The sequence below is a fragment of the Mirounga angustirostris genome, unplaced genomic scaffold, assembly GCF_029215605.1.
Source record: "Mirounga angustirostris isolate CCGP_5_RB_7025 unplaced genomic scaffold, mMirAng1.0.hap1 SCAF_2, whole genome shotgun sequence".
Taxonomy (NCBI): domain Eukaryota; kingdom Metazoa; phylum Chordata; class Mammalia; order Carnivora; family Phocidae; genus Mirounga; species Mirounga angustirostris.
The window spans coordinates 203,621,191-203,765,369 of NW_026991710.1; the positions used below are offsets into that span (position 1 = coordinate 203,621,191).

The window sequence follows — 144,179 nt, forward strand, 5'->3', positions numbered from 1 at the left end:
TCAACACTTTTCATATTTGCAAGACTATTTAAATACTGAAGAGGCTTAATACAAAATTCCTGGGCTCACATTTTCTTGAGTTTTTGAAGACATTGCCTTACTTTTGTTTTTCTTTGTATAATGATGTCAAGAATTCTAATGCCAAGCTAATATCCTCTCCCTTATACACAGCTTGGCCTTTAACCTTGAGAACTAACAGATTTTTCCTGCATCTTTAAAGTCCAATTGTTTTAGTGAGATATATCTCATACGTGGCTATTCTGGTTTAATATTTCCAGGTACACTTATGGTCCTTCCAATGTGTCTTTAGTTCTTTTATTTCAAGAATGTTTCCTTGGATTATAGAATTTAAATTTTAGTGCTGGGTTTTTCCCCCCACTTTGGGGGACTTTAATTATATGTATTTTGGATTTTCTTTGCTTACTTTTCATATCTATCTCACTTTCTCTCAGCTCCCTTTTACTTCTTCTTTATTTTATTTTCATTGTTTTGACTATAGTTATTCCTCTCCTCGGTGACCCTTATTACTTTATCAATCAAATATTTTCCCTTGCAATTTAATCTTAATTTTTGAGGTGATTTTCAATTTCTTTTTTTTTTAATTTTTTTAAAGATTTTATTTATTTGCGAGAGAGAATGAGAGACAGAGAGCATGAGAGGGAGGAGGGTCAGAGGGAGAAGCAGACTCCCTGCTGAGCAGGGAGCCCGATGTGGGACTCGATCCCGGGACTCCAGGATCATGACCTGAGCCAAAGGCAGTCGCCCAACCAACTGAGCCACCCAGGCGCCCTGGTGATTTTCAATTTCTTTCCTGAGTTTGGTCAACTCTTATTTCTTCCTATTTTGAATGGGAAAGTTTTTTGGATTTCCAAGTGTGTTGGAACATATTAAGATTTTTTTCATATCTTCAAAAAAATTTTCAAAGATATCTATATATTTGATATTGGTTGAGAGGTGAGTGTTCCCCTGCTATCTGGGGGATGAGGAAAGGACTGGACAATTTTTATCAGATTCTCATGTTTTGTTTTCTTCTTGTATGCATGTATAAAAACTGCCATTTTCTGTTATTTGAAATGTATTATTTTTTTTTTTCTGGACCAGCAATAAAATATATTTTTTTTAAGCCAAGAATAAGGAGTTTGTATCACTTATTAGTTTTCTTAACTCAAGTTTACCTTCTTTTCTTGGAGTAGAGAAGTTCGATTTCTTTAATAAATCATGCCTTCTGGAGGAGAAAGTCTCAACTGATCTTGTGATTTCCTTTTGTTTCTACACAATCCTTAATTTCTACCACTTCCTTCTTCCTTTCCCTTCACACAAAGCCTTCTCTTCTAACTTGTATCCTCTTCTCTCAGAAGTGGTACTTTCCCCAAATTGCCATCTCAAATTCTGAACAATTTCGGGTCCTTTCTTTCCAAGTCTCTTTTAGTGCTTTGCTCTACCAGAACTTTTCTCAGAATTTCTTCAATTAGTGTGGGATTCCATCTCTCTAGGGGTGATTTTTATCTATACTTGTGAGTCTCCCACTATTCTCTTTTCTTTTCTGTGTAGTTTCTCTCTGACTCTCTACTTCTGTATGAACTCTAGAGGTGTCTCAATTTGTTTCAGATATTTCTTTTCCTATTTACATGCAAATTAAAATTATAGTATTTTTATCCCAAAGAGGAAAACATACTGTAGGCATGTTTTAAAGGGTAGTTTTACTTGAACTCCCTTGTGATTTGTATGGTTTTTGTAGGATGTGTGTTATATTCTAATTCAGATTGCTGTCATTATGCCATGAGAACCAGGTACCTCAGATCCTTTATCTTTTTTTTTTTTCAGATCCTTTATATTAAAACAAGATGTCTGAAACGTACCTTTCCATTTTATTTTCCAAATTAAATGAGGTAACACATACAGAATTCCTAGCCTAGCATATGGCACATATTAAGTGTTCAACAAATGTTAGTTGTTATGTTGTTATTCTGATGCACATTGTGAGTCTTCCCCACGTTGGATGCTTTCACTGGATCCTCATGCATCAAGAATCCCCAGGGAGGGAGAATCTGGTGTTTAGTTCTAGATCCTCCCTTAGTAGCATGTGCTAGCCCTGTTTTCCTTCCCAAATTCAACTTGAGTTTGACAAGTAGTCATTTTTACCATTTCTAGAATTCTAAAAAAATATTCTGATATTTTTCCATTGAGGATAAAAGCTTCTTCAAAAACAATTAATCATACAAACTGATGGAGTGGTAATGAATACAATGCCTTGTTAGTCCCAGCAGGAGGGCTAGAATGGTGGCTCTGACTCTCACTCTGCCTGAACTTCCTGCATTTGGTTCCTGTGCCATTTGGTATTATAAGATTTACTTTTCCAAACTGAGCTGTTTCATCTTTCTTTCACTTTACATTTTTCCTCTCCCTTTTCCTGATGCCTTATCCTTATTCCTCTTTTTCCCCATCATACCCTCTACCCTCTTTTGCATCTTTAATCACAAATAGGTGATTGCTCTGCAGTGTGTCGCTTGAACAAATAGTTTATATTTAGAATATCCCTTTGCCGAAATTGGAATTAACATATACCTTCTCATTCAGTTTCCATTTCTTTTTCCAGCTGCCTTTACTAAACGATCACTGCCTTAAGTATAGACTATATAACATGTAATGCATTCTGGGTAAATGACTTACTTAGGATGGGGCACTGAGAAACAGTTGCCCTTGAACCTTAAGCCTTTAGTGAACAAGCTAGTTCTTATATCACCCCATAAGCAATGGCATATCTTATGCAAGGGGCACTGAACAAAAATAAGAATACTCAATTATTATTGATTAGGAATCCTTGTAAACCATTCCAATCTAACTTCCTGACGTTAGAATAAGAACTGTTCTTTGCATCTCTACTTCCCCACTACTCAAGAGAGAACCTAACATGCATAAAGTTCTTAGGCAATGTAGTATGCTGAATAATGGCTCCCCAAAGATATCCAAGTCCTGATCCCTGGAACCTATGAATGTTTCTTTATATGTCAAAAGGGAGTTTCAGATGTGATCAAGTTTAAGGATCTGGAGATGGGAGATTATAAATGGAATATCTGGATGGATCTAATGTAGTCACTGGGATCTGTATAAGAGGAAGACAGGAGATCAGGGAGAAAGTGCATGTGTCAACAACAGAAGCTAAAGGGTTGAAGCAGATGTGAAGAAAGGGTCACAAGCCAGGGAATGCAAGTAGCCTCCAGAAGCTCAAAAAAACAAGAAGATGGATTCCCCCCAACAGCCTCCAGAAGGAATGAGCCCTGCCAATACCTTCACTCAAACCCATTGAAACTGATTTGGGTCTTCTAGCTCCCCAAACTGTAAGAGAATAAATTTTTGTGGTTTTAAACTACTAAATTTTTGGTAATTTCTCACAGCACAACTAAGAAACTAATACAGGCAATGTTAGTTACCTTTTTACAAAATACATTTTACAAAATGTACTTATTCTTTATTTAACATTTAAATTCAGTAGAGTTAAGGGACTTGTCCAAGTTCACAAGGATGGTTAAGACAAAGTTTTGATTAGAGCTAGGATGACTCTATGTATCAGTTAGCTTGATGCATAACAAATAGCCCAGAACTCAGTGATTTAAAACCATGAACATTTATTTAGCTAACAATTTTACAGATCATAAATTTAAGCTATAGGCTCGCCTGTAGTTTTTCTGATGTTCACTGAGCACATCCATGCATCTGCAGTCAGTTGCCAGGTCATCTGGGGATTGGCTGATCTATGATGACCTCATCTGGTAGGGTTTTTTCTCTGTTCCACATGATCTTTCAGCCTCTAGCAGGCTCACTCAGGCATGTTCTCATGGCAGCTGGACAAAGCTCTAAAAGAAACAATGAAAATATGCAAGATAAGCTGAGACCTGGGCTTGGAACTGGCATATCACTTCCATTGTGTTTTATTGGCCAAAGCCAAGTCATAAGTAAGTTCAGATTCAAGAAGGGGAAATAGATTCCTCTTTTGATGGAGAAGCTGAAATTCATGTTGGAAAGTATGTTGATGAAGGAAGGAGTGATTGATTTTGCAATGTACCCCATCATATAATTTACATCCTAAATTGTATCACTTCTGAGAATGAAAGGGGATGTTTTTAAGAATTACATCAAGAAAATAGATATAAACCAGGACTGTCCCAAGTGTTAGGGTATTAAGGCCCTTATCTCCTGACCTCCAACCCAAGGTTCTTGTTATGTCTCCAGACTGTTATCATACTGCTTTAATGATGTTGGGAGGAAGACATAGAACTTGCAGAGGATAGACCTCAAATTTGAGTCCAAGCCAAAGATTAACATGAATGCTATTCCTGGTGTCCAGGTAAATACCTATAAGGAATTTATTTTCCCACTTCTCTCTATAACCCAAATGTCTTCTCCTTTAAAACTCTTCCCTGGGGCCTCTAGCACATCTCAGTGGTCATCAAAGTGTCATTGTCAATAAAAATAGCTGCTGCTCTCAGTTTGGCTCTTGTTGCTCACTGTTCAGTGTGTATGTGTGTTTAATGTGAATGTACATTTTATAAATATAAAGATGCAAAGAAAATAATTTCTAGAGTTCCCAACTGAAGCTTTTCATGTAAGCATGGGTGTATGAAGCTCACCTCTGTGAATTCAATCCTTGTCATATATTCCTGTTGACCTGAACCATAGGGAATCTGGCCTCCTTTTCTAGTCCTGTCAAGGCTTTCAAAGATTTATTTCAAAAGCTTATTTTATAGCTTGGTTTATAAAAAGGTCTATTTTTTGTTCAAATAATATAGTATTTTTGAAACAGAATTTATCCATCAACTTTGGAAATATTTGTACTATTTTTTGAAGTCATGAGCTGGGACATTTTGGAACTTATTTTAAAACCTAGAAATCCTAATGGATGTGTGGTGGCCTTGTAATAAACTCTGAGCAAGCAGGACATTTTCAAATCTTTTTTTTTAAAGATTTTATTTATTTATTTGAGAGAGAGAGAATGAGAGAGAGCACATGAGAGGGGGGAGGGTCAGAGGGAGAAGCAGACTCCCTGCCGAGCAGGGAGCCCGAAGCAGGACATTTTCAGAGAGAATATTCAGCTAGTAGTAGCTGATTGGCCTGGTTCCACTACTTCCATCATAAGATTCTTAGATCAGATTTTGTGATAGCATTTCCTGCCTTGATTAAATCTAGAGGCCTCTGTGGCTTTGCAATCATGTCCAACCTGATCCTTGTAGCTCTGAAACAAGGAATTTGTCAGTCTCTCAGATTGATTCTCTTACTTTGCCTTATGTGTACAATTCCTGAGAAATACATATCATCTCTCCTCATTGGTAGAAGGCAGAGAAGAGTGCAGATGATGATGACAAGGGTGACTACTGCCCAATCATCACTGGGTGGGATGGGGGTGGGCAGTGTGTGTCTTCACACACAAATGCCTGTTGTTCCTTTCAAAACAGTTACCATGGGAGGCCACACTCTGCAGTAAGGGAGGACCTCAATTCTGCCCAACTTGCCTTCTCTCAGATTGTGACTAACCATCCAAATGCTATGCTTACCCTTAATTATATCTGTGGCCCATCAGCTCTTTTCTTATTTTCTTATTTTTATTTATTTTATTATTATACTCAGTTGGCCAACATATGGTACATCATTAGCTTTTTATGTAGTGTTCAGTGATTTATTTGTTCCATATAACACCCAGGGCTCATCACAACACGTGCCTTCCTTAACATCCATCACCTGATTACCCCATCCCCTCACCCCCTCCCTTCTTTAACCCTCAGTTTGTTTCCCAGAGTTAAGAGTCTCTCGTGGTTTTTCTCCCTCACTGATTTCTTCATATGCAGTTTTCCTTCCCTTCCCTATGGTCCTCTGTGCTATTCCTTATGTTCCAAAAATAAGTGAAACCATATGATAATTGACTTTCTCTACTTGACTTATTTCACTTAGCATAATCCCCTCCAGTTCCATCCATGTTGATGCAAATGGTGGGTATTCATCCTTTCTGATAGCTGAGTCATTGTATATATGAACCACATCTTCTTTATCCATTCATCTGTCAATGGACATCTTCACTCCTTCCAGTTTAGCCATTGTGGACATTGCTGCTTTAAACAGTGGGGTGCAGGTGCCCCTTTGGATCACTACATCTGTATCTTTGGGGTAGTGCAATTGCTAGCTCATAGGTTAGCTCTATTTTTAACTTCCTGAGGAACCTCCATACTGTTTTCCAGAGTGGCTATACCAGCTTGCATTCCCACCACCAGTGTAAGAGGGTTCCCCTTTCTCCACATTCTTGCCAACATCTGTTGTTTCCTGTCTTGTTAATTTTAGCCATTCTGACTGGTGTGGGGTGGTATCTCAGTGTAGTTTTCATTTGTATTTCCTTGATGACAAGTGATGTGGAGCATTTTTTCATGTGTATGTTGGCCACTCACATGTCTTCTTTGGTGAAGTGTCTGTTCATGTCTTCTGCCCATTTCTTGACTGGATTATTTCTTTTTTGGGTGTCAAGTTTGAGAAGTTCTTTATAGATCTTGGATACCAGCCCTTTATCTGTTATGTCATTTGCAAATATCTTCTCCCATTCTGTAGGATGCCTTTTAGTATTGTTGACTGTTTCCTTTGCTGTACAGGAGTTTTTATCTTGATGAAGTCCCAGTAGTTTATGTTTGCTTTTGTTTCTCTGGCATTTGGAGACATGTCTTACAAGAAGTTGCTGTGGCCGAGGTCATAGATATTGCTGCTTGTGTTCTCCTCTAGGACATTGGTGGATTCCTGTCTCACATTGAGGTCTTTCATCCATTTTGAGTTTATCTTTGTGTTTGGTGTAAGAGAATGGTCCAGTTTCATTCTTCTGCATGTGACTGTCCAATTTTCCCAACACCATTTGTTGAAGAGACTTTTATCTATTGGGTATTCTTTCCTGCTTTATCGAAGATTAGTTGATCATAGATTTCTGGGGTCTCTATTCTGTTCCATTGATTTATGTGTCTGTTTTTGTGCCAGTACCATACTGTTGATGACTACAGCTGTAATATAGCTTGAAGTCAGGCATTGTGATGCCCCAGCTTTGGTTTTCTTTTTCAATAGTCCCCTGGCAATTTGGGGTCTTTTCTGGGTCCATACACATTTTAGGATTGTTTGTTCCAGCTCTTTGAAAAATGTTGATGGTATTTTGATAGGGATTGCATTGAAAGTGTAGATTGCTCTGGGCAGCATAGACATTTCACAATGTTTATTCTTCCAACCCATGAGCATGGAATGTTTTCCCATCTCTTTGTGTCTTCCAGAATTTCTTACATAAGTGTTCTATAGCTTCTAGAGTACAGATCCTTTACCTCTTTGGTTAGGTTTATTCCTAGGTATCTTACATGTTTAAATAAAAAAAATAAAATTTCTTTTTTAAAAAGTGTAAGGGGGTTCTCCTTTCTCCACATTCTCGCCAACTTTTGTTGTTTCCTGACTGGAAACAATGAATTTGAATGACATACTGGAGTAGATGGATTAACAGATATATTCAGAACATTCGATCCTAAAACAGCAGAATACACATTCTTTTCAAGTGCACATGGACCATCCTCCAGAAAAGATGACATATTAGCCCACAAAACAAACCTCAACAAATTCAAGATCAAAATAATATCATGCAGAAGAGAAGATGGCAGCAGAGTAGGAGATTCTAGGCTCATCTCAACTAAGGAACACAATTTGATAACTATCAAATCAATCTACATGCCTCAGAAATCAACCTGAATACTGACAGAACAAACTCCACAACTAAAGGGAGAGAAGAAGCCACATCAAAGAATATAGGAAGTGTGAAGATATGGTTTAGGGGAGAAAAGGATAGCAGGTGCAGCAGAGGGGGAGGAGCTGTGGTCATGGAGAAGGGAAAGAGAGAGTAGAGCACACACAGGGGAATGCACAAGAAGATTTCTCCAAAGCCATTGGCTGAGAAAACAAGAGAGGCTGATTTTCTTGAGTTCTTGTGACCAGTGGGCCTTAAAGCCTGGAATTTTAAAGGTCAGCAGGCCTGGCTGGGAGAGAGCCCTAGGAGCACTGCCCTGTGCCTGGGGAGAAGGCAAGCACACAACCCAGGGTCAGCTAGCATAGTAACATTAATTTGAAGAACGCCTGGAACACGTAGAGGGGAAATTATTCCCTTTTTGGAGCACATCCCTGAGTGGTAGCATTCAAGGAGACACCTCTCCAGGGACAAAGGAGCTGGCTGGGCTCCCAGGAGGTGGGGGGGATAGTTTGGATGGATGATGAAGAATAAGGAATGCACATATTGTGGTGAGCACCAGGTGTTGTATGGAAGTGTTGAATCACTAAATTGTATACCTGAAACTAATATTACACTGTACTTTAACTGTAATTTATTTTTTTAATTTTTTAATTTTAATTTTAATTTATTTATTTTTAAGATTTTATTTATTTATTTGACAGAGAGAAACACAGCGAAAGAGGGAACACAAGCAGGGGGAGTGGGAGAGGGAGAAGCAGGCTTCCCGCTGAGCCGGGAGCCCAATGCGGGGCTCGATCCCAGGACCCCGGAATCACGACCTGAGCTGAAGGCAGACGCTTAACGACTGAGCCACCCAGGCACCCCTTATTTTTATTTTTTAAAAGATTTTATTTATTTATTTTTGCGAGAGAGAGCACGAGCAGGGGGGAGGGGCAAAGGGAGAGGGAGAAGCAGACTCCCTGCTGAGCAGGGAGTCCAATGTGGGACTCCATCCCGGACCCTGGAATCATGACCCGAGCCAAAGACAGATGCTTAACTGACTGAGCTGCCCAGGCGCCCAACTAACTCTAATTTAAATAAAAACTTTTTATTTTTTTTTTTATTTGCGAGAGAGAGAATGAGAGACAGAGAGCATGAGAGGGAGGAGGGTCAGAGGGAGAAGCAGACTCCCTGCTGAGCAGGGAGCCCGATGTGGGACTCGATCCCGGGACTCCAGGATCATGACCTGAGCCGAAGGCAGTCGCTTAACCAACTGAGCCACCCAGGCGCCCCTAAATAAAAACTTTTTAAAAAGACATAAAGACAATCATTTAAGAGTCTATAAAATTTTCAGGTGAAATCAGAAAAAGTAGCTATTGCTTAGATACATTCATACAGATATCCAATTCATACATTTTATTTACATGTGAGCAAAATGGGCCTTCTGGTATCTCTGCAGCCACAGCCCGAGTATATTCTCTTCTACAAGCTCTTTTACATTGATAGTTTCTAAATCTTTGCTAGGTCTGCTACCCAGAGCAGTTTGGTAGGACATACACTTTTGAAAATGCTTAAATGCTTAAGACAAGGCAATATACTTATTAAAGTATAGACAATGTTGTTTTTATAAAGGAACTTTATCCCTTTAGAATTTAAAAAGTTTTCTTCAAGACAATTGCAAAAAAAGTATATATTTAACCTTTAAAAATGTCTTAAAGAAGTTCACACCAAGGGCTATTTAAACATTTAAACTATTGCAGTTTTGTCAAGAATGAGGAAATGGCTAAAATTAGAGGTTGGAAACTACAGGTCAGATCTGCCTGCAGATATTTTACCTTGGCCTACACAAAACCCCCCAACTTTAAAAATTATATTTAGGATATTGAATTTGGGTTGCTATTGAAAAATGGGAAGATCTGCCACACTGGGCCAATTTCTGCAATCCCCACTACTTTCCTATTTTCTCACTGAGAACACAAAATAAAAATAATTTTTATACCAGTGATCTGAAGAAGAAAACACAGGATTTTCTCTCTTAATTATATGTGGCTAACTCTTTTAAGTTGAGAAATGTCAAACTTACAGGGACACACTGTAGCAAGACCTCCCAGGTAGTGTGGATAAGAAGGGAAATGGCAGAAAAGCCTAGTATGGGTAAGTGTAAAATACTTCATGTAGGAGATATATCTTAACTAGAGTTCTAACACGAGTGTCTCTGAGGCATGCATTATATTTCAGGAGTGATTCCCAATTCTTTATTGTCTCCAGCTGAATGGATCACATTCATGATGAAGTATATTGATATCAATCTCTCCTTTTGGGAAATTATAGCGACATGTTCTACAAGAGCTATAAAATAAATCTGTGAGTGGCTACAATTCCTAAGTAGAAGTTAAAATAATTCTGGAAAGATAGACCCATATGTGTCTGAAAATACATAATTTGAAATGCAAAAAGTCCAAAATGCAAATTCTAGAGCAAGGATAAATTACATTTCCATGTTTTCTTTATAACTTTGGCACCATTTGGCATAGATGCTTTAATTTAATTTTGTGAATAGGTAATACATCCACATGATTGAAACACCAAAAAGTATTTTTAAAAAATGGAGAACTTTCTCTCACTCCTCAACATATGTCCCAAACTTCCCTGCCTCCATCATACACAGAGCTTTTTTTTTTTTTCTTTCATTTAGACACCATTATGCATACAGGAGCAAATAGATATATTTTCTCTCTCCTTTTTAAATTTTTAATTCCAATATAATTAACATTCAGTGTTATATTAGTTTCAGGTATGCAATATAATGATTCAATAATTCTATACATTACTCAGTTCTCATCATAATAAGTGTACTCTTAATCCCTTTTACCTACCTTTCTTCAAAGTTTTTAATTTAAATTCCAGTTAGTTAACTTACAGAGTAATATTAGTTTCAGGTGTACAATATAGTGATTCAATACTTCCATACAACACCCAGTGCTCACCACAACATGTGTACTCCTTAATGCCCATCACCTATTTAACCCATTGCCCCCACCCTCCTCTCTGATAACATCATTTTGTTCTCTTTAGTAAAGAGTTGGTTTTTTGGTTTGCCCTCTTTTTCTCCCCACTTTGCTCATTTGATTTGTTTCTTAAATTCCACGTATGAGTGAAATCATACAGTATTTCGCTTTGAGCATTTATTTTGCTTAGCATCATACCCTCTAACTCTATCCACATCATTGCAAATGGCAAGATTCATTACCTTTTTTGGGTAATATTCAATTGTATATATATACCACCTCTTCTTTATCCATTCATCAGTTGATGGACATTTGGACTCTTTCCATAATTTGGCTATTGTAGATAATGCTGCTATAAACATTGGGTTGCATGTATCCCTTTGAATTAGTTAGTTTGTTTGTTTCTTTGTTTGTTCTGTATTTTTGGGTAAACATCTACTAGTTCAATTGCTGGATCATAGGATAGTTCTATTTTTAACTTTGTGAGGAACCCCCAAACTGTTTTCCAGAGTGGCTGCAACAGTTTGCATTCCTACCAATAGTATAAGAGGGTTCTACTAGCTTCAGATCCTCACCAACATCTGTTGTTTCTCATATTGTTGATTTTAGGCAATCTGACAGGTATAAGGTGATATCTCATTGTAATTTTGATTTGTAATTCCCTGATGATGACCCATGTTGAGCATCTTTTCATGTGTCTGTTGGCCATCCTATGTCTTTGAAAAAATGTCTGTTTACATCTTCTGCTTATTTTTAAATTGGATTGTTTTTTGGGTGTAGAGTTGTATAACTTCTTTATATATTTTTTATACTAACCCTTTATTGGATGTTATTCTCAAATATCTTCTTCCATTCCTTAGGTTGTCTTTTAGTTTGTTGATTGTTTCCTGTGCTGTAGAAAGGCTTCTAATTTTGATGTAGTCCCAAGTGTTTATTTTTGCTTTTATTTCCCTTGCTTCACGAGACATATCTAGAAAAAAATGTTGCTACAGCCAATATAAAGAAATTACTGACTGTCTTCCTTCTAGGATTTTAGATAAGAAATTTAGGTCTTTAATCCATTTTGATTTATTTCTCTGTATGGTGTAAGTAAGTGGTCCAGTTTCATTCATTTTCATGTTGCTGTCCAGTTTTCCCAATACCATTTGTTAAAGAGACTGTCTTTTACTTATTGGATATTCTTTCCTGCTTTGTTGAAGATCAATTGATCATATAGTTGTTGGTTCATTTCTGGGTTTTCTACTCTGTTCTATTGATCTATGTGTGTATTTTTGTACCAGTATCATACTGTTTTGACCACTATAGCTTTGTAATATAACTTGAAGTCTGGAATTATGATGCCTCCAGCTTTGTTTTTCTTTTACTTCTTTTTATCATTCTTCTTAAATTTTTAAAAATTTAAATCCAATTTAGTTACCATATAGTATATTATTAGTTACAGAGGTAGAATTTAGTGATTTATCAGTTGCATACAAACCCAGTGCTCATTACCTCAAGCACCCTCCTTAATGCCCATCAGCCAATTACCCCATTCCCCACACACCTTCCTCCAGCAACCTCTACCTCTGTAACTAATAATACATATGTTAATTAATTGAATTTAAATAAAAAATTTTTCAAAAGAGTCCCTTATGAAACTCCCTGTTTTTATATTATTTTATTCTTCCTTCCCTTCCCCTATATACATTTGTTTTGTTTCTTAAATTCCACATATGAATGAAATCATATGGTATCTGTCTTTTCTGACTGACTTATTTTGCTTAGCATAACACCTAAGATGCTAGTTCCATCCACATCATTGCAACTGACAAGATTTCATTCTTTTTAATGGCTGAGTAATATTCCATTGTGTATATATGCCACTTCTTTATCCATTCATCTGTTGATGGACATCTGGGCTCTTTCCATAATTTGGCTATTGTGGACATTACTGCTAGAAACATTGGGGTGCATGTGCCCCTTTGAATCACTATGTTTGTATCCTTTGAGTAAATACCTACTAGTGCAATTGCTGAGTCATAGAGTAGTTCTATTTTTAACTTTTTGAGGAAACTTCATACTGTTTTCCAGAGTAGCTGCACCAGTTTGCATTCCCACCAACAGCATAAGAGTGTTCCCCTTTCTCTTCATTCTCACCAACATATGTTGTTCCTGAGTTATTGATTTTAGCCATTCCAACTGGTGTGAGGTGGTATCGCATTGTGGTTTTGATTTGTATTTCCCTGATTCTCAGTGATGTGGAGCATTTTTTCATGTTTCTGTTGGCCATGTGTTATCTCTTCTTTGGAGAAATGTGTGTTCATGTCTTCTGTCCATTTCTTGACTGGATTATTTCTTTTTTGGGTGTTGAGTTTGATATGTTCTTTGTAGATCTTAGAAACTCTCCCTTTATCTGATATGTCATTTGCAAATATCTTCTTCCATTCCATAGGTTGCCTTTTAGTATTGTTGACTGTTTCCTTTGTTGTACAAAAGCTTTTTATCTTGATGAAGTCCCAATAATTCATTTTTGTCTTGTTTTTCCTTGCCTTTGGAGACGTGTCTTGCAAAGAGTTCCTGTGGCTGAGGTCGAAGAGGTTGCTGCCTGTGTTCTCCTTTAGGATTTTGATGGATTCCTGTCTCCCACTGAGGTCTTTCATCCATTTTGAGTTTATCTTTGTGTATGGTGTAAGAAAATGATACAGTTTCATTCTAGATATAGCTGTCCAATTTTCCCAGCACCATTTATTGAAGAGAACTGTCTTTTTTCACTTGGATATTCTTTCCTGCTTTTCCAAAGATTAGTTGACCATAGAGTCAAGGGTCCATTTCTGAGTTCTCTATGTGTCTGCATTTGTGCCAGTACCATACTGTCTTGGTGATCACAGCTTTGTAATATAGCTTGAAGTCTGGCATTGTGATGCCCCAGCTTTGGGGTTTTTTTTTTCAACATTCCTTTGGCTTTTTGGGGTCTTTTCTTGTTCCATACAAATTTTAGGATTGTTTGTTCAAGCCCAGTGAAAAATATCAATGGTATTTTTATAGGAATTGCATTGAATGTGTAGATTGCTTTGGGAAACATAGACATTTTAACGATATTTGTTTTTTCAATCAGTGAGCATGGGATGTTTTCCCATTTCTTTGTGTCTTCCTCAGTTTCATTCATAAGTGTTCAGTCATTTTTAGAGTAAAATTCCTTTACCTCTTTGGTTAGGAATAATGGTTTTGGTGCAAATGTAAATGGGATTGATTCCTTAATTTCTCTTTCTTCAGTCACATTGTTAGTGTATAAAAAAGCAATTTATTTCTGTGCATTGATTTTGTATCCTGCCACGTTGCTGAATTGCTGTATGAGTTCTAGTAGTTTCGGGGTGGAGTCTTTTCAGTTTTCCACATGAAGTATCATGTCATTTTCGAAGAGAGAGAATTGACTTCTTCTTTGCCAATTTGGATGTCTTTTATTTCTTTTTGTTGTCTGATTGCTGAGGCTAGGACTTCTCATACTATGTTGAACAATAGTGATAAGAGTGGACATCCCTGCCATGTTCTTGACCCTGAGGGAAAAGCTTTCCATTTTTCCCTGATGAGGATGATATTTGTTGTGGGTTTTTTGTATATGGCTTTTATGATATGGAGGTATCTTCCTTCTATTCCTACACTGCAGAGTTTTAATCAAGAAAGGATGCTGTATTTTGTCAAATGCTTTTTCTGCATCTATTGAGAGGATATTATGGTTCTTGTCCTTTCTTTTATGAATATGGTGTATCACATTCATTGATTTGTGGATGCTGAACCACCCTTGCATCCCAGGAATAAATCCCACATGGTTGTGGTGAATAATCATTTTAATGTATTATTGGATCCTGTTGGCTGGTATCTTGGTGGGAATTTTTGCATCCATATTCACTGGGGATATTGGTCTGTAATTCTCATTTTGCTGTGGTCTTTGGCTGGTTTAGGGATCAAGGTAATGTTGGCCTCATAGAATAAGTTTGGATGTTTTCCTTCCATTTCTATTTTTTAAAAGATTTTATTTATTTATTTGACAGAGGCACAGTGAGAGAGGGAACACAAGCAGGGGGAGTGGGAGAGGGAGAAGCAGGCTTCCCGCTGAGCAGGGAGCCTGACGTGGGGTTTGATCCCAGGACCATGGGATCATGACCTGAGCTAAATGCAGATGCTTAACCAACTGAGCCACCTAGGCACCCCCTTCCATTTCTATCTTTGAAACAGCTTTAGAAAAATTCTTCTTTAAATGTTTGATAGAATTCTGGTGGGAGGACATCTCACTCTGGACTCTAGTTTGTTGGGAGATTTTTTATTACACTGTTTCAATTTCTTTGCCAGTTTCAGGTCTGCTCAGCTTCTCTATTTCTTCCCGTTTCAGTTTTGGTAGTTTATATGATTCTAGGAATGCATCCATTTCTTCCAGATTGCCTAATTTGTTGGCATGTAATTGTTCATAATATTCTCTTATAATTGTTTGTATTTTTATGGTTTTGGTTGTGGTCTCTCCTCTTTCATTTATGATTTTATTTATTAGAGTCCTTTCTCTTTTCTTTTTGATAAGTCTATCTAGGGGTTTATCAATCATACTAATTCTTTCAAAGAACTGACTCCTAGGGGCGCCTGGGTGGCTCAGTCATTGAGCGTCTGCCTTTGGCTCGGGTCGTGATCCCAGGATCCTGGGATCGAGCCCTGCATCGGGCTCCCTGCTCGGCGGGAAGCCTGCTTCTCCCTCTCCCACTCCCCCTGCTTGTGTTCCCTCTCTCGCTGTCTCTCTCTCTGTCAAATAAATAAAATATTAAAAAAAAAAAGAACTGACTCCTAGTTTTGTTGATCTGTTCTACTGTTGTTTTGATTTCTATATCATTGATTTCTGTGCTAATCTTTTTATTTCTCTTCTCCTGCTGAACTTAGGCTTTATTTGCTGTTCTTTCTCCAGCTCCTTTAGGTGTACAGTTAGGTTTTGTATTTGAGGCTTTTCCTGTTACTTGAGAAAGGCTTGTATTTCTATGTACTTCCCTCTTAGGAGTGCCTTTGTTGCATCCCAGAGGTTCTGAACTGTTGTGTTTTCATTTTCTTTTGTTTCCACATCTTTTTAAAATTCTTCTTTAAGGGGCGCCTGGGTGGCTCATTTGGTTAAGCAACTGCCTTTGGCTCAGGTCATGATCCTGGAGTCCTGGGATTGAGTTCTGCATCAGGCTCCCTGCTCAGCAGGGAGTCTGCTTCTCCCTCTGACCCTCCTCCCTCTCATGCTCTGTCTCTCGTTCTTTCTCTCTCAAATAAATAAATAAAATCTTTTAAAAAATTATTCTTTAATATTCTGGTTGATCAATTCATTCTTTACTAAGTTGCTCTTGAACCTCCATGTATTTGTGCTCCAAATTTTCTCTTGTGATTGAGTTCAAGTTTAAAGCTTTGCTTTCTGAAAATATGCAGGGACTAATCTCAGTCTTTTTGTAGCAGTTGAGACCTGATTTGTGTCAGTATGTGATCAATTTTGGAGAACATTGCATATGCACTTGAGAAGCATGTGTGTTCTGTTGCTTTAGGATGAAATGCTCCAAATATATCTGTGAAGGTCGTCTGGTCCAGTGTGTCATTCAAAACCCTTGTTTCCTTGTTGATCTTCTGCTTAGATGATCTGTCCATTGCTCTACGTGGGGTGTTAAAAGTCCCCTATTATTTTTATATTATTATCAATGTGTTTCTTTAATTTTGTTACTAATTGGTTTATATAATCGGCTGCTTCCACGTTGAGGACATAGATATTTACAATTATTAGATCTTCTTGTTGGATAGACCCTTTAAGTATGATAGAGTGTCCCTCTTCATCCCTTACTGCAGTCTTTGGTTTAAAATATTTTTTTAGGGATGACTGGGCTGTTCAGTCGGTTAAGCATCTGCCTTTGGCTCAGGTCATGATCCCAGCATCCTGAATCTTTGTTCAGTGGGGAGCCTGCTTCTCCCTCTGCCTGCTGCTCTGCCTGTCTGTGCTCTCTCTCAGACAAATAAATAAATAAAATATCCTTAAAAAATAAAATAAAATAATTTGTCTAATATAAGGATTGCTACCACAGCTTTCTTTTGATTTCCATTAGCATGATAAATGGTTCTCCACCCCCTCACTTTCAATCTGGAAGTGTTTTTGGTTCAAAAACGAGTCTCTTGTAGACAACATCTGGATGGGTCTTGCTTTTTTATCCAATCTGTTACCCTGTGTCTTTTGTTTGGAACACTTAGCCCATTTAAATTCAGAGTAACTACTGAAAGAGATGAATTTAGTGCCATTGTATTACTCGTAAAGGTGCTGTTTTTGTAGATTGTCTCTGTTCTTCTCTGGCTTTGTACTTTTGGTCTCTCTCTTTGCTCAAAGGATCACTTTTAATATTTCTTGCAGGGCTGGTTTGGTGCTCATGAATTCCTTTACTCTTTGTTTGTCTTGAAACTTTTTATCTCTCCTTCTATTCTGAATGACAGCCTTGCTGGATCAAATATTCGTGGCTGTGTATTTTTCTCTTTTACCACATTGAATATATCATGCCAGTCCTTTCTGGGCAGCCTAGTCTCTGTGGACAGGTCTGCCAACAGTCTTATGCTTCTACCCTTGAGGTTAAGGACCTCTTGTCCCCATCTGCTTTCAGGGTTTTCTCTTTATCTCTGAAATTTGCCAACTTCACTTCTACGTCAAGGTGTTGACCTATTTTCATTGATTTTAGGGGGGTTCTCTGTGCCTCCTGGCCTTGAATGCCTGTTTCCCTCACCAGATTAGGGAAGTTCTCAGCTATAATTTGTTCAAATAAACCTTCTGCTCCCCCTTCATCTTCTGGGACCCCTATTATTCAAATATTATTTCACGTTACGGTATCACTGATTTCTCAATCTCCCTTTGTGATCCAGAAGTTGTTTTTCTCAGCTTCCTTATTCTCCATCATTTTTTACTCTATATCACTGAATCTCTCTTCTGCCTCATTTAGCCAATTATTAGAGCCTCCATCTTTGACTGCATCTCAGTAATAGCTACTTTAATTTCAGCCTGATTAAATTTTAGTTCTTTTATTTCTACTGTAAAGGATTCTCTAGTGTATTTATTATTATTATTATTATTATTACATTCAATTAAGCAACATCATTAGTTTTTTTTTAGTTTTCTTTTTTTTAGTATGTTATGTTAATCAGCATACATTACATCATTAGTTTTTTTTTTATTCTTATGTTAATCCCCATACATTACAACATTAGTTTTAGATGAAGTGTTCCATGATTCATTGTTTGTGCACAACACCCAGTGCTCCATGCAGAATGTGCCCTCCTCAATACCCACCACCAGGCTAACCAATCCTCCCATCCCCCTCCCCTCTAAAACCCTGTTTGTTTTTCAGAGTCCATTGTCTCTCATGGTTCGTCTACCCCTCCGATTTCCCCTGCTTCATTCTTCCCCTCCTGCTACCTTCTTCTTCTTCTTTTTTTTTTTTTTTTAACATATATTGCATTATTTGTTTCAGAGGTACAGATCTGAGATTCAACAGTCTTGCACAATTCACAGCGCTTACCAGAGCACATACCCTCCCCAGTGTCTATCACCCAGTCCCCCCATCCCTCCCAGCCAACCCCCACTCCAACAACACTCAGTTTGTTTCCTGCGATTAAGAATTCCTCATATCAGTGAGATCATATGATACATGTCTTTCTCTTTTTGACTTATTTCACTCAACATAATACCCTCCAGTTCCATCCATGTCGTTCCAAATGGCAAGATCTCATTCCTTTTGATGGCTGCATAATATTCCATTGTATATATATACCACCTCTTCTTTATCCATTCATCTGTCGATGGACATCTTGGCTCTTTCCACAGTTTGGCTATTGTGGACATTGCTGTTATAAACATCGGGGTGCACGTACCCCTTCGGATCCCTACTTTGTATCTTTGGGGTAAATACCCAGTAGTGCAATTGCTGGATCATATGGTAGCTCTATTTTCAACTTTTTGAGGAACCTCCATACAGTTTTCCAGAGTGGCTGCACCAGTTTGCATTCCCACCAACAGTGTAGGAGGGTTCTCCTTTCTCCGCATCCCCGCCAACATCTGTCGTTTCCTGACTTGTTAATTTTAGCCGTTCTGACTGGTGTGAAGTGGTACCTCATTGAGGTTTTGATTTGGATTTCCCTGATGCCGAGCGATATTGAGCACTTTTTCATGTGTCTGTTGGCCATTTGGATGTCTTCTTTGGAAAAATGTCTGTTCATGTCTTCTGCCCATTTCTTGATTGGATTCTTTGTTCTTTGGGTGTTGAGTTTGATGAGTTCTTTATAGATTTTGGATACTAGCCCTTTATCTGATATGTCATTTGCAAATATCTTCTCCCATTCTGTCGGTTGTCTTTTGGTTTTGTTAACTGTTTCCTTTGCTTTGCAAAAGCTTTTTATCTTGATGAAGTCCCAATAGTTCATTTTTGCCCTTGCTTCCCTTGCCTTTGGCGATGTTTCTAGGAAGAAGTTGCTTCGGCTGAGGTCAAAGAGGTTGCTGCCTGTGTTCTCCTTTAGGATTTTGATGGACTCCTGTCTCACATTGAGGTCTTTCAACCATTTGGAGTCTATTTTTGTGTGTGGTGTAAGGAAATGGTCCAGTTTCATTATTCTGCATGTGGCTATCCAATTTTCCCAACACCATTTGTTGAAGAGACTGTCTTTGTTCCATTGGACATTCTTTCCTGCTTTGTCGAAGATTAGTTGACCATAGAGTTGAGGGTCCATTTCTGGGCTCTCTATTCTGTTCCATTGATCTATGTGTCTGTTTTTGCGCCAGTACCATGCTGTCTTGATGATGACAGCTTTGTAATAGAGCTTGAAGTCCGGAATTGTGATGCCACCGGCTTTGCTTTTCTTTTTCAATATTCCTCTGGCTATGCGGGGTCTTTTCTGGTTCCATACAAATTTTAGGATTATTTGTTCCATTTCTTTGAAAAAAGTGGGTGGTATTTTGATGGGGATTGCATTGAATGTGTAGATTGCTCTAGGTAGCATTGACATCTTCACAATATTTGTTCTTCCAATCCATGAGCATGGAACGTTTTTCCATTTCTTTGTGTCTTCCTCAATTTCTTTCATGAGTATTTTATAGTTTTCTGAGTACAGATCCTTTGTCTCTTTGGTTAGATTTATTCCTAGGTATCTTATGGTTTTGGGTGCAATTGTAAATGGGATCGACTCCTTAATTATTCTTTCTTCTGTCTTGTTGTTGGTGTATAGGAATGCCACTGACTTCTGTGCATTGATTTTATATCCTGCCACTTGACTGAATTCCTGTATGAGTTCTAGCAGTTTTGGGGTGGAGTCTTTTGGGTTTTCCACATAAAGTATCATATCATCTGCAAAGAGTGAGAGTTTGACTTCTTCTTTGCCAATTTGGATGCCTTTGATTTCTTTTTGTTGTCTGATTGCCGTGGCTAGGACTTCCAATAATATGTTGAATAGCAGTGGTGATAGTGGACATCCCTGCCGTGTTCCTGACCTTAGGGGGAAAGCTCTCAGTTTTTCCCCATTGAGAATAATATTTCCTGTAGGTTTTTCATAGATGGCTTTTATGATATTGAGGTATGTACCCTCTATCCCTATACTCTGAAGAGTTTTGATCAAGAAAGGATGCTGTACTTTGTCAAAAGCTTTTTCTGCATCTATTGAGAGGATGATATGATTCTTGTTCTTTCTTTTGTTAATGTATTGTATCACATTGATTGATTTGCGGATGTTGAACCAACCTTGCAGCCCAGGGATAAATCCCAATTGGTCATGGTGAATAATCCTTTTAATGTACTGTTGGATCCTATTGGCTAGTATTTTGGTGAGAATTTTTGCATCCATGTTCATCAGGGATATTGGTCTGTAATTCTCCTTTTTGATGGGGTCTTTGTCTGGTTTTGGGATCAAGGTAATGCTGGCCTCATACAATGAGTTTGGAAGTTTTCCTTCCGTTTCTATTTTTTGGAACAGTTTCAGAAGAATAGGTATTAATTCTTCTTGAAATGTTTGGTAGAATTCTCCTGGGAAGCCATCTGGCCCTGGGCTTTTGTTTTTTGGGAGATTTTTGATGACTGCTTCAATTTCCTTAGTGGTTATAGGTCTGTTCAGGTTTTCTATTTCATCCTGGTTCAGTTTTGGTAGTTGATACATCTCTAGGAATGCATCCATCTCTTCCAGGTTATCTAATTTGCTGGCATAGAGTTGCTCATAATATGTTCTTATAATTGTTTGTATTTCTTTGGTGTTGGTTGTGATCTCTCCTCTTTCATTCATGATTTTGTTGATTTGGGTCATTTCTCTTCTCTTTTTGATAAGTCTGGCCAGGGGTTATCAATCTTGTTAATTCTTTCAAAGAACACGCTCCTAGTTTCGTTGATCTGTTCTACTGTTCTTTTAGTTTCTATTTCATTGATTTCTGCTCTGATCTTTATTATTTCTCTTCTCCTGCTGGGTTTAGGCTTTATTTGCTGTTCTTTCTCCAGCTCTTTTAGGTGTAGGGTTACGTTGTGTACTTGAGACCTTTCTTGTTTCTTGAGAAAGGCTTGTATTGCTATATACTTTCCTCTTAGGACTGCCTTTGCTGCATCCCAAAGATTTTGAACAGTTGTGTTTTCATTTTCATTGGTTTCCATGTATTTTTTAAATTCTTCTTTAATTTCCTGGTTGACCCATTCATTCTTTAGTAGGATGCTCTTTAGCCTCCATGTATTTGAGTTCTTTCCGACTTTCCTCTTGTGATTGAGTTCTAGTTTCAAAGCATTGTGGTCTGAAAATAGGCAGGGAATGATCCCAATCTTTTGGTACCGGTTGAGACCTGATTTATGACCTAGGATGTGATCTATTCTGGAGAATGTTCCATGGGCACTAGAGAAGAATGTGTATTCCGTGGCTTTGGGGTGGAATGTTCTGAATATGTCTGTGAAGTCCATTTGGTCCAGTGTGTCATTTAAAGTCTTTATTTCCTTGTTGATCTTTTGCTTAGATGATCTGTCCATTTCAGTGAGGGGGATGTTAAAGTCCCCCACTATTATTGTATTGTTCTCGATGTGTTTCTTTGCTTTTGTTATTAATTGGCTTATATAATTGGCTGCTCCCATGTTAGGGGCATAGATATTTACAATTGTTAGATCTTCTTGTTTGATAGATCCCTTAAGTATGATATAGTGTCCTTCCTTATCTCTTATTACAGTCTTTGGTTTAAAATCTTATTTGTCTGATATAAGGATTGCCACCCCAGCTTTCTTTTGGTGTCCATTAGCATGGTAAATGGTTTTCCACCCCCTCACTTTCAATCTGGGGGTGTCTTTGGGTCTAAAATGAGTCCCTTGCAGACAGCATATCAATGGATCTTGTTTTTTAATCCAGTCTGTTAGCCTGTGTCTTTTGATTGGGGCATTTAGCCCATTTACATTCAGCATAACTATTGAAAGATAGGAATTTAGTGCCATTGTATTGCCTGTAAGGTGACTGTTACCGTATATTGTCTGTGTTCCTTTCTGGTCTATGTTGCTTTTAGGGTCTCTCTTTGCTTAGAGGACCCCTTTCAAGATTTCCTGTAGGGCTGGTTTTGTGTTTGCAAATTCCTTTAGTTTTTGTTTGTCCTGGAAGCTTATCTCTCCTTCAATTTTCAATGACAGCCTAGCTGGATAGAGTATTCTTGGCTGCATATTTTTCTCATTTAGTGCTCTGAATATATCCTGCCAGTCCTTTCTGGCCTGCCAGGTCTCTGTGGATAGGTCTGTTGCCAATCTAATGTTTCTACCATTGTAGGTTACATATCTCTTCTCCCGAGCTGCTTTCAGGATTTTCTCTTTGTCTATGAGACTCGTAAGTTTTACTATTAGATGTCGAGGAGTTGACCTATTTTTATTGATTTTGAGAGGGATTCTCTGTGCTTCCTGGATTTTCATGCCTGTTTCTTTCCCCAAATTAGGGAAGTTCTCTGCTATAATTTGCTCCATTATACCTTCTGGCCCTCTCTCTCTTTCCTCTTCTTCTGGGATCCCAATTATTCTAATGTTGTTTCGTCTTATGGTATCGCTTATCTCTCGAATTCTGGCCTCATGATCCAGTAGTTGTTTATCTCTCTTTTTCTCAGCTTCTTTATTTTCCATCATTTCATCTTCTATATTACTGATTCTCTCTTCTGCCTCATTTATTCTAGCAGTTAGCACCCCCATTTTTGATTGCACCTCATGAATAGCCTTTTTGATTTCTACTTGTTTGGATTTTAGCTCTTTTACTTCTCCAGAAAGAGTTTCTCTAATAACTTCCATATTTTTTTCAAGCCCAGCTAGTATTTTTAAAGTGATGATTCTGAACTCTAGATCTGACATCGTACTAATGTCCGTATTGAGTAGGTCCCTGGCAGTCGGTACTGCCTCTTGTTCTTTTTGTTGAGGTGATTTTTTCCGTCTTGTCATTTTGTGCAGAGGAGAATAGATTAATGAGAGAACAAAATGCTAGCAGAGTAACCACGTCCCCAGAAAATATACTCTAAACAAATCAGAAAAGACCTGAAGCAGTGGGATAAGAAGGGGAAAGAGAGAAAAAAGAAAAAGAAAAAAAAGAAAAAGATAAAGATAAAAACAAAAACAAACCAAACAAAACAACAACAACAAAAGAAAAACCAGAATGTGATCAAATATGATCTATATGGCATATAGATCAGTGCCACACACTAGATTTGGGGTGTATTTTGGTCTTTTAGAAGAAAGTGTCTCCCAAAATTTTAAAGAAAGAAAAACTTATATATGTACAAAAATAAGGGTTGATATGATGAAGGGATGGAAAATGACTGTAAAAATGGAAATTATAAAAAATTTTATAAAAGGAATTGATAAGAAGTTGTTTGAAAAAAGATAGAAGAGGATTTAAAAAAAGAAAAAAGAAGAAGAAAAAAAAAGGGAGAGGATGTGATCAGGCAGGGGAATAGAAAACACCATATACTAGAGATTTAGGGTATATTTTAATCTGTTAGAAGAAACTATCTCAAAATTTTAAAGAGAGAACAACTTATATATATAAGCCAAAAATACGGGTAACTACTATGAAGGGATAGAATATGGCTCTAAAAATGAAAAATAAAAATGTTTTTTTTAAAAAAAGGGATTGATAAGATGTTGGTTGAAAAAGGGAAAAAGAAAAATTCAAAAAGAAATAATAAGACAAAAAGACAGTTAAAAAAAATTAACTTTAAAAGACTAAAGAATCATGGTAAAAAAGCCGTGAATTCTATGTGCAGTAGTCCCCTAGCGCTGGAGTTCTGCCGTTCTCATTGGTCGGTAAACGTGGTCTTGGCTGGCTGTTCTCGCTGATCTTCTGGGGGAGGGGCCTATTGCCGTGGTTTCCAAATGTCTCTGCCGGAGGCGGAATTGCCCTGCCCTTGCCCCCTCCTGGCTAAGTAATCTGCTCGGGTTTGCTCTCCGGGGCTTTTGTTCCCTGCGAGCTTTCCGTACAGCTTTGGAGGCAGAGAGTGAAAATGGCGGCCCCCCAATCTCCGCCCCGGAGGAGCCGAGAACTCGGGCCCGCTCCTCAGTGAGCCCCCAGAGAAAAGCCGTCAGTCACTCCCGTCTCCCCGGTCTGCAGCTGCACTCCGTGCTCAACCGGCCTGTGACCGCGCGTTTTTATCTCTGGCACCCGACCCGGTCTGGAGTCTCTAAACCCAGCAGATCCCTGCGGTGCACTCCCGCGCGGCTCCTCCCGGGGGAGGAAGGTGAGTTTCCCTGGATCTGCCGCTTGTTGGGTCCCTGCTGGAGGAACAGGGGCCCGACTGTGCCGCGGATCACGGTTTATGGCAACCCCGAGCTGAGAGCCCGCGCCTGGGCTCCGGCTCTGCAGCCGGCTTCCCTGCTCCGATACCTGGGAGCTCAGCCGCCCTCAGGCACCCCTGGTCTTTCTGTGACCCCGAGGGTCCTGAGACCACACTGTCCCAGAGGGTTCCATCCCCCGCTTAGCCACCAGAGTGACGTCCCTCGGCGGAGCAGACTTTTAGAAGTTCCGATTTTGTGCTCCGTGGTTCTATCACTTGCCAGAAGCGGCCGACGGAGGCCCCTCCCCCTCCGTCTATTCTCCCGAATATCGCCTCGGATTCCCTTCTCCGCACGTCCTACCTTCCAGAAAGTGGTCGCTTTTCTGATGAGAGAGTTGTTGCTCTTCTTTTCTTCGATCTCCTGTTGGGTTTGTAGGTGTTCAGAATGGTTTGATCCCTATCCAGCTGAATTCCTGAGAGGAGACGAAATCCAGGTCTCCTACTCCTCCGCCATCTTGCTCCGCCCCTGTCACATCATTAGTTTTTGATGTAGTGTTCCATGGTTCATTGTTTGCGTATAACACCCAGTGTCCATTCAATACGTGCCCTCTTTAATACCCATCACCAGGCTAATCCATTCCCCCTCTCCCTCCCCTCTAAAACCCTCAGTTTGTTTCTCAGGTCCATAGTCTCTCATGGTTTGTCTCCCCCTCTGAATTCCCCCCCTTCATTTTTCCCTTCCTACTATCTTCTTTTTTTTAACATATAATGTATTATTTGTTTCAGAGGTACAGGTCAGTGATTCAACAGTCTTACACAATTCACAGCACTCAACATAGCACATACCCTACCCAATGTCTATCACCCAGCTACCCCAAGCCTCCCAGCCCCCACCACTCCAGCCACCCTCAGTTTGTTTCCTGAGATTAAGAATTCCTCATATCCATGAGATCATATGATACATGTCTTTCTCTGATTGAACTTATTTCGCTCAGCATAATGCTCTCCATTTCCATCCACGTCATTGCAAATGGCAAGATTTCATTCTTTTTGATGGCTGCATAATATTCTATTGTATATATATACCACATCTTCTTTATCCATTCATCTGTCAATGGACATCTTGGCTCTTTCCATAGTTTGGCTATTGTGGACATTGCTGCTATAAACATCGGGGTGCAGGTACCCCTTCAGATCACTACATTTGTATCTTTGGCATAATTACCCAGTAGTGCAATTGCTAGATCATACGGTAGCTCTATTTTCAACTTTTTAAGGAACCTCCATACTGTTTTCCAGAGTGGCTACACCAGCTTGCATTCCCACCAACAGTGTAGGAGGGTTCCCCTTTCTCCGCATCCCCGCCAACATCTGCCATTTCCTGACATGTTAATTTTAGCCATTCTGATGGTGTGAGGGGGTATCTCATTGAGGTTTTGATTTGGATTTCCCTGATGCCAAGCAATGTTGAGCACTTTTTCATGTGTCTGTTGGCCATTTGGATGTCTTCTTTGGAAAAATGTCTGTTCATGTCTTCTGCCCATTTCTTGATTGGATTCTTTGTTCTTTGGGTGTTGAGTTTGATAAGTTCTTTATAGATTTTGGCTACTAGCCCTTTATCTGATATATCATTTGCAAATATCTTCTCCCATTCTGTCAGCTGTCTTTTGGTTTTGTTGACTGTTTCTTTTGCTGTGCAAGAGCTTTTTATCTTGATGAAGTCCCAATTGTTCATTTTTGCCCTTGCTTCCCTTGCCTTTGGTGATGTTCCTAGGAAGCAGTTGCTGCGGCTGAGGTCGAAGAGGTTGCTGCCTGTGTTCTCCTTTAGGATTTTGATGGACTCCTCTCTCACATTGAGGTCTTTCAACCATTTGGAGTCTATTTTTGTGTGTGGTGTAAGGAAATGGTCCAGTTTCATTCTTCTGCATGTGGCTGTCCAATTTTCCCAACACCATTTGTTGAAGAGACTGTCTTTTTTCCATTGGACATTCTTTCCTGCTTTATCGAAGATTACTTGACCATAGAGTTGAGGGTCCATTTCTGGGCTCTCTATTCTGTTCCATTGATCTATGTGTCTGGTTTTGTGCCAGTACCATACTGTCTTGATGATGACAGCTTTGTAATAGAGCTGGAGGTCCGGAATTGTGATGCCACCAGCTTTGCTTTTCTTTTTCAACATTCCTCTGGCTATTTGAGGCCTTTTCTGGTTCCATACAAATTTTGGGATTATTTGCTCCATTTCTTTGAAAAAAGTGGGTGGTATTTTGATAAGGATTGCATTGAATGTGTAGATTGCTCTAGGTAGCATTGACATCTTCACAATATTGGTTTTTCCAATCCATGAGCATGGAACATATTTCCATTTCTTTGTGTCTTCCTCAGTTTCTTCCATGAGTATTTCATAGTATTCTGAGTACAGATCCTTTGCCTCTTTGGCTAGATGTATTCCTAGGTATCTTATGGTTTTGGGTGCAATTGTAAATGGGATCAACTCCTTAATTTCTCTTTCTTCTGTCTTGTTCTTGGTGTATAGGAATGCCACTGACTTCTGTGCATTGATTTTATATCCTGCCACTTGACTGAATTCCTGTATGAGTTCTAGCAGTTTTGGGGTGGAGTCTTTTGGGTTTTCCACATAAAGTATCATATCACCTGCAAAGAGTGAGAGTTTGACTTCTTCTTTGCCAATTTGATGCCTTTGATTTCGTTTTGTTGTCTGATTGCTGTGGCTAGGAATTCTAATACTATGTTGAATAGCAGTGGTGATAGTGGACATCCCTGCCATGTTCCTGACCTTAGGGGAAAAGCTCTCAGTTTTTCCCCATTGAGAATGATATTCGCTGTAGGTTTTTCATAGATGGTTTTTATGATATTGAGGTATGTACCCTCTATGCCTATATCTGAAGAGTTTTGATCAAGAAAGGACGCTGTATTTTGTTAAATGCATTTTCTGCATCTATTGAGAGGATCGTATGGTTCTTGTTCTTTTTTTTTTTTTATTAATGTATTGTATCACATTGATTTGTGGATGTTGAACCAACCTTGTAGCCCAGGAATAAATCCCACTTGGTGGTGGTGAATAATCCTTTTATTGTACTGTTGGATCCTATTGGCTGGTATTTTGGTGAGAATTATTGCATCCATATTCATCAGGGATATTGATCTGTAATTCTCCTTTTTGATGGGGTCTTTGTCTGGTTTTGGGATCAAGGTAATGGTGGCCTCATAAAATGAGTTTGGAAGTTTTCCTTCCATTTCTATTTTTTGGAACAGTTTCAGAAGAATAGGTATTAATTCTTCTTTAAATGTTTGGTAGAATTCCCCTGGGAAGCCATCTGGCCCTGGGCTTTTGTTTTTTGGGAGATTTTTGATGACTGCTTCAATTTCCTTAGTGGTTATAGGTCTGTTCAGGTTTTCTATTTCTTCTTGGTTCAGTTTTGGGTAGTTGATGCATCTCTAGGAATGCATCTATTTCTTCCAGATTATCTAATTTGCTGGCATATAGTAGCTCATACTATGTTCTTATAATTGCTTGTATTTCTTTGGTGTTGGTTGTGATCTCTCCTCCTTCAGTCATGACTTTATTTATTTGGGTTTCTCTTTTCTTTTTGATAAGTCTGGCAGGGGTTTGTCAATCTTATTAATTCTTTCAAAGAACCAGCTCCTAGTTTCGTTGATCTGTTCAACTGTTCTTTTGGTTTCTATTTCATTGATTTCTGCTCTGATCTTTATTATTTCTCTTCTCCTGCTGGGTTTAGGCTTTATTTGTTGTTCTTTCTCCAGCTCCTTTAGGTGTAGGGTTACGTTGTGTATTTGAGACTTTTCTTGTTTCTTGAGAAATCCTGTATTGCTATATACTTTCCTCTTAGATCTGCCTTTGCTGCATCCCAAAGATTTTGAACAGTTGTGTTTTCATTTTCATTGGTTTCCATGTATTTTTTTAATTCTTTAATTTCCTGGTTGACCCATTCATTCTTTAGTAGGATGCTCTTTAGCCTCCATGTATTTGAGTTCTTTCCGACTTTCCTCTTGTGATTGAGTTCTAGTTTCAAAGCATTGTGGTCTGAAAATAGGCACGGAATGATCCCAATCTTTTGGTACTGGTTGAGACCTGATTTACGACCTAGGATGTGATCGATTCTGGAGAATGTTTCATGGGCACTAGAGAAGAATGTGTATTCTGTTGCTTTCGAATGGAATGTTCTGAATATGTCTGTGAAGTCCATTTGGTCCAGTGTGTCATGTAAAGTCTTTATACCCTGTTGATCTGTTGCTTAGATGATCTGTCCATTTCAGTGGGGGGGGGGGTTGTTAAAGTCCCCTAATATTATTGTATTGTTGTCAATGTGTTTCTTTGCTTTTGTTATTAATTGGCTTATATAATTGGCCACTCCCATATTAGGGGCATAGATATTTACAATTGTCAGAACTTCTTGTTGGATAGACCCTTTAAGTAGGATATAGTATCCTTCCTCATCTCTTATTATAGTCTTTGGTTTAAAATCTAATTTGTCTGATATAAGGATTGCCACCCCAGCTTTCTTTTGGTGTCCATTAGTGAGGTAAATGGTTTTCCACCCCCTCATTTTCAATCTGGAGGTGTCTTTGGGTCTAAAATGAGTCTCTTGCAGACAGCATATCAATGGATCTTGTTTTTTAATCCACTCTGATACCCTGTGTCTTTTGATTGGGGCATTTAGCCCATTTACATTCAGCATAACTATTGAAAGATAGGAATTTAGTGCCATTGTATTGCCTGTAAGGTGACTGTTATTGTATATTGTCTGTGTTCCTTTCTGGTCTATGTTACTTTTAGGCTCTCTCTTTGCTTAGAGGACCTCTTTCAGTATTTCTTTTAGGGCTGGTTTTGTGTTTGCAAATTCCTTTAGTTTTTGTTTGTCCTGGAAGCTTTTTATCTCTCCTATTTTCAATGACAGCCTAGCTGGATAGAGTATTCTTGGCTGCATATTTTTCTCATTTAGTGCCCTGAATAAATCCCGCCAGTCATTTCTGGCCTGCCAGGTCTCTGTGGATAGGTCTGTTGCCAATCTAATGTTTCTTCCATTGTAGGTTACAGATCTCTTGTCCTGAGCTGCTTTCAGGAGTTTCTCTTTGTCTCTGAGACTTGTAAGTTTTACTATTAGATGTCGGGGTGTTGACCTATTTTTATTGATTTTGAGGGGATTTCTCTGTGCCTCCTGGATTTTGATGCCTGTTTCCTTCCCCAAATTAGGGAAGTTCTCTGCTATAATTTGCTCCAATATGCCTTCTGCCCCTCTCTCTCTTTCTTCTTCTTCTGGGATCCCAATTATTCTAATGTTGTTTCATCTTATGGTATTGCTTATCTCTCAAATTCTGCCCTCGTGATTCATTAGTTGTTTATCTCTCTTTTTCTCAGCTTCCTTATTTTCTATTATTTGGTCTTCTATATCACTGATTCTCTCTTCTGCCTCATTTATCCTAGCAGTAATCACCCCCATATTTGATTGCACCTCACTAATAGCCTTTTTGATTTTGCCTTGGTTAGATTTTAGTTCTTTTATTTCTCCAGAAAGGGTTTCTCTAATACCTTCCATGCTTTTTTCAAGCCCAGCTAGTATCTTTATAATCGTCATTCTGGACTCTAGTTCTGACATCTTACTAATGTCTGTATTGGTTAGGTCTCTGCCAGTTGGTACTGCTTCTTGTTCTTTTTTTTGAGGTTTTTTTTTCATCTTGTCATATTGTCCAGAGGCAGATAGATGAATGAGAGTACAAAATGCTAACAGGGTAACAACAACCCCAGAAAAATATACACTAAACAAATCAGAAGAGACCTGAAACCAGGGGAAAAGAAAGGGAAAAAAAGAAAAAAGAAAAAGAAAAAGATTTTTTAAAAAAGTGTATGATCAAATATGATCAGGCTGGTGAATAGATCAGTCCCACACACTAGATTTTGGGCATGTATTGTTCTGTTAGAAGAAACTGCCTCCCAACATTTTAAAGAAAGAAAAGCTTATATATGTAGAAAGATATGGTAAATATGATGAAGAGATGGAATATGAGTGTAAAGATGAAAATTATAAAAGATTTTATAAAAGGAATTGATAAGATAAAAAGTTGTTTAGAAAAATAAGGAAAAGAAATTTAAAAAAAAAGGGTGAGAGAATATGATCAGGCAGGAGACTAGAACAAAGCCATACACTAGAAATTTAGGGTATATTTTTGTCTGTTAGAAGAAACTGTATTCCAGAATTTTAAAGAGAGAACAACTTATATATATATACCAAAAATAAGGTTAACTACTATGAAGGGATAGAATATGACTGTAAAAATGAAAAATAAAAAGATTTTTAAGAAAGGGATTGAAAAGATGTTAGTTGAAAAAGGGAAAAAGAAAATTTCAAAAAAAAAAAGAAAAAGGAAAAAAAGAAAATTACAGAAATTAACTTTAAAAGCTAATGAATCATGGGGAAAAAAGCTATGAATTCTCTGTGCTGTATTCCCCTAGCGCTGGAGTTCTGCCATTCTCATTGATTGGTAAACTTGGTCTTGGCTAGATATTCTTGCTGATCTTCTGGGGGAAGGGCCTGTCACAGTGGTTCTCAAATGTCTTTGCCGGAGGCAGATTTGCCCCACCCTTGCTGGGGGCTGGGCCAAGTAATCTGCTTGGGTTTGCTCTCAGTAGCTTTTGTTCCCTGCAAGCTTTCCGTCAAGCTTTGGAGGATGAGAGTGAAAATGGCGGCCTCCCAATCTCCGCCCCAGAGGAGCCGAGAACTCGAGGCCCCACTCCTCAGTGAGCTCCCAGAGAAAAGCAGTCAATCATTCCTGTCTCCCTGGTCTCCGGCTACACTCTGTGCTCACCTGCCTGTGACCTAGCATTTCTATCTCTGGCACATGACCCTGTTTGGCATCTCCAAACCCAGCAGATCCCTGCAGTGCACTCCCATGCTGTTCCTCCCAGGGGAGGAAGGGGAGTCTCCCTGGATCTCCTGCTTGTTGGGTCCCTGCTGGAAGAGCAGTGGCCCGACTGTGCCGCGGATCATGGTTTATGGCAACCCCAAGCTGAGAACTCACTCCTCGGCTCTGTCTTTGTGGTCGGCTTCCCTGCTCTGATATTTGGGAGCTCTGCAAAACTCAGGCACCCCAGCTTTCTGTGACCCCGAGGGTCCTGAAACCACACTGTCCCAGGGAGGGTTCCATCCCTCATTTAGCTACTGGAATGACTGACATCCCTCAGCGGAGCAGACTTCTAAAAGTTCCAATTTGGTGCTCCGTGGTGGCTCTATCACTTGCCAGTAGCGGCTGACAGAGATCCCCCCTCCCCCGCCTCTTCCTGAATATTGCCTCGGATTCACTTCTCCGCACACCCTACCTTCCAGAAAGTGGTCATTTTTCTGTTCAGAGAGTTGCTGCTATTATTTTCTTCGATCTCCTGTTGAGTTTGTAGGTGTTCAGAATGGTTTGATCCCTATCTAATTGAATTCCTGGGATCAGGTGAAATTTAGGTCTCCAACTCCTCCACCATCCTGCTCCTTCCCCCCAACATCATTAGTTCTTGATGTAAGGTTCAATGAGTCATTAGTTCTGTATAATACCCAGTGCTCATCACAGCATGTGGCCTCCTTAATATGCATCACCCGGTTATCCTATCCTCCCACCCCTCCATTCCGTAACCCTCAGTTTGTTTCCCAGAGTCCAGAGTCTTTCATGGTTTGTCTCCCTCTCTGATTTGTTCCCATTCAGTTTTCCCTCCCTTCCTCTGTGGTCCTCCATGATATTCCTTATGTTCCACATATGAGTGAAACCATATGATAATTGTGTTTCTCTGCTTGACTTATTTTACTTAGCCTAATCCCCTCCAGTTCCATCCACGTTGATGCAAATGGTGGGTATTCATCCTTTCTGATGGCTGAGTAATATTCCATTGTATATATGAACCACATCTTCTTTATCCATTCATTTGTTGAAGGGCATCTCAGCTCCTTCCACAGTTTGCCTGTTGTGGACATTGCTGCTAAGAACACTGGGGCTTCTATGCTTTTTCCAAGCTGAGCTGGTATCTTTATAATTGTTGCTTTGAATTCTAGTTCTGACTCACTTATATCCATATTGATTAAATACCCAAGAGTGAGTACTACCTCCTATTCTGTTCTTTTGGGTGAATTTTTCCATCTCGTCATTATGTCCAGAAAAGAATAGAAGAAAGAGGGGAAAAAAGACAAAAATAGCAACAATAATGGCAGAAGAATGCAAACAAAACCAACCAGAAGAAACCAGAAAGAAAACAAAATAAGAAAATCAAACAAGAAATAAAACAGAACAAAATAATAAACTTGTTCCTGGACGTATTTTGGTCTGTTTGTTAAAAGAAACTAGGTCCCAAAATAAGAAAGAAAGAAAAACTTATATATGAACAAAACTAAAATAAAATATAATGAAAGGAAACAAAAAATAAAAACATTATATATGACATATACATAAATAAAAATTGAAAAGAATTTAAAAAGAGAATGATAAAATAAGAAAGTACCTGGAAAAAAAATAAAACTGAAAGACTAAAAATAATAATAATAATAAAAAACCCCACAAATGCAATATACTGTTTTCTCCAGGAGCTGAAGTTTTGAAGTTCTCTATGATCAGTCAGACTGGGTGTTAGTGATTTGTTCCTGCTGGTCCTCTGGAGGCGGGGCCTGTTCCTCTGATTCTCAGGTGCCTTTGCCCTGGTGGAATTGTGGCCCCTTGCCATGGAGCAGGCTCAGTGTAAGTCACTTCTGAGCCTTTTTATCTCAGGCACGGACCCACTTTAAAGTCTAAACTTTATGGATTCCTTTGGTGCAGACCCATGCTGTTCCTCCTGGGGTATGGTCGGGGGAGGGGAGTCTCTCTGCACTTCTGGCTATTGTTGGGCCCCTGCCCAAAGACTGTCATGCAACCGTGCAGCAGTTCACAGTTTATGGCAACACTGAGCAGAAAGCCAGAACCTAGACTCATTGTTTTCAGCTGGCTTCCCCGCTCTAATGCCTGGGAACTCAACTGCACTCAGGCACCCCTATTCTTTTTGTGACCTCAGGGATCCTGAGGCCACATTGTCCCACCTGGGATTCTGCCCTTCGTCACCTGAGCACCTTTAAAGCCAGGGAAATCCCCCACTGTGGCAGACTTCTAAAAGTTCTTTTTTTAATTTAAATTCAATTAGCCAACATATAGTACATCATTAGCATTTGATGTAATGTTCAATGATTCATTAATTGCATATAATACCCAGTGCTCATCAGATCACGTGCCCTCCTTAATGCCCATCACCCAGTTACCCCATTCCCCCACTCCTTCCCTTCCTCCAACCCTCAGTTTGTTTCCCTGAGTCAAGAGTCTCTCATGGTTTGTCTTCCTCCCTGACTTCTTCCCATTCAGGTTTCTCTCCCTTCCCCTATGATCCTCTGTGCTATTCCTTATATGAGTGAAACCATATGATAATTGTCTTTCTCTGCTTGATGTATTTCATGTAGCATAATCCCCTCCAGTTCTGTCCATGCTGATGCAAATGGCAAGTATTCATCCTTTCTGATGGCTGAGTAGTATTCCATTGTATATATGGATCACATCTTCTTTATCCATTCATCTGTTGAAGGGCATCTCAGGTCCTTCCACAGTTTGGCTAGTATGGACATTGCTGCTATGAACATTGGGGTGCATATGGCCCTTCTTATCACTAAATCCATATCTTTGGGGTAAAGACCTAGAAGTGCAATTTCTGGGTCATAGGACAGCTCTATTTTTAAAGTCTTGAGGAACCTCCATAGTGTTTTCCAGAGTGGCTGTACCAGCTTGCATTCCCACCAACAGTGTAAGAGGGTTCCCTTTTTTCTTCATCCTCACCGACATTTGTTTTTCCCTGTTTTGTTAATTTTTGCCATTCTACCTGGTATAAGGTGGTATCTCATTTTGGTTTTGATTTGTATTTCCCTGATGGCAAATGATGTGGAGCATTTTTCATGTGGCAGACTTCCAAAAGTTCTTGTTTTGCACTCCACTGATTATAATACTTTGTGGTAGATTCCTTAAGCAAGCTCCCTAACCTACTCCATATCTTCTGAATATATCACCCTGGATTCACATCTCTGTACTTCCTATTTTCCAAAAAGTAGTCACTTTTCTTTTTGTAGAAGTGCAACAATTCTTTTCTCGGCTCTCTGATTTTTCAGGTGTTCAGAATGATTTGATAACTATCTAACTGAATTCCAGGGATCAGATGAAATTAGGGTCCCCTACTTCTCCATCATCTTAACTCCTTCCCACCTTTACCATATTCTATTAATTAGAAACAAGTCAGAAGTCACATCCACACTTAAGGGGAGGAGACTACACTAGGAAATGAATAACAAGAGGAGGATATTATAGGAAGCAATTTTAAAGCAACCTAAGCACATGACTTCTCTTTTGTTTTCATATAAACCAAGGTATCAATGTTAAAATTTAAAGCCATGTTCTCTAAGAAAACTCCAGGAATCTATGACATAATAAAGTATGATGTGATAACCAGTTCCTATATCTTCTGTCATTGGAAATCATTCAACATAATTATGTCTAGGAGAGAATTGAGACAGTGGAGAGGAGTCAGTATCTTTTACAAGAGATTGGGTTGGGTAATATAGAGTATTTACCTGTTGTTTTTGCCTGTATTGCCCATTTCATCTTTGGTTAATAACTCCTTAATTTTTTTTTAGAAATATTTCCTTACCTATTCTCAACCCAAGCCATTCAAATTGGAGAGGCCTCAACCCACAGCCCAAGACTACCACTAGAGCTATAGTAAGGATTTAGTCATGGGCATGTACCCTAAACCCAGATCATCAGAATGAGGCCTGCAACTTTTATAGTTATTCCTGTGAAAGATTCTCTCAGTTCTCTGGGGTAGTCGAGTTGGTAGAATAAAAGACTTGTCCTGCTGGCAACTATCCATCTCACCAGTTGGTGTGAGGGAGCAAAAAAAGAGCTAGAGGTAGAGAGAGTAATACTCCTGATAACATCATTTTAGTATCTGGTTCCATCTGCATCTGAACTTAGTGCACATCTAGCCTTACAAATTTCATAAACCAACAAATCCACTGCCACTTTGCTTGAGCTAATTTAATTTAGGTTTCTGTCATTTGCCACTGAGATAAGGAAGAGATACTTTTCTTCAGATAAAATGGCAATTCCAGGGGACGGAGTTAATGCTCACTTCTCACTATTTTTCTTTGCTTATTGTAGTCTGAACCACCTTTTTATCTATTTAGGGTGAAGCCTAAGTGGGCTAGGTGATATTGTTTCTAAGAGCTTATCACTACAGTTATTGGTGCCAGGTATTATCATTTGCCTAAAACTCAAGTCTATAAATTTAAAAAAATGGATTGAAAAAGTCAATGAGGTAGGAGAAGATGCAAACCCATGAAGTAAAAAAAAAAGTATGTTGAACAGTACGAAGTGCTTCAGACAGAATAAGTAAGAATAGAAATGAAATCACTTCATCAATGATGATTAAGAGGATGTTTGGTAACTTTCAGGGAGTATTTTCAAAAGAGTGGCATGGAGCATTTAGCAAGAATGAAGGAGTCAATGAGTAGTAGCAAGTGTATGTTTTGCTTCACTTTGCTTTTTGCTTTGGCAAAAAGAGGAACATCAGAGAATGGTAGCTCAAAAAGAAGCCTGATGAAGGAAAATGTTTTTGCCTGAGAGGATGGGAGAGCTAGCTAGAATGTCAGATGGAACAAAATCTTTCATGAACTGATGTCCAGGGAAAAAGTGAAAGGCACTCCCCAAACTGGTGTTCTCAGCCTGATTGTACATAGAATCATGCAGGGAGGTTATAAAAAAATACCAATATCTAAGTCTCATTCCAGTCAATGTAATCAGATTCTCTGTGGGGTGTGAAAAGCACATTGGGGTGTTTTCATGTGAATCAGGCTTAGGAATACTTTGGTCCCTGGATCAGTGGGAATGGATAAAGTTTGAGAAATTTAGCAACAGGGAGATTTCAAGACAGTTGGCATTGGTCTCTTCAATAAAGAAGAAAACAAGGTCATCTGTTAAGAACAAGTGGGATAATGGCTGGGTTGGGACCAAAAAAAAAAAAGAAAGAAAGAAAGAAAGAAAGAAAAAGGTTTAGAACAAGCCATCAGGTTAAAAATAAATGTCTAAGGAAATAAATGTCTTCATAGTGCTTCTACTTATGTGAAATTAGGTCATGTAATGAATAGTGCCCAAAATGACATACAGCTACTGCAACTGGAAAACAATTCAATAACTCATCATGTTTGCAAAAACAAGGAAAGTAAAATTGTTAAATCAACTTTGGAAAATAAGTCACACAGAGGGTAACATTAGCTGTAAGGATTAAACAGTAGGAACATTAATGTGTGCTCAAGTGGTGATTTAAATATAATGCTGGTTTTTTTGAAGGAGTTCTAAGGGTGAAATTACATTTCTGTGTTACATTCTTATGAGAAGGCTTTAATAGACTTCTTTTTCTATTTATGAAGAGACTTAGGGATAGTGGATGGATGGGTGCCAAAAGTATTGATTAATCTGCCCAGGCTCCAAAGAAAAACAAATTTATAAATTCAACTAAAAAAATGGTTGGGACTTAAGAAAAGAAAGAGAAGGAGAAGAAGAAGCCATAGCACTTTACCATAAAAAGCATTCAATCCAGTAGAGGGTTTAAAATATAACTGTAGAACATAATGAAAGCCATGAAACAGGTACAAAATGCTATGAAACCATGAAAACAAACAACTGAAAAGACATCTGCCCAGTTTATCAGAGACAGTTTCATGTGCATGATGAAAGTTCAGCTGGGCCTTGAAATATGGGTAAGAATCCATAAACAAATGCTAGTGGATATGTAGAGTGTGCAGGGAGGAGGAAGAGGGAGCTATGAATACAAAGTATATCACAGGGGAATCAATTTAAGGAGGACCTAGAAGGCCATGTCAAGGACTCTGAGCAATGAGCACTGAAGACAGATGAATAATGAAGTCATGATATTAGAATTATGTCTTTCAAAGATTATACATGTAGGAATGCTAATTGGGAAGCAATTATGATGCGTGAATGAGAAATAAAGAAGGACATGGGTGGGCGCATGGGTGGCTCAGTCAGTTAAGCATCTGCCTTCGGCTCAGGTCATGATCTCAGCGTCCTGGGATCAAGCCCTGCATTGGACTCCCTGTTTAGCAGGAAATCTGCTTTTCCCTCTCTCTCTGCCCCTCCCTACCCCACTCCTGCTCTCTCTCTCTCAAATAAATAAAATCTTAAAAAAAGAAGAAATGGGTAATTCATATACATATATAACTTTTAATTGGAGTCTTGTAAATATAAATAAAAGTACACAAGCCCTCTAAGAGTACAACTCAATGAACACAACTGTGTATCTACCACTGAGACTAAGAAATGGAATATTAGCATTTCAGAAGTCCTTCCAACCTTCCCCATCAAGCAATCTCCCAATCACCACACTCTCCAGTAATTACTACTCTGACATCAACACTTGCATTTGAATTTCATATGAATAGAAACATAGAATATCATTCTTTTTTTCTCAAGTTCTGTTTTTTAATTTCAAGATTTTATTTAAATTCTAGTTAGTTAATACATATGGTAAAATTGTTTTCAGGTGTAGAATTTAGTGATTCATCACTTATATAGCACCCAGTGCTCATCACTACAATGCCCTCCTTAACACCTATCACCCATTTAGCCCAACCCACACCCACCTCCTTCCTTCCAGCCTCAGTTTGTTCTCTATGGTTAACAGTCTCTTATGGTTTGCTTCCCCCTTTCTATTTTTTCACCTTCCCCTATGTTCATCTATTTGTTTCTTAAATTCCACATGAGTGATATCATATGATATTTGTTTTTCTCTGTCTGACTTATTTTGCTTAGCATAATACACTCTAGCTCCATCCACACCACTGTAAATGGCAAGATTTCATTCTTTTGATGGCTGAGTAATATTCCATTTTATATATATATATATATATATATATATATATACACACACACACACACACACACACACACACACACATTACTTCTTTATCCATTTATCTGTCAATGGACATTTGGGCTCTCTAACAGTTTGGCTATTGCTGATAATGCTGCTTATAAACAGCAGGGTGCACATGCCACTTTGAATCAGTATTTCTGTATCTTTTGGGTAAAAACCTAGTAGTGCCAATAGTTGAGTCATGGGGGAGTTCTATTTTTAACTTTTTGAGGAAACTCCATACTATTTTCCACAGTTTGCATTCCTAGCAACAGTGTTAGAGGCTTCCCCTTTCTACACATCCTCACCAACATTTGTTTTTTCCTGTGTTGTTAATTCCAAGTGATGTTCAGCATTTTTTTTTATGTGTCTGTTAGCAATCTGTATGTCTTCTTTGGGAAAATGTCTATTCATGTTTTCCATCATGAATGAAATATCATCTATTTCTTAACTGGGTTATTTCATTCTTGGGTGTTGAGTTTGATAAGTTCTTTATAGATTTTGAATACTAACCCTTTATCAGATATGTCATTTGCAAATATCTTCTCCCATTTTGTAGTCTGACTTTTAGTTTTATTGATTATTTCCTTCACTATGAAGAAGCTTTTTATCTTGTTGAAATCCCGAGTTCATTCTTGCTTTGTTTCCCTTGCCTCTGGAGATGTTTCTAATAAGAAGTTCTTGCAGCCAAGGTTACAAAGTTGCTGCCTGTGTTCTCCTCTAGGATTTTGATGGATTCCTGTCTCACATTTAGTTCTTTTTTTTTTTTTTAGTTTTTTTTTTTTAATATATTCATTTGAGGCAGAGAGATACAGAGAGAGAGAGAGCATGAGCAGGGGGAGGTGCAGAGAAGGAGGGAGAAGCAGGCTCTCCGCTGAGCAGGGAGCCAGATGTGGGACTCGATCCCAGGACCCTGGGATCACGACCTGAGCAGAAGGCAGAGGTTTAACCATCTGAGCCACCCAGGTGCCCTTCACATTTAGTTCTTTAATCCATTTTGAATTTATGTTTGTGTATGGTGCAAAAAAGTGGTCCAGTTTCATTCTTCTGCATGTTGCTGTCCAATTTTCCCAACAGCATTTGTGGAAGAGACTTTCTTTTTTCCATTTGATATTCTTTCCTGCTTTGTCAAATATTAGATGACCATATAGTTGTGGGTTCATTTCTGGGTTTTCTGTTCTGTTCCATTGATCTACATATCTGTTTCTGTGCCAGTATAATATTGCCTTGAGGACTACAACTTTGTAATATAGCTTGAAGTTCAGAATTGTGATGCCTCCAGCTTTGATTTTGTTTTTCAACATTCCTTTGGCTATTCTGGGTATTTTCTGGTTCCATATAAATTTTACAATTATTTGTTCTAGTTCCGTGAAGAATGCTGGTGGTATTTTGATAGGGATTGCATTAAATGTGTAGATTGCTCTGGGTAGTATAGACATTTTAACAACGTTCTTCAATCCCTGAGCATGGAATGCTTATCCATTTCTTTGTATCCTCTACAATTTCTTTGGCAAGTGTTCTATAGTTTTCAGAGTACAGATCTTTTACCTATGGTTAGATATTTGCTAGGTATCTTATGGTTTTGGTGTAATTGTAAATGGGATTGATTCCTTGATTTCTCTTTCTGCTGCTTCATTATTGGTTTATAAAAATGGAACAAATTACTATACCTTGGATTTATATCCTGCAATTTGCTGATTTTGTGTCTCTGTTCTCCTAATTTCTGGTGGAGTCTTTTGGGTTTTCTACACAGAGTATCATGTCATCTGCAAATTGTGAAAGTTTGACTTCTTCCTGCTGATTTGGATGCCTTTTATTTTGTTTTGTGTCTAGTTGCTAAGGCTAGGATTTCCAGTACAATGTTAAATAACAATGGTGAGAGTGGACATCCATGTTAAGTGCCTGACTATAGAGGAAAAGGTTTCAGTTTTTCCCCATTGAGGATGATATTAGCTATGGGTCTTTCATATAGGGCTTTTGGTGTTGAGGTATGTTCCATCTATCCCTACTTCGTTGAGAGTTTTTATTAAGAAGGGATGCTGTATTTTGTCAAATGCTCTTTCGGCATCTCTTGAGAGGATTACATGCTTCCTATCCTTTCTTTTATTAATGTTCTATATCACATTAATTGATTTGTGAATTTTTTTTTATTATGTTCAGTTAGCCAACATATAGTACATCATAAGTTTTTGTTGTAGTGTTCAATGATTCATTAGTTTCATATAACAACCACTGCTCATCAGATCACTTGCCCTCCTTAATACCCATCACCTGGTCACCCCATCCATCCACCCCCCTACTTTCTGTAACCCTCAGTTTGTTTCCCAGAGTCCAGAGTCTCTCATGGTTTGTCTCCCTTTCTGATTTCTTCCCATTCAGGCTTGCCTCCTTTCCCCTACGGTCTTCCATGCTATTCCTTATATTCCACATGTGAGTGAAACCATATGATAATTGTCTTTCTCTCATTGACTTATTTCACTTAGCATAATCCCTTTCCAGTTCCATCCATGTTGATGCAAATGGTGGGTATTCATCCTTTCTGATGGCTGAGTAATATTCCATTGTATATATGAACAACATCTTCTTTATCCATTCTTCTGTGAAGGGCACCTTGTTTCCTCCCACAGTTTGGCTATTGTGGGCATTGCTGCTATGAACATTGGGGTTCATGTGCCTCTTCTATATCTGTATTTGTGGGGTAAATAACTAGTAGTGCAATTGCTGTGTTATACGGTAGCTCTATTTTTAATGACTTGAGGAACCTCCATACTGTTTTTCAGAGTGGCTGTACCAACTTGCATTCCCACCAACAGTACAAGAAGGTTCCCCTTTCTCCCCAACCTCACCAACACCTGTTGGTTCCTGTCTTGTTAATTTTGGCCATTCTAGCTGGTGTAAGGTGGTATCTCATTATGGTTTTGATTTGTATTTCCCTGATGGCTAGTGATGTGGAACATTTTTTCATGTGCCTGTTAGCCATTTGTATGAAGAAATATCTGTTCATGTCTTCTGCCCATTTCTTGACTGGATTATTTGTTTTTTGGGTGAGTTTGGGTGATCTTTATAGATTTTGGAAATCAGCCCTTTATGTGCAATGTCATTTGCAAATACTTTCTCCCATTCTGTGGGTTGCCTCTTAGTTTTTTTGACTGTTTTCTTTGCTGTGCAAAAGCTTTTTATCTTGATGAGGTCCCAAAAGTTCACTTTTGCTTTTGTTTCCCTTGCCTTTAGACACATGACTTGAAAGAATCACTGTAGCCAATGTCAAAGAGGTTACTGCCTATGTTCTCCTCTAGGATTTTGATGGATTCCTGTCTCACATTGAGGTCTTTCATCCATTTTGAGTTTATCTTTATGTATGGTGTTGGAGAATGGTCGAGTTTCATTCTTCTGCATGTGGCTGTCCAATTTTCCCAGCACCATTTATTATAGAGACTGTCTTTTTTTCCATTGGATATTCTTTCTTGCTTTGTCAAAGATTAGTTGACCATAGAGTTGAGAGTCCATTTCTGTTCCATTTATCAGTGTGTCTGTTTTCATGCCAGTACCATGCTTTCTTGATGATCACAGCTTTGTAATATAGCTTAAAGTCAGGCATTCTGATACCCCCAGCTATGGTTTTCTTTTTCAACATTCCTTTGGCGATTTAGGGTCTTTTCTGGTTCCATACAAATTTTAGGGTTGTTTGTTTCAGCACTCTGAAAAATGTCAATGATATTTTGATAGGGATTGCATTGAAAGTGTAGATTGCATCCATGAGCATGGAATGTTTTTCCATCTTTTTGTGTCTTCCTCAATAGCTTTCATAAGTGTTCTGTCATTTTTAGAGTACAGAACATTTACCTCTTTGGTTAGGTTTATCCTAGGGATCTTAGGGTTTTTGGTGCAATTGTAAATGGGATCGATTCTTTAAATTCTCTTTCTTCAGTCACATTGTTCGTGTATAGAAATGCAAATGATTTCTGTGCATTGATTTTGTATCCTCCCACGTTGCTGAATTGCTGTATGAGTTCTAGTAACTTGGGTGTGGAGTCTTCTGAGTTTTCTACATGAAGTATCATGTCATCTGTGAAGAGAGAGAGTTTGACTTCTTCTTTGCCAATTTGAATGCCTTTTATTTCTTTTTGTTGTCTGATTTCTGAGGCTAGGGCTCCTAGTTCTATGTTGAACAACAGTGGTGAAAGTGGGTATCCCTGTTGTGTTCCTGACCTTAAGGGAAAAGCTCTGTTTTTCCCCATTGAGAATGACATTCAATGTGGGCTTTTCATAGATGGTTTTTATGATATTGAGGTATGTTCCCTCTATCCCTATACTTTGAAGAGTTTTAATCAAGGAAGGATGCAGTATTTTGTCAAATGCTTTTTCTTCATCAATTGAAAAGTTCTTGTTCTTTCTTTTATGAATGTGGCATATCACGTTGATTTGCAGATGTTGAACCAGCCTTGCATCCCAGGAATAAATCCCACTGGGTCGTGTTGAATAATCCTTTAATGTACTGTTGGATCCCATTGACTAGTATCTTGTGAGGATTTTGGCATCCATGTTCATTAGAGATATTGGTCTGTAATTCTCCTTTTTGATGGGGTCTTTGGTTTTGGGATCAAGGTAATGCTGGCCTTATCAGATGAGTTTGGAAGTTTTCCTTCCATGTCTATTTTTTGAAACAGCTTCAGAAGAATAGGTATTATTTCTTCTTTAAATGTTTGGTAGAATTCCACTGGGAAGTAATCTGACCCTGGACTCTTGTTTTTTGGGAAGATTTTGATTACTTCTTCAATTTCCTTGCTGGTTTTCAGTCTGTTCAGATCGTCTATTTCTTCCTGTTTCAGTCTTGGTAGTTTTTTAAATTTCTAGGAATGCATTCATTTTTTTCCAGATTGCATAATTTTTTGGCATATAATTGCTCATATTATGTTCTTAGTATTGTTTGTGTTTTTTCAGTGTTGGCTGTGGTCTCTCCTCTTTCACCATGATTTTATTAATTTGGGTCCTTTCTCTTTTCTTTTTGATAAGTCTGGCTTGGAGCTTATTGATCTTATTAATTCTTTCAAGGAACCAGCTCTTAGTTTCATTGGTGTCTTCTACTGTGCTTTTGATTTCTCTATCATTGATTTCTACTCTAATCTTTATTAATTCTCCTCTCTTGCTGGATTTAGGCTTTATTTGCTTTTCTTTCCCCAGCTACTTTATGTGTAAGTCTAGGTTGTGTACTTAAGACTTTTCTTATTTCTTGAGAAAGGCTTATATTTCTATATACTTCCCACTTAGGACCGCCTTTGCTGCATCCCAAAGGTTTTGAACAGTTTTGTTTTCATTTCATTTGTTTCCATGAATTTTTAAAATTCTTCTTTAATTTCCCAGTTGACACATTCATTCATTAGTAAGATGCTCTTTAACCTTCATGTATTTTGTGTTCCTTCCAAATTTTCTCTTGTGATTGAATTCAACTTTTGAAACACTGTGTTCTGAAAATATGCAAGGTTAATCTCAATCTTTTGGTACTGGTTGAGACCTGATTTGTGATCAGTATTTGATCTACTCTGGAGAATGTTCCATTTGCACTGAAGACGAATTTGTATTCTGTGCTTTAGGATGAACTTCTCTGAATATATATATGAAATTCATCTGGTCCAGTGCGTTATTCAAAGCCCTAGTTTCCTTGTTGATATCAGCTTAGGTATCTGTTCACTGCATTGAGTGGAGTGTTAAATCCCCTACTATTATTGTATTATTTATTAATGTGTTTCTTTAATTTTGTTATTAATTGGTTTAAATATTGGCTGCTCCCAAGTTAGAGGCATAACTATTTACAATTGTTAGATCTTCTTTTAGGATAGACCCTTTTATTATGATGCAGTGTCCTTCTTCATCTCTTACTACAGTCTTTGTTTTAAAATCTAGTTTTAGAGGGTTAGAGAAGGGATGGGGGTGGGGGAATGGGGTAACTGGGTGATGGGTATTAAGGAGGGCACGTGTTGTGATGAGCACTGGGTGTTATACACAACTAATGAATCATTGAACACTACATCAGAAACTAATGATGTACTATATGTTGGCTAATTGAACATAAAAAAAAGTAACTCTCATTGGTGGGATTAAAAAAAAATCTAGTTTACTGATATAAGTACTAGTACTCCAGCTTTCTTTCAAGGTTCATTAACATGATACATTGGTCTCCCTCCCCCCTAATTTCAATCTGGAGGTGACTTCTAGTCTAAAATGAGTCTCTTGTATATAGCATATCAATGGTTCTTGGGGTTTTTTTTAATCCAATCTGATACCCTGTGTCTTTTGATTGGAGCATCTAGTCTAATTACATTAGACTATTGAAATTATTGCAATAATTTATATAATTTATATCTATTAATATATAATATAATTATTGGAAGATATTAATTTAGTGTCATTGTATTACCTCTAGTATTGCTGTTTCTGTAGATTGTCTCTGTTCCCTTCTGGTTTTCATTACATTTGGACTGTCTATTCACTCAAAGAATCGCCTTTAATATTTCTTGCAGGGCTGGTATAGTGTTCACAAATCCCTTTAGTCTGTTTGTCCTGGAAGCTCTTTATCTATCCTCCTATCGTGAATGACAGCCTTGCTGTATAAAGTATTTTTGGCTGCATATTCTCCCCATTTAGCAAATTGAATGTATCATGCCAGTCTGCAGGTCTCTGTGAGCCTTATATTTTGACCCTTGTAGGTTAAGGACCTCTTGTCCCAAACTGCTTTCAGGATTTTCTCTTTATCTCTGAATTTGCAAGCTTCACTATTATATGTCACAGGGTCAATCTATTTTTATTGATTTTGAGGGGGGTTCTCTGTGCCTCTTGGACTTTAATGCCTGTTTTCTTCCTCAGAATAGGAAAGTTCTCAGCTATAATTTGTTCAAATAAACTTTCTCTCCCCCCTTTGTCTCTTGGGGCCCCTACCATTCAAATATTATTTCACTTTATGGTATCACTGATTTCTTAAAGTCTCCCTTTGTGATCCAGTAGTTATTCTTCTCAATTTTTTTTCACCTTCCTTATTGTCCATCATTTTGTCTTCTGTATCACTGATTCTGTCTTCTGCCTCCTTTACCCTAGCAGTTAGAGCCTCCATGTGACTGCATCTCAGTAATAGCTTTTTCAATTATGGTCTAATCAGGTTTTAGTTCTTTTATTTCTACTGGAAGGGATTCTCTAGTGTCTTCTATGCTTTTTTCAAGCCCAGCTATTATCTTAATAATCATTGTTTTGTATTCTAGCTCTGACTTCTTACTTAAATCCATCTTGATTAAATTCCTGGCAGTGAGTACTGCCTCCTGTTCTTTCTTTTGGTGTGAGTTTCTCTGTCTCATCATTATTTCCAGAAAAGAATAGATGAAAGAGAGTGAACAGACTACAATAAGAACAATAACATCCAAAAAATAGAAACAAAAGAAATCAGAAGAAAACAGGACAAAGCAAAAAAAAAAAAAAAATCAAGCAAGTGACAAAACAGAACAAAATAATAAATTATATCCTTGGTGTATTTTGGTCTGTTTGTTAAAAGAAACTAGATCCCAAAATAAGAAATAAAGAGAAACTTAAATAGATACAAAAATAAATTAAAATACAATGAAAGGAAACAAAATATATATATAATATATATATAAAAATAAAAATTAAGAACTAAGAATAAAGAATTGATAAAATAAGCACATAGGTGAAAAAAATAAAACTGAAAAGCTAAAGAATAATTTAAAAAAACATGAATGCTGTATACTGTTTCCCCCAAGAGCTATGGTTTTGCAATTCTTTTTGATTGGTAAACTTGGTGCTAGCCAGTTGTTCTTGCTGGTCTTCTGGGGAGGGGCCTGGTGCCCTGATTCTCAGGTGTCCTTCCCATGGTAAAATTGTGCCCCCCTTGCTAGGGGGCTGCGCTCAGTGTAAATGGCTCTGGATTGCACCATATGGTGCTGTTTTGCTCCCTGAAGTCTTTCAACACCAATGGAGGAATGAAAATGGTAAGTGGCTCTGGATTGCACTATATGGTGCTGTTTTGTTCCCTGAAGTCTTTTAATACCAATGGAGGAATGAAAATGGTGGTGCCTCGCTATTCCCAGAGCGAAAGTTCAAGTCCTCCCAGTATTCAGTGAGCCCTCTCAGAAAAGTAGTCATTCACTTTTGTGTCCCTGGTTTCCATCTGAAGTCTGTGTTCACCCAGCCTGTGACCGAACTTTTTTATCTCAAGCATGGGACCCAGTTTCCTGTCTCCAAATTTTATGAAGGGGAGTTTCACCATGCTTCTGTCTTTTGCTGGGAACCTGCCTGGAGAGTGGTCACACAACCATACAGTGGTTCAGTTTATGGCAACACTGAGCAGAAAGCGGGCACCTAGACTTGCTATTATCAGCCAGCTTCCCTGATGTTTGGGGACTCTGCCACACTCAGTCACCCCTGTTCATATTATGACCTGAGGATCCTGAGATCATGCTGTCCCACCTGGGATTCTGCCCCACTTCTCCACCTGAGCACCATAAATTCAGGGTGTCCCCCACCAGAGCAGACTTCCAAAAGTTCTGATTTATTTTATTTTATTTATTTTATTTTTAGTTTTTAAATTAATTTTTAATTAACATATACTATATTATTTGTTTCAGGGGTACAGGTCTGTGATTCATCAGTCTTAAACAATTCACAGCACTCACCATACTACATACCTTCCCCAATGTCTATCACCCAGCCACCCCATCCCTCCTACCCCCCTCCACTCTAGCAACCCTCAGTTTCATTTCCTGAGATTAAGAGTCTCTTATGGTTTGTCTCCCTCTCTGGTTTCATCTTGTTTCATTTTTCCCTTCCTTCCCCTATGATCCTCTGTCTTGTTTCTCAAATTCCTCATATCAGTGAGATCATATGATACTTGTCTTTCTCTGATTGACTTATTTCGCTTAGCATAATACCCTCTAGTTCCATCCACATTGTTGCAAATGGCAAGATTTCAATTTTTTGATGATTGCATGATATTCCAGTGTGTGTGTGTGTGTATGTGTGTGTGTACCACGTCTTCTTTATCCATTCATCTGTTGATGGACATCTATGCTCTTTCCATAGTTTGGCTATTGTGGACGTTGCTGCTATAAACATTGGGGGTCGGATCACTACATTTGTATCTTTGGGGTAAGTACCCAGTAGTGCAATTGCTGGGTCGTATGGTAGTTCTATTTTCAATATTTTGAGGAACCTCCATACTGTTTTCCAGAGTGGCTGCACCAGCTTGCATTCCCACCAACAGTGTAGGAGGGTTCCCCTTTCTCCGCATCCCCGCCAACATCTGTCGTTTCCTGACTTGTTAATTTTAGCCATTCTGACTGGTGTGAGGTGGTATCTCATTGAGGTTTTGATTTGTATTTCCCTGATGCTGAGCGAGCAAAAGTTCCTATTTTGTTCTCTACTAGTTATAATATTTTCCAGTAGCTGACATAAGGAAGCACCCTCTCCTCTGCAGTTTATCTTCCAATATGTTGCCCCGAATTTACATCTCTGCACTTCCTTCCTTGCAAAAAGTGGTCACTTTTTATTTGTAGAATTGTAGCAATTCTTTTCTTAGATCTCCAGTTGATTTTGTATGTATTCAGAATGTTTTGATAAATATCTAGCTGAATTCCCAGAACCAGATGAAATTAAGGTCCCCTACTCATCTGCCATGTTAACTCCTCTACTAGATGGGTCTTTTTTCTTCTCCCATTCTGATACCCTATGTCTTTTGATTGGAACATTTAATCCATTTACATTCAGAGTAATTATTAATAGATAAGAATTTAGTGCCAGGTATTACCTGTAATTCTGGAGATTTTCTCTGTTCATTTCTACCCTTTGGTGTTTTGGTCTTTCTTTCGCGCTCCGTGGGTCCCCTTTAATATTTGTTGCAGGGCTGGTTAAGTGGTTACAAACTCCTTTAGTTTTTGTTTGTCTGGGAAGTTCTTTATCTCTCCTGTTCTGAATGACAGCCTTCCTGGATAAAATATTCTTGGCTGCATATTTTTCCCCATCAGCACATTGAATATATCATGCCACTCCCTTCTGGACTGTTAGGATTTCTGTGTGAGATCTCTTGTGTACCTGATTTGTTTTCCCTTATAGGTTTGGGATTTCTATTCTCTTTTGGCTTTCAGGATTCATTCCTTATCTTGATTTGTTAAAAATTTTTACTACAATGTATCTTGGTGTTAGCTGGCTTTTTAAAAATTTGATGGGATTTATCTGTGTCTCCTGGATTTTGGTCTCTTTCCTTCCCCAGATTAGGAAAATTTTCATCAGCTATATTTTGCTCAGATAAACTTTCTGCTCTTCCCCCCCCTTCTTCTTCTGTACTCCTATGATAAAAAATATTATGTTTCATGGAGTCGCTGAGTTCCCTAAGTCTACATTTGTGATCCAATACTTTTCTTTCCCTCTTTTTTTCAGCTTCATTATTTTCCATAATTTTATCTTCTATATCATTGATTCATTCCTCTGTTTTGTTCATCCTTGTTGTCATTACATCCAGTCTGTTTTGCATCCTGGTTATAGCATTTTTTTTTATAGCCTGACTAGTTGTAGTTCTTTTATCTCTGCAGTAAGAGATTCTCTAGTGTCTTCTTTGTTTTTCTTAAGCCTAGGTACTATCCTTCTGATTGTTTTCAATTCTGGTTCAGGCATATTGCTTATATCTGTTTTGATTAGATTCCTGGTTGTCACCTCTTCATTTTCTTTCTTTTGGGGTGAATTTCTCCATCTTGGCATTTTGTCTAGGTCACTGTGTGTGTGTGTGTGTGTGTGTGTGTGTGTGTGTGTGTGTGTTAGGAACACCTGTTATATTTTCTGCTCCTGAGAGTAATGGCTATCTTAAGAAGAGGTCTTATACTGTCCAGGGCATGGCACTTCAAGAAGTGTTTCAGAGTGTGCACTCTCCTGTTTTGTTTTGGTGTGTGAACTGTTTTTCCTGGAGTGACCCAGGAGATCCTCAGACCATGCTGTCAGCTCTGCCTCTGCCCTTTTCCTCACAGGAGCACTGCTAAGCCCCCAGGCATGACCCTGGCAATGGCACAGTCTTCTAAAATTGCAGACTTTGAGCTCTGTTGCTTGTAAAAACTTGCAATCATCAGCCATTCTTCTTTTCCCAGTCAATGGTTTTGGGGAAGAGTTTTTCTTGTGCAATCCCCTACATGCTGCTTTCTCTCTTTCTCTCTTTCTTTCTTTCTCTCTCTCTCTCCTCTCTCTGTGATCAAGGCTCCTTCCCCTCCACAGAATACACAATTCTTTTCTCCCTTAAATTAACTCTCCACAGCTCCTACCTTCCATGATGTGGCTGTTTTTCTCCCTCTAGATGTGCAGCTTATTCTCTCAGTCCTCAGATAGATTTCTTAGGTGTTCAGAATGATTTTATATTTATCTAGCTGTGTTTGAGAGATGAGGCAAACATAAGTCCCCCTACTACTTTGCCATCTTAACTCCTCTCCCCTCTTCTATTTTTGGAATAGTTTGAGAAGATAGGTATTCTTGTGAGCTTTGTCTTTTGGAATGTTGTTTGGCTACAGTGAAAAACAGTATTCCAGAATTATCTGGACCATGTTGGTACATTGAAACAATGATCACCATTACAAGCTGAGCTTATATTTATGCTGCCTAATTACATAGAAATACTTGTGATAGTCTCTATCCATCAAATTTTATCCATCATTTAATGAGAATTTTAGAAATATGATTGCCCATGTAGTATAATAAAACTAATTTAAAAGAAGTTTTAAAGAGGGCACGTGAAATGGTCAGCACTGGGTGTTATACTGAACTAATCAATCATTGAACATTATATCAAAAACTAATAACGTATTATACCTTGGTTAATTGAATTTAAATAAGTTTTTTAAATTAAGGTTTAAATTTTTAAATTGAAAATTTATTTTTTACTGAGAGGGAAAAGAGTTTTCTGTGAAAGAAAAAAGTACATATTTATATTCCCTTTGTGCTTTCTAAGGAGGATGAAGTCTAAGTGTGAGAAGAGCCTTTTTACTGAGTATTGTGAAGAAAAGAAGTTTGCGATTTTGGAGGTAGAAACTGCAAGAAAATCAAATTGTTCTGCAGAAAGAGTTGGAAAAAATCAGACAGAGGGGGTGGGAAAATGGAGGCAAAGATGGGATTGCTCACCAGAAAGGAAGAGAGAGAAGTTAAGTGACAGCAGGCTGATCTTTGGATGGAAATGGAAAAGAGAAAAGACCTGGCAATTTTAAGGATGAGGAAAGAGAATTAGTAAGAGATATCTCTTGTGGATTCTTAGAGTGTACACTGTGCATCCTCCTCCTTATTTTCTATAAAATTTTTATTCAAACATTTTGAATGAATGATTTAATGCAAGTGGTCTCTTCATGTTGAATGTAACAGAATAGAAATAAAAGCTGCCTGTGCAGGCCAGCTTATGATTGCTTAGGAAAGTATCTGAGAAGCTGCTTTGGGTGTAGAAGTTGGGGTCCTGAGAGTATACATTGGGAGAACACAATAAAACACAGAGATAATGGGCGCCTGGGTGGTTCAGATGGTTAAGTGTCTGCCTTCGGCTCAGGTCATGATCTCGGGGTCCTGGGATTGAGTCCCGCATTGGGCTCCCTGCTAGGCGGGGAGACTGCTTCTCCCTCTGCCTCTGCCTCTCTCTCTCTCTCTGACTCTCATGAATAAATAAATAAAACATTTGAAAAGAGAAAAAAAACAGAGATATTAAACTGAATGATAATAAAATAGGGAATTTGGAAGTGAGAGAGGAAAGAAAAGTGAAGAGAAAAGGCTGGGTTAAGTCTGCAGAGAAAGTAAGTACTTTTAGTGTCAGGATGGCTTATTCTTTTTTTTTAAGTTAAATATTTTATTTAGAGATAATTGAAGACTCATATGCTGTTGTAACAAACAATACAGAGTTATCCTATGTACCCTTTACCCAATTTCCCAGTGATAACATCTTGCAAAACTATAGGACAATACAACAACCAGGATATTGACATTGATTCAACTCACTGATCTTATTCAGATTTCCCAGTTTTGCTTGTACTTGTGTGCATGTGTGTGTATTTAATTCTATGCAATTTTATCACATGTGTAGGTTTTATATATATATATCTCACCACAGTCAGGATACAAAACAGTTCCATCCCAACAAGGATTCTTCATGTTGCTTTTTATAACCACACACAGCTGCCTCACAACCCACATACACTTGTTTTTAAGCCCTGATAACCACTATTCTCTATATCTATACTTTTGTCATTTCAAGAACATATAAATGGAATTATACAGTATGTAATAGTTGGGGATTGGCTTTTTTTTATAAATCACAATTACTTGGAGATCGATCAAGTTGCTGCATGTATCAGTAATTCATTCCTTTCTGTTGCTAAATACTAGTTAGTGGTAAGGATGTAATCACAGTATTTTTTAACTATTCACTCTTAACACCTCCTCTTTCACTAGCTGCCTTTCTCTACAGTATTCAACCCTGATTTCTGCTGTTTTCTACTTTCATATTTTGGTCTAGGACATCTAGATTATTTCCAGTTTTTACTTATTATGAATAAAGCTGCTATAAACATATATGTACAGATTTTTGTGTTTCATTTCTCTGGAATAATTGCCAATGGTCCAATTGCTGAATTGAATAGCAGTTGCATATTTAGTTTTACAAGAAACTTCCAAATTCTTTTCCAAACTTCCAAATTCTATCCTTCAGTCTAAAATTCTTTTTCAGAGTGATTGTATTATTTTACATTCTTACCAGCAATGTACTGAAGTACTTTTAAGTACAAGAATATTCATATTTTATTTTATTTGTGTTTCTTTAATGTAAGTTTCTTCTATTACTCCACACCTTGAGTAAAGTTGGCTACATGAATTACAGCTATAGGAAGTCAAAGAATGGGGACCAAATTCTATGTCACTGTTGGTGCTGATAGAAAGAAGAGGATAGGGCAGGAGACAAAATTGAGTAAGATAATTCATGGGATGCAAGATCTCAAAGCCATGTGTTTGTCTCAAAGTCATGAAAGTGTAATGCCCTGGAAATTGATCAAAATCTTAGAGAATTTCTATAAGAGGCTGAGTTAATTATATGTAAATCTCAAAGCACAGTGTAGTTTTAGCTTATATCTGATTTACAACTAAAATCCAGAGTAAAATCCAAAGTCTGTCCTTTCAACTTTATGACAAAGTCCTCATTTTCATTTGGATTGTTTTCGTATCTCACCTTATTGATCAAAATTAAACTTAGGTGGTATTATAAAACAAAAATAAAGAAGTATGAGAATTGGAAGATTTATAAGAGAAAAAATAAATTTTTAATATTTGCACTTGACATGATCACATGAATGGAAAAAACTAACCAAATTAGCAAATTTTAGGACCAGTAAAGAGGTTTACAAGTTTGTTCATATAGATAAACTTGTAAAACTAATAGTGCTTCTCCACACCAGCAATAACTAAATAGAATTTATAATGGGATATACAATACCTTTCACAATAGTAGCAAAAACTATAGTTACATAGAAATTATTTCTTAAGGAGGGAGGCAAGATGGCTGAAGAGTACAGGACCTCGTTTCATCTGGTCCCTCAAGTTTAGCTGGATATCTATCAAACCATTCTGAACAGCTATGAAAACAGACTGAGATGTAAGAAAATATATCTGGAACTCTACAGGCAGAAAAGCAACTGCTTTTTGCCAGGTAGGAAGTATAGAGTCATGAATCTACACGGAAATATCAGAAAATAAATGAAGTGGGGAGTGATCCTCCATAAACTGGCTACTGGAACATGATATAACATCTGAGTGCAAAATCGGAACCCTTAGGAAACTGCTCCAGTGAGAGACATCCCTTTCTGAAAAGGGCAAAATTCTAGATGGATCATTGTGGTCTCAGGGCCCCAGGAGACAGAGAAAGAATGGGGGTGCCTGAACCAATAGAGTGCCCAAGCAGTGGAGTGGGGAAACTGGTTATTGTCAGCGAGCCCAGGAGGGACTCTCAACTCCAGTTGCCATAAACCATAAGCTGGGCTGGTAGGGAGATCACTCTTTGCCTGAGCACCCTGAAAAGGACTGGAATGTACAGGCCATTTACCATCCCCTGGGAGGGATGAAATGGCTGTGCCTATGATTGGGCAACAGCTATTGGGGTGGTGGCAGACCCAGAAAGGACAGTAGGGCAGCAACCAGCCATGACCTGGGATCACTGGAGCAGGGTGCTTGTGCAAGCCCATAACTTCTTGCAGTCGCAAAGACACAAAGCACAGTGATGTTCAGGAGTCCCTGGGACTCCCTCCTGGGAGGATTGCAGTGAGCACAAACCACGACAGTCTACGGAGTTTGGTGCACACAGAAGTGGAGACTCTTTGACCCAGAGGGTTTATTGAAGATAGGGGACCGCAATCTTGCAGCTCTGGGCTGGAGATCTGGGCATGGCAATTTTTGTTCTGACCCTCTGAAGGGGCACAGAAAGCCCCCAGGGAACAAAAGGCACACAGACAACCAGATTACATTGAGCCAATTCCCCTATGCAGCAACTCAGGCAAAGACACCTGAGAAGCCGCACATCAGGCCCCTCCCCCAGAAGACAGACTGGAAGAACAGGTGAATGACAAGTTTATGGATCTCACAAGACTGTAAAACTCAGCACCAGGGGAAAATAAGATACCGACCTCCAGGTGTTTCCTCACGACTTGTTTATCCTTCAGTCTAAAATTTTTCATTTCAGGATGCCTGGGTGGCTCAGTGAGTTATGCTCCTGCCTTTGGCTCAGGTTATGATCCCAGAGTCCTGGGATCGAGTCCCACATCAGAATCCTTGCTCACCAGGAATCCTGCTTCTCCTTCTGTCTGCCGCTCCCCATGCTTGTGCTCTCCCTCTCTCTCTCTCTGACAAATAAATAAATTAAATCTTTAAAATTTTCCATTTCTTTTTTTTTTACCTTTTTCCTGTTTCAACTAGATTCTTATTTTACCAATGTATGTTTTTAAATTGCTTTTTAACCTTTATTTTTTCATATCTACACTTTATACATATGTGCTTCATTTTAGTCCTTTTTTCACTGTATTCAAGTTTATATATATTAGAAGATAAATATATATATTATACATATATTATATATATATAAGTTTTTCTTTCTTTGTAATTTTGGGATGTAGTGTCTTCTAATACACAGAACAAAATTCAATCAGGAACAAGCGGATCACCCTGCTTTGTTCACCATGGAAAATTATAGTCTCTATTCCCCCCACATTTTATATTGTTTTGTTTCATTTTGGCTTTGTTTTCTTTTCTGTGGTGGCTTCCGACCACTTCGGATTTTTCTATGGTGCACTTCGTTTGGGTCACGGTTGATATTTTGGACTCTGTTCGTTCACTCAACCATCCTCCCCAGGGCAAAATGACTAGAAGGAGGAATTCACAACAAAAGAAAGAACCAGAGGCAATGTTCTCTGCCACAAAGCTAATAGATATGGATATTAGTAAGATGTCAGAGATGGAATTCAGGATAGCAATTATAAAGTTAACAGCTAGGCTTGAAAAAAGCATAAGTGACAATACAGAATCTCTAAGGGCAGGAATGAGATCTAATCAGGTCGAACTTAAAAATGCTGGAAATGAGATGCAATCTAAATTGGTAGCTCTAACAGCTAGGGTCAGTGAGGCAGAAGAGAGAATAAGTGATCTAGAGGACAGGCTGATGGAAAAGAGGTGCATTGAGGAAAAGAGAGATAAACAACTAATAGCAAATGAAGAAAGGCTTTGAGAATTTAATGATGCCTTGAAAAGAACCAATGTCAGAATCATCGGGGTCCAGAGGAGGTGTAGAGAGTACCAGAAGGTATATTTGAGCAAAACAGCTAAGAACTTCCCTAATCTGGGGAAGAAAACAAGCATTCATGTCAAAAGGCAGAGGGGACTCCTCCCAAAATCAGTAAAAATGATCAACACCACGATATATAATAGTGAAGCTTGCAAATCTTAGAGAAAAAGAAGCTATCCTGAGAACAACTAGGGAGAGAAGGTACCTTACATACAGAGGGAGGAACATCAGAATAACCTCAGACCTATCCACAGAAACCTGGCAGGCCAGAAAGGGGCTGGCAAGATTTATTCAGGGTACTAAATGAGAAGAACATGCAGCCAAGAATACTTTTTCCAGCTAGGCTGTCATCCAGAATGGAAGGAGAGATAAAGAGCTTCCAGGACAGACAAAAACTGAAAGAATATGTGACCACCAAACCAGCCCTGCAATAAATATTAAAGGGGATCCTGTAAGCAAAGAGAGAGCCTAAGGGCATCATAGACCAGAAAGAAACAGAGACAATCTACAGAAACAAGGACCTTACAGGCAGTGAAAATGGCACTAAATTCATATCTTTCAATAGTTACTCTGAATGTAAATGGGTAAATGCTCCAGTCAAAAGACAAAGGTATAGGATTGGCTAAAAAAGCAAGAACCATCAATATGCTGTCTACAAGAGACTCATTTTACACCTAAAGTCACCTTCAGACTGAAAGTGAGGGGGTGAAGAACAATTTATCACACTAATGGACCTCAAAAGAAAGCTGGGGTAGCAATCCTTATATCAGACAAATTAGATTTTAAGCCAAAGACTGTAGTAAGGGGTGAAGAGGAACACTATATCATACTTAATGGGTCTATTCAACAAGAAGATCAAACAGTTGTAAATATTTATGCCTCTCGTGGGAGCAGCCAATTATATAAACCAGTTAACAACCAAAGTAAGGAAACATATTGATAATATTACATCAATAGTAGGGGACTTCAACACACCATTCACAGCAATGGACAGATCATCTAAGCCGAAGACCAACAAAGAAACAAGAGCTTTGAATGATGCACTGGCCCAGATGGACTTCACAGATAGATACAGAACACTCCACCCTAAAACAACAGAATACTCATTCTTCTCGAGTGCACATGGAACTTTCTCCAGAATAGACTACATACTGGGTCACAAATCAGGTCTCAACCAATACCAAAAGATTGAGATTATTCCCTGCATGTTATCAGACCACAGTGCTTTGAAACTGGAACTCAATCACAAGAGGAAATTTGGAAGGAATTCAAACATTTGGAAGTTAAAGACCATCCTGCTAAAGAATGATTGGGCCAAACAGGAAATTAAACAAGAGGTTAAACAATTCATGGAAACCAATGAGAATGAAAACACGTTGGTCCAAAACCTATGGGATACTGCAAAGGCGGTCCTAAGAGGGAAGTACATAGCCATCCAAGCCTCTCTCAAAATATTCGAAAAATCCCACAAGCTAACCTTACACCTAAAAGAGCTGGAGAAACAATAGCAAATAAAGCCTGAACCAAGCAGGAGAAGAGAAAAAATAAAGTTTAGAGCAGAAATCAATGAAATAGAAACCAGAAAAATAGGAGAACAGATCAACAAAACTAGAAGCTGGTTCTTTGAAGGAATTAATAAGATCGATAAACCTCTCATCAGACTTATCCAAAAGAAAAGAGAAAGGACCCAAATTAATAAAATCATGAATGAAAGGAGAGAGATCACAACCAACACCAAGGAAATAGAGACAATTGTTAAAACTTATGACCAGCAGCTATATTACAACAAATTAGGCGATCTGAAAGAAACAGATGCATTCCTGGAAACTTAAAAACTACCAAGACTGAAACAGGAAGAAATAGAAAATCTGAAAAGACCTGCAGGGAAATTGAAGCAGTAATCAAAAACCTCCCAAAAAACAAGAGTCCAGGGCCAGATGGCTTCCCAGGGGATTCTACCAAACATTTGAAAAAGAAATAATACCTGTTCTTCTGAAGCTGTTTCAAAAAATAAAAATGGAAGGAAAACTTCCAAACTCGTTCCATGAGGCCAGCATTACCTTGATCCCAAAACCAGACAAGTTGCCATCAAAAAGGAGAATTACAGACCAATATCCCTGATGAACATAGATGCCAAAATACTCACCAAGATCCTAGGCAATAAGATCCAACAGTACATTGAAAGGATTATTCACCATGACCAAGTAGGATTTATTCCTGGGATGCAAGGCTGGTTCAACATCTGCAAATCAATCAACCTGATATATCATATTCATAAAAGAAAGGACAAGAACCACATGATCTTCTCAACTGATGAAGATTTGACAAAATACTGCAACCTTCCTTGATTACAACTCTTCAAAATATAGGGATAGAGGGAACATACCTCAATATCATAAAAACCATCTATGAAAAGCCCACAGTGAATATCATTCTCAATGGGAAAAACTGAGAGTTTTTCCTTTAAGGTCAGGAACACAACAGGGATGCCCACTCTCACCACTGTTGTTCAACATAGTACTGGAAGCCCTAGCCTCAGTAATCAGAAAACAAAGGCATTCAAATTGGCAAAGAAGTCAAATTCTTTCTCTTTGCAGATGACATGATACTTTATGTGGAAAACCCAAGACTCCACACCCAAGTTACTAGAACTCATACAGCAATTCAGCAACGTGGGAGGATACAAAATCAATGCTTCTTCCCCCCTCTGTTTATCTTCCAATATCTCCCTGCAGAAATCAGTTGCATTTCTATACATGAACAATGTGACTGAAGAAAGAGAATTTAAGGAATCAATCCCATTTACAATTGCACCAAAAACCATAAGATCCCTAGGAATAAACCTAACCCAAGAGGTAAAGTATCCATATGCTAGAAACTACCGAACAAGTAGCTCCACTATATCCTTCCAGATATAGTGGAAAGAAGGGCCACATGCACCCCAATATTCCACAATAGCCTATTGAGGAAGACACAAAAAGATGGGAAAACATTCCATACTCATGGATTAGAAAAATAAACATTGGGAAAACGTCTATGCTGCCCAGAGCAATCAAACTTTCAGTGCAATCCCTATCAAAATATCATTGACATTTTTCACAGGACTGGAACAAATAATCCTAAAATTTGTATGGCACCAGAGAAGACCCCCAAAAACCAAAGGAATGTTGAAAAAGAAAACCACAGCTGGGGGTATCAGAATGCCTGACTTTAAGTTATATTACAAGGCTGTGATCATCAAGAAAGCATGGTACTGGCACAAAAACAGACACACTGATCAATGGAACAGAAAAGAGAGCCCAGAAATGGACCTTCAACTCTATGGTCAACTAATCTTCAACAAAGCAGGAAAGAATATTCAATGGAAAAAAGACAGTCTCCTCAATAAATGGTGCTGGGAAAATTGGACAACCACATGCAGAAGAATGAAACTAACCATTACCTTACACCATACACAAAGTTAAAAATGGATGAAAGATCTCAATGTCAGGCAGGAATCCATCAAAATCCTAGAAGAGAACACAGGCAGCAACCTCTTCGACCTTGGACAAAGCTACTTTTTGCAAGACACATCTCTAAAGGCAAGGGAAACAGAAGCCAAAGTGAACTATTGGGACTTCATCAAGATAAAAAATCTTCTGCACAACAATGGAAGCAGTCAACAAAACTAAGAGGCAACCTTCGGAATGGGAGAAGATATTTGCAAATGACATAACAGATAAAGGGCTGGTACATAAGATCTATAAAGAACTTCTCGAACTCAACACCCAAAAATCAAATAATCCAGTCAGGAAATGGGCAGGCGACATGAACAGACACTCTTCCAAAGAAGACATACAATGGCTAACAGACATATGAAAAAATGGGCAACATCACTAACCATCAGAGAAATTCAGATCAAAACCACAATGAGATACCGCCTTCCACCAGTTAGAATGGCAAAACTTAACAAGACAGGGAACAACAAATTTTGGTGAGGATATGGAGAAAGGGGAACCCTCCTACACTGTTGGTGGGAATGCAAGCTGGTACAGTCACTTTGGAAAACAGTATGGAGGTTCCTCAAGACATTAAAAATAGAGCTACCCTACCACCCAGCAATTGCACTACTAGGTATTTACCCCAAAGATACAGATATAGTGAAAAGAAGGTCCACATGCACCCCAATATTCCACAATAGCCAAACTTGGAAGGAGCTGAGGTGTCCTTTAACAGATAAATTGTTAAAGAAGATGTGGTGCATATATACAATTACTCAGCCATCAGAAAGGATGAATACCTATCATTTGCATCAACATGGATGGAACTGGAGGGGATTATGCTAAGTGAAATAAGTCAATGAAAGAAAGACAATTATCATATGGTTTCACTCATATGGAATATAAGGAATAGGGCAGAGGACTATCAGGGAAAGGAGAAAAAACTGAATGGGAAGAAATCAGAGAGGGAGACAAACCATGAGAGACTATGGACTCCAGGAAACAAATTGAGGGTTTAAGAGAGGAGGGGGGTAGGGGGATGGGGTAACTGGGTGATGGGCATTAGGGAGGGCACATGATCTGATGAGCACATTAGTTACACGCAACTAATAAATCATTGAACACTACATCAAAAACTAATGCACAGAAATCAGTTGCATTTCTATACACGAACAATATGTTAGGTAATTGAACTAAATTTAAAAAAAACAAAAAATTGAAAAAAGATTTAATATCATACTAATAAGAAACTCTTATAAATCAGATTGAAAATCTAATAGATAAATTGGCAAAAAATATGAACAGGCAATTTACAGAAGAATCTTAAATGACTATAATCCATATTAGGAGTTGTTTAAACCCATTAGTAATCAGAAAAACAAAATAAAATTACAATCAGATATCACTTTACACCCATCAGAATGGGAGAAAAAGCCAATTTGGTGGAAATATTAAAAAAAAAAAGAAGCCCCGTGTACTACTGGTAGGGGTTTAGCCTGATGCACTCTTAGGGAGAGCAATCTGGCCGAAGTTAGTCAAATCAAATATGGCACGCCCTGTGCATTGGTAGTCCTAATGGATTTATGCTCCAAAGAAACTTTCAGTTTATTTATTTATTTTTAAAGATTTTATTTATTTGAAAGAGAAAATGTGTGTGTGTGTGTGTGTGTGAGAGAGAGAGAGAGAGAGAGGGAGAGAAGGAACAGGCATAGAGGCAGAAGGAGAGGGAGAAGCAGACTCCCTGCTAACTACATCCTGGGACTCTGGATCCTGACCTGAGTCATCCAGGCACCCCAAAACTTTCAAAGTTTATATGAGGATGCTCATTATAGCATTTAGTGGCATTGGAGGAGGCAAGCAACCTAGCTTTCCTTTACGGGGGGACAGAGGAGATTTAAAAACTATGATGCAGTGGATACATACTCTGGAATAATATGCAGAAGTTAGAGGCACCAAAACTTCTAACAAATAGAGTCACCATAGCAAGACTGATAAATCTCAAACACACAGTACTAAATGAAAACAAACCAAAGTGTGTCTATAAAGCAAAATAGAATTTATGTAAATTAAATGTACACTCATATAACACTGTATATTAAAAGGATAATTACAGTTTCAAGTATGCATATGAAAGCATCAGAGTGGTGGTCTATAAAGGTTGGGAAGGGGAATGTGTGAGATAACAGAAATACAAATAGATTATAGATATAGATGTAGACAGATACAGATATAAAGATCCCTGCCCTGGTTCCTGACATGGGGTTCCTGAAATCTTGGTAATTTTCTGGGTGAAAGAAACGTCTTTTGTTCCAGTTAAACAATTCTGGATGGGCTCCTAAATGAGGGCTGGTCACCAGAAAGAACAAACCATGATTAGAAGCTTGGAATTTTCTGCCCCACTCACATTTTCTTAAAAGGGGAGAAGGCTGAAAATGGAGTTAATGATCAAGCATGCCTATGTGATGAAGCCTCTATAGAAATACCAATAATATGGGGTTCAGAGTGTTTTCAGGTAGTTGAGCACTAGTAGATGCTGAAAGAATGCATGCCTGGAGAAGGCCTGGAAGCTCTGCCCCTTCCCATATACCTTGCCCCATTGATCCTCCATCTGGATATTCATCTGTATCTTATATCTTTCTATAATAAACTGATAAATGTACATAAACTGTTTTTCTGAATTCTGTGAGCAGCTCCAGCAAATTAATTGAACCAAGGAGAAGATATGGAAACATCTGATTTATATCAATGAGAAGCTCAGGTGATTTGTGATTTGTGATTGGCATCTGAAGTGGGGTGGGGGCAATCTTTGGGACTGAGCTCTTAATTGTGTGATCCAATGCTATCTCCAGGTACATAGAGTGTGATAATAGTGCCAGAGAAAAGGGGAAAAACACAGAAAGACCAGCTGAGTTTTTCTAAATCAGTGTTTGGAATTGATTTTTACACTGGCTAAAAGCAAACCTAAAATATTGCCTATAAAATATTAACTGAATCGAAACTTGTGTTTAAACTTCCTGGAGCAAACATGACTTCTACTGCCTAAGAATTCATTACACAAATGAAAAAGAATGCCAGTCACACTGAGGACAAAGGAGTTTCTAATTTCATGGGGGAAAGTATTAGAAATGGACACTTTTTTTTAAGATTTTATTTATTTATTTGACAGAGAGAGACACAGTGAGAGAGGGAACACAAACAGGGGGAGTGGGAGAGGGAGAGGCAGGCTCCCCATGGAGCAGGGAGCCTGATGCGGGGCTCGATCCCAGGACCCTGGGATCATGACCTGAGCCGAAGGCAGACACCCAACCGAGTGAGCCACCCAGGTGCCCCAGAAACTGACACTTGTAACTCAAAGTTAGCTTTTAACTTTTTTAAAATCCAGAGATCAAAGCACATTGAGGGTTTTCTTTTGAATGAGGTTGAACACGATAGCCTTTATTTTCATTTTGTTGTGTAATAAGATTTACTTTTTATGTGTTCCACCGGTTATTCTAGGTTCTCAACAAATGTTTTTTGAAGATAGCCGTGTATCAGCTTTGTGAAGAATGTGGTGGAATGCGTTTCCTGTGCCTTCTTCTTCCCTGTATTTTCTACATCCAGCTTAGTGAGTTTCTATCTGATACACTGTGACTTAGTCAAAACACTCCAGTTTAGATAACAGGAAACAGAAATGCCTAGTCAGCTGGTATGAAGAATTTAGATTCTCACTCTTACCAAAATTCAGATAAATTTATATGTATTTAGAATTTAATTTCTTTTAAATAATAAACAGATTTTCCTAATCCAGAGTAAGTCAAGATTTGAAATTTTTATTTTTTTTCCCTAATTGTTTCAATAATAGGATATCTAGAGTCCTTAATAACTACCGGATTGTTTACATGAAGAGAATGTTTTGAATACACCTTGAGTCCCTCATTATAGTTTTGTTTTTTTAAATTTTGTGGTCACCAGCAGACCAAATCATTACTTTCTAGAGAATTTGGGCTACTTGGATTTCCCAGGTTGCAATAGTAAAGATGAGTTATTATATGGGAATTTATAGTAGGGTTTTCTACACTAGGCAGGCATTTGGACCCATAAACCTTTGAGGTCTCTTCTTGTATTGAGGTACATGAAAGCCATATGTTGAAACTGGATTATAAATATATTTTACCAAGACTAGAGATTTTTCCTTAAATGAGAAGAAATATGGAGGTGTGGTCACAGATGGCAATTTGATCTCAAATGGCCTCATGGTGGGGAAGGAATATGTGAGAATTGCATGTTGGCAGCCCTAATGAATAGCCCCCACAGTCCCCAGGCCTCAGAAAAAAAAAAATCAACATACTCACCCTTCATGGGTTGGAGCAATCTGGTAGGGCTGGAGAGCCCAAGTTTCAGGGAGTTGGGCAGGGAGGACAAGGTTTGCTATGGTTTTCACAGTGACCAGAGGGTGTAATTGTTGCTAGCTCTTCCTCTACATTTCCAAATATCTATTCTTTTGACAACTACAAGTGAGCCTGGCTTTTCAAAACAGATTGTTACAATTATTACCCAGGGCACCAAACACCTGGTTTATGGGTTTTAGAATCAGGCCAGGTAGAGGTGGTCCTGTCTGTCTACTTTATTGACATGGTTATCTTGATTACATGTTTATTTTGTTTTCAAGTTTTTCTCCTCCTTCCCTTTCTTCTCTCTACCTCACCTTGGCCTCTCCTCTCTTCTTCTCATTCTAGGAAAGAGAGATCTTTCAAGGGAGGGAATGAATGAGAGAATATAATTACTAAAGTAGAAAGATCTTAGGAGCAGAGATTTAGTACCCACTTTTATAATTTCATGTACCTCAGAAGTGACATCATAGTGGAACTGTCAGAGAGTGAAATGGGCATGCACTATCAATTCTCTTGGTTGAATATATTTACCTTCCTTATCAAGAAACACCAAATGAATATATAGAGAGGGGACATGGAAAAGAAAGCATCCATTTGGAAATGTCTTGAGAGCAGAGGGAGCCCCAGTGACTTTTGACTTTGTCACTATTTGACACATGAAGGTATAATAATATTTGTTGTTTGAACCTGTGAAATGTACTTCATAAATAATACTCATTTCATAGGGCTGTTGTGAGGGTTACATGAGTGTGATGGTTAATTTTATGTTAACTTAGCTGGGCCACTGCGTGCCTAAATATTTGGTTAAACATTACTCTGGATGTTTCATGAGGGTGTTTTGGATGAGACTAACACTTCAATTTGTGGTCTTTGTGTAAAATAGATTATCCACCATATGTGGGTGAGCCTCATCCAATCATTTTAAGACCTGAATAGAAAAAAAAAAAAAAGCCTCCCCCCAGCAAAAGAATTTTTTAGGACTGCTTTTTGACTTTATCTGAAACACTGGCTCTTCCTAGTTCTACAGCAGACTAGAAATATTGGCTCTCCTGGGTCTCCATCCTTTCAGCCCAGCCTGCAGAGTTGGGACTTGCTGGCTTCCATAATCACATGAGCTAATTCCTTCAAATTTCTCTCTCTCTCTCTCTGTGTCTCTCTCCCAGCCCACCCCCATCCTTTCTCTCTGTTTACACACACACACACACACACACACACACACACACACACACACTAGTGATTCTGTTTCTCAAGAGAACTCTAATAAAATAAGGTAATATTATTATCCTTATTTCACACACAGGGAAACTGAAGCTCAGAGAGAACACACAGACAACATGTGGTAGAAACAAAATTCAGGTTCAGATATGTCTGACTTGAGAGCCTGGGCACTTACGTATTTTTCTGCCTCATGAGAAAATGAAGCAAAAAAAAGTAATAGCTCTAGAATTATATGGCCAATAAATTCAGACTTTTGAGTTTTGGCTTCCAAGCCTGACTTAGACTCCATTGCACAATCTCTTGATATCTTACTGTCATGTTCCTTTTTGCTCTTGCTTTTGTTTAGGAGACAGTAGAAGGTATAGATTCAGTAAGGAACTTCCCAGTACAGAGCATCAGAGATAATCCAGTCCCACCCCAATTGATAGGGTTTTGTGGTGGACTTCATCACCTGGGAGGCAGCCCCCTACTGTTGCTTGTATAAACAAACACAGTGGAAATTGCTCTCAGGAATTTTAGTGAGAGGTATGGCCTCGGAGGGTATCAGCCCAACAGTGTATTTGGTTTTCAAATCAAGGCATCGGTAAAAAACCAATTTGTAAGACTAATAAATCCAATTCTGAGTCACAAAACCCTGCAAGAGGATTGGAGCTTTGAATTCTTATTTTTAATTGTTTCATCTCCAGTCCTGAAAGCACAAGCCCTTTCCTCACCCTGAAGGGTAAGATTGTCTCATTCTTCTGATTCATATCCATCTTTTAAAATATAAGGTTTTTTCATAGTTCATTCCTTTTTGAAAGTAAGCATCTTTCTATCTCAAATTTAAACAATAACTACATATCTAGGTGCTTGACTGTTTCTGGAAATCTATTTAATTTCACAAAACAAGTTACCAAAGCATGCAGACTTGCATGATTTCTATTTTAAAGGTATCTGAATAGTATCTTCTTTACCTGAAGTTTGGATTTAAATGAGTATAGGCCGATACCTAAAACATTCTGAATATTGAACACTGCTCCTTTGTGGAAGGGATATCTATTTGACCAAAAATGCTCTTTCATTTAGGCCTATCTTGGGGACATGAAGGCAAAATATAAAACTTGAAAAATCACCGGGGGCACCTGGGTGGCTCAAACATTTAAACATCTGCCTTCAGTTCAGGTCATGATTCCAGGGTCTGGGATTGAGCCCTGCGTCAGGCTCCCTGTTCAGTGGAGGTCTGCTTCTCCCTCTCCCTCTGTCCCGCCTCCCCACTTGTGCTCTCTCTCTCAAATAAATAAGTAAACAAGCAAATAAATGAATAAATAAAATTTGAAAATAGCTAACTTCTCCATTGCTTTGGATTTGTTAGAAAAATGGATGAGCAGGATCAAAAACTGACTAAACTAAGGAAACAACAAGAAAATCATTTTGGATAAAGACTTATGAGGCCTGTGAGATTTCAAGGAAGGGCCTGAAGGCCATCAATTACCAGTGAGTTCTGTGGCTTTTTTTCTTGTCTCAACTGCCTTGCCTAAAATTCTTTATTATTATTATTAATTATTATTATTATTATCATTAGTTTTTGATGTAGTGTTCAATGATTCATTAGTTGTGTACAACACCCAGTGCTCATCACAACATGTTTCCTCTTTAATACCTATCACCTGGTTACCCCATCTTCCCACCCCCCCTTTCTGTAACCCTCATTTTGTTTCCTGTAGTCCATAGTTTCTCGTGGTTTGTCTCCCTCTCTGATTTTTCCCTCCCTCCCCCTGTGGTCCTCTGTGCTATTCCTTATGTTCCACATACGAGTGAAACCATATGATAATTGTCTTTCTTTCATTGACTTGTTTCACTTAGCATAATCCCCTCCAGTTCCATCCATGTTGATGCAAATGATAGGTATCCATCCTTTCTGATGGCTGAGTAATATTCCATTGTATATATGTACCAAATCTTCTTTAAACATTCATCTGTTGAAGGGCATCTTGGCTCCTTCCACAGTTTGGCTATTGTGGACATTGCTGCTATGAATATTGGGGTGCATGTGGCCCTTTTTTCACTATATCTGCATCTTTGGGGTAAATACCTAGCAGTGCAATTGCTGAGTGGTAGGGTAGCTCTATTGTTAACATCTTGAGGAAACTCCATACTGTTTTCCAAAGTGGCTGTACCAGCTTGCATTCCCACCAACAGTGTAGGAGGGTTCCCCTTTCTTCACATCCTCATCAACATTTGTTGTTTCCTGACTTGTTAATTTTAACCATTCTGATTGGTGTGAGGTGGTATCACATTGTGATTTTGATTTGTATTTCCCTGATGCTGAGTGATGTTGAGCATTTTTTCATCTGTTTGTTAGCCATTTGTAGAAATGTCTGTTCACGTCTTCTGCCTATTTCTGGACTGGATTACTTGGTTTTGGGTGTTGATTTTGATAAGTTCTTTATAGATCTTGGATGCTAGCCCTTTATCTGATAAGACATTTGGAAATATATTCTCCCATTCTGTAGGTTGTCATAAATGGTGCAAGTGGGAATCCCTTTTGTGTTCCTGACTTTGGGGAAAAGCTCTCAGTTTTTCCCCATTGAGAATAATATTCACTGTGGGCTTTTCATAGATGGTTTTTATGATAATGAGGTATGTTCCCTCTGTTTCTACAATCTGGAGAGTTTTAATAAAGACAGGATGCTGTGTTTTGTCAAATGCTTTCTCTTTATCAATTGAGAAGATTATATGTTTCTTGTCTTTTCTTTTATTAATGTGATCTATCATGTTGATTGATTTCCAGATGTTGAACCAGCCCTGCAGCCCAGGAATAAGTCCCACTTCTCTGTGGTGAATAATCCTTTTAATGTACTTTTAGATCCTTTGGCTAGTATCCTGGTGAAAATTTTGGCATCCATGTACATCAGGGATAGGGGTCTGTAATTCTCCTTTTTGATGGGGTCTTTCTCTGGTTTAGGGATCAAGGTAATGTTGGCCTAACAGAATGAGTTTGTTTTCTTTGGAAAAGAAAAAAGTCTTCTTTCTGTTTCTATTTTTGAAACAACTTCAGAAGAATATGTATTATTTCTTCTGTAAATGTTTGTTAGAATTCCCCTGGGAAGCCATCTGGCCCCGAACACTTCTTTGTTGGGAACTGCTTCAATTTCCTTATTGGTTATGGATCTGTTCAGATTTTCTATTTCTTCCTGTTTCAGTCTTGGTAGTTTATAACTTTTCAGGAATACATCCATTTCTTCCAGATTGCTTAATTTGGTATCATATAGCTGCTCATAATATGTTCTAAGAATTACCTGTACTTTCTTGGTATTGGTCATGATCTCTCCCCTTTCATTCATGGTTTTATGAATTTGCGTCATTTCTCTTTTCTTTTGGATAAGTCTGGCCAGAGGTTTATCGATCTTATTAATTCCTTCAAAGAACCAGCTTCTAGTTTCATTGATCTGTTCTCCTATTCTTCTGGTTTCTATTTCATTGATTTCTGCTGTAATCTTTATTATTTCTCTTCTCCTGCTTGGTTTAGGCTTTATTTCCTATTGTTTATCCAGTTCCTTTAGGTGTAAGGTTAGCTTGTGCATTTGGGATTTTTCTAATTTTTTGAGAGAGGCATGAATTGCAATGTACTTCCCTCTTAGGACCGTCTTTGCTATACCCCAAAGGTATTGAACAGCTGCATTTGCATTCACATTAGTTTCCAGGAATTTTTTAAATTCTTCTTCAATTTCCTGGTTGCCCCTTCATTCTTCAGCAGGATGCTCTTTAACCTCCAAGAGTTTGAGTTCTTTCCAATTTTCTTCTTGTGATTGAGTTCCAGTTTCAATCACTATGATCTGAAATTATGCAGGGAAAAATCCCAATCTTTTGGTATCCATTGAGACCTGATTTTTACCCAGTATGTGATCTATTCTGTGTAAGTTCTATGTGCACTCGAGAAGAATGAGTAGTCTGTTGTTTTAGGATAGGATGTTCTGTATATGTCTGTGAAGTCCATCTGGTCCAATGTGTCAATCAAAGCTCTTGTTTCTTTGTTGATCTTCTGCTTAGATGATCTGTCCATTGCTGTACGTGGTGTGTTGAAGTCCCCTATTTTTAATGTATTGATGTCTCTTTACTATGGTTATTAATTGGTTTATATAATTGGCTGCTTCCATGGGGGGCATAAATATTTACAACTGTTAGACCTTCTTTGCTCAAATATGCCTTTTGGCTCTCTCTCTCTCTCTTCCCCCTCAGGCATAGCAATTATTCTGACATTGGTTCTTTTCAGGGCATCATTAATTTCTCAAATCCTTTCTTCATGGGCTCTGAGTTGTTTTTCTTTAATTTCTTACCTTTCCATCAGCCTGTCTTCTAGATCACTTACTGTCTCTTCTGTCTCATTTACCCTAGCTGTTAGAGCATCCAATTTAGACTGCATATCAATTATAGCATTTTTAAGTTTGACCTTATTAGATCTCATTAGAGATTCTCTATTGTCTTTTACACTTGCTTCAAGCCCAGCCATTAACGTCATAATTGCTATCCTGAATTCCATCTCTGACATCTTACTTATATCCATATCGATTAGTTCCATAGCAGAAAACATTGCCTCTGGCTCTTTCCTTTGTTGTGAATTCCTCCTTCTAGTTATTTTGTCCAGAGAAGAATGGGTGAGCGAGTGAGTTAAATTCAAACTACTAACCATGACCCATGTGAAATACATTCTACAGAAATCTGAAGTGGTCAGAAACCAAAACAGAAAAGGAAACAAAAATAAAGCAAAACAGAACAAAAAAGAAAAAGAAGGGAAAGAGTTGGGGGAGATAGAGACTATAATCTCACAGGGTAGACACAACATGGTGATCCACTTGTTCCTGAGTGTACTTTTGTCTGTGAGTTAGAAGACACTACATCAAAGAAATTGCAAAGAAAGCAAAACTTATATATATGTAATAGTAAAATTGAATAGAGTGAAAAAAGGACAAAAAAGAGGCATATATCTATAAAATGTAGATGTAAAAAACAAAAGTTATAAAGAGACTTAAAAAGAGTTGGTAAAATAAGAGACTAGTTGATATGGAAAAAAGAAAAAAAAAAGAAATGGAAAATTTTAGACTGAAAGATAAACAAATCACGAGAAAAAAAACCTTGAGCTCAATATGCTATTTTCCCCTGGTGCTGGAGTTTTATAGTCTTGTGGGATCCATAAACTAGTTGTCCACATTCTTCTGAAAAAGGGGCCTACTGTGCTGCTTCTCAGGTATCTTTGCCTGGGTGGAGTTGCACTGCCCCTTGGTAGGGGCCTGGGCTCATTGTAAGCTGGTCCTCTGTGTGGCTTTTGTTCCTTGGAGGCTTTCCGTGTGTCTTTAGAGGATCAAAATAAAAATGGCTGTGCCCCAATCTCTGGCCCCAGAGCTGAAAGATCTTGGCCCCCCCCTTCAATAAACCCTTTGGGACAAACAATCTTTACTTTTGTATGTGCCAAACTCTGCATACTCCTGTGGTGTGTGCCCTCTGCAATCCTCCTGGGGGGCATCCTAGGATCTGGCATTACTGCCCTTATTGTGCCCTGGGGCTGAGAGTGGTAGTGGGCCCGTGCACCTACCCACTCCACTGCTTCTGGGGGATGGCTGAGTGTCGCCCTACTGTCCTTTCCAGGGCCGCTGCCCTGAGAGCTGTTGTCTGGTCATGGGCACACCTATTTCCTCCCTCCTGGGGATGCAGATGGCCCATGTGTTCCAGTTCTTTTCAGGGTGCTCAGGCAGAGTGGTCCCCTGACCAGCTGGCTCACAGTTTATGGTGACCTAAGCTGAGAGTCCTCTTCTGGGCTCACTTATTGTAACCAGTTTCCCCACTCCACTGCTTGGGCACTCTATTGGCTCAGGCACCCATGGTCATTCTGTGATTCCTGGGATCTTGAGACCACATTGACCCATGTAGAATTCTTCCCTTTTCATCTGCTGAGCCTCTTTCAGACAGGAATGTCTCTCACTGGAGCAGATTTCTAAGTGTTCTGATTTTGCTCTCTGGGACTATATCACTTTCCAGTAGCTGGCTTATGGAGGCTTCTTCCCCCCTCTGTTTATCTTCCAATATCTCCCTGCAGAGCCATTTCTCTGCACCACCTACCTTGCAAAAAGCAGTCACTTTTCTATTTGTAGAGTTCCAGATATATTTTCTTATATCTCAGGCTGAATTCATGGGTGTTCAGAATGGTTTGATAGATACCCAGCTAAATTCAAGGAACCAGATGAAAAGAGGTTCCCCTACTCTTCCACCATCTTGCCTGTCCTCTAATGTTTCTACCTTTGTAGGGAAGGACCTTTTGTCTGGAACTGCTTTTTTCTTTTTTTTCTTCTTTATCTCTGAAATTCGCAAGCTTCACTGTTACAGATTGGGGTGTTGATCTATTTTTATTGATTTTGAGGGTAGGTTCTCTGTGCCTCCTGGATTTGAATGCTTATTTCCTTCCCCAGATTAGGGAAGTTTTCAGCTATAATTTGTTCCAATAATCCTTCTGCCCGCCCCCCATCTCCCAGGACCCCTATTATTCAAATATTAGTGCTTTATGGTTTTATTGATTTCTCAAAGACTCCTCTCGTGATCCAGTGGTTGCTTTTCTCTTTTTCTCAACTTCCTTATTTTCCATCGTTTTGTCTTCTATATCACTGACTCTCTCTCCTGCCTCACTTACCCAAGCAGTTAGATCCTCCATTTTTTACTTCATCTCCATAATAGCATTTTTAATTTCAGCCCGATTATATTTTGTTCTTTTATTTCTGCACTAAGGGATTCTCTAGTGTTTTTTATACTTTCTTCAACCCCAGCTAGTATCTTTATAATCATTATTCTGAATTCTAGTTCCAACATCTTACTTATATCTATATTGATTAAATCTATGGTAGAAAGTATTACCTTTGGTTCTTTCTTTTGCTGTGAATTTCTCCTTCTACAGATTTTTCCAGAAAAGAAAGAAGAAATGAAAGAGAAAGAAAATAAAGGGGAAAAAAGATAAATATCAGTAAAAAAAGCAATAATAATATCAACAAGAACAACAACAACATCTCCAGGAAGTGATTCTGGTGTCTGCTGTGTACACTCTGCTGTTGTGTTTTGACTACTCTTTCCCACCGGTCCTTCCTCTACAGAGTTACTCTTTGCTTGTAGTGGGGAGTGTTTGTTCATTTAAGTAGGTATGCTTTGATTTGTTTGTGAAGGTAAGCCTGAAGCTGATGTTTTGGAGCCTTCTTTAATCAGTAGACTTGGTATATGCTGGGGTTTGTGTTGTTATTCTGAGGGAGAGGCCTGCTGGTGTGGTTCACAAGCTGACCTGCCTTCAGAAAGATGCTCCTGCCAGGTCAGGATGTGGGGTTTAGTGTAGGGGCCTCCACTAGAGGCCCTGTGCTTCTCTCTGGAGTCTGGCTGTGCTGGTGGGTGGGAGAGGGGGTGGTGGTGGAGGAGATAAAATATGGTGTCACCTCCTCCCTTTGTCCCTGGGGGGTGGAACTCCCAGCAGCCGCTGCTCAGGAGGCCCTCCCAGAAAAGAATCAATCTCCTGAGGCCCAGGACCTTATAAATTCGCTGTCCTAACCTGTCCATGTCCAATCATTGGTATGCCCAGTACCATAGATCTGTATTTTATCTCTGACCAGTGGCTGGGATTCAAAACTCCAAGTTTTCAAGGGCCTGGTAGTGTGTACACCCACTTCCGTCCCCAGTCAGGGAGGCTCAGGACATACCCAGTACTGTTTCGTCCCCAAAAGCCTTTGCACAGTGCACACAGAGGCTAGAGTTTATTGTATTGCTCAGTGAAAAGCTGAAGCCAGGCTATCAGCCATCTGCAATTGACTTAGTCCCCCACTCCCCTTTGTCCCAGAAAAACCATGGCAGAAGCTTGAATCTATTGAGGCAGACAGCAAAAAGTGGGAGCCATATTATCAGTGATCTGTCCCAAGTCTTTGCACTGCACTCAGTCAGTCCCAGAAAAGCGACAATTGGCATGCGCACAGAGGCTCAACCCTATTGTGGCTCAGAATAAAAAGCGGTGGCCAGGTTAACCCTGATCACCTCCAGTCTCTGCACTGTGCTCAGCCAGTCCCAGAAAAGCAGCTGTAAAGGCAGGCCCAGAGATTCAAGCCTATTGTAGCTCAGAGCAAAAAGTGGCAGCCAGGTTATCTGAGATCTTTTCCAGTCTCTGCACTCTACTCGCTCAGTCCCAGAAAAAGCAGCTGTACGGTATGCACACAGAGGTTGAAGTCCACTGTGGCTCACAGCGAAAAGTTAAGAGGTTTTATCCCCTCTGTACACCCCTCCAACCCTGCTTTGGAGCTCCCCTCAGTGGCTCCCCAGCTGTCCTTTTGTCTCTGGAGAGGACAAATATGCTCCTCAAATGCCCTCCAGAAAGGGGAGCAATCTTTCCCTGAGCAACCCAGGGATCCTATTACCACACTTTATTGTGGGGTCACAAAAAGATGAAATCTTTCTGCCTTTTTCCCTCTTCCTGGCTTTGCTCTGTGAACCAGGTTTCCTACCCTTGCCTGCCCTGTGGCTTCCCAATCCCACTATTCAGGGCTCTGAACCTTGCTTCTGCTAAATTCACTTGCTCCAAATGTGCACATTGTTTCTGTGTTTTTCTGATTGTTTCCTAGTTGTTCAAAATAGCTGAAAGTTGACCCATCTGCATTTGGAGGATGAGGCAAGTTCAGGGTCCCCCTGTCATCTTGGAATCTCCCTAATAGGTTCTTTATAGATCTGGAATACTAGCCCTTTATCTGATAAGACATCTGTAAATATTTTCTCCCTTTCTGTAGGTTGTCTTTTGGTTTTCTCGACTGTTTCTTTTGCTGTGCAATAGCTTTTTATCTTGATGAAGTCCCAATAGCTCATTTTTGCTTTTGTTTCCCTTGCCTTTGGAGACGTGTCTAGCAAGAAGTTGCTGTGGCTGATGTTGAAGAGGTTACTGCCTATGTTCTCTAGGATTTTGATGGATTCCTGTCTGACATTGAGGTCTTTCATCCATTTTGAGTTTATCTTTGTGTATGGTGTAAGACAATGGTTCAGTTTCATTCTTCTGCCTGTGGCTGTCCAATTTTCCCAGTACAATTTATTGAAGAGACTATCTTTTTTCCACTGAATATTCTTTCCTGCTTTGTTGAAGATTAGTTGACCATAGAGTTGAGGGTACTTTTCTGGGTTCTCTTTTCTGTTCCATTGATCACTGTGTCTGTTTTTGTGCCAGTACCATGCTGTCTTGATCACAGCTTTGTAATATAGCTTGAAGTCAGGCATTGTGATGGCCCCAGCTTTGGATTTCTTTTTCAACGTTCCCCCGGCGATTAGAGGTCTTTTTTGGTTCCACACACATTTTAGGATTGTTTGTTCCAGCCCTGTGAAAAGTGTCAATGGTATTTTGATAATGAGTGCATTGAATATGTAGATTGCTTTGGGAAGCATAGACATTTTCACAATATTTGTTCTTCCAATCCATGAGCATGGAGTGTTTTTCCATCTCTTTGTGTCTTCCTCAATATCTTTCATAAGTGTTCTGTAGTTTCCAGCGTATAGATCCTTTACCTCTTGGGTTAGGTTTATTCCTAGGGATCTTATGGTTTTTGGTGCAATTGTAAATGGGATTGATTCCTTAAATTCTCTTTCTTCAGTCACATTGTTCATGTATAGAAATGCAACTGATTTCTGTGCATTGATTTTGTATTCAGTTGCTGAATTGCTGTATGAGTTCTAGTAACTTGGGTGTGGAGTCTTTTGGGTTTTCCACATAGAGTATCATGTCATCTGCAAAGAGAGAGAGTTTGACTTCTTTGCTAATTTGAATGTCTTCTACTTGTTTTTGTTGTCTGATTACTGAGGCTAGGGCTTCTAGTACTATGTTGAACAAAAATGGTGAGAGTCGGGGCACCTGGGTGGCTCAGTCGGTTAAGCGGCTGCCTTCGGCTCAGGTCATGATCCCAGGGTCCTGGGATCAAGCCCCACATCGGGCTCCCTGCTCAGCAGAGAGCCTGCTTCTCCCTTTCCCTCTGCCTGCCACTCTGCCTACTTGTGTTATCTCTCTGTCAAATAAATTAATTAACAAAAAAAATGGTGAGAGGGGGCCTCCCTGTAGTGTTCTTGACCTTAAGGGAAAAGCTCTCAGTTTTTCCCCATTGAGAATGATATTCACTATGGGCTTTTCATAGATGGTTTTTAAGGTCTTGAGGTATGTTCTCACTATCCCTACACTTGGGAGAGTTTTTGTAAAGAAAGTATTCTGTATTTTGTCAAATTCTTTTTTCTGCATCAACGAAGAGGATCATGTGGTTCTTGTCTTTTCTTTTGTTAATATGTTCTATCACATTGATTGATTCCCGAATGTTGAACAACCCTTGCATCCCAGGAATAAATCCCACCTGGTCATGATGAATAATCCTTTTAATGTACTGTTGGATCCTATTGCCTAGGATCTTGGTGAGTATTTTGGCATCCATGTTCATAAGGGATATTGGTCTGTAATTCTCCTTTTTGATGGGGACTTGTCTGGTTTTGGGATCAAGGTAATGCTGGCCTCATGGAATGAGTTTGGAAGTTTTCCTTCCATTTTTATTTTTCGAAACAGCTTCAGTAGAATAGGTCTTATTTCTTCTTAAAATGTTTGGTAGAATTCCTCTGGGTAGCCATACAGCTCTGGACTCTTGTTTTGGGGGAGGTTTTTTATTACTGCTTCAATTTCCTTACCGGTTATTGGTCTGTTCAGATTTTCTGCTTCTTCTTGTTTCAGTCTTGGTAGTTTATAAGTTTCCAGGAATGCATCCATTTCTTCCAGATTGCCTAATTTGTTGGCATATAGTTGCTCAAAATATGTCTAATAATTGTCTGTATCTCTTTGGTGTTGGTCATGATCTCTCCCTTTTCATTCATGATTTTATTAATTTGGGTCTTTTTTTCTTTTTGATAATTCTTCCAGAGGTTTATCTCTCTTATTCTTTCTAAGAACTAGCTTCTAGTTTCATTGATCTGTTCTACTGTTCTTCTGGTTTCTATTTCATTGATTTCTGCTCTAATCTTTATTATTTCTCTTCTTCTGCTTGGTTTAGGCTTTATTTGCTATTCTTTCTCCAGTTCCTTTAGGTGTAAGGTTAACTTGTGTATTCGAGATTTTTCTAGTTTTTAGAGAGAGGCTTGTATTGCAAAGTACTTCCTTCTTAGGACCACCTTTGCTGTATCACAAAGGTTTTGTACAGCTGTGTTTTCATTTTCATTTCTTTCCATGAATTTTTAAAATCTTCTTTATTTTCCTGGTTGATCCATTCATTCTTCATCAGGATGCTCTTTAACCTCCAAGTGTTTGAGTTGCTTCCAAATTTTCTCTTGTGATTGAGTTCAAGTTTCAAAACCTTGTGGTCTGAAAATATGCAGGGAATGGTCTCAATCTTTTGGTACTGGTGGAGACTTGATTTGTGACCCTGTATGTGATTTATTCTGGAGATAGTTCCATATACACTAGAGAAGAATGTGTATTCTGTTGCTTTAGGATGGAATACTCTGGGTATATCTGTTACATCCATCTGGTGCAGTGTGTCATTCAAAGCCCTTGTTTCCTTGTTGATCTTCTGCTTAGATGATCTATCCATTGCTGTGAGTGGGGTGTTGAAGTCCCCTACTATTATTGTATTATTATCAATGTGTTTCTTTAACTGTGTTATTACTTGGTTGATATAATTGGTTGCTCCCAAGTTAGGGGCATAAATATTTGCCATTGTTAGATCTTCTTTTTGGATAGACCCTTTAACTATGATATAGTGTCCCTCTTCATCTCTTACTAGAGTCTTTGGTTTAAAATGTAATTTGTCTGATATAAGGATTGCTACCCAGCTTTCTTTTATGTCCATTAGCATGATAAATGGTTCTTCATCCCTTCACTTTCAATCTGGACGTGTCTTTGGGTCTAAAGTGAGTCTCTTGTAGATAGCATATGGATGGTTCTTGCCTTTTTATCCAATCTGATACCCTGTGTCTTTTGATTGGAATATTTAGCCCATTTACATTCAGAGTAACCATGAAAAGATATGAATTTAGTGCCATTGCAATACCTGTAAATTCCTGTTTCTGTAGATTTTGTTTCCTTCTGGTTTATGTTACTCTTATGTTACTCTTGGTCTCTCTTTGCTTACATTACCTTAATATTTGATTAAGCTTACATTACATTAATATACAGTGATTAAATATATATATATTTAATCCAGATTAATCCAATTCAATTCAATTAATTGCTTACATTACATTAATATTTCCTGTGGTGCTGTCTTGGTGGTCACATATTCTTTCAATTTCTGTCTGTCCTGGAAGTTCTTTATCTCTCCTTCCATTCTTAATGACAGCCTTGCTGGATAAAGTATTCTTGGCTGCATGTTCTTCTCATTTATACCCTGAATATATCATGCCAGATCTTTCTGGCCTGTCAGGTCTCTGTGGATTAAGTCTGATGTCAGTCTAATGTTCCTACCCTTATAGGTTAAGAACCTCTTGTCTCCAGCTGCTTTCAGGATTTTTTCTTTATCTCTGAAATTTGCAAGCTTCCTTAGTATATGTCAGAGTGTTGATCTGCTTTTATTGATTTTGGGAGGGGTCTTCTCTATGTCTTGGATGTGAATGGCTGTTTTCTTCCCCAGATTAAGGAAGTTCTCAGCTATACTCAAATATACCTTCTGACCCTCTCTCTCTTTCCTCTCCCTAAGGCACTCTAATAATTCTGATGTTTCATTTTATGGCATTACTGATTTTTCAAAGCCTCCCTTCATGGTCTATTAGTCTATTAGTTGTTTTTTCTCTCTTTTCCTCAGCTTCCTTCCTTTCCAACTTGTCTTCTATGTCACTTACCGTCTCTTCTGCCTCAGTTACCTTAGTTGTTAGAGCATCCAATTTAGACTTCATATCAGAGCATTTTTAATTTAGGCCTGATTAGATCTCATTTCTGCAATAAGAGATTCTCTAGTGTCTTTTATGCTTTTCTCAAGCCCAGCTATTAACTTTATAATTGTTATCCTGAATTCCATCTTTGATATTTTACTTACATCCACATCAATTAGATCTGTGGCAGAGAGTATTACCTCTGGATCTTTCTTTTGTTTTGAATTCCTCCTTCTAGTCATTTTGCCTAAAGATATATGGATGAACAGATGAAAAACAAACAAACAAATATCAACTCCAACTCAAGGGAAATACACACTAGCTAAATTTGAAGTGTCAGAAACCAAAAAAAAAAGGGGGGGGCGGGGCCGTGAGTGGGGAAGAGAGAATAAAATCTCCCAGGTGGACAAAACAGCGTGATCCACTTGGTCCTGGGTGTATTTTGGTCTGTGTGTTAGAAGACACTAAATCCCAAAATTGTAAAGAAGGCAAAACTATACATATACAAAAATAAAATTGAATACAGTGAAAGGAAACCAAAATAGAAGAATATGTCTAGAAAATGTAAATGTAAAAAATGAAAATTAAAAAAAGACTTAAAAACAAAGAGTTGATAAAATAAACTCGTTGAAAAGGGAAAATTTTAAACTGAAATATAAAAGAATCATGAGAAACAACTTCAAATTCTATATACTATTTTCCCTTAGAGCTCCACGTTTGCAGTGCTGTGTGCTCTGTAAGCTTGGTGTTCCCTGTTCTTCCAGCTAGTCCTGGAGCAGGGGCCTGCTGCATTGATTCTCAGGTGTCTGTCTTGGCCAAGTTGCACCACACCTTGCCAGGGGACAGGCTCAGTGTAATGTTTTTCTATGTGGCTTTTGTTCCCTGAAGGCTTTCCAGGCCTCTTTAGAAGATGAGAGTAAAAATGGCTGTGCCCCAATCTCCAGCCCCCAAGCTGAAAGACAGTGGTCCCCTTTCTTCAGTAAACCCTCAGGGATAAGCAGTTTTCACTGTGTGTGCCACACTGCAGACTCCTGTGGTACGTGCCTGCACTGATCCTCCTGGGGGGAGGGTGGAGGGTCACGCATTTCTGTCCTTTTCAGAACACCCCCCCCCCCGATAGAACTGTCACCTGGTCATGCGTGCACCCGTACCTCCCCTACTGGGGGAAGGTAGGGGGTCATGAGCCTTTGTCCTTGCAGGGACCCTGCAAGGAGAGCATTCACCTAGTAGTGCCAGTGTCCCTATTGCCCCTCCCAGGGGAAGGCAGAGGGCCACAGCTTTAACTGACCTTTGCAAGGCTCCTCCCCACCCCACTGACAGGTGTCACCAGAGCCTGCAGGGTACACTGTTTATGGTGAACCAAGCTGAGAGCCTCCTCCTGGGCTCACAGACAGTAACCAGGTTCCCCGCTCCAATGCTGGGGAACTCTGCTGGCTCAGGGACCCCCCATGCTCTCTGTGACCCCAGGGATCCTGAGACTACACTGTTCCACCTAGGATTCTGTCCCACTTCACCAAAGAGCATCTTTCAGGCAGGGATGTCTCTCACTGGAGCAGATTTTTAAAGGTTCAGATTTTGTGCTCTGGGGCTATATCACTTTCTGGTAGCCGGCTTACAGAGGCTCCCTCCCCTCTGCCGTTTATCCTCCGATATGTCCCCTCCATTTCATTTCTCCACACTCCTACCCTGCAAAAAGTGGTCACTTTTCTATTTATAGAATTCCAGCAATTCTTTTATTATATCTCAGGTTGAATTCATAGGTGTTCAGAGTGATTTGATAGTTATCTAGCTAAATTCAGAGGACCAGATGAAATGAGGTCCCCTACTCTTCCACCAAATTGCCTCTCTTCCATAATTATTTTTTCTACATTCTGATTTTATCCTGTTTCTTTTTTAATTTAGTTAGTTAACATATAGTACATTATTGGTTTCTGGAATAGAATTCAGTAATTCATCACTTACATACAATCCCCAGTGCTCATCACAAGTGTCTTCTTTTTTCTTTTTAAAGATTTTATTTATTTATTTATTTATTTATTTATTTATTTATTTATTTATTTATTATTTGAGATAGAGTGTGAGATGGAGCAGGGGCAGGGGCAGAGGGAGAGAGAGAAGGAGACTCCCCATTGAGCAGGGAGCCCATTGTGGGGTTTGATCCCAAGACCCTGGGAGCATGACCTGAGTTGAAGGCAAACACTTAACTGACTGAGTTGCCCATGTACCTCAACAAGTGCCTTCTTTATTACCCATTATCCATCTGGCCCATCCACCACCCACCTCCCTCCATCAACCCTCAGTTTGTTCTCTATTGTTACGAGTCACTTATGGCTTGTTTCCCTCTCCCCTTTTCTTCTTTTCCCATGTCCCATATGTTCATCTGTTTTCTTTCTTAAATTCCACATATGAGTGAGACCATATGGTATTTTTCTTTCTCTGACTTATTTCATGTGGCATAATACACTCTAGTCCATCTACATCATTGCAAATGGCAAGATTTCATTCTTTCTGATGGCTGAGTAATATTCCATATATATATCCTCTTCTATATCCATTCATCAGTTGATGGACATGTGGGCTCTCTCCATAGTTTGGCTATTGTTGAATAATGTTGCTATAAACATTGGGGTGCATGTACCACCTTAGAATCTGTATTTTTGTATCTTTTTGGTAAATACCTGAGAGTGCAATTGCTGAATTGTAGGGAGTTTTATTTTTAACTTTTTGAGGAACCTCCAAACTGTTCCCCAGCATGGCTACACCAGTTTTCATTTCCACCAACAGTGCAAGAGTGTTCCCCTTTCTCCATAGCCTCACCAACACCTGTGTTTTTCTTTGTTGTTAATTTTAGCCATTCTGGTAAGTGAGGTGATAACTCACTGTAGTTTTGATTTTTATTTCCCTGATGATGAGTGATGTTGAGCATTTTTTCATGTGTCTGTTAACCATTTGTATGTCTTCTTTGGAGAAGTGTCTATTCATGTCTTCCACATATTTCTTAACTGGATTATTTGTTTTTGGGGGTGTTGAGTTTGATAAATTCTTTATAGATTTTGATATTAACCCTTATCTGATATGTTGTTTGCAAATATCTTCTCCCATTCCATGGGCTGCCTTTTAGTTTTATTGTCTCCTTCACTGTGCAGAAGCTTTTTATTTTGATGAAGTCCCAATTGTTTATTTTTGCTTTTGTTTCCCTTGCCTCTGGTGACGTGTCTAGTAAGAACTTGCTGCAGCTGAGGTCAAAGAGGTTTCTGTCTGTGTTCTCCTCTAGGATTTTGATGGTTTCCTGTCTCACATTTAGGTCTTTTGAATTTATTTTTTGTGTATGGTCTAAGAAAGTGGTCCAGTTTCATTTTGTGCATGTGGCTGTCCAGTTTTCCCAACACCATTTGTTGAAGAGACTGGTTTTTTTCCATTGGATGTTCTTTCCTGCTCTATTGAAGGTTAGTTGACTATATAGTTGTGGATCCATTTCTGGGTTCTCTATTCTGTTCCATTGATTTATGTGTCTGACCATACTGTCTTGATGACTACAGCTTAATATGTTAAATGCTGACATTTTTAAGGGTAAAATTTTCCTCATTATAATGTGAGTATTGGGGAAATATGGTAGCTGATAACTGATAAATTGGGTGATACAGACATTTACTTTTTTATTGTCTCTAATATATGTTTAAAAATTTTTATAATAAAAAGTTTCAGTACATGAGGTAATACTGAGGACCATTTTTGCTCCTTATACTAAATGGTAAAAAACTGATCACCATGTTTGGGCACAAGTTTTCTCTCCAAGGAAATATTAAATATATTTTTCAGCTTTTCTTCTACTTCTTCCTCATTCAGTATTTTAAACTCTATCAAATCCATATTATCCTTAAAATTGAATTTCCTATAGGTAAGGGTGCAGCCCACTAAACAGTGAACCCCTTCAGAGGTCTGCAAGGAACAGAATGACTTGCTTGTAAACACAGATGTTGGAGACATCTGAAGGTATGTATTCACAGACTCAAAATCTTCAATTGTTCGAGGTTCAAGAGTAAAGGAGTATATTTTTCGGTATTTGTTCTTTTCTAGGAGATCAGAATTAAGAAACTCTTGGTTTGGAATGTACTGGTCTCTTCTGATTTGGTCCAAGTACCAGATTCCTTTGTCTTCTGACAAGTGGAAGATGCAAGGCACCTGAGGCTGATCCTTCCCAGAAATTAACTCCAGAGGCTGCCACATCTGGTAAGAGCGTCCAAACCCAGCATCTACTATGTAATTCCTGCCATCAGTAGTCACCTTCAGGAGAAGGTGAATCATAGCATTGCTATATTTGCTGGCTGGAGTACTGTAAACATACCCTCCTAACATTGTGGTCTCAAAACCGATTGTGGTCAGAGCCCAGTACAGAAGATGATTGACCTGGAGACACCACCCACCACGGTTCTTCCTCACAACTTGATCAAAAATGGGCTCCAAGCCCAATTCCATGGCTTCCCCACAGTGGATGTTAAGGTTCTCAAAGGGAATGGTTCGAATTTGGTGCTGAAGAATGTCAGTTAATGTTTCCAAGTCCACTTTCTTCCTAGAGTTCCTATAACCAATTCTTTCAAAATATGCTTCAATGTCCATGATCCCCTAAGGGAAGTACAACAAAACAGAAATAAATACATTACTTTTGCACTGGATTTCTTTGATTAGCCTAATTATAACTAACATATTTTAAAAATGTAAATGCAATCAGTGGTTATAAATATCCATAATCATAAGTCTTTTTTTTGTGCTTTTATTGTATAAATTACTTTTGTACATATAAACTCACTTAGTAGACTTAGTAACCCTGTAGGAAAACTATTATCACTTCTTTCATGTTTTAAGCATGAGAAATTGGAAATCCATCAAAAGTGAGGAGTGAAATTATAAAAACAGTTTACATGTGGTTTTCTTCATGACGAACAAAACAAGGTTCAAATTGGTATCAAAACAGGGTTTAAAAATAGTTCCTAATACAAATAGGAGAATTATATAAAAGAGTCTATCGATTTCATGGTACCTGATCCACACAATTTCCCCTTTAGATAAAATTATCTGGTCAAAGTTTCCCACTCAAAGATTGTATTCATTTGTGCATTGATTTATTAATTCATTCAATATATTCAATATATTTTCTGAATACCTACTATGTATTTGCTACTGATCTGCTGCTTGCTTGCCCTCAGAAATCTTACATTTTAGTGGGAGTTGGATGACATAGATAATAAATTGGATAAACCAATAAAACATTCAATTTCTTAGATTCTGATAAGTGCCCTGTGGAAAACTAAAGCAAAGAAAGAACACATGTTATGTACTGAGAAAACTAATTTTGAATAAAGTGATCAAAGAAATCACCCTTGTGACCTTAAGGATATGAAAGAATGAGCCATGTCCACATGTGTGGGGAATACCATTCAGGCAGAAGAAACAAAGCAAAAAAAATCTCAAAGTAGAACCTGCTTAGAATGCTCAAAGAACATGTAGGAGGCCAGGGCGATTGAAGCAGAGTGAGTGGGAGGGAATGTGAACTGAGATGAGATCAGACAATTAACATAGGCCTAAAAATCAGTGGGGGAAGGTTCCAGAATAGGCAAAGTGTACCATAATCAATTTGATATTTCTCGCTATTATATGAAGAATAAGCTGTATTTATTCAGCTAAATAAATAGACATGTGACCCATGTGGACCAATTAAAAATATGTAGGTTCTAGGACCAGTACTTTGCTTGTGAATGGTATGTTATCCAAGTCAAGTCACTGAGACTCTAATGAAGGAATATTTCAGAAACCTAAGCAGATATGTTCTGCTGCAGGGCTAAGAATTGGCAGGGTATTTTCTCAAAGCTACTGGGAGAACTTGCTGAAAAATAATATCAACAAAAATTTATGGGGTTGAAGAATTAAAAGCAGGAGAAAAGAAGATGAGAAAAGACCTGAATCAAATCTTAAATTATCTCTTGACTTTCTGTTAAAGTGAGCTAGCAAAAAAAAAAAAAAAAAAAATCCTTATTTTACTAAATTCCATGTAGAAAAGGTTTCTGTCCCTTGCTGGTGAAAATCCTAATCCCATGTAGACGCTAACTGTAACTGTAGTGCATTACCTTTGTTAATATGACATGGCTTGAGGTGACAGGATACAAAAGCCCTGTCCCCTAGGCTAGTGGTGATAAGCTATGTGTTTCTATTGTCCTTCTTATTCTCATTTCTTTTGTATTCTATTTTTCTTTCTTGATCAGCTCTTCTCATTTTGCTAGGATTTTAACTTTCTCTATTTTTAACTTCTGCAACATTATTTTCTCTAAATCTATTAAGTTTATTTCATCTCTTCTCATCTTATTTGCATTGATATCCTTTACCAACATGTACACAAGCTCTAAAACTACCACTCAGACACGGAGAAACAATTGTAATTGAGCCAGGCCATCCAAAACCCTCTCTTATTCTATATCCAGAAGCACTGTTGAATAAGTAAGGAGGACAGGTGATATGGAACAAAAGAAATATGGTTTAGACATGCTTGACCTTTAAAAAAAATTTAGTCAACAGTCTTTTCCCTTTTCAATTAAGTTAACGTATAGTGTGTTATTAGTTTCAGGGGTAGAATTTAGTGATTCATTACTTGCATGTAACACCCAGTGCTCATGACATTAAGTGTCCACCTTAATGCCCATTACCCAAATATCCCACCCCACCACCTCCCCTCCAACAACCCTCAGTTTCTTTCCTATAGCTAAGATTCTCATGGTTTGCCTCCCTCTCTGTTTTTATCTTACTTTGTTTTTCCTTCCCTTTCCCTATGTTCATCTGTTTTGTTTCTTAAATTCCTATGAGTAAAATCATATGGTATTTGTCTTTCTCTGACTGACTTATTTCGCTTAGCATATCATCCTGTTATATCCACGTCATTGTAAGTGGCAAGATTTCCTTCTTTTTGATATCATATATATAATGATATATATATATAGTGGGAGTTGGATGACATAGATAATAAATTGGATAAACCAATAAAACCGGTTATAATGTATACATTATATAACCAATGTATATATACATTATATAACCAATGTGTGTGTGTGTGTGTATATATATATATATATAATCACATCTTTATCAATTCATCGTCCATAGACATCTGGGCTCTTTCCATATTTGGCTATTATGGATATTGCTGCTATAAACATTGAAATGCATGTGTCTCTCTGAATCACTATGTTTGTATCTTTTGGATAAATACCTAGTGGTGCAATTGCTGGGTCATAGGGTAGGTCTATTTCTAACTTTTCAAAGAACCTCCATACTGTTTTCCAGAGTGGCTGCACCAGTTTGCATTCCAAACAACAGTGTAGGAGGGTTCCCCTTCCTCCACATCTTTGTTGATATCTGTTGTTTCCTGACTTGTTCATTTTAGCTATTCTGACTGATGTGAGGTGGTATCTCGTTGTTTTGATTTGTATTTTCTTGATACTGAGTGACATTGAGCATCTTTTCATGTGTCTGTTGGCCCTTTGCATGTCTTCTGTGGAGAAATGTCTATTCATGTTTTCTGTCCATTTCTTGACTAGATTATTATTTTTTTTTTTTTTTGGTGTTGAGCAAGCTATAAATTCTTTATGGATTTTGGATACTAGCCCTTTATCTGATATGTCATTAACGAATATTTCTCCCATTCTGCAGGTTGCCTTTTAGTTTTGTTGACTGTTTCCTTTGCTATGCAAAAGCTTTGTATTCTGACGAAGTCCCGATAGTTCATTTTTGCTTTTGTTTCTCTTGCCTTTGAAGATGTATCTAGCAAGAAGGTACTGGCAATGAAGTCGAAGAGGTTGATGCTTGTGTTCTCCACTAGGATTTTGATGGTTTACTGTCTCACATTTAGGTATTTTATCCATTTTGAATTTATTTTTGTGTATGGTGTAAGAAAATGGTTCAGTTTCATTCTTCTACTTGTGGCTGTTGTTTTCCCAACAGCATTTGTTGAAGAGACTGGTTCCCCCTCCATTGGCTATTCTTTCCTGCTTTGTTGAAGATTAGTTGCCCAGAGAGTTGAGGGTCCATTTCTGGATTCTCTATTCTGTCCCATTGATCTATGTGACTGTATTTGTGCCATACTGTCTTGATGGTTACAGCTTTGTAATACAGCTTGAAGTCCAGAATTGTGATGCCACTGGCTTTGGTTTTCATTTTCTTTCTTCCTTCCTTCCTTCCTTTTTTTCTTTATCTCTCTCTTTCTTTCAAGATTTTGCTTATTTATTTGACAGAAAGAGAATATGAGCAGGGGGAACAGCAGAGGGAGAGGGGAAAGCAGGCCCCTCGCTGAACAGGGAGCTTGATGTGGGCTTGATCCCAGGACCCTGGGAACATAACCTGAGCCAAAGGCAGATGCTTAACCAACTAAGCCACCCAGGCACCTCTGGTTTTCTTTTTCAACATTCCTTTAGCTATTCAGGGTCTTTCCTGGTTCCATACAAATTTTAGGGTTGTTTGTTCCAGCTCTGAAAATGCTGGTGATATTTTGATAAGGATTGCCTTAAATGAGTAGATTGCCTTTATTTATATATTTGGCTGTTCCTATTAGGGGAATAAACACTAACAGTTGTTAGATCTTCTTGTTGGATATACCCCTTTATTATGATGTAGCATCCTGTTCATCTATTACTACAGTCTTTGGTTTAAAATCTAGTTCGTCTGATATAAGGATGGCTACTCCAGCTTTCTTTTGATGTAAATTAGCAGGATATATGGTTCTCCACCCCTTCACTTTCAATCTGGAGGTGTATTTGGGTCTAATAGACACTTTAACAATATTTGTTCCTCTAATCTATGAGCATGGAATGTTTTTCCATTTCTTTGTGTCTTCCTCCGTTTCTTTCATAAGTGTTCTGTAGTTTTCAGAGTACAGATATTTTACCTCTTTGGTTAAGTTTTTTCCTAGGTATCTTATGGTTTTTGATGCAATTGTAATGGAATAGATTTCTTGATTTCTTTCTACTGCTTCATTGTTAGTGTATAGAAATGCAACAGACTTCTGTGCATTGATTTTATATCCTGCAACTTTGCTGAATTTCTGTATCAGTTCTAGCAATTTTTGGGTGGAATCTTTTGGGTTTCCAACATAGAGTATCATGTCATCTGTGAAGAGTGAACGTTTGAATTCCTCTTTGTGGATTTGGATGACTTTTATTTCTTTTTGTTGTTTGATTGCTGAGGCTAGAACTTCCAGTACTATGTTGAACGACAGTGGTGAGAGTGGACATCCCTGTCATGTTCCTGACCTCAGGAAAAATTTCTATTTTTCCCGATGGAGGATGATATTAGCTATGGGTTTTTCATATATGGCTTTTATGATGTTGAGTTATCTTCCCTTTATTCCTACAGTACAGAGAATTTTTGTCAAGAAAAGATGCTGTATTTTGTAAAATGCTTTTTCTGCATCTACTGAGGAGCTCATATGGTTCTTGTCCTTTGTTTTATGAGTGTGGTGCATCATACTGATTGATTTGCAAATGTTGAACCACGCTGGAAGGACAGGATTAAATCCCAGTTGGTCGTGGTAAATAATCCTTTTAATGTACTGGTGGATCCTATTAGCTAGTATCTTGGTGAGAATTTTGGCATCCATGTTCATCAAAGATATTGGTCTGTAATTCTCCTTTTTGGTGGGGTCTTTCTCTCGTTTGGGGATCAAGGTAATGCTGGTCTCATAGAACGAGTTTGGAAGTTTTCCTTCCATTTCCTTCTTTTGGAACACTTTCAGAAGAGTAGGTGTTAATTCTTTAAATGTTTGGTAGAATTCCATTGGGAAGCCATCCAGCCCTGGCATGTTGTTTGTTGTGAGATTTTTGATTACTGATTCAATTTCTATGCTGGCTATGGGTCTCTTCAAAATTTCTATTTCTTCCTGTTTCAGTTTTGGTAGTTTATGTGTTTCAAGGAATGCATGCATTTCTTCCAGATTGCCCAATTGTTGGCATATAATGCTCATAATATGTTCTTATAATCTTTGTATTTCTTCAGTGTTGGTTATGATCTCTCCTTTTTCATTCAGATTTTATTTATTTGGATCCTTTCTCTTTTCTTTTGATAAGTCTGGCTGGGGGTTATCAATCTTTTTAATTCGTTCAAAGTACCAGCTCCTACTTTCCTTGATCTGGGTTACTGTTTTTTGTTTTTGATTTTGTTTTTTTAATTTCGGTATTTGTGATTTCTGCTCTAATCTTTATTATTGTCTTCTCCTCCTGGATTTAGACTTTATTCGATATTCTTTTTCCAGCTCCTTTAAGTGTAAAGTGGGGTTGTGTATTTGAGACTTTCTTGTTTCTTAAGAAAGGCCTGTATTGCTATATAATTCCCTCTTAGGACCACCTTTGCTGCATCCCAAAGTTTCTGAACTGTTGTGTTTTCATTTTCATTTACTTCCATGTATTTTTAAAAAATCTTCTTTAATTGCCTGGTCGACCCATTCATTCTTTAGTAGGATGTTCTTTAACCTCCATGTAATTGTGGTCCTTCTAAATATTTTTTTCTGGTTGACTTCAAGTTTCATAGCTTGTGATCTGAAAATATGCATGGTATGATCTCAATCTTTTTTTATGTGGTGAAATCAGATTTGTGACCCAGTATGTAATCTATTCTGGAGAATGTTCCTGTGTGCTTGAGAAGAATGTATATTCAGCTGTTTGAGGTTCAAATGTTCTGAATATATCTGTTAACTCCATCTGGCCTACTGTATCATTCAAAGCCCTTGTTTCCTTGTTGATCTGTTTAGATGATCTGTTCATTGCTGTGAGTGGGATGTTAAAGTCCCTACTATTATTGTATTATTTTCAATGAGCTTCTTTAATTTGTTATTAGTTTATTTATATATTTGGTTGTTCCCATTAGGGGAATAAACACTAACAGTTGTTAAATCTTCTTGTTGGATATACCCTTTTATTATGATGTAGCATCCTGTTCATCTATTACTACAGTCTTTGGTTTAAAATCTAGTTCGTCTGATATAAGGATGGCTACTCCAGCTTTCTTTTGATGTAAATTAGCAGGATATACGGTTCTCCACCCCTTCACTTTCAATCTGGAGGTGTATTTGGGTTTAAAATGAATCTTTTCGAAGTAACATATCAATGGTTCCTTTTTTTAAAATCCATCTGATACCCTGTATCTTTTTTATTTATTTATTTTTATTTTTGGAGCATTTAGTCCATTTACATTCAGAGCAATTATTGAACAATATGAATTTACTGCCATTGTATTACTTGTAAAGTCACTGTTCCTGTAGATTGTCTCTGCTCCTTTCTCGTCTTTGTTACATTTGGCTTCTCATCACTCATAGGGTCCCCTTTAATATTTCTTGTAAGGCTGGTTTAGTGGCCATGAATGCCTTTAGTGTTTGCTTGTCTTGGAAACCGTCTTTTTCTAATCTGAATGACAGCCTTGCTGGATAAAGTATTCTTGGCTACACATTTATCCCACTTAGCACATTGAATTTATCATGGCAGTCCTTTCTGGTCTTGCCAGGTCTCTGTGTACAGGTCTGCTGCCAGCCTTATGTTTCTACCTTTGTAGCTTAAAGGCCTCTTCTTCAAAGCTGTTTTCAGGATTTTCTCTTTATATTTACAATGTGCAAGTTATATGTTGTGGTGTTGACCTGTTTTTGTTGCTTTTGAGGGGAGTTCTCTGTGCCCCTTAGACTTAAATGTCTGTTTCCTTCCTCAGAATGTGGGAGTTTTCTGCTATAATTCACTCAAATAAATATTCTGCTCCTCTTTCCCCACTCTTTATCTTCTGGGATTCCTATATATGGATATTAATTTGTCATATGGAATCGCTGAGGTCCCTAAGTCTACCTATAATATGGATATTAATTTGTCAAATGGAATCGCTGAGGTCCCTAATAGTTTTCTTTCCCTCTTCTTTTCAGCTTCCTTATTTTCCATAATTTCATCTTCTATATCACTGATTTGCTCTTCTGTTTCATTCATCATTGTTTTTATGTCCTCCACGTGTGACTGCATCTTGGTAATAGCATTTTTAATTTCAGCCTGAATTTTAGTTCTTTTATCTCTACAGTAATGTATTCTCTAGTGTCTTCTATACATCCTTCAAGCCCAGCTAGTATTTTTATAATCCTGGTTCTAAATCTAGTTCAGACATCTTACCTATATCTGTATTGATTAAATTCCTGGAAGTGAGTACTACCACCTGTTCTTTCTTTTGGGAAGGTTTGCTTGGTTACGTCTTTTTGTCCAGCAAAGAAGAGAAAAAAAATAACAATAACAAGAGCAAGATGGTGGAGGAGTAGGAGACATAAATTTCGTCTGGTCCCAGGAATTCAACTAGATAGTTATCAAACCATTCTCAACACTTACAAACTCAACAGGGGATAGAAGAAAAGAATAGCAGCAATTCAATGAACAGAAAAGTGACCACTTGCTGGAAGTGTATATTTTTCTGGGGTTGTTGTTATCCTTTTAGCATTTTTTCTCTCATTCATCTATTCTTCTCTGGACAAAATGACAAGATGGAAAAAAATCACCTCAAAAAAAAAAAAAAAGAACAAGAACAAAAAGCAGTACCAACTGCCAGGGACCTAATCAATACAAACATTAGTAAGATGTCAGAACTAGAGTTCACAATGATGATTATAAAGATACTAGCTGGGCTTGAAAAAAAGCATAGAAGATACTAGAGAATCCCTTTCTAGAGAAATAAAAGAACTAAAATCTAACCAAGTCGAAATCAAAAAGGCTATTAATGAGATGCAATCAAAAGTGGAGGCTCTAACTGCTAAGATAAATGAGGCAGAAAAGGGAATTAGTGATATAGAAGACCAAATGGTGGAGAATAAAGAAGCTGAGAAAAAGAGAGGTAAACAACTACTGGATCACAAGGGGAGAATTCGAGAGATAAGTGATACCATAAGATGAAACAATATTAGAATAATTGGGATCACAGAAGAAGAAGAAAGAGAGAGAGGGGAAGAAGGTATATTGGAGCAAATTATAGCAGAGAACTTCCCTAATTTGGGGAAGGAAACAGGCAACAAAACCCAGGAGGCACAGAGAACCCCCCTCAAAATCAATAAAAATAGGTCAATACCTCAACATCTAATGGTAAAACTTAATAGTCTCAGAGACAAAGAGAAAATCCTGAAAGCAGCTCGGGACAAGAGGTCTGTAACCTACAATGGTAGACACATTATACTGGCAGCAGACCTATCCACAGAGACCTGGCAGGCCAGAAAGGACTGGCATGATATATTCAGGGCACTAAATGAGAAAAATATGCAGCCAAGAATAGTATATCCACCTTGGTTGTCATTGAAAATAGAAGGAGAGACAAAAAACTTCCAGGACAAACAAAAACTAAAAGAATTTGTGAACACCAAACCAGCCCTAGAAATATTGAAAGGAGTCCTCTAAGTAAAAAGAGAGCTTAAAAGTAACATAGACCAGAAAGGAACCGAGACAATATACAGTAACAGTCACCATCCAGACAATACAATGGCACTAAATTCGTATCTGTCAATAGTTATCCTGAAGGTAAATGGGTTAAAAACTCCAATCAAAAGACACAGGGTATCAGACTGGATAAAAAATAAGACCCATCAATATGCGGTCTGCAAGAGAGTCATTTTAGACCTAGAGACACCTCCAGATTTAAAGTGAGGGGGTGGAAAAACATTTGCCATGCTAATGGACATCAAAAGAAAGCTGGGGTGGCAATCTTTATATCAGACAAATTAGATTTTTTTAAAGATTTTATTTATTTATTTGACATAAGAAACACAGCAAGAGAGGGAACACAAGTGGTGGGGGGGAGGTGGGAAAGGGAGAAGCAGGCTTCCCACCGAGCAGGGAGCCTGATGCAGGACTCAATCCCAGGACCCTGGGATCATGACCTGAGCTGAAGGCAGATGCCTAATGACTGAGCCACCCAGGGGCCCTGACAAAATAGATTTTAAACCAAAGACTATAATAAGAGATGAGGAAGGACACTATATCATATTTAAGCGGGCTATCTGACAAGAAGATCTAACTATTTTAAGTATCTATGCCCCTAACATGGGAGCAGCTAATTATATAAGCCAGTTAATAACAAAATAAAAGAAACACATCGACAATAATACAATAATAGTATGGGACTTTAACACCCCCCTCACTGAAATGGACAGATCATCTAAGCAAAAGATCAACAAGGAAATAAAGGCTTTAAATGACACACAGGACCAGATGGACTTCACAGATATATTCAGAACATTCCATCCCAAAGCAACAGAATATAACTTCTTTTCTAGTGCCCATGGAACATTCTCCAGAATAGATCACATCCTGGGTCGCAAATCAGGTCTCAACTGGTACCAAAAGATTGGGATCATTTCCTGCATATATTCGGACCACAATGCTTTGAAACTAGAACTCAATCCCAAGAGGAAAGTCGGAAAGAACTCAAATACATGGAGGCTAAAGAGCATCCTACTAAAGAATGAATGGGTCAACCAGGGAATTAAAGAAGAATTTAAAAAATTCATGGAAACCAATGAAAATGAAAACACAACTGTTCAAAATCTTTGGGATGCAGCAAAGGCAGATCTAAGAGGAAAGTATATAGCAATACAAGTCTTCCTCAAGAAACAAGAAAGGTCTCAAATAAACAACCTAACCCTACACCTAAAGGAGCTGGAGAAAGAACAGCAAATAAAGCCTAAACCCAGCAGGAGAAGAGAAATAATAAAGATCAGAGCAGAAGTCAATGAAATAGAAAACAAAAGAACAGTAGAACAGATCAACAAAACTAGGAGCTGGTTCTTTGAAAGAATTAATAAGATTGAGAAATGCCTGGCCAGACTTATCAAAGAGAAAAGAGAAACGACCCAAATAAAATCACAAATGAAAGGAGAGATCACAACCAATGCCAAAGAAATACAAACAATTAGAACACATTATGAGCGGCTATATGCCAGCAAATTACACAATCTGGAAGAAATGGATGCATTCCTAGAGATGTATAAACTACCAAAACTGAACCACGAAGAAATAGAAAACCTGAACAGCCACCTGGGTGGCTCAGTTGGTTAAGCGACTGCCTTCGGCTCAGGTCATGATCCTGGAGTCCCGGGATCGAGTCCCACATCGGGCTCCCTGCTCAGCGGGGAGTCTGCTTCTCCCTCTGACCTTCCTCCCTCTCATGCTCTCTGTCTCTCATTCTCTCCCTCACAAATAAATAAAATCTTAAAAAAAAAAAAAAGAAAACCTGAACAGACACATAACCAGTAAGGAAATTGAAGCAGTCATCAAAAATCTCCCAACAAACAAAAGCCCAGGGCCAGATGGCTTCCCGGGAGAATTCTACCAAACATTTAAAGAAGAACTAATACATATTCTTCTGAAATTGTTCCAAAAAAATAGAAATGGAAGGAAAACTTCCAAACTCGTTTTATGAGGCCACCATTACCATGATCCCAAAACCAAGGACCCCATCAAAAAGGAGAATCACAGACCAATATCCCTGATGAACATGGATGCAAAAATTCTCACCAAAATACTAGCCAATAGGACCCAACAGTACATTAAAAGGATTATTCACCACAACCAAGTGGGTTGTAGTCCTGGGCTGCAAGGTTGGTTCAACATCCGCAAATCAATCAATGTGATACAATACATTAATAAAAGAAAGAACAAGAACCCTATGATACTCTCAATAGATGCAAAAAAGCATTTAACAAAGTACAGCATCCTTTCTTGATTAAAACTCTTCAGAGTATAGGGATAGAGGGTACATACCTCAATATCATAAAAGCCATCTATGAAAAACCCACAGCGAATATCATTCTCAATGGAGAGAAACTGAGAGCTTTCCCCCTAAGGTCAGGAACACGGCAGGGATGTCCACATCACCCTTGCATTCAACATAGTATTAGAAGTCCTAGCCACAGCAATCAGACAACAAAAAGAAATAATAGTCATCTGAATTGGCAAAGAAGGACTCAAACTCTCACTCTTTGCAGATGACATGATACTTTATGTGGAAAACCCAAAAGACTCCACCCCAAAACTGCTAGAACTCATACTCCTGTATTCAGTAAAGTGGCAGGATATAAAATCAATGCACAGAAATCAGATGCATTTCTATACAACAACAACAACAAGACAGACGAAAGAGAAATTAATGAGTTGATCCCGTTTACAATTGCGCCCAAAACCATAAGATACCTAGGAATAAATCTAACCAAAGAGGCAAAGAATCAGTACTCAGAAAACTATAAAAGACTCATGAAAGAAATTGAGGAAGGCACAAAGAAATGGAAAAACGTTCCATGCTCATGGATTGGAAAAACCAATATTGTGAAGATGTCATTGCTACCTAGAGCAATCTACACATTTAATGCAATCCGTATCAAAATACCATCAACTTTTTTCAAAGAAATGGAACAATTAATCCTAAAATTTGTATGGAAGCAGAAATGACCCCGAATAGCCAGAGGAATGTTGAAAAAGAAAAGCAAAGCTGGCGGCATCACAATTCCAGACTTCAAGCTCTATTACAAAGCTGTAATGAAGACAGTATGGTACTGGCACAAAAACAGACACGTAAATCAAAGGAACAGAATAGAAAGCCCAGAAATGGACCCTCAACTCTAAGGTCAACTAATCTTCGACAAAGCAGGAAAGAATATCCAGTAGATAAAGACAGTCCCTTCAACAAATGGTATTGGGAAAATTGGATAGTCACATGCAGAAGAATGAAACTGGACCATTTCCTTACACCACACACAAAAATAGACTCCAAATGGTTGAAAGACCTCAATGTGAGAGAGGAGTCCATCAAAATCCTAAAGGAGAACACAGGCAGCAACCTCTTCGACCTCAGCCCCAGCAACTTCTTCCTAGAAACATCGCCAAAAGCAAGGGAAGCAAGGGCAAAAATGAACTACTGGGACTTCATTAAGATAAAAAGCGTTTACACAGCAAAAGAAACAGTCAACAAAACCAAAAGACAACCGACAGAATGGGAGAAGATATTTGCAAATGACCTATCAGATAAAGGACTAGTATCCAAAATCTATAAAGAACTTATCAAACTCAACACCCAAAGAACAAAGAATCCAATCAAGAAATGGGCAGAAGACATGAACAGACATTTTTCCAAAGAAGACATCCAAATGGCCAACAGACACATGAAAAAGTGCTCAACATTGCTTGGCATCAGGGAAATCCAAATCAAAACCTCAATGAGATATCACCTCACACCAGTCAGAATGGCTAAAATTAACAAGTCAGGAAACGACAGATGTTGGCGGGGATGCGGAGAAAGGGGAACCCTCCTACACTGTTGGTGGGAATGCAAGCTGGTGCAACTACTCTGGAAAACAGTATGGAGGTTCCTCAAAAAGTTGAAAATAGAGCTACCCAAGACCCACCAATTGCACTACTTGGTATTTACCCCAGAGATCCAAATGTAGTGATCCAAAGGGGCACCTGCACCCCAATGTTTATAGCAGCAATGTCCACAATAGCCAAACTATGGAAAGAGCCAAGATGCCCATCCACAGATGAATGGATAAAGAAGATGTGGTATCTATATACAATGGAACATTATGCAGCCATCAAAAAATGAGATCTTGCCATTTGCAACAACATGGATGGAACCAGAGGGTATTATGCTAAGTGAAATACATCAACCAGAGAAAGACAAGTATCATATGATCTCACTGATATGAGGAATTTGAGAAACAGGACAGAGGATCATAGGGAAAGAGAGTGAAAAATGAAACAAGACAAAACCAGAGAGGGAGACAAACCATGAGAGACTTAATCTCAGGAAACAAACTGAGGGTTGCTAGAGTGGAGGGGGGTAGGAGGGATGGGGTGGCTGGGTGATAGACACTGAGGAGGGTATGTGCTATGGTAATTGCTGTGAATTGTGTAAGAGTGATGAATCAGAGAACTGTACCCCTGAAACAAATAATACAGTATGTGTTAATAAAAAAAAATTAACCACAAAAACCAAAGCAAAACAAACAAACAAAAATACTAGATCCTGCATGTATTTTGGTCTGCTTATTAAAAGAAACTAGATTCCAACATAAGAAAGAAAGAAAAACATATATATACTTATAAAAATAAAATAAAATATAATGAAAGGAAACAAAAAATAAAAAATATGTAAAGCATATTTAAAGAGGGCATGAGCACTGGGTATTATACTGAATTAATGAATCATTAAATATTATATCAAAAACTAATGATGTACTACTATTCCTTGGCTAATTGAATTTAAATTAAAAAATTTTATCCTACTTTGTTCATATGGCAAAAAAAAATAAAGCATATATAAAATAAAAATTAAAAAAGAATAAAAAATGAATTAAAGAAGGAAGAAAATGACTGGAAAATAATACTAAAAGTCTAAGGAATAAAAATACAGAGAATGCTATATACTGTTTTCTCCAACAGCTGAAGGTTTCAGCCCTCTATGATCAGTACCTTTGATGAGACCGAGTTGTTTGTGCTGGTCTTCTGGAGGTGGGGTCTGTTGTGCTGATTCTCAGGTGGACTTGCCCTAGAGCAAATGCACCTCCAGTGCACAGAATGGCCAGGCTCAATGTAAGCGGCTCCAGAGTCCTTTAGGTGGCACTGTTTTGCTCTATGAAGGCTTTCAGCACTGATGGGCAGGATGAATATGGCTACACCCTGCTCTCTAGCCCTGGAGCTGACAATCTGTGCCTCCCACTCTTCAGTGAGCTGTCACAGAAAAACTATCAATCACTCTTGTTTCCTTGGTTTCTTCAGAATTCTGTGTTCACTCAACATTTGACAGATCATTTTTATCTCAGGCACTCGACTGAGTTTCAAAACTCCAAATTTCAGGGACTCTCATGGCACAGACCTACACTGTTTCTCCTGGGGAAGGGGAGTCCCGCCCATTGTAGGTGGGGTCCTGCCAAGCTGCTTTTTTGCAGGACCTGTCCCTGGAAAGCAATTGCATGACTGTGCAGTGGTTCACAGTTTATGGCAACACAGAGCAGAAAAAACCATCATCTAGACTCCTTGTTCTCAGCCAGCTTCCCCACTCCAATGCCTGGGAACTCTGCCAAACTGAGGGACCACCTGTTCTTCTTGCAACCCTGCAGATTCTCAGACCATGCTGTCACACCTGGGATTCGGTCCCCCTTCACCACCTGAGCACCTTTAAGCCAGGCGTATCCCCCACTGTAGCAGACTTCTAAAAGTTCTGATTTTGCATTCCACTGCTTATAATGCTTTGTGGCAGCCTCCTTAAGCAGGCTCCCTCCCCTCTGCCATATCCTCTGCTATATCACACTGGATTCAAGTCCCCTTACCTCCTACCTTCCAAACAGTAGTCACTTTTCTACTTGTAGACTTGCAGCATTTATTTTCTCAGATCTCTGATTTATTTCTTGGGTGCTCAGAATGATTTGATAACTATCTAGTTGTATTTGATGGACAAGACAAAGTTGGGGTCCCCCTACTCCTCTGCCATCTTAACTCCTCCCCTTTAGTCAATAATCTTAATCTACTGAGACTCAAATTGCAACCATTTTACACATCAAGGCTAACCCTTTCACAATGTGGCACAGCCTGAGGTGGCATGGTATAAAAGGCCCTGGCTCTAAGTTTAATAGTCATAAGTATTTCTCTTCTTTCTCCCTATATAATTTCTTTCTCCTTATATAATTTTATTTCTCTTTTTTGACCCAGCTATCACTCTCATACTGCCAATGCTTCCAACTTTCTCTGTTCACGGTATCTGAAATATTGTTTCCTTTCAATCTATTAGATTCATTACATTTCCTCTCATCTCACCAGCAGCTTTCCCAATATTTAGAGAAGCTGTAATACTCTATTATTTAGTCACAGAGAGAACAACTGGTATTTAACCAGATCCCCCCATATCCTCTCTGGCACTAACCCAGAATCTATAAATGTGTATGCAAAAAAAAGAGATGAAGGTTAATTGAAAAGGAATCAAGTGGTTTATAGCTGGACCACTTGATTCTTGGTTAAACCATTATTCCTCCTACTAAGAAATTATTTTATATTTATTACGAATTGTCATAATTTGTTTTCAAGTGTTTTCCTTTTCCCTTTTCTCTCTATTCTTTCCTTTTTTTAAGATATAATTTTAAATTAGAATGTAGTAACTGCATGTCCATGAAAAAAATAAAGTTTCTGTTAGGAGTTTTGATGCAAGCAGCATATTGTAACCAAAAAATACTTGAGTATTGTGTGTCTAAACATAAGAAATTGTGTATTACTAAAGTTGTGGTTCAAGGTGAAATGCTGAAAGCATTTAGAAAGTAGTTGGAAGGGAAATAGCTCATTGAAAACACTATTAGCTTTGTATATTGATTTGTAGCATCTCCAGCTCAAAGATAAATATAAGAGAAGATTCAAAGAAGACAGAATGAACATACTTAGAGTGCTTACCGAGAACTCTCAGAAAAGTACTTAATATCTTACTAAGTAAATAGGAAGGAGGTTGATTTTTAATTTTAATTCAGAATACTTAGAAATGTCTTATTCCTAGGGCGCCTGGGTGGCTCAGATGGTTAAGCGTCTGCCTTCAGCTCAGGTCATGATCCCAGGGTCCTGGGATCGAGTCCCGCATCGGGCTTCCCGCTCCTTGGGAGCCTGCTTCTCCCTCTGTTTCTCTCTGTCTCTCATGAATAAATAAATAAAATCTTAAAAAAAAAAAGAAATGTCTTATTCCTGGCCCTGACTCTAGAAATAATGGAAAAGATAGTAAAACATATAATGTGATTTCCCTTGAAAACAAAGAGATAGTTTGGTGGACCATGAATTCTTTTTAAAATCCCTAAAATCACAAAACAGAAGTGAAAGAACTGAAGAGTAAAGTGAACATCTGAACTATATAGGAGAAACTGCAGAAAGTTTAACCACATGAGATGAGAGCAGCATGGATGGAGCTCTAGTATGGAAATTGTGGAAGCCAGAGAAGGAGGCTCAGAAACAACCAACCAGATGATTGTTGCTATGGGATCAGCAAGGAGGGTTTATGCCCCTCATTGCTACAAAATTTACCAAACACAGCAAATGCCAGTATGTAATGGTAATATCTGGTCTTCCTTTTGGTGTAAAGTATAATTGGGAATATTGGCACACAAAAATAAGATAATGTTGTTAATGTATGGTGTCCCCAGAAAGGAAGAACCATCTATATACAGAAGACTGGCCATCAAACTATCTTCTGTCATATTTATTGCCCTTCATTTCCACTGAAAAGATTGAGGAGTCAAACCCCACCCCAACTAGTCACATTAGATTTAAGAAACAAGGGGGACACAGAGCTACACATGCATGAATATGATGAAAAAACAGAATGCAAATATAGTATGAGATTGGGCTTAAAAGAAAAGGAGATAATATGTAAAATAAGACCAAAAAAGGCAGCCAACTCAGGAAAAATATAAACTGAACAATGAAAAGAAATTTTTCACAGGTACTTGGAATGATAGAACATTTTAAATACATAACAAAAAGCCAAAAAATGAGCTGCTAAAATAATGCAGCATTATGGAACAGAAGATTTCAGGCCCTAGGAAACTAATTAAGAACAAAACCAAAACTAATAAATAATTATAAACTGAAAAAGACAATATAGATACAGCATGATATCAAATTACTTATGTAGAAGAACACCTTTATACTCACAATAATAGTTAATAAAAAGACAAAGCCATTAAACAGAAAAAGCTAATAGAGAAAGCAGTTAAGGACAATTCAATATGAAGACAACTGGTGATTCTGAAGAAAATTCAAAAAGCATAATGGAAAAAATGAGAAAGAGAACATTTTCCTGAAATGAAGCAAAAAATTGAATTTACAACACAAGAGAAACAAGATTTTGGGGAAGTCTCATTTTACATATTAACACTGGAATATATTCTGATTAAATTATTGAATATTAAAAATTTAACTAGTCAAGCATCAGACAGAGAAAACAAACAATTTATAAGGCAGAAAACATTACACTGGCATCAGAATACTGCACAGAAATATCCAAAGGTTCACCTTACTTCAATAATGGAATTATGCTTACAAAGTTTTGAATGAAAGTGTGACCCTCAAATATGATTGTGTTAGTGTTTCATTGAAGGCAAAATGAATATAAAGACAATCTGAAGCATGAAAAAACTTGAGAAATGCAACAATGATGAGCTACCCTGACAAAATCTTACCTTTCCATTGGTTAGTGAAGATGTAAATCAAAATGAAAAAAATAAGAGAAACCACAATAAAGGAGTACTGGGCAGAATTGGCTCCTTTTATTATAGAACAAAAAGTAGAAAAATTATGAGAATTATGGCTGAAGTATTTAAAAACATCTAAAAAATGTGACTCAAATGAAACCTATTGCTCCAGCACGGGTAAAGGGGGGTAAAGAACAGAGCAAGCATGCTTAGTGTACCTAGACAGGGTACACGGGATTGATGAGGATTCAGAACTAAGGCCAGTGTGGGGGAAATCTGTCTGTAGGCCACTCATATCACTTCAGATCTCTTTCACCATTTTGCTGTGCCCTGGTCTAGCTTTTGTGTTCTTGCACTTAAAGACCTGCACCCTAGACTCTCTTTGGAAAACTCCTTGAGGGCTTCTGGGGCTGCTTTGCCTTCCTATCCACAAAGCTGCAAGTGCCAGGGAATTCACATCTGGCCAGGGCTGCTCTGGGTCAATGACTTACTGGTGGGACGTTTTGAAAGCCCAGTATTTTGCCTTGTGTCTGGACAAATTTATAGTTTGCATCCAGGCTGAAATTTGGATTCTTCCAGGAATACTTAATATGTCACTTGCACATGGATCTTTTTCTCTCTCTGATTCTGGGAACCTGATTTAAGTCACGCTGATGGTTGAGGTACGAAGTGGGGAGCTGTGATTCTGCGGGCAGATATCAGAGGATAAATGGAAGGGAGAGGGAGCCGAGCCATCAGGATCCTATGCTGCTGGTGAGTGATAGCCTCCCCCTGGGGAGGTGGCACAGACTCGCAGACTGGTAGCGATGGGAAAAGGACTTTAGGGCAGCCCCCCAAATGGAAACCCAGAGCGGTGGAGCCACACGTGTGAACTGGGGGAGGCTGGCGGTTTTAGAAGCACAAAGGGCAGAGATGTGCCCTGACCTGGAGGCAAGGACTGGAATGCTGCTGAGGTGCACACAACCCAGGATGCTGCAGTTTATAGCAGCACAGGAAGAAATGGAGATAGTGTGGTCTGGAGAGCTCACTGAAGAACAGACTGATTTCTCTGCTCTGAGGGAGAGGGTTGGAGATGATCTCTTCTGCTCTGACTCTCAGAAGAGATGCGGAAAGCCACCAGGGAAAGCTGCCAGAGAACAAAAGCCCCCCAAAACCGGTTTTCACTGAGCCCGTCCCCCGCCACAGGGGGCAGGGCAACTCTGCCCAAACAGGGTTGCCTGAGTAACAGTGAGGCAGGCCCCTCTCCCTAGAAGACAGGCTGGGAGAACAAGAGGCCAGCAACCCTAAGGTCCCTAGAAAAGAGGTGCACCTTGCTTGGATTGTGGTCAATAATTTGGACTCTATACATTCCCTCAACCACCCCTCAACAGAATGACAAGGAGGAGGAACCCCCAAAATAGGAAAGACTCAGAGACTATGATTTATGCCACAGATTTACAAATGGATGCAGATATAACCAAGATGTCAGAGATGCAATTCAGGGTAGCAATTATGAAGACAATAATAGAATGGAGAAATCAATTAATGGCAACATAGAGTCTCTAAGGGCAGAAATGAAAGCTGAATTGGCAGAACTTAAAAATGCTATCAATGAGATCCAATCTAATCTAGATAATCTAACAGCTAGAGTATGTGAGGAAGAAGAACGATTTGTGATCTAAAAGACCAATTAATAGACAAGAAGGGAAAAAAGGAGGCCAGGGGAAAACAACTCAGAATCTATGAAAATAGAATCAGAGAAATAAGTGACACCATGAAATGTTCCAATGTCAGAATTATTGGAATCCCTGAGGGGTTGGAGAGAGAGAGAGGACTAGAAGATATATTTGAGAAATCGTAGCTGAGAACTTCCCTAATCTGGGGAATGAAACAAACATTCGTGTCCTAGAGGCAGAGAGGACCCCTCCCAAGAACAAGGAAAACAGGCCAATGCCTGGCATGTAATAGTAAAACTCACAAATCTTAGAACCAAGGAAACCATCTTAACAGCAGTTAGGGGGAAGAGATTCCTTACATACAGAGGGAGGAACATCAGAATAACGTCAGACCTATTCACAGAGACCTGAAGCCAGAAAAGGCTGGCAAGACATATTCAGGGTACTAAATGAGAAGAACATGCAGCCAAGAATACTTTATCTGGCAAGGCTGTCATTTAGAATGGATGGAGAGATGCAGAGCTTCCAAGACTGGCAGAAACTGAAAGAATATGTGACCACTAAGCTGGCCCTGCAGGAAATATTAAGAGGGGGTTCTATAAAAGGAAAGACCCCAAGAGTGACATACAACAGAAATTTACAGGGACAATCTATAAAAACAATGTCTTACAGACAACATGATGACAATTAATTCATATCTTTCAATAATCACTCTCAAAGTGAGCAGCCTAAATGCTCCCATAAAATGGCACAGGGTTGCAAATTGGATAAAAAGACAGGACCCATCCATATGCTGTCTACAAGAGACTCATTTTGAACCTAAAGATACATCCAGACTGAAAGTGAAGGGATGGAAATCCATCTTCCATGCCAGCGGACCTCAAAAGAAAGCTGGGGTAGCAATTCTTATATCAGACAAATTAGGTTTTAAGCTAAAGACTGTAGTTAGAGACACAGAAGGACACTATATCATTCTTAAAGTGTCTATCTAACAAGGAGACCCAATAATTGTAAATATCTATGACCCCAACATGGGAGGTCTCCTCCCTGTAGGAGACATCAATACTCCACTCTCAGCAATAGACAGATCACTGAAGCAGAAAATGAAAAAAGGAAAAAGAGCTTTGAATGACACACTAGACCAGATGGACCTCATAGATATATACAGAACATTCCACCCTGAAACAACAGGATACTCATTCTTCTTGAGTGCACATGGAACTTTCTCCAGAATAGACCACATACTAGGTCACAAATCATGTCTCAACTGATACTAAAAGTTTGAGATATTCCCTGCATATTCTCAGACCATAATGCTTTAAAACTGGAACTCAATCACAAGAAAAAAATTTGGGAGAAATTCAAACACTTGGAAGCTAAAGACCACTCTGCTCAAGAATGTTTGGGTCAACCAGGAAATCAAAGAAGAACTTAAACAATTCATGGAAACTAATGAGAATGAAAACATCAATCCAAAACCTATGGGATACTGCAAAGGTGGTCCTAAGGGGGAAATACATAGCCATCCAAGCCTCACTCAAAAAGATAGAAAAATCCCGAATTCACCAACTAACTCTACACCTTAAAGAACTAGAGAAAAAGCAACAAACGATGCCTAAGCACGCATTAGAAGAGAAATAATTAAGATTAGACCAGAGATCAATAAATTAGAAACCAGAAACACAGTAGATCAGATCATCAAAACTGGTCCTTTGAAAGAATTCATAAGATCGATAAACCACTGGCCAGATTTATCCAAAAGAAAAGAGAAAGGACCCAAATTAATAAAATTATGAATGAAAGGGGAGAGATCACGACTAACACCAAGGAAATAGAAACAATTATTAGAAATTATTATCAACAACTATATGCCAATAAACTTAGCAACCTGGATGAAATGGATGCCTTCGGAACCCTATAAACTGTCAAGACTCAAACATGAAGAAATTGACAACATGAATAGGCCAATAACCAGTAACGAGATTGAAGCAGTGATCCAAAACCTCCCAAAAAACAAGAGTCCAGGGCCTGATGGATTCCCTGGGGAATTCTACCAAACATTCAAAGAAGAAATAATTCCTATTCTCCTGAAGCTGTTTCAAAAAGTAGAAACAGAAGGAAAGCTTCCAGACTCATTCTATGAAGCCAGCATTACCTTAATCCCCAAACCAGGCAAAGACCCCATCTAAAAGGAGAATTTCAGACTGATATCCCTGATGAATATGGATTCCAAAATCCTCAACAAAATCCTAGCTAATAGGATCCAACAATACATTAAAAGGATCATTTACCACGACCAAGTGGGATTTATCCCTGGGATGCAAGAGTGGTTCAACATTCACAAATCAATCAATGTGATAGAACACATTAATAAGAGGAGAGAGAAGAACCACGTGGTCCTCCCAGTTGATGCAGAAAAAGCATTTAACAAAATACAGCATCTTTTCCTGATTAAAACTCTTCTGAGTATAGGGATAGAGGGAACATTCCTCAAATTCATAAAATCCATCTATGAAAAACCCACAGCGAATATCATCCTCAATGTCATCCCTTTCCTAAGGGAAAGCTGAGAGCCTTTCCCTTAAGATCAGGAACATGTCCTGGATGCCCACTCTCGCCACTATTGTTCAACATAGTACTAGAAGTCGTAGTAACAGCAATCAGACAACAAAAAGAAATTAAAGGTATTCAAATTGGCAAAGAAGAAGTCAAACTCTCTCTTTTTGCAGATGACATGATATTTTATGTGGAAAACCCAAAAGACTCCACCCCCAAATTACTAGAACTCATACAGCAATTCAGTAGTGTGGCAGGATACAAAATCAGTGCACAGAAATCAGCTGCTTTCTTATACACTAACAATGCAACTGTAGAAAAAGAAATTAGAGAAATGATTCCATTTACAATAGCACCAAAAACAATAAGATACCTCAGAATAAACCTAACCAAAGAGATAAAGGATCTATACTCTAGGAACTACAAAACACTCATGCAAGAAATTGAAGAAGACACAAAAAGATGGAAAAACATTCCATGCTCATGGATAGGAAGAATAAACACTGTTAAAATGTCTATGCTATGCAGAGCAATCTTCAATGCCATCCTGATCAAAATTCCAATGACATTTTTCAAAGTGCTGGAACAAACAATCCTAAAATTTGTATGGAATCAGAAAAGACCCCAAATCGCCAAGGAAATGTTGAAAAAGAAAAACAAAGCTGGGGGCATCACATTGCCCAATTTCAAGCTGTATTACAAAGCAGTGATCACCAAGACAGCACGGTCCTGGCACAAAAACAGACATACAGACCAATGGAACAGAATAGAGAGCCCAGATATTGACCTTCAACTCTATGGTCAAATAATCTTCAACAAAGCAGGAAAACATATGAAATGGAAAAAAGACAGTCTCTTCAATAAATGGTGCTGGGAAAATTGGACAGCTATATACAGAAGAATGAAACTCAGCCATTCTCTAACACCATACACAAAGATAAACTCAAAATGGATGAAAGACCTCAATGTGAGACAGGAATCCATCAAAATCCGAGAGAACATAGGCAGTAACCTCTTTGACATCGGCCACAGCAACTTCTTTCAGGATACATCTCCAAAGACTACTGAAACAAAAGAAAAATGAACTTTTGGGACTTTGTCAAGATAAAAAGCTTCTGCACAGCAAAGGAAACAGTCAATACCACCTCACACCAGTCAGAATGGCTAAAATTAACAAGTCAGGAAACGGCAGATGTTGGCGGGGATGCAGAGAAAGGGGAACCCTCCTACACTGTTAGTGGGAATGCAAGCTGGTGCAACCACTCTGGAAACAGTATGGAGGTTCCTCAAAGAGTTGAAAATAGAGCTACCATACGATCCAGCAATTGCACTACTGGGTATTTACCCCAAAGATACAAATGTAGGGATCCGAAGGGGTACGTGCACCCTGATGTTTATAGCAGCAATGTCCACAAAGCCAAACTGTGGAAAGAGCCAAGATGTCCATCGACAGATGAATGGATAAAGAAGATGTGGTACATATATATAATGGAATATTATGCAGCCATCAAAAGGAATGAGATCTTGCCATTTGCAGCGACGTGGATGGAACTGGAGGGTATTATGCTGAGTGAAATAAGTCAGTCAGAGAGACATGTATCATATGACCTCACTGATATGAGGAATTCTTAATCTCAGGAAACAAACTGAGGGTTGCTGGAGTGGGGGGGTCAGGTGGGAGGGATGGGGTGACTGGGTGATAGACACTGGGGAGGGTATGTGCTATGGTGAGAACTGTGAATTGTGCAAGACTGTTGAATCACAGATCTGTACCTCTGAAACAAATAATGCAATATATGTTAAGAAAAAAAAAAGAAGAAGATAGCAGGAGGGGAAGAATGAAAGGGGGGCAATCGGAGGGGTAGATGAACCATGAGAGATCATGGACTCTGAAAAACAAACAGGGTTCTAGAGGGGAGGGAGGTGGGAGGATGGGTTAGCCTGGTGATGGGTATTAAAGCAGGGTGGGCATGTTTTGCATGGAGCACTGGGTGTTATGCACAAACAATGAATCATGGAACACTACATGAAAAGCTAATGATGTAATGTATGGTGATTAACATAACAATAAAAAATTAAAAACAAAAAAACCCAAAGAGGCAACCCACAGAATGGGAGAAGGTATTTGCAAATGACACTACAGATAAAGGGCTGGTATCCAAGATCTATAAAGAACTTCTCAAACTCAACACACAAAAAAAACAAATAATCAAGTCAAAAAATGGACAGAAGACATGAACAGATGCTTCTCCAAAGAAGACAGACACATGAAAAAAATGTTCATCATCATTAGCCATCAGGGAAATTCAAATCAAAACCACATTGAGATAACCGCCTTACACCAGTTAGAATGGCAAAAATTGACAAGGCAAGAAACAACAAATGTTGGAGAGGTTGTGGAGAAAGGGGAACCCCCTTACACTGTTGGTGGGAATGCAAGCTGGTACAGCCACTTTGGAAAACAGTGTGGAGGTGCCTCAAAAAAATAAAAATAGAGCTACCCTGTGACCCAACAATTGCACTATTGGATATTCACACCAAAGACACAGATGTAGTGAAAAGAAGGGCCATATGCACCCCAATGTTCATAGCAGTAATGTCTTCTAGAGTCAAACTGTGGAAAGAGCCAAGATGCCCTTCAACAGATGAATGGATAAAAAAGATGTAGTTCATATATACAGTGGAATATTACTCAGCCATCAGAAAGGATGGATACTCAACTTTTACATCCACATGAATGGGACTGGAGGAGATTATACTAAGTGAACTAAGTCAAGCAGAGAAAGTCAATTACCATATGGTTTCACTTATTTGTGTAACATAAGGAATAGCATGGAGGACATTGGGAGAAGGAAGGGAAGAATGAAAGGGGGGAAATCAGAGGGAGCGATGAACCATGAGAGACTATGCCTCTGGGAAAAAAACTGAGGGTTTTAGAGGGGAGGGGGGGTAGGGGAATGGGTTAGCTCGGTGATGGGTATTAAGGGGGGCATGTACTGCATGGAGCACTTGGTGTTATACAAAACCAATGAATAATGGATCACTACATTAAAAACTAATGATGTATTGTATAGTGACTAACATAACATAATTAAATTAAATTAAACTTAAAAAAAATTACCTTTTGGAACATACCCCTGGAGAACAAGTTGGTATACAGAACTTATTGTTTAGCTTCCAATCTCTAGAATCTCGTACCTTTCATGTGCATCAGTGATTTTCATTTTCATTTTTTTTTTTTTGCTACAGAAACCCTTATTCTCTCCCCAAACGAAGTTATAAGCAAGAGCCTTAAAAAATTTTGAATAGATTGATTCGGAGATAGACCACATGGGGTGCTGCCCTCCCACCTCAAGACTACAAGCAGCATAAATAAATTATTTGACTGAGATAGAATCTTCTATACCTAATGCCTAGATTTCTGGCATTACTGAACTGAATTTTAAAAAGTGCTAGTGGATGATTTTTCTTTCTGTGTATGCTGCCCCCTCCCACCCAATCCCCTTCATTCTCTTTTTTTTCCCTCTGTCCTAATGAAGGCCATGGTATTCCACTGGATTGACACTACAATCCAGCCCTCCCCCCAAAGGCAAATGACAGCTACTTGACTTTCTGGATGAAAAAAAAGTTGCTAGGCTAGCTATCTCATAAGCCATTGGTCAAGCCTTAGTGTACTTAAGGCCTACATCTCAGCCATCTCTCTAAGTTAATACCTATAGAGATCAGGCAGGTATCATGGCATCCATACAGCAGGACCAGAAAGCCAATCTAAAATGAAACATCTGCTCAGCTAAAGATAGCAAAGGCCAAACAATATAAGTCTCTGGGACAGATGCAGCTAGGAAATTGAGAGTTAAAAGTTTTCTTTTGAGAGAAAGAATGAAGTCCACCACTTTATGCCTGAGTAGCTAAAATGAGGGCCCTGGGGAAGGACATATGCTGCCATCACATTCAAGGCTACAGGCAGCACAAGCATACTTTTGGGCTGAGGTGGAATCTCCAACTTCTAATTTCTGGCATTACTAAATAGATTTTTTTTAAGTGATGTAAAATTCACATAACAAAATTAACTATTTTAAAGTAAACAATAGAGTGTCATTTAGTACATTCACAATTTTATGAAACTACCACCTCAATCTAGTTCCAAAATATCTTATTGTCATGAAATAAAATCTCATATCCAAATCAGAGTTAAGATGGCAGAGTTAAGATGGGGCCCTAAGTTTCTCTGGTCCAAATAAAGCTAGATAGTTATCAAATCTTTCTGAACACGTGTGAAATAAATCAGAAGTCTGAGAAAAGAAATGCTACAATTCTACAAATAGAAAAGTGACCACTTTTTGGAAGGTAGGAGGTGCAGGGACTTGAAAATGGGGTGATATATCAGAGGATACAGGGAAAAGGAGGGAGCCTGCTTACAGAGGCTACCATAAAGTATTATAAGCAGCGGAGTACAAAATTAGAACTTTTAGAAGTCTCCAACAGTGGAGGATGTGCCTGGTCTAAAGGTGCTCAGGTGGCAAAGTAGGGCAGAATCCCAGGTGGCACAGTATTGTCTCAGGATCTCTGGGGTCACAGAAAGAAAGGAGTGCCTAAAGTGTGGCAGAGATCCCAGGCATAGAAGCAAGGAAGCCAGCTGAGAACAGTCAGTGTAGCCACCAGCTATCTGCTCTGTGTTGCCATTAACTGCAAACCACTGCATGGTCATGCAAGCACTTTCCTGACAGGGATCCAGGAAAAGGTAGAAGCCTCGCAAGACCTCCCCCTATGCACCCCCCCCCCCCCCACGGAGGAACAGCATGGGTCTACACCACAGGAGTCTGTAAAATTTGGAGTTTTAAAACTCAATTGCATGTCCAGATAAAAATGTTTGGTCATAGGCCAGGTGAACAGACAGAAACCCGGGAGATAAAACTGATTGACTGCTTTTCTATGAGAGCTCACTGAAAAGTAGGGGGGCATGAACTTTCAGCTCCAGGGCTAGAGATTGGGGCGCCACCATTTTCATCCTGCCCATTGGTGCTGAAAGCTTTCAGGGAGCAAAACAGCACCACATAGTGGAATCAGAGCTGCTTACATTGATCCCAGCTCCCTGGTAAGGGAGGTGCATTTCCATAAGGGCAAGGGCACCTGAGAATCACTGCAACAGGCCTCTCCCCCAGAAGACCAGCAAGAATATCTGGCTCACACCAACTTTACTGCTTATAGAGAGCTGAAAGCTTCAGCTCTTAGGGAAAACAGTATATAGCATTTGAAGTTTTTGTTTTTGTTTTTTTTAATATTCTTAAGCCTTTTAGTATTATTTTTTTGTTATTATGTTTCAATTCTTTTTAAAAATTTTATATATACATTATATACATTTTTTTTTGTTTCCTTTCATTGCATTTCACTTTATTTTTTTAATTGTTGTATATATTTAAGTTTTCCTTTATTTTGGGATTCAATTTCTTTAAACAAGCAGACCAAAACACACACAGATTCTAGTTTTCTGTTTTGTTTTGTTTCTTGTTTGTTATTTTCTTGTTTGTTTTTTTCTTTTTTGTTTGTTTTTATTTCTGTTATTATTGTGGTTATTCTTGTTTTTTCTTTTTCTCCTCTACTATTTTCTGGACAAAATGAAGAGATGGAGAAAGTCATGCCAAAGAAAGACCAGGTGGTAGTACTCACTGACAATCAATACAGATATAAGTAAGATGTCTGTACTAGAACTTAAAACAATATTTATAAAGATAATAGTTGGGCTTGAAAAAAGCATAGAAGACACTAGAGCATCCCTTATTGTAAAAACAAAAGAACTAAAATCTACTTAGGCAAAATTTAAAAATGTTATTACCATGATGCAGTCCCAAATGGAGGCTCTAAAAACAAGGATAAACAAGACAGAAGTCAGTCAGTCAGAAGATAAATGATGGAAGATAAGGAAGCTGATAAGTGAGAAAGACAAATACTGGATAACTAAGGGAAACTTACAGAACTCAGTGATTCCATAAAGCAAAATAATGTTCAAGTAATAGGGGTCTCAGAAGATGATGAGAGGAAGAGAGGGATAGAAGGTTTATTTGAAAAAATTATAGCTGAGAACTTCCCTAAGCTGGGGAAGGAAACAGGCATACAAATCCAGAAGGCATCACGAGCCCTCCCTTATTGCCCATGTGATGTGATGAGCACTGGGCATTATATGCAAGTAATGAATCATTGAACATTATATCAAAAACTAACGATGTACCATACATTGGCTAATTTAATTTAAATTAAAAACAAAGAAAACAAATCCAGGAGGCACAGAGAACCCCCTACAAAATCAACAAAAATATCTCAAACCTCGAAATATAATAGTGAGTGGATATCTTTGCAAATTACAAAGATAAAGAAAAACTCCTGAAAGCAGTTTGGGACAAGAGGTCTTTAAACTACAAGGGCATTATTAAACATAAGGCTGGCAGCACATCTGTCCACAGAGACCTGGCAGGCCAGAAAGGACTGGCATGATATATTCAAATTAAAAAATTCATGGAAACAAATGAAAATGAAAACACAACAATTCAGAACCTTTGGGCTGCAACAAAGGTGACCCTAAGAGGGAAGTATATAGCAATACAGGCCTTTCTCAAGAAACAAGAAAATTCTCAAATATACAGCCTAACATTACACTTAAAGGACCTGTAAAAAGAACAGCAAATAAAGCCTAAACCCAGCAGGAGAAGAGAAATAATAAAGATTAGAGCAGAAATCAATGATATAGAAATCAAAAAAACAGTAACCTAGATCAACAAAAGTAGAAACTGGTTCTTTGGAACAGTTAATAAAATCAATAAACCCCTAGACAGACTTATCAAAAGAAAAGAGAAAGGACCCAAATAAATAAAATCATGAATGAAAGAGAAGCAATCAGAACCAACACCACAGAAATACAAACCATTATGAGTATATTATGAGCAATTATATGCCAGCAAATTAGACAATTGGAAGAACTGGATGCCTTCCTAGAAATACATAAACTACCAAAACTGAAACCAGGAGAAATAGAAATGCTGAAAGACCCATAACCTGCAAAGAAATTGAAGCAGTAATAAAAAATCTTCCAACAAACAAGAGTCCAGCACCAGATGGCTTCCCAGGGGAATTCTCCCAAACATTTAAAGAAGAATTAATACTTATTCTTCTGAAACTATTTCAAAAAGCAGTAAGGAAGGAAAACTTCCAAACTCAATATGGCCAACACTACCTTGATCTCAATACCAAAGACCCCACTAAAAAGGAAAATTATAGACCAATATCCCGGATGAATACAAACGCAAAAATTCTCACCTAGATACTAGCTAATAGGATCCAACAGTACATTAAAATGATTATTCACCATCACCAAAAATAAATCCCACTTGGTCATGGGGCAAGGGTGGTTCAACATCTGCAAATCAATCAATGTGATACACCACATTAGTAAAAGAAAGGACAAGAACTAAACGGTCCTCTCAATAGATGCAGAAAAAGTATTTGACAAAAGTAATTTTGATTAAAACTCTCCACCATGTAGGGATAGCAGGAACAGACCTCAATAACATAAAAACCATATACAAAAACCGACAGTGAATATTATCCTTGTTAGAGAAAAACTGACAGATTTCCCCTAATGTCAGGAACATGTCCAGGTCACCACTGTTGTTCAAGATAGTACTAGAAGTCCTAGCCTCAGCAATCAAACAAAAAGAAATAAAAGGCATCCAAATTGGCAAAGAAGAAGTCAAAATTTTACTCTTGTTACATCTGTACATATGTAGACCCCCCCCCCAAAAAAAACCACCAAAAAATTGCTAGAACTGATAAAGGAATTCAGCAAAGTTAGAGGATATAAAATCAATGCACACAAGTCAGTAGTATTTCTATTCACTACAAATAAGGTAGAAGAAAGAGAAGTCAAGGAACTGAACCCATTTACAATTGCTCCAAAAACCATAAGATATCTAGGAATATATCCAGCCAAAGAGGTAAAATATCTGTATTCTAAAAATTATATAACACTTATGAAGGAAATTAAGGAAGACAGAAAGAAATGGAAAAACATTCCATGCTCATGGGTTAGAGGAACAAATATAGTTAAAATATCTATGCTACCCAAAGCAATCTACACATTCAACGTAATCCCTATCAAAGTACTATCAACATTTTTCATAGAGGTGGGATAAACAATCCTAAAATATTTATGGAACCAGCAAAGACCCTGAATAGGCAAGGACTGTTGAAAAAGAAAACCAAAGCTGGTGAAATCACAATGCCAGACTTCAAGCTATATTACAAAGCTGTAATCATCAAGACAGTATGGTACTGGCACAAAAGCAGACACATAGATCAATAGGACATAACAGAGAACCCAGAAATGGACCTTCAACTCTATGGCATCTAACCTTTGACAAAGTAAGAAAGAATATCCAATGGGGGAAAAAAGCAGTCTCTTCAACAAATGGTGTTGGGAAAATTGGAACACCACATGCACAAAATGAAACTGGACCACTTTCTTACACCATATATAAAATAAACTCAAAATGGATAAAAGACCTAAATGTGAGACAGAAAACCATCAAAACTTAGAGAACACGGGGCAGCAACCTCTTTGACCTTGGCCAAAGCAACTTCTTGCTAGACAGGTCTCCAAAGGCAAGGGAAACAAAAGGAAACATGAACTATTGGGACTTCATCAAGATAAAAAGCTTCTGCACAGCAAAAGAAACAATCAACAAAACTAAAATCAACCTATGGAATAGGAGAAGATATTTGCAAATGACATAACAGATGAAGGGCTGGTATCCAAGATCTATAAAGAACTTCTCAAACTCAACACCCAAAAAACAAATAATCCAATCAAGAAATGGGCAGAAGACATGAACAGACACTTCTCCAAAGAAGACATACAATGGCTAACACACACATAAAAAAATGGTCAACATCACTAGCCATCAGGGAAACTCAAATCAAAACCACATTGAGATACTACCTTACACCAGTTAGAAGGCAAAAAAATAACAAGGCAGGAAACAACAAATGTTGGTGAGGATGTGGAGAAAGGGGCACCCTCTTACACTGTTGGTGGGAATGCAAGCTGTTAGAACCACTCTGGAAAACAGTATGGAGTTTCCTCAAGATGTTAAAAATAGAGCTACCCTATGACCCAGCAATTGCACTACTAGATACAGATGTAGTGAAAAGAAGGGGCACATGCACCCCAATGTTCATAGAAGCAATATCCAACATAGCCAAACTGGAAGGAACTGAAATGCCCTTCAACAGATGAATGGATAAAGAAGATGTGGTCCATATATACAATGGATTATTACTCATCCATCAAAAAGGATGAATACCCACCATTTGCATCAACATGGATGGAACTGGAGGGGATTATACTAAGTGAAATAAGTCAGTCAGAGAAAGACAATTATATGGTTTCACTCATATGTGGAATATAAGGAATAGGGCAGAGGACCATAGGGGAAGGGAGGGAAAACTGAATGGGAAGAAATCATAGCGGGAGACAAACCATGAGAGACTATGGACTCCAGGAAACCAAATGAGGGTTTCAGAGGGGAAGAGGGTGGGGGGGTTGGGTACCCATGTGATGGGTATTAAGGAGGGTACATATTGTGATGAGCACTGGGTGTTATACACAACTAATAAATCATTGAACACTACATCAAAAACTAATGATGTACTATATGTTGGCTAACTGAATATAATAAAAAAAGGAATAAATTCTTAGAATGAAAACACACACACACAAAGACTGTGGGGCACCATGGTGGCATAGTTGGTTAAGCATCTGACTCGGTTTCAGTTTATGTCGTGATCTCTGGGCGGTGAGATCGAGCCCCACATCTGGCTCCTCGCTCAGCATGGAATCTGCTTAAGACTCTCCCTCCTTCTCCCTTTGCCCCTCCCCCCTGCTCTCCTTCTCTCTCTCTAAAATGAATAAATAAATCTAAAAAACACAAAGTCTATAAGTAATGTGACATGAAAAGATATTACATGTAAATGGAAACAAACAAAAAAAAGGCTAGCAATACTTATATCAGACAAAACAGATCTTAAAACAAAGATTGTATTGAGACCAAAAAAGGGCATTACATAATGATAAAGAGATCAATACAACAAGAGGATATAACACGAATATCTATGCACTGGACATAGGAGCACCTAAATACATGAAGCAATACTGACAGACATAAAGTGAGGAACTGACAGTAATACAATAATAGGAGATTTTTAACATTCCACTTACATCAATGAATCAATCATCCAGAGAGAAAATCAATAAGGAAATGTTGGCCTTAAATTACATATTAGCCAGAGGACTTAACAGATATAGATAGAATATTCCACCAAAAACAGCTGAATACGTATTTTTCAAGTGTACAGGGAACATTCACAAAGATGGATCACATTTTAGGCTGCAAACAACTCTCAGTAAATTTAAGAAGACTGAAATCATATCAACCATCTTTTCTGAACACAACAGTTTGAAACTTGAAATCAATTACAAGAAGAAAACTGGAACAAGCACAAACATGTGAAGCTAAACAATATGGGTCAACAAAAAAATCAGAGGAAATCATATTAAAACTCAAGACAAATGAAAATGGAAACAAAATGTTTCAAAACCTCTGAGACGCAGCAAAAACAGTTCTAATAGGTAAGTTTATAGCAATACAGGCCTATCTCAAGATTGAAAAAAAAAATCTCAAATAAACATTCAACCTTATATCTGAAGGGACTAGAAAAAGAACAAACAAAGCCCAAAGTTAGTAGAAGGAAGGAAATAAAGATTAGAGTGAAAATAAATAAAATAGAGACTAAGAAACCAATAAAAAAAATCAGTGAAACTAAGAGTTGGTTCGTTGAAAAGATAAAATTGACAAACCTTTTGCCAGACTTATCAAGAAACAAGAGAGTGCCCAAATAAGTAAAATCAGAAATGGGAGAGAAGTTACAACTGATGATACAGAAATACAAAGGATAATAAAAGACTATTTTGAACAATTTCTTGCCAACCAATGGGACAAGCTAGAAGAAATGGATAAATTCCTAGAAACATACTCTCTTCCAGGACTGAGTCAGGATGAAATGGAAAATCTGAATAGATAGATTACTATTGATGAAATTGAATCAATAAAAAAAAAAAAACCTCCAAACAAACAAAAGCCCAGGACCAGATGCCTTCAAAGATAAATTCTACCAAATATTTAAAGAGGGTTGCAGAAGGGAGGGTAGTGGGTGGATGGGGTAACCAGGTGATGGGTATTAAAGAGGTCACATGACATGATGAACACGGAGTGTTATGTGCAACTAATGAAGCACTGAACATTACATCAAAAAATTATGATGAACTGTATGTTGGCTAATTGAACTTAATAAAAAAATTAATGCCAAAAAAAAAAAAAAAGAAATTTGTTTTGATGTAGGACTGGAGGTGAGACTCTAAATTTCCTGTAAGTAAGCATGTTCACAAAAATATTTCTCTTGAAAATAATTTTATTAATCTTTAGTTGGTTTTATCTAGGAAAGCTTATTTTTACTGATTTTATTTCTTTTTATGAAATACAATGAAATCTTTTAAATTATGATTAATGTTTTTTGTCTGTTTTATTTTAGTCAAGAGAAATTAATAATATCTTTGTTTATTGATTCTGTTCCCCACAATTATAGACAATTTTTGCAAAAAAATAATAAACAATAAAGAGTTAATACCTATCCTGGTGAAAATATTCCAAAAAAATGAAGAGGAATGCTTCCAAAACCATTAAAGGAGATCAATATTACCCTGATCCCAAAACCAGGGAAAGACGCCACAAAAAAGGAAAATTATAGGCCAGTATTCCTGATGAACACAAATGCAAAAATCCCCAAAAACTATTAGCAAACCGAATTCAATGATACATTAAAAGGATCATCACCATGTTCAAGTGGGATTTATTCCAGAGATGCAAGGATTGCTCAGCATTCACAAATGAATCACAGTAATACACCATATTAACCAAAAAGGATAAAAACCATGTTTTCATCTGTATAGATGCAGAAAAAAGCATTTGATAAAATTCAACTATTATTTATGATAAGAACTCTCAACAATGTGGGTATAGAAGGAACATAGCTCAACATATTAAAGGACACATATGACAAAGCAACAGCTAACATCAGACTCAACAGGGAAAAGATGAAAGCTTTTCCTCTAAGATCAGGAATAAGACAAGGATGCCCACTATTGCCACTTTTATCCAACATAGTATTGGAAGTTCTAGCCATAGCATCAGAGAAGAAAAATAAATTTTATTTATTTGTTTTTAAAGATTTTATTTACTTATTCATGAGAGAGAGAGAGAGAGGCAGAGGGAGAAGCAGACTTCCCGCAGAGCGGGGAGCCCGATGGGGGACTCGATCCCAGGACTCTGGGATCATGACCTGAGCCAAAGGCAGACGCTTAACCATCTGAGCCACCCAGGCACCCCGAAAAATAAATTTTTAAAAATGTAAGTGGAAATAACAAGTAAAACTGTCACTATTTGCAGAAAACATATTTATATAGCTAACAGACACATGAAAAAATGTTCATCATTAGCCATCAGGGAAATTCAAATCAAAAGCACATTGAAATACCACCATACACCAGTTAGAATGGCAAAAATTGACAAGGCAAGAAACAACAAATGTTGGAGAGGTTGTGGAGAAAGGGGAACCCCCTTACACTGTTGGTGGGAATGCAAGCTGGTACAGCCACTTTGGAAAAAAGTATGGAGGTTTCTAAAAAGTTCAAAATAGAGCTACCCTATGACGCAGCAATTGCACTACTGGGTATTTACTCCAAAGACACAGATGTAGTGAAAAGAAGGGCCATATGCACCCCAATGTTCATAGCAGCAATGTCTTCAAGAGCCAAACTGTGGAAGGAGCCAAGATGCCCTTCAACAGATGAATGGATAAAGAAGATGTGGTCCATATATACAATGGAATATTACTCAGCCATCAGAAAGGATGAATACCCAACTTTTGCATCAACATGGATGGAACTGGGGGAGATTGTGCTAAGTGAAATAAGTCAAGCAGAGAAAGTCAATTACCATAAGGTTTCACTTATTTGTGGAACATAAGGAATAGCATGGAGGACAGTAGGAGAAGGAAGGGAAAAATGAAGGGGGGATCAGAGGGGGAGATGAACCATGAGAGACTATGGACTGCGGAAAACAAACAGGGTTTTAGAAGGGAGGGGGGTGGGGGATGAGTTAGCCCAGTGATGGGTATTAAGGAGGGCACGTATTGCATGGAGCACTGGGTGTTATATGCAAACAATAAATCATAGAACACTACATCAAAAACTAATGATGTACTGTATGGTGACTAACATAATATAATTAAAAAAAAAAAAGAAAACTCTACCAATTCTACCAAAAAAAAAAACCTATTAGAATTAATGAATGAATTCAGTAAGCTTGTCAGATACAAAATTAATATACATAAATCTATGGCAATTCAGTCAGCTCTTGGACATCAGTTACTGATAGGGGTTAGTATACAAAATATATAAAGAACTCACAAGCTCATCATCAAAAACAAATGAAAAAACAATCCAGTTAAAAAAACAGGCAGAGGACTGGAATAGACATGTTTCCAAAGAAGACATAAAGATAGCCAACAGACACATGAAAAGATGCTTAACATCACTAATCATCAGGGAAATACAAATCAAAACCACAATGAGATATCACCTCACACCAGTCAGAATGGCTAGTATCAAAAAAGACAAGAAATAGTAAGTGCTGGGGCACATGGCTAGCTCAGTCAGTAGAACATGTGACTCTTGATCTTGGGGTCATGAGTTCAAGCCCCATTGGGCATAGAGCTTACTTAAAAAAAAAAGCAAGTGTAGGTTAGGATGTGGAGCATAGAGATCCTTGATCACTGTTGGTGGGAATGTAATTGGCACATCCATTATGGAAGATAGTATGGTAGTTACTCAAAAAATTAATAATAAAACTGCCATGCAATCCAGCAATTCCATTTCTGGGTATTTATATGAAGAAAATGAAAACACTAATTCAAAAATTATTGAAGTTAATTGCAGAATTATTTATAATAGCCAAGATATAGAAGCAATCTAACTGTCCATTAATAGAAGAAAGGATCAAGTAAATGTAAATATTTACAATGGAATATCACTAAGCCATAAGAAAAAAAATAAAATCTTCCCATTTGTGACAACATGGATGGACCTAGAGAGTATTACCCTAAGTGAAATAAGCCAGACAGGGAAAGAAAATTCTGTATAATTTCACTTAAATGTGTATTAAAAAAACCAAAACAAACAAAACAGAAATAGACTCATAGATACAAAGATAATCTGATGATTGTCAGAGAGGAGGGGCATGGGGCGATGGGCTAAATAGAAGAAGGGGATTAAAAGGTACCAACTTTCAGTTACAAAATAAATAAGACATGGGAATACAATGTACAGTATAGGGAATATAGTTAATAATATGTAACAATTTTGTATGGTGACATATGGCAGCTAGATTTATCTTGGTGATCATTTCACAAGGTATATATAAATATTGAATCACTATATTGTACACCTGAAACTAATATAAAATTGTATGTCAATTTACTTTAGTAAAAAAGAAAATAATAAAAATTAAATAAAAAGTCTCCAGGTAAATTCAAAGTGCAATCAAAGTTGAAAATTACTGTCCAGAGACAGAATTCTCACTCTTTCCCCTATTAGCTACATAATCTCAGACAAAAACTCTTGCCACTCTGTGCCTCAGATTATTCCCCTGTAAATTAGAATGATGAGGATGATAGTTTACTGAGTTGTAGGCAGGACTAAAAATAGTTTAATATACAGAAAAGAACTATAATAGTTTTGTTGTGGACTGAATGTTTGTACCCCTACAAAATTCATGTATTGATATCCTCACCTCCAATGTGATGGCCTTAGGAAGTAGGGGGGGGGTCATGGAAGATAATTAGGTTTGGAAACTGAAAGCCTCATGAATGGGATTAGTGCCTTTAGAAGAAGAGACACACCCACAAAAAATAGAATAAGAGACACAAGAGACTTTGCTTTCTCCCTCATCTCTACCTTGGAAGACAGAAGAAGAAATCAGCCCTCTGCACAACAGGAACTGGGACATCAACAGACACATAAACTGTACACCTTGGAAGTGGACTTCCCAGAGTCCAGAACTGTAAGAAATAAGTTTGTTGCTTAAACAAAACACTTCATTCCTTTTTATGAATTAGTAATATTCCATAGCATGAATATACTATTTTTGTTTATCTCTTCATTCCTTGATGAGCATTTGGCTTGTTTCCACCTTTAGCTATTGTGAATAGTGCAGCTATGTATATTTTTCAGTATCTGCTTTCAGTTTTGGGGGGTATGTACCTAGGAATAGAATTGCCAAGTTGAATAGAAGAATTTTAAGGAGTGCTCTTGAATGACTTTTCTTCCTATGTGCTTTTCTTTTCTTTTCCTCTCCCTTCCTTTCCTTTCCCATCCTATCCATTCAGCTTTGGCTCTGAGGCCCACCACAAGGACACTACAGCCCAGCCCACTCTCAGGGGCAAGTGGCCAGCACAGTAATGTTCCAGATGGAAAAGGAGAAGTTGCCAGGCAAGCCATGCCCACATACCATCCTTGAACTGTCACTGAAAAGCCCCATCCAGGAAAAACAGTTGGTACAGTTAAAGACAGTTAGAATGAGCCCCAGGAAGCAGAAAGTTCTGAGAGTTTTGTTTTGTTTTGCTTTTGCCCTCCTCAGCAGGAGAAATTCAGACTTGAAGGTAAAATCTGCCTATTTTTAAAGTTGGATCTGAACTTCTTAAACCTATAAAGGACAAACAAAATAAGTCTCTGGACAGGATGCAGCTAAATAGTCGACAGTTTAATTTCCTCTGGAGTGAGAGAGGGGTGGGGTCAGCTGTTTTGTGATTGAGAAACTAAAATGAGGGCCCTGGGGAAGGGTGAGAGCAGTTTATTTAAAAAGAGCCAACAGGCATGTTGTGGGAATCATGCCAAAGCCTGGGAACAATGTCCAGAGTGGAGAGCCCATCGGGCCCATTGCTCCTGGGGCTGTCTGCTTCAGCAGCTTCCTTTCTCCTATGGAATTCTGTACCTTGCTGCTCGGTGCCAACAGTGAAGGAGTTGATTCTTGTCCTTATGGCTCCTGGGACTCTCCCCACTAAGCCTCTTTCCAACATGATGGAACTTGCTTCAGGAATTCCCTTAAACACTGCAGACAGTGCAACTTAGCCTCCCTGGACATTTGGGATTATTAGAGTATTTCTGACCAGTTAATGCAGGAGCAGCAGGAAATATGAACTTGCTGCCTATAGGGCTAACTGAGCCCTTTGGGACACAGCATGTTGGGGACAGAGGAGGTGGACATCACTGTTTCAATTATCCAAGAGGGAAATCCCTGAAACAGTCATTATACACATTAGCTTTTATACACTTCTTTAATCCACACAACAACCCTTTAAGTAAGCTCTCTTATTACATCCATTTTACTGATGGACAACCTGACTTTTAGAGATGCAGAGTGACCTACCCAAGTCCTCACAGCTAGGATTCGATGTGGCTGTGACTATAACCCCTATAACCCAGGCAGTTTGAATCAAGGGCCCCTTTCTTATATGCTGTATAGTAGTTACAGCATAAGGATTCAAAGTATGTGTTAACCAAACTTTCTGAACCACCATAGGACCTGAAATTCAAGTGAGTACAGTATCTAGTCCTCTGGATACACATTTAAGATAGGATTAAGCCCCAATTTTAAAGCATAAACAAGTCACTTACCGAGGTCCACTAGGCCTCACAACCAGGAACCAGGCTGACAGCAGTCCTCCCACTTCCAGCACCAGTACAAGAAGTGCCCTTCCTGTCTTTCCAAACTGCTCCACCCCCTAGAGTTGAGTTAAAATCACCCAGAGATCTCTGGGAAATGTAGTTTTGGGGCCTTATATTGTGCTTGTGTGCCTCTTCTTCAAGTCTATTTATTGAAAAAGAGTGGAGAGCTGTATTATCTGATGAGCGTTGGCCACAGGCTGTGAGGGGTATAATGTTGTGTTTGACACAGTTCCTGCTCTTTATGGAGCCCAAAACCAGATGTCCTATGTGTAATGTGGGAGGTGAGAGTTTTTATGGGGTCCAGAAAAAGCAGATCTTTTAACCTAGAGGAGGCAGAAGATAGATGTTTTAAATCACTCTCCTCAGTGACACCCTTTCTTCATCAAGTCCTGTGAGGCCCCTCAGTTTCTATATTTCTTTTTTTCATCCCCCATCTTTCAGTCCTATTCATCACTGCACCTCAAGGCACTGTGTAGTGTTTCTGAAATGTGTCCACATATGTGGTATGAATGTGATATATGTAATATGGTTTGGTTTCTGCTTGTGTTTTAAATTTACATTAATGATATTGGTCTATAACTCTTCCTGTTTCTTATGCATTTCCCTCTACCTATCTCTTAAAATCTGTCTGCATGACACAATTGTTGCTTTGTGCTCTCCCTTTGGTACTAATTTTTCTAGTTCATGCCTCTGGTGTCCTGCACAAACTTGGGACTCTACCTGAAGGTTTTCTCTTGGCCTGTGCTGTGCAGGCTAGATAGACCTAGATGGGTGTAATTTAATGTACCTGGGACCACCACTCAGCCAGCCTGATGGGAACTGGAGGATAAATACCCCTGTGTTCTACCCACTTGGGTAAGATTACTCGGGGGCATAGATAACACTGCCTTTCAGGGGTTTCCTGTGGGATTAAGCTCTCTTTGTCCACAGAAGTAACCAGCCATAATGTACCCTTTATTTATTCTCACACTGCCTCTGCCTCACTTTCCCCTTCCCACACTGGTGCTTCCTTAAATCATCTCCCAAATAATCTACTTGAATGCAAATCCTTATTTCAGGATCTGGTTTTAGAGGAAACCAACCTAAGACCATTTAGCTTGTCAGTCCCACTTGTGAAGGACAATTGAGTTGCCTCTAATTCCTGGTTACTATAGACACTGCTGTGATGAGTACTTTCTAATGTGCCCTGTAGGTAGACATGAGAACTTTGCTTGGATATAGATTAGGAATGGAGTGTTCTGGGGATAGGACATACTTATACTTAATTTCACTGATCATTATTGTCCTCTTGGATAGGAAAATTCCCATTTTCTTCATATCCTGATTGACACTTTATGTTAGCAATATCCAAATGTCTACTGAACTTATATGACTAAGGTGATAGCTTAGTGTTTTAATTTTTTTAAATTTTTATTGTTATGTTAATCATCATATATTACATCATTAGTTTTTGATGTAGTGTTCCATGATTCATTGTTTGTGCATAACACCCAGTGCTCCATGCAGAACTTGCCCTCTTTAATACCCATCACCAGGCTAACCCTCCAGAACCCTCAGTTTGTTTTTCAGAGTCCATCGTCTCTCATGATTCATCTCCCCCTCCGATTTCCCCCCCTTCATTCTTCCCCTCGTGCTATCTTCTTTTTTCTTTTTTTCTTAACATATATTGCATTATTTGTTTCAGAGGTATAGATCTGTGATTCAACAGTCTTGCACAATTCACATCGCTAACCATAGCACATACCCTCCCCAGTGTCTATCACCTAGCCACCCCATCCCTCCCACCCACCCCACTCCAGCAACCCTCAGTTTGTTTCCTGAGATTAAGAATTCCTCATATCAGTGAAGTCATATGATACATATCTTTCTCTGATTGACTTATTTCGCTCAGCATAACACCCTCCAGTTCCATCCATGCTGTTGCAAATGGCAAGATCTCATTCTTTTGATGGCTGCATAATATTCCATTGTATATATATACCACCTCTTCTTTATCCATTCATCTGTTGATGGACATCTTGGCTCTCTCCACAGTTTGGCTATTGTGGACATTGCTGCTATAAACATTGGGGTGCACATACCCCTTTGGATCCCTACATTTGTATCTTTGGGGTAAATACCCAGTAGTGCAATTGCTGGATCGTATGGTAGCTCTATTTTCAACTTTTTGAGGAACCTCCATACTGTTTTCCAGAGTGGCTACACCAGCTTGCATTCCCACCAACAGTGTAGGAGGGTTCCCCTTTCTCTGCATCCCTGCCAACATCTGCCGTTTCCTGACTTGTTAATTGTAGCCATTCTGATGGTGTGAGGTGGTATCTCATTGAGGTTTTGATTTGGATTTCCCTGATGCCGAGCGATGTTGAGCACTTTTTCATGTGTCTGTTGGCCATTTGGATGTCTTCTTTGGAAAAATGTCTGTTCATGTCTTCTGCCCATTTCTTGATTGGATTCTTTGTTCTTTGGGTGTTGAGTTTGATAAGTTCTTTATAGAATTTGGATACTAGCCCTTTATCTGATAGGTCATTTGCAAATATCTTCTCCCATTCTGTTGGTTGTCTTTTGGTTTTGTTGACTGTTTGTTTCCTTTGCTGTGCAAAAGCTTTTGATGTTGATGAAGTCCCAATTGTTCATTTTTGCCCTTGCTTCCCTTGCCTTTGATGACATTTCTAGGAAGAAGTTGTTGGAGCTGAGGTCGAAGAGTTGCTGCCTGTGTTCTCCTTTAGGATTTTGATAGGTCTTTCATCCATTTTGCATCTATTTTTGTGTGTGGTATAAGGAAATGGTCCAGTTTCATTCTTCTGCATGTGACTGTCCAATTTTCTCAACACCATTTGTTGAAGGGACTGTCTTTTTCCACTGGATATTCTTTCCTGCTTTGTTGAAGATTAGTTGACCTTAGAGTTGAGGATCCATCTCTGGGCTTTCTATTTTGTTCCTTTGATTTATGTGTCTGTTTTTGTGCCAGTACCATACTGTCTTGATTACAGCTTTGTAATAGAGCTTGAAGTCTGGAATTGTGATGCCATCAGCTTTGTTTTTCTTTTTCAATATTCCTCTGGCTACTCGGGGTCTTTTCTGCTTCCATACAAATTTTAGGATTAATTGTTCCATTTCTTTGAAAAAAGTTGATGGTATTTTGATGGGGATTGCATTAAATGTGTAGATTGCTCTAGGTAGCATTGATATCTTCACAATATTGATTTTTCCAATCTATGAGCATGGAACGTTTTTCTATTCTTTGTGTCTTCTTCAATTTCTTTCATGAGTATTCTATAGTTTTCTGAGTACAGATTCTTTGCCTCTTTGGTTAGATTTATTCCTAGGTATCTTATGTTTTGTAAATGGGATCGAATCCTTAATTTCTCTTTCTTCTGTCTTGTTTTTGGTGTGTAGAAATGACTCTGATTTCTGTGCATTGATTTTATATCCTGTCACTTTACTGAATTCCTGTATGAGTTCTAGCAGTTTGGGGGTGGAGTCTTTTGGGTTTTCCACATAAAGTATCATGTCATCTGCAAAGAGTGAGAGTTTGACTTCTTTGCTGATTCAGATGCCTTTGATTTCTTTTTGTTGTCTGATTGCTGAGGCTAGGACTTCTAGTACTATGTCAAATAGCAGTGGTGATAGTGGTCATCCCTGCCATGTTTCTGACCTTAGGGGGAAAGCTCTCAGTTTGTCCCCATTGAGAATGATATTCTCTGTGGGTTTTTCATAGATGGCTTTTAGATATTGAGGTATGTACTCTCTATCCCTACACTCTGAAGAGTTTTAATCAAGAAAGGATGCTGTACTTTGTCAAATGCTTTTTCTGCATCTATTGAAGAGTAACATATGGTTCTTGTTCTTTCTTTTATTAATGTATTGTATCATGTTGATTGATTTGCGGTTGTTGAACCAACCTTGCAGCCCAGGACTACAACCCACTTGGTTGTGGTGAATAATCCTTTTAATGTACTGTTGGATCCTATTGGCTAGTATTTTGGTGAGAATTTTTGCATCCATGTTCATCAGGGATATTGGTCTGTGATTCTCCTTTTTGATGGGGTCCTTGGTTTTGGGATCATGGTAATGGTGGCCTCATAAAACGAGTTTGGAAGTTTTCCTTCCATTTCTATTTTTTTGGAACAGTTTCAGAAGAATATGTATTAGTTCTTCTTTAAATGTTTGGTAGAATTCTCCCGGGAAGCCATCTGGCCCTGGGCTCTTGTTTGTTGGGAGATTTTTGATGACAGCTTCAATTTCCTTACTGGTTATGTGTCTGTTCAGGTTTTCTATTTCTTCCTAGTTCAGTTTTCGTAGTTTATACATCTCTAGTAATGCATCCATTTCTTCCAGATTGTCTAATTTGCTGGCATATAGTCGCTCATAATATGTTCTTATAATTGTTTGTATTTCTCTGGTGTTGGTTGTGATCTCTCCCCTTTCATTCATGATTTTATTAGTTTGGGTCCTTTCTCTTTTCTTTTTGATATGTCCAGGGGTTCATCAATCTTATTAATTCTTTCAAAGAGCCAGCTCCTATTTTTGTTGATCTGTTCAACTGTTCTTTTGATTTCTATTTCATTGACTTCTGCTCTGATCTTTATGATTTCTCTTCTCCTGCTGGGTTTAGGCTTTATTTGCTGTTCTTTCTCCAGCTCCTTTAGGTGTAGGGTTGGGTTGTGTATATGAGACCTTTCTTATTTCTTGAAAAAGGCTTGTATTGCTATATACTTTCCTCTTAGATCTGCCTTTGCTGCATCCCAAAGATTTTGAACAGTTGTGTTTTCATTTTCATTTGTTTCCATGATTTTTTTAATTCTTCTTTAATTTCCTGGTTGACCCATTCATTCTTTAGTAGGATGCTCTTTAGCCTCCATGTATTTGAATTCTTTCCAAGTTTCCTCTTGTGATTGAGTTCTAGTTTCAAAGCAGTGTGGTCTGAAAATATGCAGGGAATAATCCCAATCTTTTGGTACCAGTTGAGATCTGATTTGTGACTCAGGATGTGATCTATTCTGGAGAATGTTCCATGGGCACTAGAGAAGAATGTGTATTCTGTTGCTTTGGGATGGAATGTTCTGAAAATATCTGTGAAGTCCATCTGGCCCCGTGTGTCATTTAAAGCCTTTATTTCCTTTTTGATCTTTTGCTGAGATGCTCTGTCCATTCAGTGAGGGAGGTGTTAAAGTCCCCCAGTATTATTGTATTGTTGTCAATGTGTTTCTTTGCTTTTGTTATTAATTTGCTCATATGATTGGCTGCTCCCATGTTAGGGGCATAGATATTTACAATTGTTAGATCTTCTTGTTGGATAGACCCTTGAAGTATGATATAGTGCCCTTCTTCATATCTTATTATAGTCTTTGGTTTAAAATCTAATTTGTCTGATATAAGGATTGCCACCCCAGCTTTCTTTTGGTGTCCATTAGCATGGTAAATGGTTTTCCACTCCCTCGCTTTCAATCTGGAGGTGTCTTTGGGTCTAAAATGACCCTCTTGCAGACTGTGTATTGATGGGTCTTGTTTTTTATCCAGTCTGATACTCTGTGTCTTTTGATTGGGGCATTTAGCCCATTTATATTCAGCATAACTATTGAAAGATATGAATTTAGTGCCATTGTATTGCCTGTAAGGTGACTGTTACTGTATATTGTCTGTGTTCCAGTCTGGTCTATGTTACTTTTAAGCTGTCTCTTTGCCTAGAGGACTCTTTTCAATATTTCTTGTAGGGCTGGTTTGGTGTTCACAAATTCTTTTAGTTTCTGTTTGTCCTGGAAGCTTTTTCTCTCTCCTTCTATTTTCAGTGACAGCCTAGCTGGATATAGTATTCTTAGCTGCATATTGTTCTCTTTTAGTGCTCTGAATATATCATGCCAGTCCTTTCTGGCCTGCCAGGTCTCTGTGGATAGGTCTGTTGCCAATCTAATGTTTCTACCATTGTAGGTTACATATCTCTTCTCCCGAGCTGCTTTCAGGATTTTCTCTTTGTCTCTGAGACTTGTAAATTTTACTATTAGATGTCGGGGTGTTGACCTATTTTTTGTTATTGTTGTTGACCTATTTTTATTGATTTTGAAGGGGATTCTCTCTGCCTCCTGGATTTTGATGCCTGTTTCCTTCCCCAAATTAGGTAATTTCTCTGCTGTAGTTTGCTCCAATATACCTTCTGCCCCTCTCTCTCTCTCTTCTTCTTCTGGGATCCCAAATATTCTAATAGTGTTTCATCTTATGGTATCACTTATCTCTTGAATTCTCCCCTTGTGATCCAGTAGTTATTTAGCTCCCTTTTTCTCAGCTACTTTATTCTCCATCATTTGGTCTTCTAACTCACTAATTCTCTCTTCTTCTTAATTTATTCTGGCAGTTAGAGCCTCCATATTTTATTGCACCTCATTAATAGCCTTTTTTGATTTCAACTTGGTTAGATTTTAGTTCTTTTATTTCTCCAGAAAGGGATTCTCTAGTATCTTCTATGCTTTTTTCAAGCCCAGCTAGTATCTTTATAATCATCATTCTGAACTCTAGTTCTGACATATTACTAATGTTCCTATTGACTAGGTCCCTGGCAGTTGGTACCGCCTCTTGTTCTTTTTTTTTTTTTTGAGGTGAGTTTTTCCATTTTGTCATTTTGTCCAGAGAATAGATGAGAGAACAAAATGTGAAAAGGGTAGCAACGACCCCAGAAAAATATACACTAAACACATCAGAAGAGACCCAAAACCAGGGAAAAGAAAGGAAAAAAAGTAAAAACTGGAAAAAAAGATGAATATGATCAGGCTGGTGAATAGAACAGAGCCACACATTAGATTTTGGGTGTATTTTGGTCTTTTGGGAGAAACTGCCTCCCAAGATTTTAAAGAAAGGAAAACTTATATATATACAAAAATAAGGGTAAATAAGATGAAGGGATGGAATATGACTGTAAAGATGAAAATTTAAAAAGATTTTAAAAAAGGAATTGATCAGAAGTTGGTTGAAAAAAGAACAAGAAAAATTTTTTTTAAAAAAGGAAAGAATATGATCAGGCGGGAGACTAGAACAAAGCCATACACTAGATTTAGGGTGTATTTTCATCTGTTAGAAGAAACTGTTTCCCAAAATTTTAATAAAGGAAAACATATATATACACACACAAAATAAGGTTAAGTACAATGAAGGGATAGAATGTGACTGTAAAAATGAGAATTTAAAAAGTTTTTAAAAAAGGAATTGCTAAGATGTTGGTTGAAAAAGGAAAGAAGAAAAATTCAACAAAAATTGAAAAAGAAATAAAGAAAATTTTAAAAATTAACTTTGAAAGACTAAAGAATCATGTGAAAAAAGCCATGAATTCTATGTGCTGTATTCCCTTAACGCTGGAGTTTTGCAGTTCTCATTGATTGGTAAACTTGGTCTTGGCTGGATGTTCTTGCTGATCTTCTGGGGGCGGGGCCTGTTGCTGTGGTTCTCAAATGTCTTTGCCTAAGGCGGAATTGCCCTGCCCTTGCCAGGGGCCAGGCTAAGTAATCTGTTTAGGTTTTCTCTCAGTAGCTTTTGTTCCCTGAACGCTTTCCATATAGGTTTAGAGGACAAGACTGAAATTGCTGCCTCCCAATCTTTGGCCCTAGAGGAGCCAAGAACTCAGTGTCCCACTCCTCAGTGAGCCCTCAGGGAAAAGTTGTCAATCACTCCTGTCTCCCTGGTCTCCGGCAGCACTCTGTGTTCACCTGGCATGTGATCGAGCATTTCTATCCCTGGCACACGACCCCGTTTGGAGCCTCCAAACCCAACAGATTCCTGTGGTGTGCTCCCATGCCCCTCCTCCTGGGGGAGGAAGGGGAGTCTTCCCAGATCTGCCACTTGTTGGGTCCCTGCTCGAAGAGCAGTGGCCTGACTGTGCCATGGATCATCATTTATGGCAACCCCAAGCTGAGAGCCCACTCCTCGGCTCTGTCTTTGCAGCCATCTTGTCTGCTCTGATACCTGGGAGCTCAGCCACACTCAAGCACCTCCCGTCTTTCTGTGACCCCAAGGGTCCTGAGACCACACTGTCCCAGCGAGAGTTCCACCCCCTACTTAGCCACTGGAGCAATGTCCCTCAGCGGAGCAGACTTCTAAAAGTTCTGATTTCTGCTCCACTGCTCCATTGCTTGCTGGTAGCCAGCTGATGGAGTCTCCCTCCCCCCGCAGTCTATCTTCCCAAATATCACCTCGGATTCACTTCTCTGCACATCCTACCTTCCAGAAAGTGGTTGCGTTTCTGTTCATAGAATTGCTGCTATTCTTTTCTTCGATCTCCTGTTGAGTTTATAGGTGTTCAGAATGGTTTGATAACTATCTAGCTGAATTCTTGGGACCAGATAAAATTTAGGTCTCCTACCCCTCTGCCATCTTGCTCCTCCCCCAACCAGGACCTTTCTATATGCTGCCTACAAGAATCTTATTTCAGACCTAAAAAAACCTGCAGATTGAAAGTGAGGGGAAGGAGAAACATTGATCATGTAAGTGGATGTCAAGAAAGTTAGGGTTTCTGACCACTCCAGATTATTCTAAGGTGCATCTCGCTTGGGTCATGGTTTATATTTCGGACTCTGTTCATCGAACACACAGTGTTCTCTGACTAAAATGTCTAGAAGGAAGACCTCAAAAAAAAAAAAAAAAGAAAAAGAAAACAGAGGCAAGATATAAGTAAGATGTCAGAGGTATAATTCAGGAGAGCAATCATAAAGTTAATAACCAGGCTTGAAAAAAGCATAAGTGACAATATAGAATCTCCAAGGGCAGAAATGAGATCCAATCAGGCTGAACTTAAAAATGTTATGAATGAGATGCAGTCTAAACTGGATACTCTAACAGCTAGGGTCAATGAGGCAGAAGAGAGAATAAGTGATCTAGAGGCCAGGCTGATGGAAAGAAAGGAAATTGAAAAAAAGAGGGAAAAACAACTCATAGCACATGAAGAGAAGCTTAGAGAATTCATTGATGCATTAAAAAGAAAGAATATCAGGATCATTGGGATCAAAGAGGGGGTGGAGAGAGGGCTAGAAGGTATATTTGAGCAAATCATGGCTGAGAACTTCCCTAATCTGGGGAAGGAAATAAGCATTCACATCCAAGAGGCAGAGAAGACCCCTCCCAAAATCAATAAAAATAGATGAAAGAGGAGAAATGACAACAAACACCACAGAAATACAAAAAAAAATTGTAGGAGAATATTATGAAAAATTATATGCCAACAAATTAGACAACCTAGAAAAAAATGGATAAATTCCTAGAAACATATAATCTACAAAAACTGAAGCAGGGAGAAACAGAAAATTTGAACAGACCTATTACTAGCAATGGAATGAAATCAGTATTAAAAAAAAAAAAAACAACTAACAAACAAAAGTCCTGGATGAGATAGTTTCACGGGTGAATTCTACCAAACATTGAAAACAGAGTAGATACATTTTCTTCTCAAATTATTCCCCCCAAAATTGGAAGAAAACTTCCAAATTTCTGTTATGAGGCCAGTATTACCCTTATACCAAAACCATATAAAGACACCACAAGAAAAAGAGAACTAAAATGCAGTATCTTTTAACATAGATGCAAAAATCCTCAATAAAATTCTAGCAACTCATATCCCACGATACATTAAAAAAATCATTCACCAAGATGAAGTGGGATTTATTCTTGGGATGTAAGTGTGGTTCAATATTTGCAAATTAATGAATGTGATACATCACATCAATAAAAGAAAGAATAAAAGCCATATGATCATTTCTTTAGACGCAGAAAAAGCATTTGACAAAGTACAACATCCACTCCTGATAAAAATCCTCAATGAAGTAGGTTTAGAGGGAGTACACCTCAACATAATAAAGGCCTTTAGTGAAAAACCCACAGTGAACATCATACTTAATTGAGAAAAACTGAGAATTTCTTCCCTAAATTCAGGAAGAAGACAAGGATATCCACCCTCACTACCTTTATTCAACATAGTACTGGAAGTCCTAGCCATAGCAATCAAACAAAAAGAAATAAAAGGTATCCAAATTGGTAAGGAAGAAGTAAAACTTTCACTATTTGCAGATGAAATGATATTATATATAGAAAAGCCTAAAAACCCACTGCCAGACCTGATCAATGAATTCAGTAAATTCATAGGATATAAATATCAATGTATAGAAATGTGTTGCATTTTAGTGAAACCATATGATAATTGTGTTTCTCTCACTGACTTATTTCACTTAGCATAACTCTCCAGTTCCATCCATGTCGATGCAAATGGTAGGTATTCATCCTTTCTGATGGCTAATATTCCATTGTATATATGCACCACATCTTCTTTAACAATTTATCTGTTGAAGGACATCTCAGGTCCTTCCACAGTTTAGCTATTGTGGACATTGCTGGTATGAAATTGGGGTGCATGTGCCCCTTTTTTTCACTACATCTGTATCTTTGGGGTAGCTACCTAGTAGTGCACTTGCTGGGTTGTAGGGTAGCTCTATTTCTAACGTCTTGAGGAACCTCCATACTGTTTTCCAGAGTGGCTGTACTAGCTTGCATTCCCCCCAACAGTGTAAGAGGGTGCCCCTTTCTCCATATCCTTGCCATTTGTTGTTCCCTGTCTTGCTAATTTTAGCAATTCTAACAAGTTTAAGGTGGTTTCTTGTTGTAGTTTTGATTTGCATTTATATATGTGGAATATAAGGAATAGCACAGAGGACCATAGGGGAAGGGAGGGAAAACTGAATGGGAAAGATTCAGAGAGGGAGACAAACCATGAGAGACTCTGGACTCCAGGAAAGAAATTAAGGGTTGCAGAAGGGAGGTGGGGGGGAGGGGTAACTGGGTAATGGGCATTAAGGAGGGCATGTGATGCGATGAGCACTGGGTGTTATATGCAACTAATGAATCATTGAACTCTGGAGAGTTCACCAAAAACACCAAAAACTAATGATGCACTATACGTTGGCTAATTGAATTTAAAAAAATGTGTTGCATTTCTGTACACTATTTTTTTTTTAATTTTTTGTTTTATTTAAATTCAAGCTAGTTAACATAGAGTTAATTCCAGGGTAAAATTTAGTGATTCATCAATTGCATATAACACCCAGTGCTCATTACCTGATGGGCCCTCCTTACTGCCCATCACCCAATTACTGCATCCCTCCACTTCCCTCCCCTCCAGCAACCCTCAGTTTGTTCTCTATAGTTGAGTCTCTTATATGACTCAGCAATTGCACTACTAGATATTTATCCAAAGGATACAAAAAAAGTGATTCAAAGGGGCACATGCACCCCAATGTTTATAGCAACACTATCCACATTAGATGAATGGATAAAAAAAGATGTGATATATTTATACAATGGAATATTACTCAAACATGAAAAAGAATGAAATTTTGACATTTGCAACAATGTGGCTAGAACTAGGCTGCATTATGCTAAGCAAAATAAGTCAGTCAGAGAAAGACAAATACTAAATGATTTCACTCATACGTGGAATTTAAGAAACAAAACTGATGAACATAGGGGAAGGGAAGGAAAAATAGGATAAAAACAGAGAAGAAATTGAATACAACAGAAAGAAATTGGAAGACATTCCATGTTCATGGATTTGAATAACAAATATTGTTTAAAATGTCTATACTATCCAAAGCAATCTATGCATTTAATGCAATCCCTCTTAAAATACCAACAGCATTTTTTTCACAGAACTGGAATAAACAATTTTAAAATTTGTATGGAACCATGAAAGACCCCAAATAGCCAAAGAAATCTTGAAAACAAAACAAAAAACAGCAAAACACAATTCCAGATTCCAAGTTATACTACAAATTGTAGTTATCAAAATAGTGTGGAACTGGTGCAAAAATAGACACATGGATCAATAGAATAGAATAAGAAACCCAGAAAAAAACCCACAATTATATGGTTATTAATCTTCAACAAAACAGGAAAGAATATCCAATGGGTAAAAGTCTCTTCAACAAATGGTGTTGGGAAAACTGTACAGTGACACTCAGAAGAATGAAACTTGACCACTCTCTTACACCATAACCAATAACAAATTCAAAATTGATTAAAGACATAAATGTAAGACCTAAAACCATAAAAGTCCTAGAAGATCACACAGGCGGTAATTTCTCTGACATTGGCCATAGCAACATTTTCTAGGTATGTCTCCTGACTCAGGGAAAATAAAAGCAAAAAGAAACTATTTGTACTACATCAAAATAAGAAGCTTCTGCACAGTAAGGAAACAACAAATATAAAAGGCAACCTACGGAATGGAGGAAGATATTAGCAAGTGACATATGTAATAAAGGGTTAGTATCCAAATTATATGAAGAACTTATACAATTCAACACCTAAAAAAAAATAAAATGTTTAAAATGGGCAGAAGAAATGAACAAATATTTCTCCAAAGAACACGTACAGATGGCCAAGGAGACACATGAAAAGATGTTCAATATCACCCATCATCAAGGAAATGAAAATTAAAACTACAATGAGATACACTTCACACCTGTCAGAATGGCTTAAATCAACAACAGAAGAAACAAGTGTTGGTGAATCTGTGGAGAAAAACAAACCTTCGTGCACTGTTCGTGGGAATGCAAACTGGTGCAGCCACTTTGGAAAACAGTATGGAGGAGTTTCTCAAAAAGTTAAAAATAGAACTATCCTATGATCCATAGGATCCAAATACTACTGGGTATTTGCCCCCCAAATACAAAAACACTAATTCAAAGGGATACATGCACTGCTATGTTTATTGCCGCATTATTTACAGTAGCCAAATTACGGAGAGTTATACCTTACCATCACATTGTTGTAAATTATCAATAGCAGAATTTGCTCCTTTCCATTCCAGGCTGTAATTCTCAACAGAATAGGTAGATTCAGACAAAATAAATGATAGACACAGATACACACACACACATACTCCCATCATGATTGGAATTACGTTTAGTGAAACACATTACTGGGGGACACAATAACTTAAAAGGGGAACATTAAAGTAGGCCACTGATTCTTTCACTTATAAATTTTATCATAGCTGATATCACCATGCCAAATTTTTTATGTAATAGGATGTAGTTTTCTTTCTTTCTTTTTTTGGTCTAATACTTATTAACATTTCCACCAAATTATGAGAATGTAGTAAAATAAGGTATATTGTAATTGTGCCTGTTTTTGTAAGTTTATGTGTTTGAGAGGGGAAATAAATGTTCTCCTTTTTAGTTTTTATTTCAGAACATAACTTCCCACTCACTTCCAAAAATGAAAAATGTGGGGAAAAGGCGTATTTTTACCCAGAAGATTATGTTCCCTTTAATGTGCATGTTATTTCAATGGAAATGATGCTTTGGAAAAAGACAATTTTTTTTTTAATAAAAGAGGTTTTCTTTAGAGGCAAGATATGTCTAAAATTCCTAAATGTTATTTTTCTTTAGAACATTTTTCTAAGTTCTCAGCAGTCTCTTTTTTCAGTTCACCTACTAGAAAAAGACCACAGTCCTTTTGGCTTATTGAGGAAAGCCAGTTTCAGAGAAGGCCATACTGAATTTTAAAACTCCCTTTAGGTCTTGTATTATGAGTTCTTATTCTCTTTTACTCCACTAGCCAACCAATGCCTTCAAGCCTAAGCCATCACACTATGTCAGCTTATCAAGGTGGTGAGATTTCCAGTTGCTGAGCCACATCTGTCTACTTTTTTCCTACTTCCCTCCTTAGAGAAAAATTTCTTTGTGATTAGTTATGTTAGCAAAATTTTAATAAGTAAATGGAGTCACTTAGCATTAAAAGGTACATGTTGTGTGTTAGATGGTGTTCTCTAACAACAACTAAAATTTATTAAGTACTTGCTATATTCTTAATTGGTGTTTGAAGAACTTAACGTATATTGACTCATTTTAGTCACATATCATTCTCATGATATGCTATTACTTGCTCCTACTCAAGCAGGAGAAAGAAAATCAGAGAGTGAGTAACTTGTATGAAATCTATTAAGGGGTAGAGTTGAATTTGAACCAAAGCAGTCTATTTCTGGAGTCTGCAGGTCACCATTGCACTGTGCTGTGCACTATTGCACTAACCCATATTTTAAAAAAGAATTGATATATAACTGGCATAGAGCAATAGTGTAAGTTTAAGGAATACAATGTGTTGACTTGATACATTTATATATTGCAATATTATTACTATCACAGTAAAGCTTACACTTTCATCACATCACATTATTATCTTTTTTTATGTGATCAGAACATTAAAGATCTTATCTCTTAGCAGTTCTGAAGTATATAATACTTCTGAAGTATATAATACAAGTATTATTGACTGTGTTATATACAATATATTATATACAATGACTGCACAATGTTGTGCATTGAATTTCCAGAATTTATTCATTTTCTAACTTCAAGTATGTACTCTTTGACAAACATCTCTGAATTACAACACACCCAGTCCCTGGTAACCACCATTCTACTCTCTGTTTTTTGTTTTTTGGGTTTGGTGGCATTTTTTTTGTCTTTTTTAGATTTCATATATAAGTGATATTATACAGTATTTTAGTATCTCTGTATGACTTATCTCACTTAACATAATGCCTTCAAGGTCCATCTATGTTGTTGCAAGTGACAAAATGTCCTCTTTCATGGCTGAATAGCATATATCCAATCACATCTTCTTTATCCATGCATCTTTTGATTGATACTTAGGTTGTGTCCATATCTCGACTATTGTGAATAATGCTACAATAAATATGAGATATCTACTTCATATCCTGTTTTCCTTTCCTTTGAATATATACCCAGGAGTGGAATTGCTGGATCAAATGGTAGTTCTATTTTGAGTTTATTGAAAAACATTCATACTGCTTTCCATAGTGGCTGATCCAATTATTATTCCCACCAGTGGTGCACAAGCATTCCCTTTTCTCTGCATCCTCACAAACACTTTTTATTTTTTGTCTTATTGATAGTCATTCTAACAAGTGTGAGGTGATACCTCATTGTGGTTTTGATTTGCATTTTCCTGATGATTAATTATGTTGAGTATCTTCATGTACTTGTGGGCCTTTTAGATGTTCTTTGGAAAAATGTCTATTCAGTTATTTTGCCCATATGTTCAGTCATATTGTTTGAAAGTTATTAAGTTGTATGAGTTGTTTATATATTTTGGGTATTCACTGTTTGTCCAATATATGGTTTGCAAATATTTTCTCTCATTTCATAGATTACCTTTTCATTTTCTGTGTTGTTTCTTGCTGTGTAGAAACTTTTTGGTTTGATGTGGTCCTACTTATGAATTTTTGCTTTTGCTGCTTGTGCTTTTGGTGCCATATTGAAAGAATAATTGCCAAGACCAATGTTAGTGAAATTTTCCCTGTTAATTTTTCTAGGAGTTTTATAGTTTCAGGTCTTATGTTTAAGTTTTTAATCCATTTCAAGTTTTTTTGTTTTGTTTTGTTTTAAATCAAAACATCTATTTCAACAAATTTCTTGGAACTTACAAATACTGTGGAAGTAAAACAATCATCAGCCAACATGTGTGACTTAAAGGTAAGCAAGCCTTAGATGGGATGGGTTCATAAAATAACATTACATTCTTTTCAGCAAAGATTCTACAGTTTTAAAGGTTTTTGTTATTTTTTCAATACAGCAAAGTATGATAACGTCCATATTATATAGGTAGGAAGTTGGAATGTTCTCTTGAATATCTATATAAGGAAATAGGAATAATTACTTTCCATAAATGGGAGAAAAGCAGATCATTTCAAGCCATGCCCTGCACTTAAAAGAATCTGGTAGGACTTTCACTTCCCCTTACTTGGCTCTTCACAGGCAATAAGCATAAGAGAGACTTTTGAATCATGAATTGGATATACAACACTCATCCTGAAGTCACATAACAGCTTCCAAAGAACACTCCAAAACTTTGTCAAAACACCATTTTTGTCATTCCCATCAATGTTCCTTTCTTTTTTTTTTTTTACTTTAAAAAAATGAATTTAATTTAGTTAACATATAGTGTATTATATTTCAGAGGTAGAATTTAGTAGTTTCATCAATTGCATATATAACCCAATGCACATTCCATCAAGTGCCCTCTTTAATGCCAATCATACAGTTACCCCATCCCTGCACCCACCTCCCTTCCAGCAACCCTGTTTGTTTCCCATAGTTAAGGATCTCTTATGTTTTGTTTCCCTCTCAGTTTTCATCTTCTTTTTTCTTCCCTTCCCCTATGTTCATCTATTTTGTTTCTTAAATTCCATATATGAGTGAAATCATATGATATTTGTCTTTTGCTGACTGACTTATTTTGCTAGCATAATACCCTCTAGTTCTATCCACATCGTTCCATGGCAAGATTTCATTCTATTTGAACAGAGAGAGGCAAGATGGCAGAGAGGTAGGGGACCCCATTTCAGCTGGTTCCCTGAATTTAGCTGGATATATATCAAAACATTTTGAACACCCAAAAATCAGCCTGAGATGTAAGAATATATATCTGGATCTCTACAAGCAGAGAACTTCCCTAATCTGGGGAAGGAAACAAGCATTCAGATCCAAGAGTCAGAGAAGACCCCTCCCAAAATCAATAAAAATAGATCAACACCCTGACATACAATAATGAAGCTTGCAAATCTTATAGCCAAAGAAACGATCCTGAGAGCAGCTAGGGAAGGGAATTTCCTTACATATGGAGGTAGGAACATCAGAATAACATCAGACTTATCCACAGAAATCTAGCAAGCCATAAAGGGCTTGAAAGACATATTTAGGGTACTAAATGAGAAGAAAATGTAGCCAAGGATACTTTATCCAGCAAAGCTATCATTCAGAACTGATGGAGAAATAAAGAGTTTCCAGTACAGACAGAAACTGAAAGACTATGTGACCACCAAGCCAGCTCTGCAAGAAATATTAAGGGGGATCCTGCAAAGAGGGAGCCCAAGGGCATCATAGACCAGAAAGAAACAGAGACAATCTACAGAAACAAGGACCTTACAAGCAATACAATGGCACTAAATTCATATCTTTCAATAGTTACTCTGAATGTAAATGGGTTAATGCTCCAATCAAAAGACAAAGGGTATCAGATTAGATAAAAAAGCAAGACCCATCCATATGCTGTCTACAAGAGACTCATTTTGAACCTAAAGACACCTACAGATTGAAAGTGAAGGGATGGAGAACAATTTATCATGCTAATGGACCTCAAAAGAAAGCTGGGGTAGCAATCTTCATATCAGACAAATTAGATTTCATACCAAAGACCGTAGTAAGAGATGTAGAGGGACACTATATAATACTTAAAGGGTCTATCCAACAAGAAGACCCAACAATTGTAAATATAAAGATTTTATTTATTTTATTTGAGAGAGAGAGAGAGTGCGAGTGAGCATGAGTGGGGGGAGAGGAGAGGGGGAGGCAGAGAGAGAAGCAGACTTCCTGCTGAGCAGGAGCCTGACATGGGGCTCGATCCCAGGACCCTGAGATCATGACCGGAACAGAAGGCAGATGCTTAACCAACTGAGCCACCCAGGTGCCCCTAGAAGCTTTTCAAATCTAACTGCAGAAACATGGAGAAAATGCACTATTCTTATCTTAAAGAAACTAGTCTGTGTAGAAGCAATCTTTCAACTAACATCCTCCTTCATGTAGAAGTTTTTCAAATAAAATTATGGTAGCATAAGGAAAGTACCGTATGCATAACTCAATCAAACACACTGTGCAGAAACCATCTTTCAACTAACATTATTTTCATGATTGTACAGGTGTTTTCAATGGTATCATTGGAGGTATAAGGATTGTGCATATATTTAACTCAAAGAAACAACTCTGTAGAAACCATTTTTCTACAAATATTTTCTTTTATGAACATAGAAGCATTTGAAATATTTGTGTGAAAGTATGTGCAAAGTGCAAAATACTTAAGTCAATGAAACAACTCTATATAGAAACCAGCTTCCGACTAACATGAACTTGCAATATGTTAGAAGCACTTTCAAATGTAGGTGTGGAAGTATAAGGAAAGTGCCATACAGTTAACTAAATGAAGGAACTCCATGTAGAAACCATCTTTCTTTTTTCTTCCTCTTTCATGAAGATAGAAGCATTTTCTTTTTTTCTATCTCCTTTAATCTTTTATTTTTTTATTTAAATTCAATTAGCCAACATATAGTACATCACTAGTTTCAGATGTAATATTCAGTTATTCATCAGTTGTGTATAACGCCGTTCTCATCACATCATGTGCCCTCCTTAATGCCCATCATCCAGTTACCCCAACCCCCACCCCATTCTCCATCCAGCAACCCTCAATTTGTTTCCTAGCATTAAGAGTCTCTCATGGTTTGTCTCCCTCTCTGAAACCATCTTTAAACTAACAACTTCTTTCATGAAGATAGAAGTGATTTCCAATATTTGTGTGGAAGCAGAAGGAAAGTGCCGTATATAAAGGAAGCAAAAATGTTTTGAAACCTTCTTTAATTGGCATCGACTTTCAAGAAGTTAGAAGCACTTTGAAATGTATCTGTGGAAGTATAAGGAAAGTGCCATATAAACTCAATGACACAACACAGTATAAAATCCATCTTTCAACTAAAATCTTCTTTCATGAAAGTAGTGTTTTCAAATCTATATGGAAGCTTAAGGAAAGTACCATATACTTAACTCAGTAAAACCAGTCTGTGGATAAAGCATCTCTGAACTAACATCTTCTCTCATGGAGATAGAAACATTTTCAAACATATGTGTGAAAGCATAAGGAAAATGCCATATATTTAAATCAGTGAAAAAAGTCTGTGGAGAAACCATTTTTCAGGCAATATCTTTTTTCAGGGAGATGGAAACATTTACAAATTTATGTATGAAGACATAAGGAAAGAGTCATGTCCTTACTTCAGTGACACAAGTCTATGAAGAAACCGTCTTCCAACTTACATGTCCTTCCATGGAGACAGAAGCTTTTTCACATGTATGTGTGGAAACATGAGGAATGTGCCATATAGTTAACTCAGTGAAACAAGTATGTGTAGAAGCCATTTTTCTATTTTATCTCCTTCATGGAGAAAGAAGAGTTTTCAAATGTACGTGTGTAAGCATGAGGAAAGTGCCATATACTTAAATCTGTGAAACTAGTAAGTCTAGAAACCATCTCTAAAATGCCATATTCTTTTATGGAGATAGAAATGATTTCAAAGTTATATGCAGAAGCATAAAGAACGTGCCATATAGGGGCGCCTGGGTGGCTCAGTCATTGGGCGTCTGCCTTCAGCTCGGGTCATGATCCTGGTTCCTGGGATCGAGCCCCGCATGGGGCTCTCTGTGGAGCGGGAAGCCTGCTTCACCCTCTCCCACTCCCCCTGCTTGTGTTCCCTCTCTTGCTGTGTCTCTCTCTGTCAAATAAATAAAAAATATTTTAAAAAAAAGTGCCATATAATTCACTCACTGAAACATGACACTGTAGAAACCATCTTTCAACTAAACTCTTCCTTCATTGAGAGAGAAGCATTTTAAAAGTGTGGAAGCATAAGGAAATTGCAATGTACTTCATTCCGTGAAATAAGTCAAATAACAACTTCTTTTTCTAGGAGATAGAAACATTTTCGAATGTATGTGTGGAAATATAAGGAAAGTGTTATATAGTTAGCTCAGTAAAACAAGTCTGTGGAGAAACAATCTTTCAACTAACCTCTTCTTTCATGGAGATAAAACACTTTCAAATGTTTTTGTGGAAGCATGAGCAAAGTGCCAATACTTAACTGAATGAAGTGAGTTTGTCTAGAATCCATCTTTCAACAAAGATCTTTCATGGAGATTGAAGCATTTTCTAATGTTTTCGTGGAAGCATAAGTAAAGGGCCCTATACTTAATGTAACTAGTCTGTGTAGAAAACAACTTTCAACTAACATCTTCTTACATGAAGACAAAACCATTTTCAAATGTTTGTGTGGAAGCATAAGGAAAGAGTCAAACTTACCTCATTGGAACAAGTCTCTCTAGAAACCATCTTTCAATTACCATCTTCTTTCGTGGAGATAGAAGTGTTTTCAAATGTTTATGTGGAAGAATAAGGAAAGTGACATAATTAACTCAGTGAAACAAGTCTGTAGAAACCATCTTTGAATGAACATCTTATTTCATGGAGATAGAGCATTTTCAAATGAACATGTGGAAGCATAAGGAATGTGCTATTTACTTAACTCTATGAAAGAACACTATATAGAAACCAACTTTCACCTAACATTGTCTTTCAAGAACCCAGAAGCACTTTCAAACATATGTGTGGATGCATAAGGAAAGTGCCATACACTTAACTCAATGAAACAAATCTGTGTAGAATCCATCGTTCAACTGACATCTACTTTTGTGGAGATAGAATATTTTTCAGAAGGTTGTGTGGAGGCAGAAGGAAAGTTCCATATACTTAACTAAATGAAACAACTGTGTATAGAAAGAATATTTCAACCTACATCAAATTTCAACCAATAAGAAGCACTTTTAAATGTATGTGTGGAAGAATAAGGAAAGTGTCAAATGGTCAACTCAGTGAAACAGTCTTTGGAGAAACCGTATTTCAACAAACATCTTCTTTAATAGAGATAGTATCTTTTTCAAATGTATGTGTGGAAGAATAACGAAAGTGAAGTATACTTATCTCAGTGAAACAAGTCTGCTTATGATCCATCTTTCAACAACACACTAAATGTTGTTGTAGATGTGGTAGAAATTGGAGGCAGGAGGAGAAGAAAGAAGCAAGGTGCCCAGAGCTGGACATCTGAACACACAGGCAGGCTCCAGGAGGCTTTCCCAGGATTTCAACAGGTTAAGGCTGACTGTGTGTGTTTCCACACAACATCCCCCTGAAAAAAAATAAGCCACCTCTTGCTATAGCCAGATCTCATGTAATCTTGGGGCAAATCTCATGAATTCTCAGGCAACCTCCTGCAAAACTTTGAGCCTTATCTCAAGAGATCTCTGGACAAAACTTGTGAGATCAAGATCCACTCTTTGGAACTCAGCCAAAATCTACTGAGAGGTCAGGCCAAATCTTGAGACATCTCTGGCCATTTTGAGACCTGGGGAAATATCTCACAGGAACTTGGCATGGGTGGGAACTCCCTGACCTCGACCCCTGTGAAGCATGATATGTAGCACTGGAACATGCCTGGATTGAGGACCCTGGGAACACTTGGAATGCCACAAAAGCCCCCAAATGCCAGCAGCACAAAGACACAAGTTGTCTCCATTGTACCTCTGCCATCTTTAGCATCTTGAGCGATGTAGGGATCAAAACAGAGCACTGAAAAAGGGATGAACAGTCCTCCAGGTCCCTTATTGATACTACCTTAGAGGTGATAGACACAGGAGGGCAGTAGGGTCAGAAGAGACAACAGGATGGGAACTAGCTCATGTGAACACACAGGAAGGCTCCCTGGGTGTTTCCCAGGTTTTTGACTATAACCTCTGTGGCCCTCAGGGGGACCTGGCATTCCCCAGCTGAGCCTCAGTTGTGCTGGTTAAGTGGGTAGAGATGGCACATTCCAGGATTGGGCACTACTGCCAATATTTGCAGTTTCAAAAATGCTCCTGGAAGTGACCTGCACGAAGACACAAAGGGTCTCACTTCTATATCCCTGGTGTTTCAGCATCCCGTGTGAAGTGGGGGTAACAAGGTAGCACTGTTTTCAAGATGAATGGGTCATGTGGTCTCTTCTTTACACTAGTTGGAGGTGATAGAAAAAGGAGGGCAAGAGGAGAAGGAAGAAGCAATGTGTCCCAGAACCGGGCAACTGAGCACATAGGCAGGTTTCCTGGGGGCTTTCCCAGGCTTTCAACATATTAAGGCTGTCTGTGTGTGTTTGTCCACCCCCCCTCCCTTGCCCCCATGCCCCCAAACCACCAAAAAAAGATAAGCCACCTCTTACCTTAGCCAGATCTCATGTAATTTTGGTGCAAATCTCGCCAAATCTCAGGCTACCTGTTGTGAAACCTAGGACCAAATATCATGAGATTTCTGGAGAAATCTCATGAGATTAAAGGCGACTCTTTGGAAATCTGCCAAAATCTCTTGGCACATTCCAGAATTGGGCACAACTGCCAATATTTGAAGTTTCACAAATGCTCCCAGAAGCAACCTGCATGAAGACACTAGAAGTCTCAGTCCTATATCCCTGGTGTTTCAGCATCCTGGGTGAAGTGGGGGTAACAACTTAGTACTGTTTTCAGGATGAATGGCCTCTGTGGACTCTTATTCACACTAAACTGGAGATGATAGAAACAGGAGGGAAGGAGGAAAAGGAAGAAGCAATGAACCCCAGAGCTGGACATCTAAGCACCCAAGGAGCATCCCTGGGGGCTTTCCCAGGCTTTCTATCACCACCAATTTAGTGTGAAGAAGAGGCCACAGGGCCCATTCATCCTGAAAAACAGTGTTACCTTGTTACCCCCACTTCACACAGGATGCTGAAACACGGGGGATATAGGAGTGAGACCTCTTGTGTCTTCATGCAGGTCACATCTGGGAACATTGTGAAACTGCAAATATTAGCAGTTGTGCCCAATCCTGGAATGTCCCATCTCTATCCAGTTAAACAGCACAAAGGAGACTGCTAGGGAGTGCCAAGGCTTCCTGAGGGCCCAGGAGCTTTGGCCAGAGATCTCACAAGTTTTGGCCCTAGATCTCACTGACTGAGCCTGAGATCTCATGAGATTTGGGTGAGATCTCCCAAGATTTGGACTGAGATCATGAGAGATTTGCCCCAAGATCATGAGGGATGTGGCAAAGGAAGAGGTGGCTTATTTCTGCAGGGGCAAGTCTTAAGCACACTGTCTTGGATTGTCAAAAGCCTCTGAAAGCACTCCAGGAGACTTCCTTGTGTGTTCAGATAAACCCGCTCCCATACTTGTTGCCTCTTCCTGCACATAAGTCCCTCCTGTGTCTATCACCTCTAACCTAGTGCCAATAAGGCACATGGAGGTCCATTCATTCCTCTTTCAGGGCTCTGTTTTCACTCCCACATCACATGACACCTGGAGGTATTTGTAGAATGCCAGGTGTTCCCAGGTATCCCCAATCCAGGAATTTCCCAGAGCTACCTAATATGCTGCACAGGAGTTGAGGCCAGGGAGTTCCCACACCTGCCAAGTTCCATTGAGATTTCTTCTCAGGTCTCACATGATTTGGCCATAGATCTCGAGAGATTGGGCCTCAACTCTGGGGATTTTCGCAGATTTCCAAAGAGTGGCCTTTTATCTCATGAGATTTGTCCAGAGATCTTGTGAGATTTGGTCCAAGGTTTCATGAGAGGTAGCCTGAAATTCACAAGATTTGCCCCAAGATTACATGGGGGGCAGGAGGAGACGGAAAGAAGCAACGTGTCCTGGAGCTGTCCAACTGAGCACACAGGCAGCCTTCTTGGGGGCTTTCCCCAGCTTTCAACACATTTAGGCTGTCTGTGTGTGTCTCTCACCCCACAAAAAAAAAAAAGATAAGCCCCCTCTCACCTTATCCAGATCCCATGTAATCTTGGGGCAAATCTTGTGAATTTCAGGCTACCTCTCCTGAAAGCTCAGACCACATCTCATGATATCTCTGGAC

General features: G+C 38.4%; 1 protein-coding gene across 5 annotated transcripts; it reads right to left on the minus strand.

Annotated features, from left to right (window-relative positions):
- Window positions 1-2,601: 2,601 nt before the first annotated feature.
- Window positions 2,602-120,660, minus strand: LOC123847999 (arylamine N-acetyltransferase 1). 5 transcript variants are annotated; one of them, XR_008506493.2, is made up of 3 exons: window positions 120,552-120,622; window positions 54,173-54,388; window positions 2,602-3,854 (listed from the first exon to the last, which is right to left on the minus strand). XR_008506493.2 is itself a non-coding variant. In XM_064585739.1 (3 exons), the coding sequence occupies exon 3, from the start codon at window positions 81,869-81,871 to the stop codon at window positions 80,999-81,001; it is 873 nt and encodes a 290-aa protein (XP_064441809.1). In that variant the 5' UTR covers window positions 81,872-81,877; window positions 104,676-104,778; window positions 120,552-120,609; the 3' UTR covers window positions 78,843-80,998. The 5 variants fall into 5 exon arrangements, 4 of the variants coding, with proteins under 4 accessions (XP_064441809.1, XP_064441810.1, XP_045735922.1 ...); XM_064585739.1 differs by lacking the exons at window positions 2,602-3,854; window positions 54,173-54,388 and adding exons at window positions 78,843-81,877; window positions 104,676-104,778 and having other exon boundaries at window positions 120,552-120,609; XM_064585740.1 differs by lacking the exons at window positions 2,602-3,854; window positions 54,173-54,388 and adding exons at window positions 78,843-81,877; window positions 104,676-104,775 and having other exon boundaries at window positions 120,552-120,589.
- Between the last annotated feature and the right edge of the window lie 23,519 nt (window positions 120,661-144,179).

What these genes read in the sequence shown, in the direction of transcription:
- LOC123847999 (XM_045879966.3), bottom strand. Translation starts at nt 81,871, where the DNA reads ATGGACATTGAAGCATATTTTGAAAGAATTGGTTATAGGAACTCTAGG.